This window comes from Lycium barbarum, chromosome 8 (genome assembly GCF_019175385.1).
Source record: "Lycium barbarum isolate Lr01 chromosome 8, ASM1917538v2, whole genome shotgun sequence".
NCBI classification, from domain to species: domain Eukaryota; kingdom Viridiplantae; phylum Streptophyta; class Magnoliopsida; order Solanales; family Solanaceae; genus Lycium; species Lycium barbarum.
Window position 1 is genome coordinate 29,958,166 of NC_083344.1, and position 144,179 is coordinate 30,102,344.

Consider the following 144,179-nt stretch of genomic DNA (forward strand, 5'->3'; position numbering starts at 1 on the left):
TTAGCGGCGCCGCCCCAGCGGTCAAGCCTAAAACGCATGGACCGCTTCAGCAGCAAGGTTACAGCCCCAGCGGTACCGGTGTCGTGGTACTGGTGCCGCCAAAGCGGGCACAAGACACCAGAAAAATTCCCGAATTCCTCAATTCGATCTGATTTTTTGACTAGTTCCCGAGGCCATCTACTCACACACCATACATATACACACACATAAAAATGTGCTATGAACGAGCCCGCGGTCTAAAAATTCCCAACGGAAGTCACGTTGACCGAGTCAACCCCGATGCCTTAATTCTAATTTCCCAACCCAAGTCCCGAAATGCATCCAAGTGCATTGGGAAATGAACTAAATACACACCCAAGTACTAAACGACCATCCGGACCTCTCATAATCAATGAAATTCTGAAAAGGGTCCGTTTACCCTAAAGTCAACTTTAGGTCAAACATTTTTCACTTAAAGCCTATATATCCCAAAAGTTGTTCGAATCCGGTCTAGACACCTCGAGAAGCGTCTCAACGGTCCCCTCGGGTCAAAAGTGAGCTAATCAATACTCGGGAATAGGCAAAAATACCAAAAATACCAAAAAGACTATAACGACCAAAGGGCTGTTACATCAGATACTAATTGAACCGTCGCTCATCCTCGAGCGAAGAAAAGAAGGAAAGTAGAGAAATACTTGAATCAGTGAAAAATTGGGGATATCGGCTGTGCATGTCGGACTCGGTTTCCCAAGTAGCCTCTTTCACAGGATGGTGCTTCCATTGCACCTTCACGGAAACAATTTCCTTTGACCTCAACTTCTGAACCTGCCTATCCAAGATCGCGATAGTCTCCTCCTCATAAGTCAAATTCTCATCAAGCAATATAGAATCTCAACGGATAATGTAGGTACCGTCGGCATGGTACTTCTTTAGCATCGAAACTTCAAAGACCAGACGAACTCCCGCCAAGCCTGACGGCAATGCTGACTCATAAGCTATATCACTGATACAATCCGCAATATCAAATGGATCAATGTACCTGGGGCTCAGCTTTCCCCTCTTACCAAACCTCATAACACCCTTCATGGGTGAAACCTTCAATAGAACCTGGTCACTTATAGCAAACTTCAAATCCCAAACCTTCCGGTCCGCATGCATCTTTTGTCGACTCTGAGCTGCCAAAAGCTTGACCTGAATAACTCTCACCCTATCAAGGACTCTCTCAATAGATTTGTGCTCCAAGGTTGAGCCTCGAACCCATCAAACCAACCAATCGGATATCTACATCTCCTACCATATAAGGCTTCAAAATGCGCAATGCCAGTACTTGAATGATAACTATCATTGTACGCAAACACTACCAAGGGTAGGTGTTGATCCCAATGACCACTGAAATCAATAACATACGCTCTCAACATGTCCTCGAGCACCTGAATAGTCCGCTCAAACTGGCCATCGGTCTAGGGATGGAAGGCTGTACTATGATCCAATCGGGTACCCAACCCCACGTGAAATGCCCACCAAAATTGGGAGGTGAAGATAGTACCCCGATCAGATACAACAGAAATAGGAACCCCATGTAATCTCACAATACCCCAAATACACATCTTAGCTAACTTCTCCACGCTATAGGTGTCATGACCCAACCAGAGGGCCATGACGGGCACCCGAAGCTAACCTACCGAGCACATCTGAACATGCATATCATAATCATATCTAGGTGAACCACAAAGATAGCTCATGGGTGTCATGATCTGTAAGGGAATATACCACAGGATAACGATACATTTCTATATAATCGTCAACAATTATACTCATCATCACAAGCCGAAAAGGCTGCCAAAAAATCATACAACAATATGAACCTGTAGGGTTATGAAACATCTAACTGTACACATATCTATGAGCCTTTACATAGAATACAAGTGACCGTAAAGGCCAATACCAATAGACTGCAGCTCCGAAGTAAGTGGAGTGCTCCTGAGAATCCGCTGATAAAGAACCTACAGATCTGATCCATCTCCTTGCCTACCTGCGGGCATGAATGTAGCATCCCCAAATAAAAGGACGTTAGTACGAATAATGTACTGAGCATGAAAGGCATGAATAACAACATAACAAGAGGTATGGAACATAATATAAGATAAAGATATAACCTGTACATTTGATTGCCTCGTAAGACAGATATCATGCATGCTTAGCTTTTTAAAGAAAACACTTTTCCTGCATATCAAACATAATATCATCATTAGCCCGCATTCGAGGTAACCATCGCACGCCGCCCACTAGTTGTGTCTTCCCGGCCATGTAGGCACGGTGTTATTATCATTATCCATAAGCCGCCCACCGTAGTGGTGTCATCCCGGCCATTCAGGCACGATGTGAAAAAATACTTACATATATACGAAGCATGCATGAGATCCCAATTAAAAGCTACAATTCTATCAGAGTGACGTAAGGTCGGTAACCTCCGATTTATATTATAGAGCAATCATCATCACTATATCTCACCTTGAACGAACAATTATCATAAGGTGAGATCAACAACGATGAATAAAATCAAGAAATTCATGAAATAAACTCAATAATCTCATAATAGCATCAAGACTGTAAACTTTGGAATCTCTAAAAATGGAATTACAGTCATCATTATTATCATCGTATAAAACATCTATCTCTAGTATCATAAGAATTTTGAGAATCATGAACTTCTAGCTTTGGGGAAATAGGATATTATAGAAGTCATGTATGGGTTCATAAGAAAAGAATCATGCCTTTAGAAAGAAAGGGATTTAGCCTTAACATACCTTTTCGGTCTCCTTAACTTTAGCTACCTAACGCTTGTCCTCCCATGCTCGTAAATCTTACATTCAAGAGAGTTCATATGATTGGTAGGCTTATCGTCACATGCTTGTCTTACGCCTTCAAACTAAATCCTTGTAGAAGCTGCCGAAATTCGGGCAGCATCTCCCCTCTTTATATCCCTAGCCCGAATTCACAGTACCAACAAAACAACAACAATAGCAATACCAATATGCACTACAACATCATCAACAATAATATACTCAATAAAATATCCGACACGATGTTTTCCCAATATCTTGACCAATCACTAGACTTTATGAAGCTTTAACAACTAAATTTTCATAATACAATTCATAATATCAATAATAGAGAGTATCCTTACCTCCATCAAGGTTGGAAAAACTTGGAATCTTATTTATCTTCGGTGGCCTCCTTTCATTCAACGAGATTCGTTGTTTAGAACAAGAACTACAAGACCTTATACGCTTCCCGAGCCTAAATTTGGGGTTTTCACTTGATTTGGGCTAAAGGTTTTATGGAAGAAGTTGGGAGAATGTTCTAGGGGGTTAGGGAAGGTTTGGGGAGGATATTGAATGAAAATAAGGGGTAAATCCCCTTTATATATTGTTCTAGGGTCGGTTTGCACCAACCTAGAAATTTCCGCGCACTGTAGCTGCGCGTTTCTGCTTTGCCAGCCTGACTTGTAACGTCCATAATTCTCTACTACAACATCATATCGATGAGCGGTGTGTTGCGTTGGAAAGCAGACTTCATGAACTTCAATTTAGGCTTTTGCTTTACTTCAAATCTCCTCATATAATAAAAGATATTCTTTCCTAAAGTTGGCTCACACTTTGTTGTTCAAAATAATGCTTATCTTTTCCAAATTCATACCAAGTAAGCTCCTTCCACTCAATTCCTTATAGGACATTCCGAAATTCCTCATATGCATCCTTTACTCATAAAATATACTTAATAATGCATCGTCCCTTATACTCCAAAGTTGTTTTACTTAGCCATAGTTCAACATACTTATGCTCAAATTTGATAAGTGCTTCTCTGCAAGTATGGGGTGTAACATCCTTCCCCCCTTAAAAACATTCGTCCTCGAATGTTGTAGTTTTTGAGCTTATGATGTTATCATTGATTTCTTAAAATGGTTGTCCTCCTTTAGACCCTGATCTTCATCTCTTATAATATGAGTTCATCAGTCTTCTTTCATGTTCACCTAACTCTTTGTCGAACTCATTCATTAGTTTCATATCCTGATGCCCTTTTATATGTAACCAATGGTCAGCTGATATTCAGTTATCATCTTGTTCCCATTAAGGTGATCTTGTCTCATAATCGCTACGGCTCTCCGCTGATCTTGCGAGTATTCTTAATTGTTGTACCCTTTTTACTTGCTCTTTATTTCTCTACTAGTAGATAAACTCTCTTGTTCAGATATGGCACCTTTCTTTGCTCGCTTCTCTGGTGCAATTTTAGATTATCCCTCTTTGTACTGGTTGACCTTATATACATACCATATCATCTCCTTTTAATTCCTTGGTCGGACTCCTTAATTCCTTACAATATCATCATATTCATATTTGAACTTTTCCTCCAATATCCTCTCTCAATATTAACATAATTACAAAATAAACTCATAGACATGGAACTAAGATAAAATCCTACTTAATCGTAATTTCCTTTCAATACGAGTATGCTTTCTTCTTAAGTCCTTGGCTCTCTTATACCAATGACTAATTGAGACTTAAACTAACCTCCATTCTTCTTTGGCTCCTTATCATTATTGTTATGTTCCGTGTTTTCGTATAATTGGAAATCGAGAAATAATTAAGACTTGTGTGTTATGAGGAAATATTTTGATTTTAGTAGATATGACTATGCTGGTTATGAAATTATTGGTGCTAAGACATTGGGGAAGGCCGAGGGTAAATTTGGAATTTCGGAAATTAGTTTCGGGAATTACAAAACGGGACTTCTAATGAATTGGGCCAAGAAAATTGGAACAAAATTTAGGCCCAAGTCCAATGGGGTGGCCGGCCACAAGGCAAGGCCCAAGCCCCTCATTAAGTGGTCATGTGATTTTCACATGACCCTTAGTTGATATATATCCATATCTTCCCTTGTAATTATCAAGAAGCCATACCAAACACAAAAAAAAATTGAACAATACTCCTAGCATAGCTCTCGGCCGAGCTTGAGAAAGAGAGAAAGAAAAAAAAATTCTAGCCTTGTTTTAATCCTAAAAATCGTGTCCTTGTTGTAGTTATAGCAAGCGCAAGACGCTCTTCAACGTGATACAATTTATTTGGAGGAAGAATCACGTTTGCGACAAGTCGGATTTTCAAGAAAAGGTAAGAATTTTGTTACTTTAATGTTATGGAATTGGTATGAATATGTTAAGGATTAATAATAGGCGAGAATCCCGTAACTTTGATGTGTGAATGAAGCCGTGTGTGTGTGTGTGTGTGTTTTGCATAGTGGCCGTGAGCCCTAAGAAGGAGAAAGAAGTTTGAGTTTGATCTTGTTTAGTTTGTTCAATGTGTCGTTGCGACCTTTATATCGTAAATGAACGTTTAAGGAATTGAATTGGCGTTGGAAAAGGATTTCGGATCATTACGGGAAAGTGTATACCTTTTGTATATTTGCGTATATCATTGTATATCTTTGATACTAAAGACTTTAAATGTGACTTATGGTTGATGTTAATGAATTTGGAGTGAAACAATGAGAGTTAGAACGTTCGTCGTAATTTTTGATGTTTTGAATGAAATATGGAAAGGAATGAATTTCGGGAAACTTTGTATATGATTTGGAATATATGTGGGGTGTGATTGAATAATCTTGTATGAGTGAATGAATACAATAATGTGGATATAAGTTTGGAATTGTGAAGTTTGAATGAAAGATTGTCAACTTGTGTAGTAAGGTAGGACTTTGAAGCTAGAATGACTTGATTATGGTTTGTGTTGTTTGATGATGTTTGGGTTGTTATTGTTGATGTATTTTGAGCCGAGCTAAGTCTCGGGGGTGTTAGATTTATAGGGGAAATGCTGCCGAAATTTCGGTAGACAAAAATCAAGTTAATGGAAATCTTAAGCCTAAGAATCTCTAATTGGTAACTTTGACCATTTGCAGATTCTGGACGAAACGGGATTTGATTTTAAGGAAAGCATAAGACGTCCATAAGGTATGTAAAGCTTCCCACTTCTTCGTTTGGCATGTCTTAGTATGTTAGGTGGATATTGGAACCTCCGGAGCATTTCTGCTCCTCGAAACCCGATCTACAAAACGACTACTATTCATTCAATTCAATTGAAGCCTAAAGGCTCTATTTTGGCTAGAATGCAACCAAATGTTCGAAACCTATCGAAATGTGATCGGGTCACTTTGAAATCATTATATATGATCTTTTGGCCTTTAAATGTTCGTAAATTATGTTCGCCACCTCAATCTGACTCGAGGTGGGCCCGCTAACCCCGAGACGCCCAATTTGTCCTATCGGGCTCTCTTTTTGGATGAACTTCTATATGAGATCTTCGACTTTGAGACTTCCCTCTATGAATTATGTTTTGACTATTATGATATGTTAAGTTTTGTTTTGAGCCATTGATGTGGCGTGAATTTACACCATAATCGATGCTTTTTAACTATAAGTTTTACTTGTTTTTAAGCAAGTCTGTATTATTTTACGTGGTTTCTGTCATGTTTCAGGTTATACGAGGTCCCTAGAGCCTAAGTGTGGAAAACAAGCAAAAAAGTTGCAAAACTGGGGATAACTGGAAGTTCTGGAAATTTTCGCGAAATATTGCTCTTTGCGATCGCGCGGCAAGATCACGCGGTCGCGGTGACGCGCGTCCGTGACACTGCGCGAACGCGCAGTTAGTTCACGCGGTCGCGGTCACGCGCGTCCGTGATCCTGCGCGATCGCGGTTCCTCTTCTCGCATTCGCGATTCGTAAACGAAGCAATTACACGCGATCGCGCAGTGACGTGGCGCGATCGCATTGAAGGATTTTTCAGCGTTTTTGACCAGAACTCGGATTTTGACGATGCCTTCCATCCCAGTTCATATAAATAGAAAACTAGGGCAAAATATCAGATCATCTTTGGCAGCTCCCACAAGTTGGAGGCTAGGGTTCCTACAAAAATGTTCTCTCTTCTTTTTAATCCTTGTTGATGGAAATCTCTTGGTGACAATTAAGATTGATACTCTTGTTGTGCTTATTTATTCATTTGATAACTGGAAGTTCTGGAAATTTTCGCGAAATATTGCTCTTCGCGATTGCGCGGCAAGATCACGCGGTCGCGGTGACGCGCGTCCGTGACACTGCGCGAACGCGCAGTTAGTTCACGCGGTCGCGGTGACGCGCGTCCGTGACCCTGCGCGATCGCGGTTCCTCTTCTCGCGTTCGCGATTCGTAAACGAAGCAATTACACGCGATCGCGCAGTGACGTGGCGCGATCGCATTGAAGGATTTTTCAGCGTTTTCGACCAGAACTCGGATTTTGACGATGCCTTCCATCCCAGTTCATATAAATAGAAAACTAGGGCAAAATATCAGATCATCTTTGGCAGCTCCCACAAGTTGGAGGCTAGGGTTCCTACAAAAATGTTCTCTCTTCTTTTTAATCCTTATTGATGGAAATCTCTTGGTGACAATTAAGATTGATACTCTTGTTGTGCTTATTTATTCATTTGCATTGTTCTTAATCAAGTAAGTTTTTGCTTTTTTAATTATTCTTGTTCTTGAATGTTTTCATTGGATTAGCTAACCTTTGAACTCGCCCATTTACTTTGTTTGAAACTCGGAAGAGGAAGAACGGAGTTGGGATAGAATAATTAACATGAATTTGGGGCGTTAACCCTCATCTAATGGAAGTTGACCTAGGAATAGGCAATACCACTTGTAGCCATATTCGGGTGTTCTTAATGCTCCTAATTGCTTGAGGGATCTTCAATTGGGTAGTCTAGTTAATCTTCGGAAGAAGTTAATTTAGAGTCATTATCCGAGGCTAAATAACATAAACTTGCTATTATTTACAATTCGTGAAATAGATTGGATCGTTACTTGAGAAGTAGTTTCCCTTCTTCCATTCTTGTTGCCATTGATCAATTTACTTGCTTTGTAGATTAGAATTTATATTTCCATATTTTATAAAAACCTTATCAAAAACAACCATTGATGCGTTCGGGCATAGCTATTGTTAGTGATAATTCCTAATCTGCTTAAATCACCTACATATTGTTCTCTGTGGGATTCGACCCCGACTCATAGTTGGGTAAATTATATTTGCATACGACCGTGCCCATTCTAATTAATAGGGTGGATTTGGACGTTACCAAAAATGGCGCCGCTGCCGGGGAACAATTGGTGTATTTTGGCTAATCTAGGAAATAAGCTAACTTGCTTTGATCCGAACCCGTAAATATTTGTGTAGTTGTTTTCTGTGTTTTATTTTATATAAAAAAAATAAAAAAAAAATGGCATCTTTCCATGAAAACTTGTTTAGTAATGACTTTTATTGTGAGCATGGCCAAATTGGTGAGTTCAAATTCATGATGGAGTGTCTACTAGGTGAGGGTAATGAAAACCAAAAAGCTTTTGAAGAGTACTTGGAAACTAGTCTCCAACTTGGTTTGATGAAAGAAGAAGAAAATCCTCCACGGGCAAATCATTATGAACTACCCAATGCTCAAGATAAAAGGGTAAATCATGAAGATGAGTTTATTGGGAATGCCAAAGAAAAAAATGAACGGGAGTCAACCATTGTTCTGTACAATATGGTTGGTGTTGACCCCAATCCGGGGGAAAAAGAGGATGTCATAGTTCAAAAAGTTCAAGAGCCTTATATTCTGCAATTTGAAAATTCAACAAGGCAAAATGACATTCCTCACTTGAAAGCCAAGAAGTGTAGAATGAACAATATTTTACTTGGCGTGATCAGATATTTACCACCCCCCACTGCTCGTGGTCACAAACTTGATTCCAAGTTAGGTGCCCAATTCAAAAGCTCCAAATGGCGAGAAAAGCGGTAAAGTTGGTATCCGTCGTGCCGCGACGTTAACTTAAGCGCTTGGTGGGAGGCAACCCATCGTTTTAAAATTTTTTTTTTTAATCATTTTTGAAATTTGATTTTTTAGAATTGTTTAGTTTATGATTTGTGACTAATCTGCAAAATTTCACAATTTTTGGAGTTGTTTTGAATAGGTGGAGTTTTCAGAACAGCCACAAATCAGTAGCTGCTGGTTTCTGCTTATTTTCTGAACTGCTGGTTTTTGCCGAAATTTACTCTACGCGATCGCGCAACAACCTCACGCGATCGCGGTTAAAAATAAAAAATAAAAAATAAATATTTAACTCAGCGCGATCGCGACCGAAGGTCACGCGAACGCGCTGAGGCGCGTTTACAGGTATCAAAACAGATCAAAAAGGGCATAACGGCTTAAAACATCATTTTCTTCAGTTTTCCTAAAAAAAAATCTCATTTTTCTCTCAAATTCAACTTCAAAAATTCGGAAAATTTCTTCAACTTGCAACCACAAGGTATGTGATTCCTCCATTATCTTGTCCCTAGGGTTGTTTTTATCATCTTTCCATGTTAGAAATTGTGAGTTAAATTTTTTTTTTCTCCATTTATTTAAGCATGAAAATGTGATGAAATTGTTGAAATTCTTGTTATATAAATTGTTGTTTGTTGTTGAGTGATGTGAGTTGAGTGTTGGTTGCTGATATAAGAAAAAAATTGGGCAAAACACAAGCTTAAAATCGTTGAATTGAATGCACAAAATTGATGCCCATAACCTGTTTGTGAAAATGCTTCGCTGCATCTAAAATGATTCAGCGCGATCGCGGCCTGTACTGGCGCGATCGCGCTGAGTAAATGACCAAAACTGACGCGAACGCGTAATGTTGAACCGCGATCGCGGTTAATGAGACAATAAAAATGTCGCGATCGCGCCAGTTCCTCGCGCGATCGCGCTAGAGGAAAACAGCAAAATGCCGCGATCGCGCTGCCTTGTCACGCGATCGCGTTGAAGGAAAAGTCTCAGTTCACAGACAGAATGCTCGCACAGAGCTGTTCCAAACTTGGGTGCCCAAATGTCCTTAACCCAACTCCTCATTATACATCATTATAGGTGTTCATATGCATTGTGTTTGCTTTGTAGGTACTTAAACTCAAAAAATGGCTTCATCATCCAGTGCTGCCCAAGTACCATTGATTGAATATTATGACACCCCCACCTTCCAGTCAGCAAAATGTTCAAAGCTATATGATAGACTGCTGGGAAAGAGCTTCATTGAAGAGAGGGGCTTTGTAACAGAAAGTTTGGAAGAAAAGATGCCCGAGTTCTATGGAAGGTTGGTGACAAGCGGCTGGATACGCTTTGCAGATGAACCAATCAGGGCAAATCATACCCTGGTGCGGGAATTCTACGCAAATGCTGCAGAGGCAGACATTACACATAGGGCAATTGTCAAAGTCAGAGGTGTGGATGTCCTGTGCAATGCCTCAAGAATCAATGCCTATTATAATCTGCAGGATGGTGACAACAGCGAGATGGCACAGATGTACGAAAACCTGCGGCAACAATGGTTTGTGACCCACCTTCACGGTGGGGAACAACCAAAGTGGCTAAACACAATGCAGAAAAGGATTGACTCTGCAGACTTCACCGCTGAAGCCAAAACTTGGCTTGATATTGTCACATCCAGGGTGCTGCCTTCAAAACATGATTCAGAGGTGCCGCTTGAGAGGGCTAAAGTAATTTGTGCTGTGATGGAAGGATTGCCTGTTGACGTGGGGAGACTCATTATGCAGGAAATCCGGGAGGTGGTGCTTGAACGGACCAAGAGATTATTCTTCCCATCATTGATCACTTACTTGTGCTCCACTGATGGAGTGCCCACGAGACCAGGCGACAGAGAAAAAGGGCCTGCTGGACCGATTTATCCGTTGAAAAAGAGAGGGCCTGGTAATGTACAGAAGAAGAGGAAGATTGATATAGCAACATCATCATTTGAGCAGTTCACATCTACTGCATCAAATTCTATTGGTGGGGCATCAGCCCCTCCCATGGCTATACCAATCTTGCCACCACTGCAAGAAGCCGCCAGGCCTTTCTAATATATCTCCACCCAGGTCCATGGGGTGGACAATCGGATCCAGCAGCTAGTAGCTAGTCTCCCTGCGGGCCCACATGGCGAAGGCACATCTATAGCTCCCTCTGTTCCTATTGGTCCGACATTAGCAGGTGTGGTGGAGGACATGAAGCATATCAAATAAAAGCAAGGAAAAATAGAGAGGAGGCAGAAAAAGGCAAGGGAGCATGCCAAGAAGCAAAGCAAATTCCTGAACAAAATGATGAGCATTCTGAGAAGTGTATGCGGAGCACAGCACGACGAGGAGGAAAATGAGGACGATTTTGTCCTGCCAGAGCCCAGCAGCTCCAGTTCAGAGAGTGAGCAGAGATGACCATAGCACGCAGTGCTAGGAGGTATGAAAAAAAAAAAAAAGGTTTTTCTGTGTTGATGTACTGCAGTGAGGACACTGCAAGTTTTTTGGTTAGGGGTAGGAACCTCCTCGGCTTTTCTTTACCAGAGTTCTTTTCCTGAGGGGAGTTTTATTTTGTTGAAACTGGCATGTTTAGGATGTTGCTTAGGTTGAATAGAATAATTTTGTTTTATTTGGTACTACTTGATAACTAATGGCATGTATTGTGTTTGTTGAAATTTTTGGACCCCTCGAAAAATTGAAAAATGCATACTTAGAACAGTTATTGTCTGACATGATTGATTCTTTATATGACATTGTGATTATTGGGGTGTTGTGTGTGATGAATTACTACTTAGGAGGCCACAAGTGTAAAAATTATTGTCCTTATGCTGATGTGTGTGTGAAGTGTTAGTTTGATTCTGTTTATGCATGTATAATCTAGAACTTGCCCGGTTGGTTTTGTTTGAAATACGAAAGTTAGTTTGGTTGTGAAATGATCTTAGGCTTTCTTTGGGTAAATAAGTCACTGTGCCTAAATAAGCCTCTCCAAAAGCTGAAAATACCCCTAGTTTCCCCTTTTGAGCCTTTTTGACCTTTTTCTTGGCTAGCCAATTATGAAACCTTACCCTTTGTGAAATTAATTCATCTTCACACCCGTTCCCTCCTTGATGCTATTAATTAGATGAGGCAAAATGTCTAAGTTGGAGGTGAATTAAATGTGGAGTACATGTTCAAAACATAAGTTGGGGGTGGTGGAGTTTGCTAGTGAAGATTCGATGTGGTAGCTGCATATATATATATATATATATATATATAAAAAAAAAAAAAATCAGAAAACTGTAACGCAAAAAGAATTCTAGGTTGGTTAGAAGTAAAACCACATCGAGGTTGAAAACTGAAAGAAAATAAAGTGGTGGAAAGAAAAGAGGCGAACTAAGGTGAAAAGATGTTGTAGTGTTCAAGGAGGGTGAGTCACTAATATCCAAAAAGTATCCGACCCGTCCCTAAACCTGCATTACAAGCCGAAACAAGTCCTAATGAGATCACAACCGAACAATCCTAGGATGAGAACATAGAAAATAAGGGCAAGCCTATGGTATTTGCATGTGTAAATATGAATTTTCTTCGTGAGTGTGAGTGTTTTTCTCTTCTCTTTCGTCTTCGTCCCATTCTTGTCGTATATATGTGTGTTGGGACATTCTTTGGTCTATGTGAGGGCATAAGGATGAAAATTGAACAAAATAAAGTGACCGCCTAAAGTACCGTTTGTGTGCACCATAATATGTTCGATAATATGATGTCATTCATTGAAGCTTCATGGTTAGTCGTAGTGTTCTTGAGTTGTGTATGTTGCTTTAAAACAGAAATTAGGGTGGTCCTTGGAAGAAAAACATGCATGCCGGTAGTTCAGAGTCAAAACCAATATAGACATTGTTATTCTATGATATCTAGGTATTAGATTGAGTCGTGGTTTGTATGGCTTGCTTGAGGACAAGCAAATACTTTAAGTTGGGGGTGTTGATGTGGCGTGAATTTACACCATAATCGATGCTTTTTAACTATAAGTTTTACTTGTTTTTAAGCAAGTCTGTATTATTTTACGTGGTTTTTGTCATGTTTCAGGTTATACGAGGTCCCTAGAGCCTAAGTGTGGAAAACAAGCAAAAAAGTTGCAAAACTGGGGATAACTGGAAGTTCTGGAAATTTTCGCGAAATATTGCTCTTCGCGATCGCGCGGCAAGATCACGCGGTCGCGGTGACGCTCGTCCGTGACACTGCGCGAACGCGCAGTTAGTTCACGCGGTCGCGGTCACGCGCGTCCGTGACCCTGCGCGATCGCGGTTCCTCTTCTCGCGTTCGCGATTCGTAAACGAAGCAATTACACGCGATCGCGCAGTGACGTGGCGCGATCGCATTGAAGGATTTTTCTGCGTTTTCGACCAGAACTCGGATTTTGACGATGCCTTCCATCCCAGTTCATATAAATAGAAAACTAGGGCAAAATATCAGATCATCTTTGGCAGCTCCCACAAGTTGGAGGCTAGGGTTCCTACAAAAATGTTCTCTCTTCTTTTTAATCCTTGTTGATGGAAATCTCTTGGTGACAATTAAGATTGATACTCTTGTTGTGCTTATTTATTCATTTGCATTGTTCTTAATCAAGTAAGTTTTTGCTTTTTTAATTATTCTTGTTCTTGAATGTTTTCATTGGATTAGCTAACCTTTGAACTCGCCCATTTACTTTGTTTGAAACTCGGAAGAGGAAGAACGGAGTTCGGATAGAATAATTAACATGAATTTGGGGCGTTAACCCTCATCTAATGGAAGTTGACCTAGGAATAGGCAATACCACTTATAGCCATATTCGGGTGTTCTTAATGCTCCTAATTGCTTGAGGGATCTTCAATTGGGTAGTCTAGTTAATCTTCGGAAGAAGTTAATTTAGAGTCATTATCCGAGGCTAAATAACATAAACTTGCTATTATTTACAATTCGTGAAATAGATTGGATCGTTACTTGAGAAGTAGTTTCCCTTCTTCCATTCTTGTTGCCATTGATCAATTTACTTGCTTTGTAGATTAGAATTTATATTTCCATATTTTATAAAAACCTTATCAAAAACAACCATTGATGCGTTCGGGCATAGCTATTGTTAGTGATAATTCCTAATCTGCTTAAATCACCTACATATTGTTCTCTGTGGGATTCGACCCCGACTCATAGTTGGGTAAATTATATTTGCATACGACTGTGCCCATTCTAATTAATAGGGTGGATTTGGACGTTATCAGCCATACGTACCACTTTGGAAACATTTTGTGAAATAAACCTTCGTATCAGCTAAGTATTCGATTATTTTGGGTTATGAAATGACTTATGAAATCATTATGTTTTGAAAGGATATTTTGAAATATGATTTGCATTTGTTTGCTCACGACTCCGCTCGTGCCTTATTTTGACTTCGTTCACCGGTTGCCGGGCCGGTTATGATTCGTGCGCCCTATGATAATTCGGCCGTATGCTGTGTTACGGTTCCCGAGACCTCGCCATAGGGCCGGGTTCCGTTTGGAGTTATGCTGTGATATGGCTAGTGATGCGATACGCTCACTTATGTTTGTGTTCGGGGATGTACGGAGATTCGAAACCTTCTGGTGTTATGCTGTGTGTGGCGCCAGCGTCGGAGTGGCGACCACGTTGTTGAGCGTTTGCATGATTTCGTTTGCATTATGTATATGTATATGATTTGATACGGATTTTGACATACTGATTGGTACTTCCCTTTGATATCCGGTTTGCTTTCAGTTTTGGCTCATATTTCTGTACTTCGTGCTTTACATACTCAGTACATATTTCGTACTGACCCCCTTTCTTCGGGGACTGCGTTTCATGCCCGCAGGTACAGACATTGGTGATCCTCCATTGTAGGCTTCACTCTCTGCTATTTCGGAGTACTCCTTCTTGACTCGGAGTCCACTTTTGGTACAGACTTCTCTTGCTATGTATATGTTCTCTACATTTGACTATTTGGGTACGGCGGGGCCCTGTCTCGCCATATGTCTTTGTTTTGAATTCGTAAAGGCCTGTAGTTATGTATGTGGGGCGAGGGTCCTATGTATGTTTGTTTGATTTTATTTTCTGGTCTTACAGCGGTCAGTTTGTGATGATGGCCATAAATGGCCCTTATGCTTATATTTGCACTTATGACCGGCGATGTCTATTCCCCCACTCCTTTTGGATTCGATATGACATTTTGATTTGCGCGACCGCTCAAGACATATTTTGATATAATCTATGTTTGATATGACTTTTATGAACTTTTGAAATAAGTTTGGATTCGATAAATGAATGTGCGATTTGGTCTGGGTACTCAGGTAGGGTGCCAGTCGCGGCCCACGGGGCTGGGTCGTGACAAAAGTGGTATCAGAGCAGTTTGTCCTCGGAATGTCTACAGGCCGTGTCTCGTAGAGTGTTGTCTATCGATGTGTTGTGCACCACATCTATACACAGGGAACTACAGGGCATTTAGGATGTTACTTTCTTTGGAATCTTAGATCGTGCGATAGAGCTGTGTTATTAGGATTATTCTGATCTGACTCGTTCTTGTGTTTGCAGTGATGCCTCCGAAAAAGGCAACAGCGGCCTAGAAGGGCAAGGCGAGGATGGGAGAGACTAGTCAGGCACAGCGAGCTACTCGGGCTCGTGTTTATGATTTGCCTGAGGTTGTGCCTCATTCTGAGGGGTCTGCTACACCCGCACTAGTACAGCCTGGAGCAGGACCTTCAGCAGCTCCAGAGGTCCGTGTACCCGCTCCCGAGACTCCAGCTCCTCAGCCAGGGGCGGAGGATAGGACCCTGAGGGAGGCTGTACAGTTGCTGACTACACTGGTGGCAGGACAGGCTCGCCGACGCGGGCAGAGGGACGATGATGATGACGACAGGCTGGACAGCCTGAGAGTTCGGGAGTTTTTATTATGTGGCCCTCCAGAGTTTTTCGGGTCTAAGCCTGACGAGGACCCCCACGACTTTATTCGGGGGATGCAGCGCTCACTGGACTTGGTCAGGGCTTCAGAGACCGAGTCGGTCGAGCTGGCTTCGCACAGACTTCGAGATGTTTCCACTCACTGGTACGAGACTTAGGAGTTATCTAGGGGTGAGGGTGCTCCTCCAGCTACGTGGGATCAGTTTGTGACAGCATTCACCCGCCACTTTCTGCCCCCAGAGTTACGGCGGGCGCGGGCTGACCGATTTTTACATCTGCAGCAGAGGGGTCGGAGTGTTCGCGAGTATATTCTTGAGTTTGATTCTCTGGCCCGATATGCACCGGCCGTGGTAGCAGATATGTCCGATCGGATGCACAGATATGTTATGGGATTGGATCGGTATTTGATTGACGGCTGTATGGCGGTGTCATTACAGACAGATATGGACATTGCCCGACTTCAGGCCTATGCGATGGGTATGGAGGACCGTCACAGGTCTGATCACTCTGGTAGAGATCGGGACAGGAGGCCGCCCAAGAGGGCTAGGTCCGCAGGTTATTCCGGGGATTCTCGAGGCGGACAGCCTCAGCAGCAGCAGTCAGGCAGACAGCTACATCCGTCCGGCCGGAGTACTCAGTCAGGCAGCCGGAGATTTGATAGTGCGGGACCGTCTGGGGCCGGTCAGAGCTCCAAAGCGGCAGGTTCACAGGTATCCAGAGGCCCCAGCGAGGCCAGACCACCCAGGCCCCGTTGTTCTCATTGCGGGAAGTCTCATCCTGGGGAGTGCTATCGAGCCACTGGAGCTTGTTTTTCGTGTGGTGGTCAGGGCCATTTTATGAGAGATTGTCCGTTGGCTAGCGGTTCTGGTAGTGTGGCTCAGCCGACAGGGTCAGCCGCCGGTTCATCATCTGCTCCATCTGTTGCACGCCCTGGAGGGCGAGGTATGCCAGCACCGGCAGGACGCGGTCGAGGCCGCGGTGGCGTTTCAGATTCTAGCGGTCCCTCGAACCGCATATATGCTTTGGCCAGCCGCCAGGATCAGGAGGCTTCGCCAAACGTCGTCACAGGTACATTACTGGTTTTTTCCAGATCTGTATATGCATTGATTGACCCTGGTTCTACTTTATCATATATTTCCCCGCTCGTTGCTAGTAAGATTGGGATAGTGTCTGAGCCTATAGAGCCATTTGAGGTAGCTACGCCGGTTGGGGATTTTGTTATAGCGAGACAGATCTATAGGGATTGTTCTGTGACTATTTATGATCGTTGCACTAAGGCTGATCTGATAGAGTTAGACATGCTTGAGTTTGATGTCATTATGGGTATGGACTGGTTGTCTTCCTGTTATGCTAATGTTGACTGCCAGAAAAAGGTAGTCCGTTTTCAGTTTCCAGGGGAACCAGTCATAGAGTGGTTCGGATCCACAACATCGCCGAGGGATAAGTTTATTTCATACCTCAAGGCTAAGAAGATGATCCAGAAGGGTTATGTCTATCATTTGGTTCGTGTGCACGATACTGCAGCGGAGATACCTACCCTTCAGTCTGTTCCGGTCGTCAGTGAGTTTCCAGATGTATATCCCGACGAGCTTCCTGGCCTTCCGCCTGAGCGGGAGATTGATTTTACTATAGAGTTGTTGCCAGACACGCAGCCTATATCTATTCCTCTGTACAGGATGGCACCGGCTGAATTGAAAGAGTTGAAGGAGCAGCTGAAAGGTTTGTTGGATAAGGGCTTTGTCAGACCCAGCACATCACCCTGGGGAGTGCCGGTATTGTTTGTTAGAAAGAAAGATGGGTCACTGCAGATGTGTATCGACTACCGGCAGCTGAATAAGGTGACTATTAAGAATAAATATCCCTTCCCCCGGATTGATGACTTGTTTGATCAGCTGTAGGGTGCTAAATATTTTTCGAAGGTAGATCTGCGCTCAGGTTATCATCAGGTGCGAGTGCGGGAGTCAGATATCCCGAAGACTGCTTTCAGGACCCGGTACGGGCACTATGAGTTCAGAGTTATGTCTTTCGGGCTGACTAATGCTCCAGCGGTATTTATGGATCTGATGAATCGGGTATTTCGGCCTTTTCTAGACATGTTTGTTATTGTGTTTATTGATGATATTCTGAATTACTCGTGATCAGCCGAGGAGCAATAAGATCATTTGAGGACGGTACTTGGCATTCTCCGTCAGCAGAAGTTATATGCTAAATTCTCCAAATGTGAATTCTGGTTGACTTCTGTGGCATTCTTGGGCCATATTGTCGGTGCAGACGGTATTCGGGTCGATACGCAGAAGATTGAGGCTATACAGAATTGGCCCAGGCCTACTACACCGACAGAGGTGCGCAGCTTTCTAGGATTGGCCGGATATTATCGCAGGTTCGTGGAGGAATTTGCTTCTATTGCAGCACCACTGATGAGGCTTACTCAGAAAGCAGCGAAATTCCAGTGGACAGATGGCTGCGAGCGCAGCTTTCAGATGCTGAAAGAGAGATTGGTTACAGCACTAGTTTTGGCTCTTCCAGAGGGACCCGACGGGTATGTTGTCTATTGTGACGCCTCTGGTATTGGGATAGGTTGTGTATTGATGCAGCACGGTCGAGTCATAGCCTATGCTTCCCGGCAGCTCAGACCGCACGAGAAGAATTATCCCACTCATGATCTTGAGTTGGCCGCAGTAATTCATGCTTTGAAGATTTGGCGGCATTATTTATATGGGGTCCATGTTGATATTTATACGGACTATAAGAGTCTCCAGTATATTTTTAAGCAGAAGGAGCTAAATTTGCGGCAGCGGAGATGGCTTGAGTTACTAAAGGATTACGACGTTGATATTCTGTACCATCCGGGGAAAGCCAATGTGGTAGCTGATGTGCTTAGCCGCAAGTCCGTAGGCAGTCTGGCTGGTGTACCATCTGATAAGAGAGATTTGGTTCGTGATATTCATCAACTGGCCAGCCTCGGAGTTCGTTTGGCAGATTCTGGAGATTCTGGGATTTCTGTTCGTGCAGTTGCTGAATCATCTATTATTCAGGAGGTAAAGCAGTGCCAGTTTGAAGATCCTCTTCTGATTCAGTACAGAGATGTGGCTCTTAATAAAGCAAAGACTCAGTTTGAGATATCGCCTGAAGGAGTATCATTATATGACGGCAGATTCTGTGTACCGGACGTTGCGGGCTTACGGCGGCAGATTATGGGCGAGGCCCATAATGCACGGTATTCTGTTCATCCTGGTTCCACTAAAATGTATCGGGATATCAGGTGTTTGTATTGGTGGGACGGCATGAAGAAAGATATTGCTGAGTTTGTTAGTCAGTGCCCAAACTGCCAGCAAGTTAAGATCGAGCATCAGAAGCCCGGTGGATTATTACAGGAGATGGAGATTCCAGCCTGGAAATGGGAGATGATTAATATGGATTTCGTTGTTGGGTTACCGCGCACTCCACGCAGGTACGACTCTATCTGCGTTATTGTTGACAGGCTGACGAAATCAGCCCATTTCCTTCCGTTTCGGACTACTTATTCGGCTGAGGACTATGCCAGATTGTATATCAGAGAGATAGTCAGACTTCACGGAGTCCCTATATCTATTATTACTGACCGAGGTGCCCAGTTTACAGCTAATTTCTGGAGGTCATTTCAGGAGGGATTAGGGACTCAGGTGAGCCTCAGTACAGCTTTTCACCCTCAGTCCGACGGACAGGCCGAGCGCACTATTCAGACGCTCGAAGATATGTTGCAGGCCTGCGTTATTGATTTTCGAGGCAGCTGGGATGATCATTTGCCGCTTATTGAGTTTGCCTATAATAACAGTTATCACTCCAGCATCCAGATGGCTCCGTACGAGGCCCTTTATGGCAGGAAATGCAGATCTCCTATTGGTTGGTTTGACGTGGGCGAGACTAAGCTGATTGGGCCAGATGTGATCCAGGAAGCTGTAGATAAGGTAAAGCTTATTCGAGAACGATTATTGGCTGCTCAGAGTCGACAGAAAGCTTATGCAGATAGACGACGTCGACCGTTAGAGTTCCAGATTGGCGACTGGGTGTTCCTGAAGGTGTCGCCCATGAAGGGTGTCATGAGATTCGGTAGAAAGGGTAAGTTGAGCCCCCGGTACATTGGGCCGTATCAGATCGTTCGAAAGATAGGCGAGGTCGCCTATGAGGTAGACTTACCATCCGACTTGGAGGCCGTACACCCGGTGTTTCATGTGTCTATGTTGCGCAAATGTATTGGTGATCATTCCAGGATATTCCCAGTTGATGACATTCAGGTGACGGAGCAGTTATCTTATGACGAGCAGCCTGTATCTATTCTGGATCGACAGGTGCGGAGACTACGCACTAAAGAAGTGCCCTCCGTCAAAGTCCTGTGGCGCAACAATAATCGGGAGGAGATGACTTGGGAGGCGGAGGACGAGATGAAGAAGAAATACCCCCATTTGTTCCCGACGTCCATAGGTAATCTGAACCTTTCAGTTGTTATGTTGGTTGATAAAAATAATTTTTGTATGCCACAAATAATAAAGAACTCCCCCGCCTGGGTCATAAGACTTTATAAGGTTAATTTACCATTCGGGGACGAATGTTCTTAAGGGGGGGAGAATGTTATGTTCCGTGTTTTCGTATAATTGGAAATCGAGAAATAATTAAGACTTGTGTGTTATGAGGAAATATTTTGATTTTAGTGGATATGACTATGTTGGTTATGAAATTATTGGTGCTAAGACATTGGGGAAGGCCGATGGTAAATTTGGAATTTCGGAAATTAGTTTCGGGAATTACAAAATGGGACTTCTAATGAATTGGGCCAAGAAAATTGGAACAAAATTTAGGCCCAAGTCCAATGGGGTGGCCGGCCACAAGGCAAGGCCCAAGCCCCTCATTAAGTGGTCATGTGATTTTCACATGACCCTTAGTTGATATATATCCATATCTTCCCTTGTAATTATCAAGAAGCCATACCAAACACAAAAAAAAAAATTGAACAATACTCCTAGCATAGCTCTCGGCCGAGCTTGAAAAAGAGAGAAAGAAAAAAAAAATCTAGCCTTGTTTTAATCCTAAAAATCGTGTCCTTGTTGTAGTTATAGCAAGCGCAAGACGCTCTTCAACGTGATACAATTTATTTGGAGGAAGAATCACGTTTGCGACAAGTCGGATTTTCAAGAAAAGGTAAGAATTTTGTTACTTTAATGTTATGGAATTGGTATGAATATGTTAAGGATTAATAATAGGCGAGAATTCCGTAACTTTGATGTGTGAATGAAGCCGTGTGTGTGTGTGTGTTTTGCATAGTGGCCGTGAGCCCTAAGAAGGAGAAAGGAGTGTGAGTTTGATCTTGTTTAGTTTGTTCAATGTGTCGTTGCGACCTTTATGTCGTAAATGAACGTTTAAGGAATTGAATTGGCGTTGGAAAAGGATTTCGGATCATTACGGGAAAGTGTATACCTTTTATATATTTGCGTATATCATTGTATATCTTTGATACTAAAGACTTTAAATGTGACTTATGGTTGATGTTAATGAATTTGGAGTGAAACAATGAGAGTTAGAACGTTCGTCGTAATTTTTGATGTTTTGAATGAAATATGGAAAGGAATGAATTTCGGGAAACTTTGTATATGATTAGGAATATATGTGAGGTGTGATTGAATAATCTTGTATGAGTGAATGAATACAATAATGTGGATATAAGTTTGGAATTGTGAAGTTTGAATGAAAGATTGTCAACTTGTGTAGTACGGTAGGACTTTGAAGCTAGAATGACTTGATTATGGTTTGTGTTGTTTGATGATGTTTGGGTTGTTGTTGTTGATGTATTTTGAGCCGAGCTAAGTCTCGGGGGTGTTAGATTTATAGGGGAAATGCTGCCGAAATTTCGGTAGACAAAAATCAAGTTAATGGAAATCTTAAGCCTAAGAATCTCTAATTGGTAACTTTGACCATTTGCAGATTCTAGACGAAACGGGATTTGATTTTAAGGAAAGCATAAGACGTCCATAAGGTATGTAAAGCTTCCCACTTCTTCGTTTGGCATGTCTTAGTATGTTAGGTGGATATTGGAACCTCCGGAGCATTTCTGCTCCTCGAAACCCGATCTACAAAACAACTACTATTCATTCAATTCAATTGAAGCATAAAGGTTCTATTTTGGCTAGAATGCAACCAAATGTTCGAAACCTATCGAAATGTGATCGGGTCACTTTGAAATCATTATATATGATCTTTTGGCCTTTAAATGTTCGTAAATTATGTTCGCCACCTCAATCTGACTCGAGGTGGGCCCGCTAACCCCGAGACGCCCTCTTTGTCCTATCGGGCTCTTTTTTTGGATGAACTTCGATATGAGATCTTCGACTTTGAGACTTCCCTCTATGAATTATGTTTTGACTATTATGATATGTTAAGTTTTGTTTTGAGCCATACGTACCACTTTGGAAACATTTTGTGAAATAAACCTTCGTATCAGCTAAGTATTCGATTATTTTGGGTTATGAAATGACTTATGAAATCATTATGTTTTGAAAGGCTATTTTGAAATATGATTTGCATTTGTTTGCTCACGACTCCGCTCGTGCCTTATTTTGACTTCGTTCACCGGTTGCCGGGCCGGTTATGATTCGTGCGCCCTATGATAATTCGGCTGTATGCTGTGTTACGATTCCCGAGACCTCGCCATAGGGCCGGGTTCCGGTTGGAGTTATGCTGTGATATGGCTAGTGATGCGATACGCTCACTTATGTTTGTGTTCGGGGATGTACGGAGATTCGAAACCTTCTGGTGTTATGCTGTGTGTGGCGCCAGCGTCGGAGTGGCGACCACGTTGTTGAGCGTTTGCATGATTTCGTTTGCATTATGTATATGTATATGATTTGATACGGATTTTGACATACTGATTGGTACTTCCCTTTGATATCCGGTTTACTTTCAGTTTTGGCTCATATTTCTGTACTCCGTGCTTTACATACTCAGTACATATTTCGTACTGACCCCCTTTCTTCAGGGGCTGCGTTTCATGCCCGCAGGTACAGACATTGGTGATCCTCCGTTGTAGGCTTCACTCTCTGCTATTTCGGAGTACTCCTTCTTGACTCGGAGTCCACTTTTGGTACAGGCTTCTCTTGCTATGTATATGTTCTGTACATTTGACTATTTGGGTACGGCGGGGCCCTGGCTCGCCATATGTCTTTGTTTTGAATTCGTAGAGGCCTGTAGTCATGTATGTGGGGCGAGGGTCCTGTGTATGTTTGTTTGATTTTGTTTTCTGGTCTTACAGCGGTCAGTTTGTGATGATGGCCCTAAATGGCCCTTATGCTTATATTTGCACTTATGACCGGCGATGTCTATTCCGCCGCTCCGTTTGGATTCGATATGACATTTTGATTTGCGCGACCGCTCAAGACATATTTTGATATAATCTATATTTGATATGACTTTTATGAACTTTTGAAATAAGTTTGGATTCGGTAAATGAATGTGCGATTTGGTCTGGGTACTCAGCTAGGGTGCTAGTCGTGGCCCACGGGGCTGGGTCGTGACAATTATCCTTGCACCATTTTGTTGGCCATTTCATCATGGCGATTGTTTATATGGTTCTATGTCATACACTCTCACAATTGATATAACGGGTGACTTGGAATTTCATTACATACGAGGTACTCCCTAATCTCAGGCAGTACTGCTGTCTTGCTATCCATAAGTACATTATCTTCCTTTTCTTTGAAGATTACTGAACTTCCTATAATTTTTCCTCTTTTAAAGATTTCATCTCTTCTAGTGCTACAAGTTCTTTTTAGTAGTCCCGATTGTCCCTTATACTTATCCCTGGTCACATGCGACCTTTCGTACTCCTTCTGTTGCCCCTTGGAGTACCTTACTGCATATATAAATGTACCTAAAATTTCTTCGATGCGAGTGATTCGAGTCATAGACCGGAATACAACGTATCGCATTGGCGAAACTTATTCTCCTTTCCATATTTGTCTCATGATATACTTGCATTTAATCCATTCTCACTTTTCTTTAGCACATTGTTGAAATATCGGTTCATCTCGAATTTTGGCTCCTTCAATCCAGTATATTTCCCTCTTTTGAGCTTGGGAATATTATAGTTCATCTTAGAATTGAATTTTTTCTTCCCCCCTTTTAAAGGATGTTCTTATATACCACTAACCTTTGAGTATTAACCATCTTTAATAGTCATCTGACCGACCTTAGCGATCCTTCAACTCCTCTATTCCATATAATGCCGAAGTTCATTTCATCGCATGGTTTAACTTATTTCCCTTTTTGCTAGTTGAGTTCTTGTATCAAATCAAAATTCTTATACATATTGGATACAATTAAGATGCCTACTTTATTGACTTTTCACTTCTATCTTTCATGACTAGTAGTCCCCTAGGCTAATGAATTAATGGGGACATCGAAATCCATTAGGCCCCTTATGGAGTGTCTGACTATACCACACTCCTCTAGCCGTAGTCTTCCGCCACGACTATCTTCTTAATATCTTTGAAATTCTCCTTGCTCTAGGTTCCCAATTCCGATTTATGTCTATACTATACCATTAAATGTTGATACTCCACACCATCCACTCCAACGAATCATCCTTTCATTAGCTTAGCTCATTTTGTCCCGTAATTCTTCTTAACTACTTGTTTGCATCACAGCCATGCATCATAGTCCTTCTAGTGTTCTGTCTGTTCTTGTTCTTATCATGAAATCCTCACAAGTACACCTTTTCCTTTCTTCTTTTGTCGAGTCTTCATCTTCCATTATGATACTACAACTTGTACACACACACACACACACACACATATATATATATATATATATATATATATATATCTCGAATTTTCTCGGTTTTCTTCATAATCACATCTTTGTATCTTTCACGCAACCATTGTCTTATAATTTCAATTTGTTTTCCTTTGGGCAAGCCTACTGACTCATTAACCTTCTCATTGTTGTCGGCGGCAAGATAATTCTCTTTAACCATTTCATTGACACCTCTTCCTTCCTTTAGTCGTCATAGTGTTACACCTCGAAAAATATCATGTTGTTGCACAGTGAATGGATGAATGAAAGGCACGAAGTATACAATGTTTCTATAAGTAATAAATAGTATTTAATGATCCTAATTGAGATTTCCAAAGACATTCGAGGGAAGAGAAGAAAGTTCGTCGAGAAAGGCGAGGTATACGTTATGTATCGAAAAAGATTTACAAAGTACCAAGTAATGATGACTTAATGATGTCTTGGAGAGGAGTTATAACGTCCCTTAGATTGGTAATGAAGTGTTAAGAAGGTTCCATAAGGATTGTAGATCAAACGAGTTGACGAGAACAAGTTTCGGGAAACTGTGGATTATACGGACCACTATACAGACCGTATAAAAGATACTGGTCGTATGTTAGGCCGTATAAAAGATATTGGTCGTATGTTAGGCCGTATAAAAGATACCGGCCGTATGTTAGGCCGTATAAATTATACTAGCTGTTTGTTAGGCCATATAATCTGCCCAGAATTGCAACCTTCACTGGACCAAACCTACGGTCACACATACGATCCATATAAATTATACGGACTGTATGTTAGTCCGTGAAACCGAATCGGGACAGATTTAAGTTAATAAAAAAGGGGCCCAAGTTCATTTAATTTTATTTCATTTTTCACTCCCCTTCTCTCAAGAACTTTCTAGAACACTCTTCACATTTCTCCCACAAGAATTCAAGTGAAACTAAGGATCAACTTCATCAAACCAAGAGAATCAAGTGCAAGAAACTCATTAAGGTTCATCCAAGACAAGAAATCTCATTGGAAGTGGAACTAGGGTTTTGCTCAAGTGAAGTGTTTCCACCCAAAGTTCATTCCTACACTATCAAAGGTAAGTTCTATGATCATTCCATGTTGTTTAAAGGATATAGAAGTTGAAAGACTTGGATTATGAAAGGAAGTAGAAGATGGGTCATATATATGAAGATAGTGACATTTTTGAGTAGTAGCTTAGAATGAATCGTGATTCATGATATGTTGTGATTATAAATATGTTATAAATGACACTAAGAACATGGGATAAACATTACATATGAGTGAATGTGATAGTGTATTATGACAATGGTTATGGATGATTTGTAGTGAAATTGGGGAATTTGAATAATGTAGGTGAATGAAGATTTTTGCTTATGATATCATGAATGTTATTATAGACGTTTGGGAGTTGATATATGATATGGAGAAAGTTGTAAAAACAAAGGAAATGCTATCCAATTTTCTCTAGCTCTAATCAAGTATGCTTAAGCTATCGATTATCTATTGTTAGTACAAACTCTCTTGAAGGTAGAAACAAGAACATTGGAGGAGAACGCTCAAGCGATAGAGTAGCTAAACGAAAAGGTATGTAAGGTTAGTCCATTCTTTCTAAGGCATGACTCCATGGCATGAATTCTCAGATTTTTCCATGACTTTCTTATATTCCGGAAAATTATGAGTCTACGTTCATAAAGGGCTTCATATGAGATAAAGGTAAAAGATATGTTATGAGTACGACAACGATGATGATGAGATCAATTCTAGAGATGCCATCTAAGATATCCAAAATGTCCAAATCTTAGAGACGCTAGGAGTTCATAAGTTACAATATCCTTGAGATACTTTGGCAGAAGCTCCTAATAGTGATGATGATAATGATAATAGTGATAATGATAATGATAACGATGATAATAGTGATGATGATAATGGCAATAGCGATAACGATAATGATGAAGATGATAATAGTGATGATGATAATGATGATGATGATAATAGTGATGGCGATAAAGATGATGGTGATTCAATAATAGAAATCGGGAGTTTATAGACTTTGTGCCACCCCGATAGTGTCGAAATGTTTCTCTCGGATACATATGTATGTTATAAATGTATGATGCTATTTTGTGACACCGAGCCTATATGGCCGGGTATGATATCTATTGTGCGCACACCAGTGCAGTTGGGTACGTATAACACTGAGCCTTGGTAGGGCCAGGTACGGATAACATTGAGCCTTGGTAGGGCCAGGTACGTATAACACCAAGCTTTATTATGGCTGGGTATGTAAGACACCGAACCTATATGGTCGGGTATGATATTACTATGTGTTCAAATGTATGAAATGGAAGTTTCCAAGTAGAAAGAGGATAAGTAAGTATAATGAGCATTACTACAGGCATACCTAGCTCTTTGATTTCATAACTCGTCCATACTATGTTATTTCATATGCTTTCATTATGCTATTGATTATGCTTTACATACTCAATACATTATCCGTACTGACGTCTTTTTGCCTGGGGGTGCTGTGTTTCATGCCACACAGCCCCATATTGCTTTGCAGGAATGTTATCAAGGCTGTTAGGTGGATTGTATACTCCATTCGGTTCGGAGTGATACCGCGTCGGAGAATGTCCTCATGAACTGAGTCATGCACATTATGGGTATGTTGGGGTCCTGTCCCAACTTAGGTTTTGATATCATATCTTATGTTAGAGACTTTTGCAGACAGAGTCATGTATAGAGTACATTAGCCTTGTAAGCAGCTATGGAAGCCAATGTAGCATTATGCATTACTTTACGGATTCATACTATTACAAATTTTTACTTGAGTTAAGAAAGACTAAAATAATGTTTTGAAAAGCTTTCCTTATGCATATCATTTCACAATTGAGAGTCCAGTAAAGAACCAGCGGGTTCGCTTGGCTCTAAGTGAGGGTCGGGTGCCCATCATGCCCTATCAGAATTGGGGTGTGACACATAGTTTCTTTTGTTTTCTTTTACTCATAAAATGCCTGTTTCTATTATTCATTATTTACTCTTAGTTTAGGAGACTTTGGAGTGTTTCGTTACGAGTACGAATCCCTTTTGACGTTGAAAATCTCTTCTTGGGGTACTTTCTTCCCTTAAATAGGCGTACCAATCATGGGTTCAGATCCATTCTCATGGTTAAATCTCAGAAGTTTAAAATTTCCTTGTCGCTCTCATAAGACCTGTTTATTTCTCCTCAAGCATGCACCTTTGTCCATTATTTACAACCTTCTTGGTTCTGGTTGTGAAGACGTATAGGTTGGTTCCGGGGTCCTCGTGTTCATTCTTTGTCACGTACAACATTACTCTTTCTCCCATTGTTTTATTTAAATTTCATCTTATTGTCTGCTTTCCTGCTTTTATCCTAACCTTTTCTTCAAATATATTACTTGATCCTCAATGGGTATACGTTTTCCTTGTCCAAGATTCTCTCCCCTTCATGGTATCATAACCTTCTTTTTACTAATGCTCGTGCTTACATATTTGGTCGCGTTACCGCTATCTGACTTTAATTCCTGAGAAAACCCAATCATAATTCTCTCTGTAGTGCTTGGTACCTTAGTTTTGACATGTAACACAATCAATACTTTTAACATGTCGTAAAATCAATCATAAGGGTATACATAATACTTGATGTAACCACTCATGACTTATCTTTTTATTGCTTTTCAACACCTTTTCTTGTGAGATATCCCGTTGCCATTTGATTTTGTCCTGAACCCACGGCTTATCACGCCTCCTCTCTTTTGACGAACTAGTCAAACTTATATCTGGTAACCATCTTGAAATTCTACTCATAAGGCTCATATGCTTCCGATTTATTTGAGTTATTCCAGGTTCTCATATTCACCATATGTCTAACTCTGTAGGTCTTCCAAGCATATCTTTCTACGTCCTAACTGTAAATCCTGATAATATAAATTTACTTAAAAATATTTACTCGTACCTGTACCCTATCTCTTTGTCTAGGATAATCAACCTCGCATCCTTTACGTTCCCGTAGCAACCGACTCTATCCTTACGATATTTTATTGTTACACCTCAGAAATTCCGTATGTGTTGCCTTGTGGATAGGCTAATGTGAGCTTATGGTGATTATGAAGTCCCTACGAGTTTAAGCAAAGGATTAGATAACTTGAAGTTCATACAATAAGATTTTGAAGTTCTATGAATATGTGAAGTTTAATTTGTTGAAGGGAGCGAAACGTAAGTCGTGTTCGGAAAGGTTCCGCTATGATTGAGCTAATGTTTATGTGGTGATGTTTTGAAGGGCTGCTATAGAGCCTATTGTATGGTTAAAGAAGTATTATACAAGTGTTAATAAGGTTCCATAAGGATTGGAGATCGAACGAAACGACGGAAACCATTTCAGGGAAATGGAGTTATACGACCACTTATACGGTCCGTATAACTTTATATGGTCCATATAAGGTGTCTGTATAACTCCCAGCAGGGAGTTGATTTGCTGGTTGGTGAACCATGACCACTTATACAGGCCGTACAATACTATACGGACCGTATAAGTGTCCGGGGAAGTCCCGACGGGCTGATTTTTAATGTTTGTATAAATAGATGCCTTGGGTTCTTTTACTTCATTTTTCATATTCTACAAGTGTTGAGAGCTCAAAAACCCTCCTCTAAGAATATTCCACTAAAGTTCAAGAGAACACAAACATCAAAGACTAGAATAAAGTGTTTATGCGTTAGAAAGCTTCCAAGGGTTAGAGGACCACAAGAAATTCCATTGGAGGACAACTAGGGTTTGGTACAAGTGAAGTATTTCCACTCAAGATTCATTCCCACACCCTCTAAGGTAAGTTTGATGGTATTTCCATGTTGTTTAAGGTGTTTGAAAGTTGAAACACATGGATTGTAAAAGAATAGAAAATGGGTCATGAATGTGGGAATAGTGTCATCCTTGAGTAATAGTTTGGATTGAGAAATGATTTGTGATATGATATGATTATAATCATGTTGTAAATGATGTTAAGAACATGGGATAGGCACTGTATATGAACGAATGTAATTGTGTGTTATGACCATGGATATGGATAATTGGAAAGTGAATTGAGAGATATGGATAATGTGGATGAATAAAGACTATTGTTATGATATTGTGAATGTATTATTGACGTTTTGGAGTTGATATATGATATAGAGGAAGTCTTATAATTAAAGGATATGCTGTCCAATTTTCTCTAGTGTTAGTCATGTATGCTAGCTATCGATTTTCTAATGAGTATAACTCTAATGAAGGTAGAAACGTGAGCATTTAAGGAGAACGTGCAAGTGTAGGATAGTTGAACGGGAAGGTATGTAAGGCTAACCCTTCTTTCATAAGCCATGGTTCTTTGGCCAAATATCTATTCTTCTATGAGCCTATGATGCTCTCCAAATGATTCTATCTTCAAAAAGCTACAAAGCTTATAATTCTTGATATGTATTACGATTTTACTAAATTCCTCATATGACGAATAATCCTATAAGGATAGATGTAATAAACGACGATAATGATGACGACGATAATGGTAATGATGATACTGATGACGACGATAATAGCGATAACGATAATGATGACGATGATAGTAGTGATAATGCTAAAGATTCCTATGAACTCATATGTATGTGTGCCTATGTATGGCTATTATGAAACCCCAAGATTATATGGCCGGGTAGAATATATAGATTTATATATATATATATGACGATGCGTGCGCACCACTGCAGTTGGGTACGGATAACACTGAGCCTTGGTAGGGCCAGGTATGTGTAACACTGAGCCTTGGTTGGCCAGGTATGTATGATAACCGAGCCTAACCATAGTCGGGTACGTGAAACACCAAACCTTCGTAGTCGGGTATGCTATGTAAATGATATGTATATGATATGGATATGTATATGAGTATGAATACGAATATGATACGAATACGAATAAGAATATGTATATGAATACGATTATGGATACGAAATGTAAATGAGTACGGATATGAATACGGATACGGATATGGGTGTATATACACAATCACGCATTAGAAATGGAAAGTCCCTATGAATGGAAAGTAAGTGCTTATGACGATGATACTACTCTCTTCCATATTATGGTATCTCTTATGTTGCTTATTATGCTTCTATAATGATATTGATCGTGCTTTACATACTCAGCACATTCTTCGTACTGACGTCCTTTTGTTTGTGGACACTGCGTCATGCTCGCATGTGGCTAGGGAGACAGGTTGATCCATAGCAATATTTCTCAGGGACTGCATAGCGGAGCTCTACTTCATTCGGAGCTATAACTTTTGGTATTGATTCTTTTGTGTACATATTTATGGGCATAGTGGGATCCTGTCCCACCTATATGATATGACATACTCTCCTTAGAGGCTCTTAGACATGTGTATATGGTTAGATGTATTTGGCCTTGTCGGCCTATATTTTGGATGTCATTTTGTTATCCTCGTCGGCTTATGTACATTGATATGGGCGTAGTTGCTAATGATGCTATAAATGTATTGTTGTCCAATGGGATTAGTATGATTGATTGATAGAAAGTATGATTTAGCTATGTAGCTCACCTAGATGTAAATGTGAAAGTATGTTAAGAGGTGCCCGGGTGGGCTAGCACCGGGTGCCCGTCGCGGCCCTCTGGTTGGGTCGTGACAAAAGTGGTATCAGAGCAGTTCCTTCCTAGGGTGTGTCAACGAGCTGTGTCCAGTAGAGTCTTGGTTATGGGTGTGTTGCGCGCCACACTTATAAACAAGAGGCTGCGGGTATTTTTAGGAATAAATGACCTTCTTTCTTCATAAGATCGTGTGATAGTGCTATGACATAAGAACTTCTTAACGGTGTGTTATGTATTTCAGAAATGCCTGTAAAGAGAAAGGCTGCGATAGCCCAAAAGGGCATGACAGTGGCAGAAAGGCGGGCTGAAAGAGCACTACCAACAGTTGTAGAGGAAAGTGAGTCCCAACATGTGACTCAGTCTCAGTCCTCCCAGTCAGTGCCTATTTCTGAGGAGTGTGAGGGAGCCTCAGCCCCAGCTCCAGCACCTTCGGCTCCTCCACCGGATGCTTCAGGCCAAGATGTAAAAGAGGCCATTCATTTGCTTACTCAATTGGTTGCTGCCCAAACTCAGCGGCAAAGTACGGGGCAAGGTGATAGGGTTGTTAGTGCAAGGGCCCATGACTTCATTAGCTTGAACCCTCTGGAATTCTTTGGATCAAAGACGGATGAGGACCCTCAGAATTTTATTGATGGAATGTTGAGGACGCTTCGCTTGATACATGCTTCGGATACCGAATCGGTGGAATTAGCGTCCTATAGATTGAGGGACGTTCCAGTTCATTGGTACACGGTTTTCATGTCTTCACGGGGAGCCAATGCGCCTCCCCCGGTATGGCAAAAATTTGTTGATGCTTTCCTCCGACATTATTTTCCTCCAGAAGTTCGGCGAGCTAGAGCTGATAAATTCTTGAATTTGAGGCAAGGTAGTATGAGTGCTTTAGAGTAGTCTCCGCTTCAATTCTTTGGCTAGGTATGCTTCGGCCATGGTAGCGGATATGGGTGACCGAGTGCACTGATTTGTGAAAGGCCTAGGGCCACATTTGATGGATAGGTGCTTGACTGCGTCCCTTCAGGACAATATGGATATTTCACGCACTCAGGCCCATTCTCAAAATTTAGAAGAAAGCCTACAACAACAAAGAAGTGAGCGTGAGCATGATAGGGGACATAGCAAGAGGGCTAGATCTTTGGGACCGATAAGTGAGTATAGAGGCGGGCACAGACAACAGTTTTCTACTCATTCAGGCCATTCTATGACCAGTGCGCCCACACGGTTTTCAGGCCAGAGATTCGATAAATCTACTCGTTCTGGGCCAAGTCAGATTTTTTCGGGATCTCAGTTCGGAGGTGATTCGGGTCAGGCGAGGCCACCCGTACCACGATGTTCCTAGTGTAGGAAGTTACATTGGGGTCAGTGCCACTTGGGTTCAGAGGTTTGCTTTTCATGTGGTCGGCCCGACCATATTATACGTGATTGCCCCTCAGTTGGTGGTAGAGGTAGGACACAGCCTTCAGGGTTGGTAGCCGGATCTCTATCATCTGTACGCCCTATGGGGCCAGGTTCACATGCGCCAGTCAGCCATGGTACAAGCAGAGGTAGAGTCCCCAGTTCTAGCGGTCCTTAGCACCGTATTTATGCTTTGGCTGGACGCCAAGATCTTAAGTCTTTTTCTGATGTGGTCACAGGTATATTATCGGTATTTTCTCAGGATGTATATGCTTTGATAGATCCGGGCTCCACATTGTCATATGTTACTCCGTATATCACGGTTCGGTTTAGAGTCGAACCGGAGTCGATCAAACCTTTTGAGGTGTCTACACCCGTTGGTGAACCGGTAATAGCTAGCCGAGTATATAGAAACTGCATAGTTGTGATTTGTTACCGTCGTACAATGATTGACTTGCATGAGTTAAAAATGGTAGACTTTGATGTTATTATGGGCATGGATTGGTTGGCTTCTTGCTATGCCAATGTCAATTGTAGAATGAAAATGGTTCGTTTCAAATTTCCGGGAGAACTAGTTTTAGAATGGAAAGGGAATACCGCGTCACCAAAAGGTAGGTTTATTTCCTATCTAAAGGCAAGGGAGATGATCACAAAAGGGTGCATTTATTATCTAGTGCGGGTTCAAGATGTAGAAGCTGAACCGTCAACTCTTCAGTTAGTTCCTGTCGTAAATGAGTTTCCGAATGTGTTCCCAGAAGAGCTTCTAGGCCTTCCTCCCGAGCGGGAGATTTATTTTTCTATTGATGTGTTGCTAGACACCAAGCCTATATATATTCCCCCTTATAGAATGGCGCCCGCAGAATTGAATGAGTTGAAGGAGAAATTGAAAGACTAGCTTGAGAAAGGATTTGTTAGGCCTAGTTCATCCCCGTGGGAAGCACCCGTATTGTTTGTCCGAAAGAAAGATGGTTCCTTGAGAATGTACATTGAATATCGGCAATTGAATAAGGTGACGATTAAGAACAAATATCCTCTTCCGAGGATTGATGACTTATTTTACCAATTATAAGGTGCCAAATGGTTTTCAAAGATAGATTTGAGGTCCGGGTATCATCAAGTGAGAGTTAGGGAGAAAGATATCCCTAAGACAGCCTTCAGAACAAGATATGGCCATTTTGAGTTCCGGGTAATGTCATTTGGGCTAACTAATGCACCGGCAGTATTTATGGATTTGATGAACAATGTGTTCAGGCCCTTCTTAGATCTATTAGTGATTGTATTCATCGGCGATATCTTGGTGTATTCTAGATCCGAGGAAGAACATGCGGATCATTTATGTGCCGTCCTTAGAGTTCTTCAAACTCGAGAGTTGTTTGCAAAATTTTCTAAGTATGAGTTTTGGTTGAACTTAGTGACATTTTTGGGGCACATTGTTGCAGCCGATGGTATTCGGGTAGATAGCCAAAAGATTGAGGCCATTAAGACTTGGCTAAGGCTCACAACTCTTACGGAGGTTCGTAGCTTTCTGGGCTTAGCAGGTTATTACAGGAGATTTGTTTAAGGGTTTTCTTCCATTTCTGCACCACTCACAAAGCTGACCTAGAAATCAGCAAAGTTTCAATGGACAGATGCTTGTGAACGTAGTTTCTTTGAGTTAAAAGATAGATTCACTTGTACCCCAGTTGTGACACTTCCAGAGGGATTGGAAGGATATGTTGTTTATTGCGATGCTTCAGGCGTTGGGCTAGGCTGTGTGTTAATGCAACATGGTAAGGTGATTGCGTATGCTTCAAGGCAATTACGAAAACATGAGAAAAATTACCCAACCCATGATCTAGAATTGGCTGCAGTGATTCATGCATTAATGATGTGGAGACATTATTTATATGGTGTCCATGTGGATATTTATACAGATCATAAGAGTCTTCAATATATCTTCAAGCAGAAAGAGTTGAATTCGCGGCAATGACGATGGTTGGAATTGCTAAAAGATTATGATGTTGATATCCTATATCACCCCGAAAAGGCAAATGTTATGGCTGATGCTCTTAGCTGTAGATCTATGGGAAGTTTGTATGATGTATGACCAGAGAAGAGAGAAATGGCTCGTGAGCTCCAGCAGTTAGCTAGCCTAGGAGTTCGAGTAGTAGACTCAGGTAGCAGGGGAACTACCATTCAGAATTCAGCAGTCTCGTCGTTAGTAGCGGAAGTGAAAGGGCGACAATACGAAGATTCCATGCTAATGCATTGCAGGGATACACTCTCTCAGAAGGAGTAGTCATCATTTGAGATTGCAGGAGACGGAGTTCTCCGATACCGAGACAGATTATGTGTTCCTGACGTGGCAGGTTTACGCCACCAAATATTAAGAGAAGCTCATTGTTCCCGTTATTCTGTCCACCCCGGAGCAACGAAAATGTACCATGATCTTAAGTCTATATATTGGTGGAATGGGATGAAGAAAGATATAGCGGAATTCTTAGCTCAATGTCCCAACTGTCAACAAATGAAAATCAAGCACCAAAAGCCGGGCTGATTGCTACAAGCTATAGAAATTCTGACTTGGAAGTGAGAAGTAATTAACATGGACTTCATTACAGGCTTACCCCGTTCTTAACGTAGATATGATTCTATATGGGTGATCGTGGATAGACTCACCAAGTCAGCTCATTTCTTACCAGTCAGAACGACATATGTGGCGGAAGATTATGCAAAGCTTTATGTTAAAGAAATAGTGCGACTCCATGGTGTCCCAGCATCTATTATCTCAGATAGAGGAACTTAGTTTATAGCTAATTTTTGGAAGTCCTTCCAAGAGTGTTTGGGAACTCAAGTGAGCCTTAGCACGACATTTCACCCGCAGAATGATGGACAAGCTGAACGTACCATTCAGACTCTTGAGGATATGTTATGGGCATGTATGATAGATTTTGGAGGTAATTGGGATGATCACTTACCCCTTATTGAATTTGCTTATAATAAAAGCTATCATTCTAGCATCCAAATGGTACCGTATGAGGCTTTATATGGGTGAAAGTATAGATCCCCAATTGGGTGGTTTGAGGTAGGAGAGACTAAATTGATAGGGCCAGACTTGGTCCAGTAAGCCATAGAGGAAGTTAAGCTCATACAAGATCAGTTATTAGCAGCCCAAAGTCGTCAAAAGTCCTATGCAGATAATCGTCGAAGAGACTTAGAGTTCCAAGTGAAAGATTGGGTATACTTGAAAGTGTCACCAATGAAGGGTGTAAAGAGATTTGGCAAAAAGGGGAAGCTCATTCCCCGATACATTGGGCCTTATGAGATTGTGCGCAAAGTAGGCAAAGTGGCCTATGAGTTAGATCTATCACCTGATTTGGAGTCAGTTCACCCAGTTTTCCATGTCTCGATGCTTCGTAAATGTGTCGGAGATCCTGCCAGGATTGTGCCAGTAAATGATGTTCAAGTGACAGAAAAGTTGACTTATGAAGAGGTACACACTGCCATATTAGATAGGCAAGTACGGAGGCTTAGAAACAAAGAAGTGGCCTCAGTTAAGGTTTTATGGAGAAACAATAACCGAGAAGAAATGACGTGGGAAGCGAAAACAAAAATGAAATCCAAGTACCCGCACTTATTTCGGCCCTAGAAGAGGTCCAAGATGAGACACAAGATCATAAGGTATGTATATTTTCTTTTATGCATTTGGGCTGTGTGTGGCCAAATTCTATTGCTATTATGTTGTGGCCCTATGAGGCATTGTTATTATGGGCTGTTGTGACCAGATGGTAGTGCCATATTATAGGGTAAACTCTGACAAACTTTTTATAGAATCCCCGACGACTTAACATTTGAGGATGAATGTTCTTAAGGGGGGAACAATGTTACATGTTACATCCGGCATTTTTGCATATTTGAAAAATATGAGATGACTTGGCTTGTAATGAATAAGGCCATAATTGGACCTTAATTGGTATGAATGTGTTGGCTATGAATACATTGGTGTGGAATTACGAAAGGAGGCCAAGGGCAAAGTTGGAATTTTGGAAACTTGTGCCATGAATTACAATTATTTAGCCAACAATTGGGCTAAAAAAAAAATAAGAAATAAGGCCCAAAAAGGGAAGGCCCAACCGGCCATATGCCCTTGACCCAAGCCCATGGAATTAATTTCCATGTGGTAATATATATTCATCTATATCCTATAGAAGCTTCAAGAAAAACAATGAACAAACAAGAGAAAGAGAGAGAGAGAGAGAGCACGGCCAAGAGGAGAAGAGAAAGAAAAGAAAGAAAAAATTTCTTGGAGCCTAATCTTGGTTCAAAAAATTCATTTCTTGTGGGATTATTACCAAGCTCAAGGTTCTCTACAACTTGGTATAATTATTTTGGCAAGAGGACAACTCTAGTGGCAAGTGAAGAACTTGAAGGAAAGGTAAGGATTCTATGCTTTTGTTATGTTATGGAAGGTATATGTATGATGTAGTGTGTGGAAATGAATGAAAAGCATGAAAATTTTGTGTGTTGGGATGTTTTGCATGTTGGCCGTGTGCATATATATATATATATATATTGCATGCCTATGATGACTTGAATTCATGTTGGAATCTTGTTGTAGTTAATGTGGGAATTGTATTAGAAATGAAAGTTGAAGGAATTAGTGGAAGTTGGAAAAAAATAGGTTGTGGCCGTGTGGTGTGATGTGGATAATGGAATGTGAATAAATTTTATTAGTATGTTAAATGTGTAATTGTGAAGTGAATGAAAGAGTAATGGTTTTTGTTGTTATGGAAAAATGATTATTAAGTTGTTGTAGGAAAACATGCAAGTTTATTATAATTATGTAAATGCGGAAGTGAAAGTAGGAAGATGCAAATTATGGTTATCATTGATGGAGTTGGAGGTAAGAATATGTTATGGATGTTTATGCTAAAAGATTGGAAATTGTGGATGAATTATGCCTTTGGTAGGAAGCTTGTATATTGTGTATACCTTATGTATATTTGGCGAAAACGATATGATATGTCTCCGAATCATGTTGTAATGACCTTGATAAGTGATGAATATGAAAATGGTAAGATTGGTTTGGAAGTGTAAGGTCGGAATGAAAGATATTGTGTTATGTCGGAAAGATGGCTAGTAATGCCATATTGCATATTTTGTAATACTTGTTGTTGTTATTGATGTTGTTGTTGGGTGCTGTGTTGATATATTAAGCCGAGCTAAGTCTCGGGGATGTTAAATATATAGGGGAAATGCTGCCAAAATTTCAGTAGGCAATTATGTGATTAAGTATGGAATCCTAAAGGCTTGAATTGACAATTGGTAAACTTGACCATTTCTAGATTCTGGACAAAATTGGAATCGAAGCCAAGCGAGCGTAAGGCGCAATCGAGGTATGTAAAGCCTTCCCCTTTATTCTTAGGCATGTTCTAAACATGATAGGCTCGACCGCGAGCCTTAAATACGACTCTGTTCCTCGGAATTCGAGATGGAAATCCGCTCCAATTCCTTCAGTAAGATTGAAACCATTTCCTTATAAAATGTCTTTAAAGTGAACTTTTGTATGAAACTTTCCTTAAACGGAGTCGGAATACTTCTAAATGATTATGGATGACCTCATAAGGTCTTTTATCAGTCATTTACGTATGTCGCCTCGAGTTGGTCCGAGGTGGGCCCATGGAACCCCGATACCTCTTGTATGGCCTAAATTGCCTTCTTTCTGTCCGTTTTTCACAGGCAACATCTGAACTATCATTTTGACCATGATATGACTGTTTTTATATAAATCTTGCAAAATGGTTTTGACATCTGAAAATATGATTCTGGTGATAATCTGTCGTGCCTTCCCAAGTAGGATATAGGCGCGTATTATGAATACCATCCGAATACTCTGATTTGACTCGCCGCTTGGCATACTTCAGTTTGATTAAGTCTGTATGTGTGTGGTTTCTCATTAATCTGTTCGTGGATGTCTCAATGCTTCCTTCACTGCGTCCCGGGCCAGGTTCTGTTATCGTGCATATTCCTCTGCATTGTTCACCGCGTCCCTCGGTGTGCGGGCCGGGATCTGTTTATATCGGTATGATATTATGATCTGTGTATGGGGATGGCGGCCAGGATGGCACATTATCTGATTCTTTCTGTCCACCGCGTCCCGTACTAAGAGGGCCGGGTTCTGTTACCGCGCCCCCATGACAGGGCCGGGATCTGTATGTATGTAAGTGCTATCAGCATGTATGTAAGCACATGACTCTGTATGATTCTGTATGACTCTGCATGCATAATTCTGTCCGGCACAAGTCTGTCTGTCCGTATGTATTGTGATTCTGTCTGTCCGTATGTATTATGATTCTGTCTGTCAGTCTGGACCATGATTCTGTCTGTCCTTCTGGATTATGACTCTGTCCGGTATACTTCCGTCTGTCTGTTCGACTTATGATGCTGTCTATTATATTTCAGTGTTTCTGGTCCAGATTATGATTATGTTTAATACATTTCCGCTTTACATACTCGGTACATTTTTCGTACTGACCCCCGGTTCTTCGGGGGCTGCGTTACATGCCCGCAGGTACAGACGCACCTGGAGATACACCGCCAGTCTAGGACTCAGATTCTGCTATTTTGAAGAGCTCCTTTGATCCGAAGCGAATACTTTTGGTATATATCTTCTGACATCTGTATATTCTGTATGTATGATAATTCTGGGTACGGCGGGGCCCTGTCCCGTTATCTGATTCTGTATGTCTGTTAGAGGCCTGTAGATATGTATGTGGGTTACGGGTTGCTACGATTCGGGTAGGTACGTACGATTTTGTGACTCTGTCTGTTATGTTAGCCTCATCGGCTTATATGTAATTTCAGTATGTTCGGATATGTGTACGTTATAGCGCGCGCTGCATTTGTATTGGCTTAAGTTTGTATACAGCTGGTGTGAATTATCTGTCTGATGCGCCAATTCTGGTAGGTAGGTACGTATGGGTATCCAGTTAGGATACCAGTCGCGGCCCACGGGGTTGGGTCGTGACAGAAGTGGTATCAGAGCGGTTAGTCCTCGGTATGTCTACAGGCCGTGTCTAGTAGAGTCTTGTTTATCGGTGTGTTGTGCACCACATCTATAAACAGGAGGCTACAGGGCATCTAGGATGTTACCCTTCTTTGAATCTTAGATCGTGCGATAGAACTGTATTTGTTATGTTTTCAGCGATGCCTCCGAAGAAGGCAACAGCTGCCCAGAAGGGCAAAGTGGGGGTTGATGTCACACCCTAACCTTATTAGGGTGTGATGGGCACCCGGCCCCATATACGGAGCCGAGCGAACCCACAGACTCTGATTACACACCTAATTCCTTGGGATCTATCAAATCAAATACAAGTAAAATACATATTAAGCTGTCAAAATTTTCCTCTTACCGATCAAGATTAAACAAAAATCTGTAAACATATGAAGTTTACTACATAACACAAAATAACGTATCGGCTGATGGAGCCGCTTACAGACTGATAACCATTACCCACGACGCTGTCTGCAAAGTCTCTAATACTGATCAGACATCACAGCATACATACTCTGACTCGGCAGCACTCCTGGAGGAAATGGAGCCCGCCAATCCACTGGATCATCTTCAGCTAACCTCGTCTATCCATATGTGGGTACCTGCGCGGCATGAAACGCAGCCCCCGAAGAACAGGGGGTCAGTACGGAATATGTACTGAGTATGTAAGGCATGAGTACAGAAAACAGAACCATAACTGAAACAGATAGAACAACATACCAATAGCTTATCCAGATTACCAAACACTTACTATTTTTCTTTTCTAGACACGAATCATATTTACTCATCTCGTATGCCAGACGAAATACAGAACATACAAATTGCTCAAATGATCTCATATATCAAACGGAACACAGAATATACGGAAGGTCGGAATACTTACTCTCAAAATCCAAGTCATGCATATCGGAATCGGATATCATATCATATACGCGGTAGCCCCGGGGACATATACCACGCCGGGAACCGGACACATCACATCACACATACGGTAACCTCGGGGACAAATAACACGTCGAGGAACCGGTGAACAATGCCAAAGAATGCGCACAATAACATAGGAACGTGGTCGCCACTCCTGTCTTTGGCGCCACAACATATCATACTTCAGAAGATTTTCTCCGATCCCCGTCACACATCACAACATAACCACGGCACCCGGGGGCGGACAGATAACACAGTACCCCGAGCCCGGACACATCATACTTCGTAATATATCCTCGGTAACCGGGGACGGACATATAGCACAGTACCCCGGAACCGGACACATCATACTTCAGAATTCATATATGGAACCCGGCCTTCAGCAGAGGACTCGGTGAACCATCCGCACGATACATACCGGCCCGGGACTCGGTGAAAGGAGTCATAACATATGCACGAGCAGAATAGTGCGAAACCATACGCACACAAATCAGGATCCGAGACACAACATACTTATATACAAACATGCTTATCGACATATGAAGGTTCATAACAAGTTTCGGGTCAATAGGAGTTAGTATACAAAAGTTACGAGCGTTTGAAGTACAGAACGCTCTACAATCATTTCAGAAGCCTTTCCTGGAAAACCAAAGCCGTAATCGGGTTAACTACCTTTTAGACATGATTATGGATCAAAGCAAATAGAACTCTTGGAATCGTACGTATGTATCAAAGACTGTCAAAGACTCGCTGGAATCATCAAACGTGCCATCAGACTTACAGAATCCTTTTAGAGACATATTCCGTGGAAGTTAGAGACATTAAATCTTTGGAACTCTTTTAGAAACACATTTCTTTATACTTATCTCGTTACTGAATCGTATCATGGGCTCGATCATGTCAGACATACCTATATCAGAAGTGACTCAGAATCGTAGGCAGACTCAAGAACATATTAAACAGAACTTCAGAGGCAAATCCCCTTCGAGTATCATATGGACCAAATCAAATATAACTTTTAGGGTCTTATGTACATACCAAAGTATATTAAAGACTCAGTGGAATAGTTAAACGTACTATCGTTGGAAATCAAGATGTTAATCATACCAATTATCTTTCGAATGCCGTTTAGAACATATGAAATAAAGCTTTGGACATTTACACATACAGAACTTTTTATGGACAAAACTCAGAATTCAAGAGTAGAATTTCCCCGAAGTACATATCGTATCATACCTTATGTTGCTCTAAAACATGCCAAAAGAAAAGAAGGGTAAGCCTTACATACCTGTGCCGCGACAAACTAGTTACGCTTGTTCACCCAACTCGTTAATCTACATGCAAGAGAATTCATCCATCCATTAGTTCCATTATCATATACTTGCTTTAACCTTTCAAGCACATTCACTTATATTCTGCAGGAATTTCGGCAGCACGTCCCCTGTAAATATACCAACCCCGAGAATATGGCTCGGCCCCAAATCAACAATAGCACACCCGAGAATTCAATTCGGCCAATTGTCAACATTCCGGGAATTCAACCCGGTCAAATTATCAATAACAATACCAACATTTATATTTCAACTTCAATAATCAATTCAAAATGTATACCAATATTAGTAATTTCTTCCATAATCCACGAATGATTTCAACTTCATGTCAAATCATGCAACTTTCATTTTTCCATCATGAACTTCACAACACAGCAACTAAAACATTAATTAGGATCAATTCACTTCAACTTACCAAATCACCCATTATTCGGCCACAACAATTACATGCATATTTTCATAAATTTTTCCTTTCATTTCTATTCATTACAACAACAACCAATATACTACATAAAATTAGTCCAACTTTTCTATACAACAAGGCATATCCACGGCCAATACCAAACATATACACGACCACTTACAACACCCACAATCCATACGTTAACAACATCATTTTTCACAAATACAAGAAACCATGTTCATATCACATTCACTTCTAAAACAACCCATAACAATTCCCACTTCTACTTGAATCATTAACCTTCATTTTCATCATAGAGCCCACACAACAACAACAATAAAATTGCTAAATAAAATTAATTCATTTGTTCTACTCCATGGAACCATATTCGGCCAACACCCTACATACATATTTCCATGAATCTCACCCTTTTCTACATACCACAACATACATAAACCATTCATAACACATAAAAGAGATTGAATGCATACCTTTACACTTGATTTTCCAACTTTGGCTAGGGTTATAATACCTTCCAAAAAGACGTTTTATTTGCTTCAACGCTCATACCACGTCGTAGAGAACCTTCAAATTAGTGGAAATACTTGAAGAAAATTATTTTTGATCCAATACTTCAAGGCTTCTCTTTTTGTTTTTTTTTTTCCTTTTTTCTCTCTTTGGCCGTCCCCTCTCCTCTTCTTGTTTTCCTTTTTCTCAAATTTTTCTTGAACCAAATGGAGAATTCATATATATATATATATATGTCTTCCCCCACTTCCACATATTTACACTTAGGTCCTTCAAGATAATAAATAGGGTTACTTGTCCACCTTCTCCATTGTTCTTGAACTTTGCATAATGAGTAAGGAACACTAATTTCTTGTTTGTTTTTTTTTTTTTTTTCTTCTAGAATTCCCTCCAAAATACAAATATCACCATTTATCTTGTGATGTACACTTTAGTTCACCTATATTTACATTTTGCCCCCTTTGCTTATGAAAAGGCCACATGTCCCTTTCTTTATTATTATTATTATTATTTTCTAGAATTTTCTTGAAAATTTAAGCAATATGGCCGGCCACCTTGGGCCATTCCAAGAATTTTCTTGAGTTTCGTGAAATTACCATTTTACCCCTAACCTTTCCACGAATTTACCATGAACTCCCTTGCGAATTTTTCTTTTTACCCTTGGCCTCCTTCCATATTTTCATACTAATAATATTCATAAATACTGTTTATAACAACTCGTCCATTAAAATATTTTTTTTGGAAATGGTCTCGCCCCTAACTTTCCACGACGACTTTGAAATTTCCAAACGTACAAGATACGGGCTATAACACCCTCCCCCCCCCTTTAGAACATTCGTCCTCGAATGTTCAACTTACCCTATGGGGTCTTGTAACACTTCGGGAGGGGGTTTCTTTTATGATTGCCCTTTTCCTTCATACCTATTCCATATCTTTTATCCTACCTTCCTCATTATCGAGCCCCTGAATCCTTACACAAATCCTTATTCCATGTTATGGGTTTCTTTTTCTAGTAATTGAAAATATTGCGACCCTTCGTTGTCTCAAGATAATATGGTTTCCCCCCCCCCCCCCCCCCCTTTAGGGGGTTCCTCATATGCCAACAATCCTCCTATGAAGTCTTCATTTATACGTTATCCCTTACCTTCCTCCAACTTTATGCCTGCATACCGAAAACCTCTTATCGTACATTCTTCCTTTACTTTCTGTCTACGTCGTCATTTTGTCCATATTTCCTATACTTTTCCATCCACAACTCGCCCTTTTACTTGCTTGGTCCACCTACCCGTGATTCTTCCTTAATTGCACTTTTGTGCTGTAACTGTACATCCATATTTCTCCAGCGTTCCGCTGTTCTTGCCCTCGACACAGAATCCTTACTCTCCTTATCCTTACTTATACATCATCATAGCTACATACTTGTTCTTCTATGAATCTCTCATCTTAACATTATTACAGGCTTAAGCATTCTTCTTGCTCACTTCGTATCCAGCCATCCCATATACCATAGTTTCACTTAGGTTACTCTAGGTTTCCATTTGTTCCTTTAAATTTTAATTTTGCAAAATTTTCCCAATTACTTCCCAGGGGGGTCACCCATCCTGAAATTGCTCCCACCTGAGCACGCTTAACCTCGAATCTTTAGTGGAATCTGATGCCTTAATGCTGATATTTTCGGGTCCACTTTCTCGCAGGACCTTTACTACATGATTCGAGACTGATCGAGGTCTTACAGATCCCGAGGCACCCTCGTGGCACGTCTTTTCTTTCACAATTACCATTTTACCCTTTTGGCCCTCAGTGCTCACTTTTCACTTTCTTATGTAATTACCTCTCATTCTGGGTTCCCAGACCCTTGCTGATAACAGATACACCCTCGTCGCCATTATTTTATAGATGTCCTGATATCAGTCTGTTCGAATTTCCTACTCACCGCTTTTACATAATAATCGGCAGCAGAATTAATTATAAACTTTCTGAGCCCTCCGTCAGACCTTGTTGTTCTTATATTATCCTCATGTGCACAGCAAATACCAATAACACCCTACAGAACATACAACTATACCACATTCTGGCAATCTGGAACTGCCAATTCCAGATAACAGATCAAATACGTCAATACTTACCCTTGTGACTTTCGATATTGCTACTTACCATTTTTCGTCGTATGTAAGACTCACATAAGGAATTTCATTTCCTATAATTTGGCTCTATCGCACGATCTATGACAGAAGGAAGGTCAAGAACCCCTAAATGCCCTGTAGCCTCCTGTTTATAAATGTGGCCGGCTTTACACCATAAACAGGACTCTACTGGACACGACTTTGCAGACAACCCCACAGACAGACCTCGCTCTGATACCACTTTGTCACACCCTAACCTTATTAGGGTGTGATGGGCACCCGGCCCCATATACGGAGCCGAGCGAACCCGCAGACTCTGATTACACACCTAATTCCTTGGGATCCATCAAATCAAATACAAGTAAAATACATATTAAGCTGTCAAAATTTTCCTCTTACCGATCAAGATTAAACAAAAATCTGTAAACATATGAAGTTTACTACATAACACAAAATAACGTATCGGCTGATGGAGCCGCTTACAGACTGACAACCATTACCCACGACGCTGTCTGCAAAGTCTCTAATACTGATCAGACATCACAGCATACATACTCTGACTCGGCAGCACTCCTGGAGGAAATGGAGCCCGCCAATCCACTGGATCATCTTCAGCTAACCTCGTCTATCCATATGTGGGTACCTGCGCGGCATGAAACGCAGCCCCCGAAGAACAGGGGGTCAGTACGGAATATGTACTGAGTATGTAAGGCATGAGTACAGAAAACAGAACCATAACTGAAACAGATAGAACAACATACCAATAGCTTATCCAGATTACCAAACACTTACTATTTTTCTTTTCTAGACACGAATCATATTTACTCATCTCGTATGCCAGACGGAAAACAGAACATACAAATTGCTCAAATGATCTCATATATCAAACGGAACACAGAATATACGGAAGGTCAGAATGCTTACTCTCCAAATCCAAGTCACGCATATCGGAATCGGATATCATATCATATACGCGGTAGCCCCGGGGACATATACCACGCCGGGAACCGGACACATCACATCACACATACGGTAACCTCGGGGACAAATAACACACCGAGGAACCGGTGAACAATGCCAAAGAATGCGCACAATAACATAGGAACGTGGTCGCCACTCCTGTCTTTGGCGCCACAACATATCATACTTCGGAAGATTTTCTCCGATCTCCGTCACACATCACAACATAACCACGGCACCCGGGGGCGGACAGATAACACAACACCCCGAGCTCGGACACATCATACTTCGTAATATATCCTCGGTAACCGGGGACGGACATATAGCACAGTACCCCGGAACCGGACACATCATACTTCGGAATTCATATATGGAACCCGGCCTTCAGCAGAGGACTCGGTGAACCATCCGCACGATACATACCGGCCCGGGACTCGGTGAAAGGAGTCATAACATATGCACGAGCAGAATAGTGCGAAACCATACGCACACAAGTCAGGATCCGAGACACAACATACTTATATACAAACATGCTTATCGACATATGAAGGTTCAGAACAAGTTTCGGGTCAATCGGAGTTAGTATACAAAAGTTACGAGCGTTTGATGTACAGAACACTCTACAATCATTTCAGAAGCCTTTCTTGGAAAACCAAAGTCGTAATCGGGTTAACTACCTTTTAGACATGATTATGGATCAAACCAAATAGAACTCTTGGAATCGTACGTACGTATCAAAGACTGTCAAAGACTCGCAGGAATCATCAAACGTGCCATCAGACTTACAGAATCCTTTTAGAGACTTATTCCGTGGAAGTTAGAGACATTAAATCTTCGAAACTCTTTTAGAAACACATTTCTTTATACTTCTCTCGTTACTGAATCGTATCATGGGCTCGATCATGTCAGACATACCTATATCAGAAGTGACTCAGAATCGTAGGCAGACTCAAGAACATATTAAACAGAACTTCAGAGGCAAATCCCCTTCGAGTATCATATGGACCAAATCAAATATAACTTTTAGGGTCTTATGTACATACCAAAGTATATTAAAGACTCAGTGGAATAGTTAAACGTACTATCGTTGGAAATCAAGATGTTAATCATACCAATTATCTTTCGAATGCCGTTTAGAACATATCAAATAAAGCTTTGGACATTTACACACACAGAACTTTTTAGGGACAAAACTCAGAATTCAAGAGTAGAATTTCCCCGAAGTACATATCGTATCATACCTTACGTTGCTCTAAGACATGCCAAAAGAAAAGAAGGGTAAGCCTTACATACCTATGCCGCGACCAACTAGTTACGCTTGTTCACCCAACTCGTTAATCTACATGCAAGAGAATTCATCCATCCATTAGTTCCATTATTATATACTTGCTTTAACCTTTCAAGCACATTCACTTATATTCTGCCGGAATTTCGGCAGCACCTCCCCTGTAAATATACCAACCCCGAGAATATGGCTCGGCCCCAAATCAACAACAGCACACCCGAGAATTCAATTCGGCCAATTGTCAACATTCCGGGAATTCAACCCGGCTAAATTATCAATAACAATACCAACATTTATATTTCAACTTCAATAATCAATTCAAAATGTATACCAATATTAGTAATTTCTTCCATAATCCACGAATGATTTCAACTTCATGTCAAATCATGCAACTTTCATTTTTCCATCATGAACTTCACAACACAGCAACTAAAACATTAATTAGGATCAATTCACTTCAACTTACCAAATCACCCATTATTCGGCCACAACAATTACATGCATATTTTCATAAATTTTTCCTTTCATTTCTATTCATTACAACAACAACCAATATACTACATAAAATTAGTCCAACTTTTCTATACAACAAGGCATATCCACGGCCAATACCAAACATATACACGACCACTTACAACACCCATAATCCATACGTTAACAACATCATTTTTCACAAATACAAGAAACCATGTTCATATCACATTCACTTCTAAAACAACCCATAACAATTCCCACTTCTACTTGAATCATTAACCTTCATTTTCATCATAGAGCCCACACAACAACAACAATAAAATTGCTAAATAAAATTAATTCATTTGTTCTACTCCATGGAACCATATTCGGCCAACACCCTACATACATATTTCCATGAATCTCACCCTTTTCTACATACCACAACATACATAAACCATTCATAACACATAAAAGAGATTGAATGCATACCTTTATACTTGATTTTCCAACTTTGGCTAGGGTTATAATACCTTCCAAAAAGACGTTTTATTTGCTCCAACGCTCATACCACGTCGTAGAGAACCTTCAAATTAGTGGAAATACTTGAAGAAAATTATTTTTGATCCAATACTTCAAGGCTTCTCTTTTTTTTTTTTTCCTTTTTTCTCTCTTTGGCCGTCCCCTCTCCTCTTCTTTTTTTCCTTTTTCTCAAATTTTTCTTGAACCAAATGGAGACTTCGTATATATATATATGTCTTCCCCCACTTCCACATATTTACACTTAGGTCCTTCAAGATAATAAATAGGGTTACTTGTCCCCCTTCTCCATTGTTCTTGAACTTTCCATAATGAGTAAGGAAGACTAATTTCTTGTTTGTTTGTTTGTTTTTTTCTTCTAGAATTCCCTCCAAAATACAAATATCACCATTTATCTTGTGATGTACACTTTAGTTCAACTATATTTACACTTTACCCCTTTGCTTATGAAATGGCCATATGTCCCTTTCTTTATTGTTATTATTATTATTTTCTAGAATTTTCTTGAAAATTTAAGCAATATGGCCGGCCACCTTGGGCCATTCCAAGAATTTTCTTGAGTTTCGTGAAATTACCATTTTACCCCTAACCTTTCCATGAATTTACCATGAACTCCCTTGCGAATTTTTCTTTTTACCCTTGGCCTCCTTCCATATTTTCATACTAATAATATTCATAAATACTGTTTATAACAACTCGTCCATTAAAATAATTTTTTTGGAAATGGTCTCGCCCTTAACTTTCCACGACGACTTTGAAATTTCCAAACGTACAAGATACAGGCTATAACAGCGGAGGTAGGAGAAACTAGCCGGGCCCAGAGAGTTACCAGGGCCAGTGCGCGGTTAGCGCTTGAGGATGAGCCCCTGTCAGCCGGCTCTGTTACACCGCCCTTATCAGAGGAGATTGGAGCAGCAGCAGCTGCTGATCAGAGGGCGGCTCCACAGCGAGCTCCCGGGGTTCCAGTGCCCGAGCCTCCAGCTCCACAGCCAGGGGCGGAGGACAGGGCCATGCGAGATGCGGTTCAGTTATTGACCACACTGATGACAGAGCAGGTTCGTAGGCATGGATTTGGGGGTGGTCGTGCGGACAGATATGAAAGCTCCAGGGCTCGCGAGTTTTTGACATGTAATCCTCCAGAATTCTCCGGGACAAAACCCGAAGAGGACCCCCAGGAGTTCATTAGAAAAGATGGAGAGTACGATACGGTTGATTAAGGCTTCGCCGACTGAGTCCGTCGAGTTGGCTTCGTATCGGTTATTTGAGGTGCGAACTGGTATGAGTCCAGGCAGCTATCTAGGGGTGACGATGCTCCCCCAGCAGTATGGGTCGAGTTTAGTAAGGCCTTTCTTGAGCATTTTCTACCTCCAGAGCTCCGGAGAGCTAGGGTTGATCGATTCTTGAACCTGAGACAGAACGGTAGGAGTGTTCGAGAGTGTAGCCTAGAGTTTGACTCACTGGCTAGGTATGCACCCGCTATAGTAGCTGAGATGGCCGACAGGGTGCACCGGTACGTGATGGGGCTGGACCCTTATTTGATTGATAGTTGCCTGGCGGTGGCTTCTCAGCCAGGGATGCATATTGCCCGGGTACAGGCACACGCCCAGGGCATGGAGGACCGACGTAGGGAACGTCGGCCTGATAGGGGTCATGACAGGAGCCGTCCAAAGAGAGCCAGATCGACCGGGTATTCCAGCGGATTTCAGAGCGAGTTTTCTCAGCGGCAGGGTAACAGGTATTCGTCCCAGCCAGCACACAGTACGCCCCCACAGTTCTCAGGACAGAGCTCCAGAGTTCCAGGCTCACAGGTGAGCAGAGGTCCCGGTCAATCGAGGCCACCTATGCCCCCTTGTTCTTACTGTGGGAGACCCCACCCGAGGGAGTGTTATCGCGCTACAGGCGCTTGTTATTTTTGTGGCAGCCCAGATCATCGTGTCAGAGAGTGCCCGCATAAGGGTGGTTCAGGTTCAGTCCAGCCTGCTGGCTCATCTTCTCCTTCGGCAGCCATACGCCCCACGGGGCGAGGAGCACCAGCACCAGCACCAGCGCCAGCGAGTCGTGGCAGGGGTCGTGGTGTAGCTTCTGGTTACAGCGGTCCTTCGAACCGCGTATTTGCATTGACCGGCCGGCAGGACCCAGGAGCGTCTTCAAGCGCACACCCAGGTATCTTAGTGATCTTTTCTTGAGGAATATGTGTATGAATGTGTCTATACTTTATCATATTATGTGATTTTCTTCTTCTGGGTATTAATAAGAGGAAGGTAATTGTTAACCTGATAGACATTGAAAATTCGGAAGGGCGATATGGAAATTGTATGGTTTAGCCCGGGGTGGGACCCACTATGAGAATTTCCCGAAGATTTATTAAGACCCCGATCTGCCCTAAATTACGTGACAAAGGTCGTGCGGGGCAATCGACAAAATTATATTAGCCGTAACGCGCCAAAATGCATGAAAGTTTCGAGGTTAAGCGTGCTAAGGCCAGAGCAATTCCGGGATGGGTGACCCCCCTGGGAAGTAATGCAAAATTTTTCACAAGTGTAAGTATGATAGATATAAATGGAAATTTGGGGGTAACCTAAAGAAAGAGCGAATGTGTGGAGTAACTAGTGCCCTTACATGAGTCGCGCAGACCGGTGCAGACTAAATGGGCGAAAAGAAGGAGCGCAATACCGCTCGAGAAATTGAGCGAATTTGAATAACGGTCGGAGACGTTCGCAAGTAAGATATTAGTAAACGTATATGTATGTGTGTATTTTTATGTGTATGACCTTCGTCTGGTGCCCACGTGGATCAAGAGCCGAGTCCCGGCGACTAATGTTGTGATAAACGAAAGGTTTTACTAAACCGAATACATGAAACGAATCAAAGAAGAGGATACGAATGTGGTCAAAAATATATAATAGATAAACTCCGGTTACGTTACCACTTAGTCTAGTGCGACGATATCCGAAAAAGAAAATAAGTATGGATAGTAGGAAAGATGAAGAATACGAAATGTGAATAAACAGAATCCTCGAAAGAGTTGACAAGCGACGCGTAAGACGATTTGTATAACAATCTGACGAACAAGTTTGTGAATGAGTAAACGGATTTTGACGAGATAATCCGTGGTATAATTGTCAGGGTGAACAATGAAACGTCGACAAAGGGAAATTTTCGTAGATCACTGGAGCCTTAATAGGGGTGGTTTGATGCTAATCAAAACTCTATCTGTTATACACTTCTGTACTTCTGACTTTGATAAGGTTCTGCCTAATACGCCCCTGTACTTCTGAGTCCGATTACATTTCTGTCTGATATGCCTCTGTACGATTGACTCTGGATACGAATCTGTCCGATATATCTCTGTACGTCTGATTCTGATTACGAATTTGTTTGATACATCTCTGTACGTCTAATTCTGATCGCAGATCTGTCTGATACCCTCCCATGCATCTGACTTTGACTACGAATCCGTCCGCCATAGTTTAGTACGTTTGCCTCCGATTACAAATCCGTCCGATATGCTCCTGTGCGTCCGATCTCAGTTCTGAATCTGTTTGGTACGACGTGGAATCATGATGATGTGGTAAGGAACCGAAGAGTATGAGAAGAAGTGATAGTAAGTATAATGTCTGAAAAGCTTTGAAGGAAAAGGAAGAAAGGACACAATGTCTGTGAAAGAGCGAAAAGCATTCATCTGTTACGAGAGTTTAGTTCATGGCCTAGTGACTCTGTGGGATATGAGAAAATACGTTATGAAAGCATATGAGTCAGCAATGTGAAGAATTACTCCGTTATATTAGTAAAGAATCCATATCGGAAAGTCAACGAAGGACGATTATAAAAAGAACCCTCCCGAAGTAGTATGACGCCCCATGAGGTCAATTTAACATTCGAGGACGAATGTTTTAAAGGGGGGGGGGAGGATGTTACATCCGGCATTTTTGCATATTCGAAAAATTTGAGATGACTTGGCTTGTAATGAATAAGGCCATAATTGGACCTTACTTGGTATGAATGTGTTGGCTATGAATACATTGGTGTGGAATTACGAAAGGAGGACAAGGGCAAAGTTCCAATTTTGGAAACTTGTGCCATGAATTACAATTATTTAGCCAACAATTGGGCTCAAAAAAAAAAAATAAGGCCCAAAAAGGGAAGGCCCAACCGGCCATATGCCCTTGACCCAAGCCCATGGAATTAATTTCCATGTGGTAATATATATTCATCTATATCCTATAGAAGCTTCAAGAAAAACAAAGAACAAACAAGAGAAAGAGAGAGAGTGAGAGAGAGAGAGAGAGAGCACGGCCAAGAGGAGAAGAGAAAGAAAAGAATGAAAAAAATTCTTGGAGCCTAATCTTGGTTCAAACAATTCATTTCTTGTGGGATTATTACCAAGCTCAAGGTTCTCTACAACTTGGTATAATTATTTTGGCAAGAGGACAACTCTAGTGGCAAGTGAAGAACTTGAAGGAAAGGTAAGGATTCTATGCTTTTGTTATGTTATGGAAGGTATATGTATGATGTAGTGTGTGGAAATGAATGAAAAACATGAAAATTATGTGTGTTGGGATGTTTTGCATGTTGGCTGTGTGCATATATATATATATATATATATATATTGCATGCCTATGATGACTTGAATTCATGTTGGAATCTTGTTGTAGTTAATGTGGGAATTGTATTAGAAATGAAAGTTGAACGAATTAGTGGAAGTTGGAAAAAAATAGGTTGTGGCCGTGTGGTGTGATGTGGATAATGGAATGTGAATAAATTTTATTAGTATGTTAAATGTGTAATTGTGAAGTGAATGAAAGAGTAATGATTTTTGTTGTTATGGAAAAATGATTATTAAGTTGTTTTAGGAAAACATGCAAGTTTATTATAATTATGTAAATGCGGAAGTGAAAGTAGGAAGATGCAAATTATGGTTATCATTGATGGAGTTGGAAGGTAAGAATATGTTATGGATGTTTATGCCAAAAGATTGGAAATTGTGGATGAATTATGCCTTTGGTAGGAAGCTTGTATGTTGTGTATACCTTATGTATATTTGGCGAAAATGATATGATATGTCTCCGAATCATGTTGTAATGACCTTGATAAGTGATGAATATGGTAAGATTGGTTTGGAAGTGTAAGGTCGGAATGAAAGATATTGTGTTATGTCGGAAAGATGGCTAGTAATGCTATATTGCATATTTTGTAATACTTGTTGTTGTTATTGATGTTGTTGTTGGGTGCTGTGTTGATATATTAAGCCGAGCTAAGCCTCGGGGATGTTAAATATATAGGGGAAATGCTGCCGAAATTTCGGTAGGCAATTATGTGATTAAGTATGGAATCGTAAAGGCTTGAATTGACAATTGGTAAACTTGACCATTTCTAGATTCTGGACGAAATTGGAATCGAAGCCAAGCGAGCGTAAGGCGCAATCGAGGTATGTAAAGCCTTCCCCTTTATTCTTAGGCATGTTCTGAACATGATAGGCTCGACCGCGAGCCTTAAATACGACTCCGTTCCTCGGAATTCGAGATGGAAATCCGCTCCAATTCCTTTAGTAAGATTGAAACCATTTCCTTATAAAATGTCTTTAAAGTGAACTTTTGTATGAAACTTTCCTTAAACGGAGTCGGAATACTTCTAAATGATTATGGATGACCTCATAAGGTCTTTTATCAGTCATTTACGTATGTCGCCTCGAGTTGGTCCGAGGTGGGCCCATGGAGCCCCGATACCTCTTGTATGGCCTAAATTGCCTTCTTTCTGTCCGTTTTTCACAGGCAACATCTGAACTATCATTTTGACCATGATATGACTGTTTTTTATATAAATCTTGCAAAATGGTTTTGACATCTGAAAATATGATTCTGGTGATAATCTGTCGTGCCTTCCCAAGTAGGATATAGGCGCGTATTATGAATACCATCCGAATACTCTGATTTGACTCACCGCTTGGCATACTTCAGTTTGATTGAGTCTGTATGTGTGTGGTTTCTCATTAATCTATTCCTGGATGTCTCAATGCTTCCTTCACTGCGTCCCGGGCCAGGTTCTGTTATCGTGCATATTCCTCTGCATTGTTCACCGCATCCCTCGGTGTGCGGGCCGGGATCTGTTTATATCGGTATGATATTATGATCTGTGTATGGGGATGGCGGCCAGGATGGCACATTATCTCATTCTGTCTGTCCACCGCGTCCCGTACTAAGAGGGCCGGGTTCTGTTTACCGCGCCCCCATGACAGGGCCGGGATCTGTATGTATGTATGTAAGTGCTATCAGCATGTATGTAAGCACATGACTCTGTATGATTCTGTATGACTCTGCATGCATAATTCTGTCCGGCAAACGTCTGTCTGTCCGTATGTATTGTGATTTTGTCTGTCCGTATGTATTATGATTCTGTCTGTCAGTCTCGACTATGATTCTGTCTATCCGTCTGGATTATGACTCTGTCCGGTATACTTCCGTCTGTCTGTTCGACTTATGATGCTGTCTATTATATTTCAGTGTTTCTGGTCCAGATTATGATTATGTTTAATACATTTCCGCTTTACATACTCGGTACATTTTTCGTACTGACCCCCGGTTCTTCGGGGGCTGCGTTACATGCCCGCAGGTACAGATGCACCTGGAGATACACCGCCAGTGTAGGACTCAGATTCTGCTATTTTGAAGAGCTCCTTTGATCCGGAGCGAATACTTTTGGTATATATCTTCTGACATCTGTATATTCTGTATGTATGATAATTCTGGGTATGGCGGGGCCCTGTCCCGTCATCTGATTCTGTATGTCTGTTAGAGGCCTGTAGATATGTATGTGGGTTACGGGTTGCTACGATTCGGGTAGGTACGTACGATTTTGTGACTCTGTCTGTTATGTTAGCCTCATCGGCTTATATGTAATTTCAGTATGTTCGGATATGTGTACGTTATAGCGCGCGCTGCATTTGTATTGGCTTAAGTTTGTATACAGCTGGTGTGAATTATCTGTCTGATGCGCCAATTCTGGTAGGTAGGTACGTATGGGTATCCAGTTAGGATACCAGTCGCGGCCCACGGGGTTAGGTCGTGACATTACACCTCGGAAATTTCGTATGTGTTGCCTTGTGGATAGGCTAATGTGATCTTATGGTGATTATGAAATCCCTACGAGGTTAAGCAAAGGATTAGATAGCTTGATGTTCATACAATAAGATTTTGAAGTTCTATGAATATGTGAAGTTTAGTTTGTTAAAGGGAGCGAAACGTAAGTCGTGTTCGGAAAGGTTCCGCTATGATTGAGCCAATGTTTATGTGGTGATCTTTTGAAGGGCTGCTATAGACCCTATTGTATGGTTAATGAATTATTATACAAGTGTTAAGAAGGTTCCATAAGGATTGGAGATCGAACGAAACGACGGAAACCATTTCAGGGAAGTTGAGTTATACGACCACTTATACGGTCCGTATAACTTTATACGGTCTGTATAAGGCGTCCGTATAACTCCTAGCAGGAAGTTTATTTGCTGGTTGGTGAACCACGACCACTTATACGGGCTGTGCAATACAATATGGACCGTATAAGTGTCCGTGGAAGTCCCGACGAGCTGATTTTTAATGTTTGTACAAACAGATGCCTTAGGTTCTTTTACTTCATTTTTCATATTATACAAGTGTTGAGAGCTCAAAAACCCTCCTCTTATCATATTCCACTCAAGTTCAAGAGAACACAAAGATCAAAGACTAGAATCAAGTGTTTATGTGTTAGAAAGCTTCCAAGGGTTAGAGGACCACAAGAAATTCCATTGGAGGACAACTAGGTGTTGGTTCAAGTGAAGTATTTCCACTCAAGATTCATTCCCACACCCTCTAAGGTAAGTTTTATGGTATTGTCATGTTGTTTAAGGTGTTTGAAAGTTGAAACACTTGGATTGTAAAACAATATAGAAAATGGGTCTTGAATGCGGGAATAGTCATCCTTGAGTAATAGTTTGGATTGAGAAATGATTCGTGATATGATATGATTATAATCATGTTGTAAATGATGTTAAGAACATGGGATAGGCACTGTATATGAACGAATGTAATTGTGTGTTATGACCATGGATATGGATAATTGGAAAGTGAATTGAGAGATATGGATAATGTGGATGAATAAAGACTATTGTTATGATATTGTGAATGTATTATTGCGTTTGGGAGTTGATATATGATATGGAGGAAGTCGTATAATTAAAGGAGATGCTGTCCAATTTTCTCTAGTGTTAGTCATGTATGCTAACTATCGATTTTCTAATGATAGTATAACGCTAATGGAGGAAGAAACGTGAGCATTGAAGGAGAATGTGCAAGTGTAGAATAGTTGAACGGGAAGGTATGTAAGGCTAACCCTTCTTTCATAAGGCATGGTTCGGTTTCCAAATATCTATTCTTCTATGAGCCTGTGATGCTCTCCAAATGATTCTATCTTCAAAAAGCTACAAGCTTATAATTCTTGATATGTATTACGATTGTACTAAATTCCTCATATGACGAATAAACCTATAAGGATAGATGTAATGAACGACGATAATGATGACGACGATAATGGTAATGATGATAATGATGACTACGATAATAGCGATAACGATAATGATGACGATGATAATGGTAATGATGATAATGATGACGACGATAATAGCGATAACGATAATGATGACGATGATAGTAGTGATAATGCTAAAGATGCATATGAACTTATATGTATGTGTGCCTATGTATGGCTATTATGAAACCCCGAGCTTATATGGCCGTGTAGCATATATAGATGTATATATATATATATATGACGATGCGCGCGCACCACTGCAGTTGGGTACGGATAACACTGAGCTAGTAGGGCCAGGTATGTGTAACACTAAGCCTTAGTTGGCCAGGTATGTTTGATAACCGAGCCTAACCATGGTGGAGTACGTGAAACACCGAACCTTCGTGGTCGGGTATGCTATGTAAATGATATGTATATGATATGGATATGTATATGAGTATGAATACGAATATGATACGAATACGAATAAGAATATGTATATGAATACGATTATGGATACGAAATGTAAATGAGTATGGATATGTATACGGATACGGATATGGGTGTATGTACACAATCACGCATTAGAAATGGAAAGTCCCTATGAAAGACAAGTAAGTGCTTATGACGATAATACTACTCTCTTGTATATTATGCTATATCTTATGTTGCTTATTATGCTTCTATAATGATATGATCATGCTTTACATACTCAGTACATTCTTCGTACTGACGTCCTTTTGTTTGTGGACGCTGCGTCATGCCCGCAGGTGGCCAGGGAGACAGGCTTGATCCATAGCTATATTTCTCAAGGACTGCATAGCGGAGCTCTATTTCATTCGGAGCTATAGCTTTTGGTATTTATTCTTTTGTGTACATATTTATGGGCATAACGGGGTACTGTCCCGCCTATATGATACGACATACTCTCCTTAGAGGCTCGTAGACATGTGTATATGGTTAGATGTATTTGGCCTTGTCGGCCTATATTTTCGATGTCATTTTGTTAGCCTTGTCGGCTTATGTACATTGATATGGACGTAGTTGCTAATGATGATATAAATGTATTGTTGTCTAATTGGATTAGTATGATTGATTGATAGAAAGTATGATTTAGCTATGTGGCTCACCTAGATGTAAATGTGAAAGTATGTTAAGAGGTACCCGGGTGGGCTAGCACCGGGTGCCCGTCGCGGCCCTCCGGTTGGGTCGTGACATTTATCTTCACTCTTACACCTACTCTCTTCTCTCGTTACACATAAACCGACATCACACCTAATTTCTCTATCGTCAAATAGCCTTCACAACACCCGTCTGAAAAAAAATTAAGGTGAAGCCTTCTTATAAGGATTAGCTTGAAATACACCACATATTCCTAAGAGGCATAATCAACTGCTTATCCACAATCAAGGCATTTAGGGTTAGAATTAGGGACATCACATCCTATAATTTAGCTCTACGGCACAATCTAAGATGAGAAGGAAGGGTCAATGGTTCGTAAATGCCCTGCAGCCTCTTGTTTATAAGTGTGGCGTGCTTCACACCCATAAACAAGACTCTACTGGACACGGCTCGTAGTCATATCCTAGGATGAACTGCTCTGATACCACTTTTGTCACGACCCAACCAAAGGGTCATGACGGGCACCCAAAACCAACCTACTGAGCACCTTTGAACATGCATCTCATAATCATCTCTAGGTGGACCACAAAGATAGCTTATGGGTATCATGCTCTGTAAGGGCATATGCCACAAGATAACGACACATTTCTATATAATCTTCAACAATTACACTCGTTATCATAAGCCGACAAGGCTGCCAAAATATAATACAGCAATATGAACCGGTAGGGTTATGAAATATCTAACTGTACACACATGTCTACGAGCCTCTACATAGAATACAAGTGATTGTAAAGACCAATACCAATAGACTGTAGCTCTGAAGTAAGTGGAGTGCTTCTGAGAATCCGCTGATAAAGCACCTACGGATTTGATCCATCTCCCTGCATACCTGCAGGCATGAGAGCAGCATCCCCAAACAAAAGGACGTCAGTACGAATAATGTGCTGAGTATGTAAGGCATGAATAACAACATAACAAGAGGTATGGAACATAATATAAGATAAAGAGATAACATGTACATCTGATTGCCTCGTAAAGCGGATATCATGCATGCTTAGCTTTTTAAAGAAAACACTTTTCATGCATATCAATCATAATATCATCATTAGCCCGCGTCCGGGGTAACCATCGCACGCCGCCCACTATTGGTGTCTGCCCGGCCATGTAGGCACGGTGTTATTATCATTATCCATAAGCCGCCCACCATAGTGGTGTCTGCCCGGCCATGTAGGCACTGTGTGAGAAAATACTTACATATATATATATAAAGCTAGCATGAGAGCCCAATTAAAAGCTACAACTCTATCGGAGTGACGTAAGGTCTATAACCTCTGATTTATATTAGGGAGCAATCATCATCTCTATATCTCATCTTGAAGGAACAATTATCAAAAAGTGAGATCAACAACGATGAATAAAATCAAGAAATTCATGAAATAAACTCAACAATCTCATAATAGCATCAAGACTGTAAACTTTGGAATCTCCAAAAATGGAATTACCGTCATCATCATTATCATCGTATAAAACATCTATCTCTAGTATCATAAGAATTTTGAGAATCATGAACTTCTGTCTTTTGGGAAATAGGATATTATGGAAGTCATGTATGGGTTCATAAGAAATGAAGCATGTCTTTAGAAAGAAAGGGATTTAGCCTTAACATTATTTTTCGGTCGCCTTAACTTTTAGCTACTTAACGCTTGTCCTCCCAAGATCATAAATATACATTCGAGAGAATTCATACTATAGTTAGGCTTATCGTCACATGCTTGTCTTAAGCCTTCAAACTAAATCCTTTTAGAATCTGTCGAAATTCGAGCAATATCTCCCCTCTTTATATCCCTAGCCCGAAATCAAAATAGCAACACCAATATCCACAACATCATCATCAACACCAATATACTCAGTAAAATATCCCACACGATGTTTTGCCAATGTCTCAACCAATCACTAGACTTTACAATGCTTTAACAACTAAATTTCTGTAATACAATTCATAATATCAATAATAGAGAGTATCCTCACCTCAATCAAGGTTGGAAAAACTTGGAATCTGAATTATCTTCGGCGGCCTCCTTTGATTCGTCGATATTCTTTGTTTAGAACAAGAACTACAAGACCTTATATGCTTCCTGAGACTAAATCCCTGGGTTTCACTTGATTTGGGCTAAAATATTTATGGAGGAAGTTGGGAGAATGTTCTAGGGGACTAGGGAAGGTGGTTGAATGAAAATAAGGTTTAAATCCACTGTAGCTGCGTGTGTTGCGCTCTATAGCTGCGAGTTTCTACTCTGCCAACCTGGCTTGTAACGTCCATAATTCTCTACTCCGACGTCGTATCGATGAGCGGTTTGTTGCTTTGGAAATTAGACTTCATGAACTTCAATTTAGGCTTTGCTTTAATTCAAAACTCCTCATATATTAAAAGATATTCTTTCCCCAAGTTGCCTCATACTTTGTTGTTCAAAATAATGCTCATCTTTTTCCAATGTCATACTAACTCAACTCCTTCCACTCAATTCCTTATAGGACCTTCCGGAATTCCTTATATGCATCCTATCGCGCCCCAAAACCTACCCTAGACGTGACCGGCATCCGACGTCATGAACAACATCGGAAGAACCTAAAAGATGCAAAATGACACTTGAACCCGCCAGGTTCAATAATCACCTCCAACGATTTATAAAATAAATTTAAACAAGTCATGATGTAAGAATAAAATCAGCGGAAGTCTTTAAAATTTAAATAATTCAACCAAACATGATAGTGTGCCCGAAATTATTAAACAAGAACTCTTCTTCCACTCACATTCAAACATATACTAAGGAGCTTCTAAGAATAAGGAATAAACGTGTAACTCATCGGCACGTAGCCTGAAAACTAATATAAATAAATGGAATCAATAAATGGGGTGTCTCATGAATAAGCATGTGGGCTAACCAAATCAGCAGCATCAGCAAGGTCTCCTAAACGTTCTGAATATCACGAACCTGTTCTTCTTCGTTACCTAACATAACATATAAAACAAAAATGGTATGCCTGAGTAGTTCGTACTTAGTAAATGCCTCAGGGACAACAATTGATATGAATATAAAGTGTAACAACGTATAAAGAAATCAGTTCTGAGGATAGTGAGACACAATATGGAAACAGTTATTCAGCTTGTTTATCTCAATAGAAGACAATTATCAAAAACAGGTTATAAAGTCCTTGTCAAGTTCCAACCTCCAAATATGCCATTTAAGTTTATCATTAAAAGACAGGAATATCACAGTTGCCAATACAGGCCCAAAAATCAATCATAACGAAGGGATGGGCTTTGAGGTTCCCTAATCATACCAACGCATCACACCGGAATATGAAATTCAATGGTGGCTATCCTTACTCCCGAATAGCTAGGCATAATCACACCCCAGGTAGCGAACCCGGAAGTGGTCACTCTTCCTCCCGAATGGCTAGGCATTATCACACTAGGATCCATAGTGGCTACCCTTCTTCCATAGTAGCTAGGCAAAACACAACAACCAATTTTAATTGCATTGAAGACAATTCATAATTCATTTGTAATGTAGTCACATCATCAATTGTCATTAAGGTTCATTATGCCATATTGAAAGAATAAGTCATTTCAATCAATGTTTTGAAAACGTTTAACTTCTTTACGAAAGATTTTCATGTCCTAATTCATCAATGAGAATACCATTACCAACTCTTAACCATCATTATTAAGCATCTCTTATAGAGGAAAACATTCATTATATCATATACATATATAGGGTTTGTTACAATCTAGGTTCAATGTGGGTTTTTCACCTCACACACATTAACCACCATTTAGACATAAATTAGAGTTCAAGAAACATGAAAAGATGGCTTTTCTTTTTATTCATTAAAGAACCTTGAATGAAATTTATACTTCCAAAACTAGTTTCAAAAAGTGATTTTCATTCAAAATAAGTTTTCAAAAGAGAAACATACCTTAATATGTTAAACGAAGTTTAACAATTCACTTTTCTAATGAAAAACACCTAAAACCATAGCTTGAATCACTTTAGGAAGAATTATGTTGCAAACCCTTGTTGTGGGAGCTTGATAGGAGAATAACACGTTGTTCTTGGGTTTAGAGAATGAGGGAAATCTGATTTTTTGAGTTAAGGGACGAATTTATATAAATCCTAGCTCGGCAAGGTCCGTGCTTGGCATGAAAGTGGACGAGAAAAGCTGAAAGCTGATTTTTCCTGTCTCGCCCCCATCCTTGTGAGGCACGGACTTGGGCGAGTCGAGAAAAATCTCTCTCGCCTCATTTTCTCGCCTTGGCCTCACTTTACTGGTTTGTGGCACTCAAAATAAGCCTAACTCGTCCCATTTCTCGTGCAGCAAGACCTAGAAATGAGCCCAGAAGTCTACCAACTTGTCTAGATCGCTAAGGTTCATGCTTGGCAAGACTTGAAGATAAGCCGAGACAAGCTTCCTTCATGAAATCGAAATCCTTAGTACGAATTCCATATCCACCATACAAATCAACAAACTCTCAAATTATGGACGTGGCTTAGCTCAGATGTAAGAGGAGTTACAAACTACTTATCACCAAAATCATCCCAAAAGGTTTCACATAACAAAAATATGATACGCCAACTCTCATTTATTCATTCACACTTAACCTGAATCTACGAAATGTTACATTATTCCTCTCTTAGGATCATTCATCCTCGAATGAAAAAAAGGCTTAAGGTTTTCACGAAGATCAAGAATAATCAGCAACCCAAGGTTTTAACACGTACCTGAAATAGGGAATAAGTGAGGGTATCTCTTCTTCATGTCCTCCTCTGCTTCCCAAGTCTATCCTTCGGTATTATGGTTTCGCCATAACACTTTAACCGACGCTACATCCTTCGTTCTCAACCTTCTAACTTGGCGATCTAAAAGCTGAACTAATTCTTCTTTATAAGACAAGAATTCACAAATCTCAACTTCTTCATGGTTCAACATATGAGAAGGATCAGGTTTATACAACCTCAACATCGAAATGTGAAACACTGGATGAACCATAGACATCTCAGCCGATAATTTCAACTGATAAGCTACCTTCCTAACTTTTCTAGTAATCTCATAAGGATAATGAAATGAGGACTAAGCTTGCCCTTTCTACCAAACCGCATTACTGCATTCATCGGCGACACTTTCAACAATACTTTGTCACCAATAGCAAACTCTAGCTCACATCGCCTCGTGTCCGTATAAGGCTTATGTCTACTCTGAGCTGTCTTGAGTTGTTGCAAAATAAGATTAACTTTCTCGATTGCTTCATAAACCAAGTCAGGACCTAACAATTCTACTTTAGTTAGCTCAAACCAACCAATTGGAGACCGACAACGCCTTTCATAAAGAGCCTCATAAGGAGCTATCTGAATACTCACTTGATAACTGTTGTTGTACACGACAAGAGGTAAATGTTCATCCCAATTTCCTCCAAATCTATAGCACAAGCTCATAGCATATCTTCTAAAGTTTGAATGGTTCACACTGCCTGCCCATCAGTTTGACGATGAAAGGCAGTGCTCAATTTCACTCTAGTTCCCAAACCTTCCTGAAAGGATGTCCAAAAATAAGCAGTGAATTACGTACCTCTGTCAGATATGATGGAATCCCATGCAATCTAACTATCTCCTTTAGATACAGCTTGGCGTACTTCACCACGGTATATGATGTCTTCATAGGGAGAAAATGGGTAGACTTTGTGAGTCTATCCACTATTACCCAAATCAAATATAACTTGGCCTTTGTGCGGGGTAAACCCACAACGAAATCCACATTAATCTCCTCCCACTTCCACTGTGGAATTTCGATATTCTGAGCTAGGCCTCCGGGCCTTTGATGTTCGGCTTTCACCTATTGACAATTTAAACACTTAGCAACAAAGTTAGAAATATCAATTTCATACTTTTCCACCAATAGTGCTGCTTCAAGTCTTTATACATTTTGGTGGATCCCGTATGCACCAAATACTTAGAACTATGAGCCTCCATCATTAATTCTTGTCGAAGACCATCAACATCAGGAACACACAATCGTCCTTGCAGCCTCAGAACACTATCACTAGTACAACCAGTAAATGAAGTGTACTCACCCCTTTCCAGTCCATCTCTCAGCTTTGCCAAAAATGGAATTACCGTCATCATCATTATCATCATATAAAACATCTATCTCTAGTATCATAAGAATTTTGAGAATCATGAACTTCTATCTTTTGGGAAATAGGATATTATGGAAGTCATGTATGGGTTCATAAGTAAAGAAGCATGTCTTTAGAAAGAAAGGGATTTAGCCTTAACATACCTTTTCGGTCGCCTTAACTTTTAGCTACTTAACGCTTGTCCTCCCAAGATCATAAATATACATTCGAGAGAATTCATACTATTGTTAGGCTTATCGTCACATGCTTGTCTTAAGCCTTCAAACTAAATCCTTTTAGAATCTGTCGAAATTCGAGCAACATCTCCCCTCTTTATATCCCTAGCCCGAAATCAAAATAGCAACACCAATATCCACAACATCATCATCAACGCCAATATACTCAGTAAAATATCCCACACGATGTTTTTCCAATGTCTCAACCAATCACTAGACTTTACAAAGCTTTAACAACTAAATTTCTGTAATACAATTCATAATATCAATAATAGAGAGTATCCTTTGATTCGTCAATATTCTTTGTTTAGAACAAGAACTACAAGACCTTATATGCTTCCCGAGCCTAAATCCCGGGGTTTCACTTGATTTGGGCTAAAATATTTATGGAGGAAGTTGGGAGAATGTTCTAGGGGATTAGGGAAGGTGGTTGAATGAAAATAAGGTTTAAATCCACTGTAGCTGCGTGTGTTGCACTCTATAGCTCCGGGTTTCTACTCTGCTAACCTGGCTTGTAACGTCCATAATTCTCTACTCCGACGTCGTATCGATGAGCGGTTTGTTGCTTTGGAAATTAGACTTCATGAACTTCAATTTAGGCTTTTGCTTTAATTCAAAACTCCTCATATATTAAAAGATATTCTTTCCCCAAGTTGCCACATACTTTGTTGTTCAAAATAATGCTCATCTTTTTCCAATGTCATACTAACTCAACTCCTTCCACTCAATTCCTTATAGGACCTTCCGGAATTCCTTATATGCATCCTATCGCACCCCAAAACCTACCCTAGATGTGACCGGCATCCGACGTCATGAACAACATCGGAAGAACCTAAAAGATGCACAATGACACTTGAACCCGCTAGGTTCAATAATCACCTCCAACGATTTATAAAATAAATTTAAACAAGTCATGATGTAAGAATAAAATCAGCGGAAGTCTTTAAAATTTAAATAATTCAACCAAACATGATAGTGTGCCCGAAATTATTAAACAAGAACTCTTCTTCCACTCACATTCAAACATATACTAAGGAGCTTCTAAGAATAAGGAATAAACGTGTAACTCATCGGGACGTAGCCTGAAAACTAATATAAATAAATGGAATCAATAAATGGGGTGTCTCATGAATAAGCATGTGGGCTAACCAAATCAGCAGCATCAGCAAGGTCTCCTAAACGTTCTGAATATCACGAACCTGTTCTTCTTCGTTACCTAACATAACATAAAAAACAAAAATGGTATGCCTGAGTAGTTCGTACTTAGTAAATGCCTCAGGGACAACAATTGATATGAATATAAAGTGTAACAACGTATAAAGAAATCAGTTCTGAGGATAGTGAGACACAATATGGAAACAGTTATTCAGCTTGTTTATCTCAATAGAAGACAATTATCAAAAACAGGTTATAAAGTCCTTGTCAAGTTCCAACCTCCAAATATGCCATTTAAGTTTATCATTATTATTAACAACAGTTCCATTAAAAGACAGGAATATCACAGTTGCCAATACAGGCCCAAAAATCAATCATAACGAAGGGATGGGCTTTGAGGTTCCCTAATCATACCAACGCATCACACCGGAATATGAAATTCAATGGTGGCTATCCTTCCTCCCGAATAGATAGGCATAATCACACCCCAGGTAGCGAACCCGGATGTGGTCACTCTTCCTCCCGAATGGCTAGGCATTATCACACTAGGATCCATAGTGGCTACCCTTCTTCCATAGTAGCTAGGCAAAACACAACAACCAATTTTAATAGCATTGAAGACAATTCATAATTCATTTGTAATGTAGTCACATCATCAATTGTCATTAAGGTTCATTATGCCATATTGAAAGAATAAGTCATTTCAATCAATGTTTTGAAAACGTTTAACTTCTTTACGAAAGATTTTCATGTCCTAATTCATCAATGAGAATACCATTACCAACTCTTAACCATCATTATTAAGCATCTCTTATAGAGGAAAACATTCATTATATCATATACATATATAGGGTTTGTTACAATCTAGGTTCAATGTAGGTTTTTCACCTCACACACATTAACCACCATTTAGACATAAATTAGAGTTCAAGAAACATGAAAAGATGGCTTTTCTTTTTATTCATTAAAGAACCTTGAATGAAATTTATACTTCCAAAAATAGTTTCAAAAAGTGATTTTCATTCAAAATAAGTTTTCAAAAGAGAAACATACCTTAATATATTAAACGAAGTTTAACAATTCACTTTTCTAATGAACAACACCTAAAACCCTAGCTTGAATCACTTTAGGAAGAATTATGTTGCAAATCCTTGTTGTGGGAGCTTGATAGGAGAATAACACGTCGTTCTTGGGTTTAGAGAATGAGGGAAATCTGATTTTTCGAGTTAAGGGACGAATTTATATAAATCCTAGCTCGGCAAGGTCCGTGCTTGGCATTAAAGTGGACGAGAAAAGCTGAAAGCTGATTTTTCCTGTCTCGCCCCCATCCTTGTGAGGCACGGACTTGGGCGAGTCGAGAAAAAACTCTCTCGCCTCATTTTCTCGCCTTGGCCTCACTTTACTGGTTTGTGGCACTCAAAATAAGCCTAGCTCATCCCATTTCTCGTGCAGCAAGACCTAGAAATGAGCCCAGAAGTCTACCAACTTGTCTAGATCGCTAAGGTTCATGCTTAGCAAGACTTGAAGATAAGCCGAGACAAGCTTCCTTCATGAATTCGAAATCCTTAGTACGAATTCCATATCCACCATACAAATCAACAAACTCTCAAATTATGGACGTGGCTTAGCTCAGATGTAAGAGGAGTTACAAACTACTTATCACCAAAATCATCCCAAAAGGTTTCACATAACAAAAATATGATACGCCAACTCTCATTTATTCATTCACACTTAACCTGAATCTACGAAATGTTACCTTATTCCTCTCTTAGGATCATTCATCCTCGAATGAAAAAAAGGCTTAAGGTTTTCACGAAGATCAAGAATAATCACCAACCCAAGGTTTTAACACGTACCTAAAATAGGGAATAAGTGAGGGTATCTCTTCTTCATGTCCTCCTCTACTTCCCAAGTCTATCCTTCGGTATTATGGTTTCGCCATAACACTTTAACCGACGCTACATCCTTCGTTCTCAACGTTCTAACTTGGCGATCTAAAAGTTGAACTAATTCTTCTTTATAAGACAAGAATTCACAAATCTCAACTTCTTCATGGTTCAACATATGAGAAGGATCAGGTTTATACAACCTCAACATCGAAATGTGAAACACCGGATGAACCATAGACATCTCAGCCGATAATTTCAACTGATAAGCTACCTTCCTAACTTTTCTAGTAATCTCATAAAGGATAATGAAACGAGGACTAAGCTTGCCCTTTCTACCAAACCGCATTACTGCCTTCATCGGCAACACTTTCAACAATACCTTGTCACCAATAGCAAACTCTAGCTCACATCGCCTATGTCTACTCTGAGCTGTCTTGAGTTGTTGCAAAATAAGATTAACTTTCTCGATTGCTTCATAAACCAAGTCAGGACCTAACAATTCTACTTTAGTTAGCTCAAACCAACCAATTGGAGACCGACAACGCCTCTCATAAAGAGCCTCATAAGGAGCTATCTGAATACTCACTTGATAACTGTTGTTGTACACGACAAGAGGTAAATGTTCATCCCAATTTCCTCCAAATCTATAGCACAAGCTCATAGCATATCTTCTAAAGTTTGAATGGTTCACACTGCCTGCCCGTCAGTTTGACGATGAAAGGCAGTGCTCAATTTCACTCTAGTTCCCAAACCTTCCTGAAAGGATGTCCAAAAATAAGCAGTAAATTACGTACCTCTGTCAGATATGATGGAATCCCATGCAATCTAACTATCTCCTTTAGATACAGCTTGGCGTACTTCACCACGGTATATGATGTCTTCATAGGGAGAAAATGGGTAGACTTTGTGAGTCTATCCACTATTACCCAAATCAAATATAACTTGGCCTTTGTGCGGGGTAAACCCACAACGAAATCCACATTAATCTCCTCCCACTTCCACTGTGGAATTTCGATATTCTGAGCTAGGCCTCCGGGCCTTTGATGTTCAGCTTTCACCTATTGACAATTTAAACACTTAGCCCCAAAGTTAGAAATATCAATTTCATACTTTTCCACCAATAGTACTGCTTCAAGTCTTTATACATTTTGGTGGATCCCGAATGCACCAAATACTTAGAACTATGAGCCTCCATCATTAATTCTTGTCGAAGACCATCAACATCAGGAACACACAATCGTCCTTGCAGCCTCAGAACACTATCACTAGTACAACCAGTAAATGAAGTGTACTCACCCCTTTCCAGTCCGTCTCTCAGCTTTGCCAAACGTTCATCATCATATTGCTTGGATTTTATCCTTTCTACCATGTCAGACTGTGATGGCGTGATTCCCACTAACTCCCCATCTTCAGTTTCATCAAGTCTTATCCAAAGACTAGCAAGTCTTCGAATTTCCCTTCCCATAGGCATGTCATGTGCACACAAATAACCTAACGTGCCCATAGACTTCCTACTCAAAGCATTAGCAACCACATTAGCCTTACCAGGATGATACAAAATGTTCAAGTCATAATCTTTCAACAACTCCAACTATCTCCTTTGCCTGAGATTCAACTCTCACTGTTTGAAGATGTATTGCAAGCATTTATGGTCAATAAAAACATCACAATGCTAACCATACAAATAATGACGCCAAATTTTCAAGGAAAATACCACAACAACCAACTCCAAATCATGAGTCGAATAATTCTTCTCATGCTTCTTCAACTGTCGCGAAGCATAAGCAATCTACCTTATCGTTCGGCATCAATACACATCCCAAACCAATTTTTGAAGCATCACAGTACACCACATATCCATGAGACGCAAAAGGTAACGTCAAAGTAAGAGCCAAAGTCAACTTTGTCTTAAGTTCTTGGAAACTCTTTTCACAAGCTCTGGACCACTGAAACTTAGCAGTCTTCTGTGTCAATTTAGTCAATGAAGAGGCTATTGATGAAAATCCTTCCACAAACTTTCGGTAATAATTTGCCAAACCTAAGAAAATAGGAATTTCCATCGCACTAGTTGATCTAGGCCAATCCTTAACCGCTGAAATTTTCTGAGTGCCACGACCCGTCTATGGGGCCGCGACGAGCGCCCGGTGCTAGCCCACCCGGGCGCCCCTTGGCTTACACTTATACTTACATTTAGGTGAGCCACATAATTTAACATACTTCTATTCATTCATCATGCTAGTCCCATTGGACAATAATGCCTTTATATCATAATTGGCATCTATGCCACATCAATGTACATGAGCCGACAAGGCTAACAAAATGATATACAAAATATAGGCCAACAAGGCCAGACATATCTAACCATATACACGTGACTACGAGCCTCTAAAGAGAGTATAACACATCACATAAGCCGGACAGGACCCCGCTATGCCCATAATTATGTACACAAAAGAATAAGTACCCAAAAGCTATGGCTCTGAATGAAATGGAGCTCTGCTAGGTGGTCTCTGAGAATATCGCTATAGATCGAGCCTGTCTCCCTGTGCACCTGCGGGCATGACGCAGCGTCCACAAACAAAAGGACGTCAGTACGAAGAATGTACTGAGTATGTAAAGCATGATCAATATCAATGTAGAAGCATAATGAACATCATAAGGAATAGCACAAGATGGGAGATGGTAATATTATCGCCATGGGCACTTACTTTCCTTTCATAGAAACATTCCATTCTAATGTGTGTTTGTGCTCATACCCCAATATCCGTATCCATATTCGTATCTGTTCCATATTAGTACTCGTATTCGTATACATACCGTTATTCATATTCATATTGTATACATAATCATATCATATACATTATTATGTCATATACATAGCATTTACATAACATACCCGACCCCGAAGGTTCGGTGCTTCACGTACCCGACCATAGCTAGGCTCGGTGGTCAGACTTACCTGGCCAACCAAGGCTCAGTGTTAAACATAGCTGGCCCTACCAAGGCTCAGTGTTATCCGTACCCAACTGCAGTGGTGTGCGCACGTTACGTAAGCATACATACATATACATCACTACAAGAAACTTGCCTTTTAACGACCACTTCTTAACGAAGGGATATGGATCCGGTCGTTATAAGTACACTTGTAACGACCAAATTTTTTTCCGGTCATGGATTCCAATTTTTAGTCCAATATTAACGAGGGGATAATATCCGGTACTTAAAAATCATCATACCCCGTCGTTAAAAATAAAGTAATTAATTAAATAAAAAAATTATCCGCTACTTTTTCCTCCAAACTCACCCTCCTCACTCCTCACACCGAGAAAAAGAAAATATCAGTTCGTATTCTTTCACTCTATTCAAAGAACCCTAAGCCCCACAGTCTCTCCGCTGCCCTCCTCTCCAACTCATGCACGTGCTCTCTCTCTGTGCTCAATTGAAGTTCAATTTTACTTTAATATCAAATTCAATATATTCCTAATGTTTTTGCTGCTATAAATTAATATCTTGTTCAATTTAGGGTTCGTGTTAGAAGAGACATGGATAATTTTGAATTATTGTGAAATAATGTTATTGAGCGTCATCGTTGCAGAAACATTGATCTGGAGTTGGGAGGGACTGTAAAAGGGAAGCTAATATGTTAATGGCTGCCTACTTCGGAATAATATAACTGGAACAGAAAAATATGATATCAGAAATTCATGTGTTTCACGACATTTATATGCACAATAGACCAAAGTTCGTTGGCTTATCAAAGTTCGTAAATGTATTGACACCAGCTTTATTTAGCTTGGAATATCAAAGGTATTTGAATTTCAAAAAATAGCTCAAAATCACGTATAGGGGAAACATTGAGTAAAATAAATGAGGAATGACCTTTCAGATAGATCAAAAAGAATTTGGAATACGTTGAACTTCTTTTTGCAACTCTTTAGATTATCGTTAAAGCGTAATGAATTGGTTAATAAGTGATTGACTTCCTAATTAATTGTTTCATCTATCTTTTATTGGAGGTCAAATTTTCTATTTAGTACAAAAATGTTATAGAAATTGCGTTTAGATGATGGGTAATAATGTCGTTCAACTTTTAATGTACATTTTAGTAACTCAACTTTGCACTTAGAGTCTTCCACATTTAGAATAGTATGTAATATTCACTTTTCCTTTTTGAGAAGTTATCTCAGTTTCACTGCTATAACAGGGAGCATTCTATATGAAGTAGGAATATTATCAGAACTTCAACAACTTCACTGAATTCCAGTTTCTTTCAAGTTTAGATACCAAAGGAGATAGGAACTTGCTCAAGATGGCAGCAGCATGAGCTCTCTTATAACCCTATCTGGAATACTACTTTTTATAGATTTTAATTCTGTTCTAGCTAAAATTCTAACTGAAATACTTTAATAAGTTAGTAAGCTTTCTACCAACTATTATATGACAAGTATTTGCAAATGAATTTAGTCATATCTTGTACCATTGAACTGAAGGAAACATGGATTACAGTCTTCTTCCACATTTATCTTAGCATTGGTCATTTTTATTTATCAGGGGCATTTATGCTTGTATTTCGCCCCAAGTAAATTCATTCTTGAGACCATCTTATGGTGATGTTAATCTTTTCTATTACTATTAGTGTTTCTGGTACTATTTTTCTCCTACTGCAACTTTGGTCTTCTTCAGGTACTTCATTAGTCACTCGATACGTTATATCAGAAGATCTTGGCCAAATATTTGGTTAGATCTGAAACCTTTTGATAACCTGCCTTGTTGTTCTGATCGTTTTTGTGACTTGTTTTACATCTTTTTCTTAATCCCAAATCCTTCCCTTTTTTTCCTATTTTGCAACCTTGTAATCATTTTTATTATGTACGTTATCAAGTCTTTTGCTCCATTTTAGGATTGGATCAGCAGCTGGAGATACAAAAAAGAAAAGTGAAGACAACTCTTCACACTTGCTTATTTGTAAGTATGAATATTAACTCTTGATTGTCTTCTTTCTTTTCATAATCTTTAATCTGTGACAGTCAAATTCTCATATTGCAACATGAATCCATCTTTGCCTTGATAACAACTAACCTTCTCTACCTTGAAATTTTGGATAAGCCTGAATATTAACTCTTGATTGTCTTCTTTCTTTTCATAATCTTTAATCTGTGACAGTCAAATTCTCATATTGCAACATGAATCCATCTTTGCCTTGATAACAACTTATAACCTTCTCTGCCTTGAAATTTTGGAACTTCTTTGGCTTGAAGTCTAAATTTCATCCTACTTAAACATAAAAGATAAAACTTTTGGAGACTATTGATTGACTGATGTTGATCAAACAATTTTCAATACAATTATTTAGTTAATTTGGTGATTAAATTATTCATTTGTTTACTAAATGAAGTAGCTAGTAGGAGTTTTGTCACTAAACTAACATGAACTTGTTCTTTTAACAGATCAAGAATTTGAAATCTGAAGAACCTGTCCCGGAAGAAAGTGCGGAGCAAATTTGTATACAATAGGTTTTGTTTTGTTTGTTGTGGTTTAAAGATGTCGTTATTTGTACATCGTACTAGGGATCTATTGTCTCTGCTTTTTGGAATTAATAAAAGTAGTGTCATGCAATTTGGATGGGTATATTTTCTAACAGTGTAATCCTTTTGTTCATTGTAATTTAACAATGAAAATTTATATGAATTTTGATTATTTTTGGTCTATTTTCATATGTGAGTGTGTTGTATATGCTTGAGTGAGCATATGAAATAATGATTACTATTGGATAACTATATGAAAAAATATAAATTTATGTAATTATATTTATTACAATTACACATTATTGAAGGGAAATGTGGTCTTTATAACTCTTTAACGACTGGATCGTCAAATGTTTAAATAGGCATTAACGAAGGAAATTTGGCAATTAACGACGGGAAAGTGGTCGCTAAAATAAAAACTAATGACCGGAATTTTGGCCATCGTTAAAGGTATTTAACGACCGGACTTGCAATCCGGTCGTTAACTATTAACAACGGGGCTTTTAACGACCTGTGACAACCAGATTTGGACCTTTAACGACTGGATTTTCCCTCGCTAAAAGTCATTTTTCTTGTAGTGCATCTATACACATACTACCCGGCCACTTATCTTTATAGGCCTACTCGTCATACGAGGAACTTAGTACAATCGTAGCATATCAAGAATCGTGAGCTTAATAGCTCGGAAGATCGAATCATTTATGAGACATCATAGACTTATGAAAGTTTTATATGTTTCACCGAAGAACCATGCCTTATGAAAGAAGGGTTAGCCTTACATACCTTTCCGTTCAACTATTTAGCACTTGCACATTCTCCTTCGAAGCTCACGTTTCTACCTTCATTAAAGTCATAATATCATCAGAATCGATAGCTAGCATACATGACTAAACTAGAGAAAATTGGCAACGTCTCCTCTATTTATACGACATTCCTCTATAGTGTATTTCAACTCTCAAACGTCAACAATACATTCACAATACTACAACAATAGTCATTATTCATCCACATTATCCATATTCTAGCCTCACTTTTCAATCATCCATATCCATGGCCATAACGCACGACTATGTCCATTCACATACATTGCTCATCTCATGTTCTCAACATCATTTATAACACATTTACATTACAATACATCAAGACTCATAACTTAATTCAAACTATTTCTCAAAATGGCACTATTCCACATTCATGACCCATTTTGCCATACCTCTCTACAATCCAAGTATTTCAACTCTTAAATACCTTAAACAACATAGAAACATCATAAATCTTACCTTAGATGTCGTAGGAACAAGCCTTGGTTGATAATAGTCTACTTGAGCAAAACCCTAGTTTATCTCCAATGAGATTTCTTGACTTGTATGATCCTTAATGGATTTTGTTATACTTGATTCACTTAGTTTATTTTGTTGTTCACTAATAATCCTTGAATCCTTGTGGAATAAATGTAGAGAGAGGTTTTAGATAGAAGGGGGGTGTCATGTGGTAATGAAATAATGAACTTGGTCTCTTAATAATAACCCAAAAATCTGATCTTTAATGAACAGTCGTCGAAAGTGCACAGTGGTCGTAAACACAGTTTACGGTCCGTATTCCAGTTTACGGACCGTATTTTGTGGTCGTATTTAAGGATGACAGAAACAGAAAGTCAGGCTGAGGACATGGTGGTTTACGACTCAGTTTACGGGCCGTATTTCAATTTACGGTCCGTAATCCAAGTCGTCTTTAACCATTCCAGCATTTGACAGAAAGTTGAAGTTTTTGGAAGCTGAAATACGACATGGCAGTTTACGGACCGTATACCACTTTACGGTCCGTATTTCATTTTACGACCAACTGGCCAGAATGCAAACCTGCAACTTTTCACATTTCCAAAACCTATAATTAGTCATTGTGGAGCATAACCTACCTTTCATTGCATTTGCCTTTGAAATCTTACTTAGGGTCGTCAAACGTCGTTTCCTTCTAATTAAAACATCATATAGTCGTATTCTTCGTTAGTCTATTCACTGTACGTTCACGGGGGAATTCCCGAGGTGTAACATTCTCCCCCTCTTAAGAACATTCGTCCTCGAATGTTAAAGTCTTCGGGGATTCTATAGAAATTTCGCCAGAGTTTCCCCTATAATATGGCACTACCAACCTGTCACAACAATCCAAAATATCATCGCCTCATAGGGCTACGTCACAATATCAACATATCTATGGAAACACACGACCAAAAGCATGAAAAGGAAATCATACATACCTCATACCGCTGATGTTTCATCTTGAATCTCTCCCAAGGGATGAAATAAATGAGGGTATCTGGATCGTATACTTTCTTCCGCTTCCCATGTCATTTCTTCGCGTTTTCTGCTTCTCCATAAAAACTTAACTGAGGCCACTTCTTTGTTTCTAAGCCTCCGTACTTGCCTATCTATGGCAATGGGCACTTCTTCGTAAGCCAACTTTTCTGTCACATGCACATCGCTTATTGGGATGATCCTAGTAGGATCTCCAACACATTTTGGAAGCATCGAGACATGGAAAACTGGGTGAACTGACTCCAAATCCGGAGGTAGATCTAATTCGTAGGCCACTTTGCCCACTTTGCGCAAAATCTTACAAGGTCCAATGTACCGGGGACTAAGCTTCCCCTTTTTGCCAAATCTCATTACACCTTTCATCGGTGACACTTTCAAGAATACCCAATCTTTCACTTGGAACTCTAAGTCTCTTTGGCGATTATCCGCATAGGACTTTTGACGACTTTGGGCTTCTAGTAACCGATCTTGTATAAGCTTGACTTTCTCTATGGCTTGCTGGACCAAGTCTGGCCCTATCAGTCTAGCCTCTCCTGTTTCGAACCACCCAATTGGGGATCTACACTTTCGCCCATATAAAGCTTCATATGGTGCCATTTGTGTTATATCCCGTATTTTTGAATTATTTGCTGAGGTGGGACCCACACATCGAGATTTTTTTTGGGACATCTAAAAAAATTCATATGAATCACATATGAGAAGTTAAACACGACTCAAGAAGGACCCTTGGGCCAAATCAAAGTGGAAGTCCTCCAAACGAATATTTTTAAGAAAACGTTTTCGGGTGATCTGACTTCAAGGGGAAAAAACGGTATTATAAGTTTGGAATTTGGAAGAGTACCAAGATATAGAAGTTGTAGATAATTGAATTAGCTTTCCAACCATAGGTCGTGGGTCCCCAGGTGACGTCGGTACAAGGAGATATGGACGTTTTAAGGTCGAAAGGTCAGTCGGCTAGGCCCAACTCGGGACCAACCGGGTTGGCCCAAAAAAATCAAAAAATAATAATAAGGCCCAAATTTGTGAGGGATGGCCGGCCAACATGGCCCAAGCCCATGATTTTATTAATTATCCATGTGATAATTAATATAAAGGATCAATTAATGAGTCATATCTCATTAGAAACTTCAAGAACACTTGAGAAAAAGGAAAGAAGGAGAAATCTCCAAGGCCATTTCGGCCAAGTGCAAAAATTGACAAGAAAATTGACAAAATTTTCTTCAAAAATTATTTTCTACCAATTAAAGGATTCCTAGCAAGGTGGAGTGGTCTTTGGAGCAAGAAAAATTCATATTCTAGCAAGTTGCAAGACTTAGCTAAGTGAAAGATCAAGGAAGAAGGTAAGAACTTATTCTTTACATGTTATGGATATTTTTGCATGTTGTAGTGTGCAAAGGTGACTGAAATTCATGAATAGCAAGAATATAGTTGTGTGGCGGTGAGTTGTATATCACATGTATAGCCGTGTATATTTGGTGAATCATGAATGCATGGTGAGCAAGTTTTATTTAGTATGCTGGTTGTTGTGTTGTGGATTTTATATTGCAAACAAAAGCCTAATGAGCTTAGTGAAGTATTAGTAGTTGGAGGCTTGTCTTGGAAGATTATGTAAATTGAATATTATGTTCTTACATGTATGGAAGATAATGATATTAGTATGGTGTTGTTGGAATATATATTATAAGGTTGTTATTGTTTTCATTGGAGTTGGAAGGTTTTGAAAGAAGTAGTAAGTTGATTAAGTTGTTATAATGTATCTTGGATTGAATATGGAAATTGTTAGTGTGGTTGAGTTATGTTAATAGTTTGGCCGGGTTTGAATTCCCGGGTTGTTGTTGATTGAAAACTTGCTAGGTAAATGTTGAGGATGGTGTATTTACAGAGGAAATGCTGCCGAAATTTCGGTAGCCAAGTGTTTCCTTAAGATTCTAACTCTAAGTACCCTAATGAAAATTTGGGTAAATGTGACCAAATCGCAGATTTTGGCGGATTTGCAGCTTGAATTCGGAATAGCAAAAGAAGCGGAAAGAGGTATGTAAGGCTTCACCCTTCTTTCTATGGCATGTCTTAGTTGAAATAAGTTGGGTACGAGCCTCGGGGACAACTCGGTTCCCCGGAATCCGCACCTAAAGTTTTCCACTTTTTGTTCAATAGAATTGAACTAGAAAGTGTGCCAATTGTTGGAAAAACCTCCTACACCCTTAGAACTTACATAAATGGGACCCGATTACCCTAAGACCCTCACAAGTAACGCTATGACACGTAACATACATAAATCGTATACGCTACCTCATCCGGCCCGAGGTGGGCCCGCTACTCTCGGATTTTTCCTTACAGTCTTGCTTGACTTACTTGAAGTGAATCCAAAGGGAACCTTTGATCCCGATTTCATTACCAAATGATAAATACTATGACTCCTCTAACGAGGGCACTTCCATGACGATAATGATAACAATGATGTTAGATAAGAGAATATGCCTATGATACGTACTACCGGAACGACTCTATGACTAAGATGACTAAGCTAAGTATCTTATGTAAACATGAAAATGATAAACTAATTTTTGAATATTATTTATATTTCCTAGCTATGACTTTATTTTCTAAAAGATTTCAAAGTCTATGAACTGTCATCTATGATGCCCCGATTTCATTCTACGTTTACTTTAATATTATTCCCCGTTGATAGTCTCACCTTAAAATACTCGTTCCTTCAAGGTGAGACAAAACGATCACGAGTGTTCTATAATATAATTGGAGGTCACCGACCTTACGTCACTCCGATGACTACATGATTCTTCTTTGGGCTTTCCTGCGTGCCTATGAGACATGTATATAGGATACGTAAATGCATATAAGACATGTAAATGTATGTAAGATATGTGTATATATTTTTAAAATATGCACATGACGAAAGAGCTAGAGCGCTATAGACGCTGATACATGCACATGACACACGTATATGTATATGATAAAAGAGCTAGAGCGCTATAGACGTTGATATATGTACATGATATATGCATATGTATACGGGGGAAATGGAGGTAAGGGCAGAGCGTTATGAACGCATATCCACCTGATCAGTTGGCATTACATGATATGATATCGTCCCGGACGCGGGATGCCCGGACGCGGGATGTGTATATTTATGGTTAAATGGATCGGCTGCCGACGCCTCGGCAATATGAGATGTCCTATTTTATATGTATATGTATATGAACAAGGAAATATTCTTAAGGGAAAGCTAAGTACGCATAGCACCTGCCAAGGGTATATATATATACAGGTTATGTTTTTACCTCAGGACATGTGCTATTATCCTCTTATGTCGTTATTTCCGTTTTATACTTTCCGTATGCTACTATTAATGCCTTACATACTCGGTACACTATTCGTACTGACGTCCCTTCTTATGGACGCTGCGTTTCATGCAGCGTAGGTCAGCAGACAGGCGAATTTGATCTTTAGAAGCCTTACCAGCAGTGTTGACAGCGCTCCTGTTGTTCCGGAGCCCCACTTTCGTGGTACTATTTTGTGTATGTATTTTCGGGCACGACAGTACTCGACCCTTTCTATGTATAAGTGTACTATGTCTAGAGGCTCGTAGACAGATATGTACAGTCAGTCAGGTACAGTTAGATATATGGTGTTCTAGCATGTTAATGTTGTTGTAGAAAGTGATAATGAAGTTGACTAGTCTATGCTCATAATGATGCTGCTAATGTTCAAAAACAAAAATATGGCACAGTTCATACGGCCTGCTAAGAGGAAAAGTAAAAGGATAAGCAAGGGGTGCTCGGTACAAGTATCGGGTACTCGTCACGGCCCCTAGTCGGGTTGTGACAATTTGGATGCTGGAATGATAACTGTTATTGTAACCAAATTTGATGAGTGGCAAATGGTCATCCCAATTTCCTCCAAAATCTATCATACATGCCCGCAACATATCTTCAAGAGTCTGAATGGTATGCTCGGCTTGTCCATCAGTGTGCGGGTGAAATGCCGTACTAAGGCTCACTTGGGTCCCTAGACCTTCTTGGAAAGACTTCCAAAAATTTGCTGTAAACTGAGTCCCTCTATCAGAGATAATAGACGTTGGAACACCATGGAGTCTCACTATCTCTTTAACATAAATCCTTGCATAATATTCTACCACATAGGTCGTTCTGACCGATAAGAAATGAGCTGACTTTGTGAGCCTATCTACAATCACCCATATAGAGTCATACTTGCGTCGAGAACGGGGTAAGCCTGTAATGAAGTCCATGTTAATCACTTCCCACTTCCAGGTTGGGATTTCTATAGCTTGTAACAATCCACCCGGCCTTTGGTGCTCGATTTTCACTTGCTGACAATTAGGACATTGAACTACGAATTCTGCTATATCTTTCTTCATTCCATTCCACCAATATACAGATCGAAGATCATGATACATTTTCGTCGCACCGGGGTGTACAGGGTAATGGGAACAATAAGCTTCCCTCAATACCTGGTGGCGTAATCTTGCCACATCAGGAACGCATACTCTACCTCGGCATCGGAGAACTCCGTCTCCTGTGATATCAAATGATGACTCCTTTTTCTAAGGGAGTGTATCTCTATAATGCATTAGCATGGGATCTTCATATTGTCGCTCTTTCACTTCTGCCACTAGCTATGAGGCTGCTGAATTCTGGATAGTAGTCCCCCTGCTACCTGAGTCCACTACTCGAACTCCTAGGCTAGCTAACTGCTGGAGTTCACGAGTCATTTCTCTCCTCTCGGGTCGTACATCGCACAAACTTCCCATAGATCTGTGGCTAAGAGCATCAGCTACAACATTTTCCTTTCTGGGGTGATACAAGATATCAACATTATAATCTTTTAGCAATTCCAACCAACGTCGTTGCCGTAAATTCAGCTCTTAATGCTTGAAGATATATTGTAGACTCTTATGATCTGTATAAATATCCACATGGACACCATATAAATAATGTCTCCATATCTTTAACGCATGAACCACTGCGGCCAATTATAAATCATGGGTTGGATAATTCCGCTCATGTTTCCGTAATTGCCTTGAAGCATACGCAATCACTTTACCACGTTGCATCAATACACAGCCTAGCCTAACACCTGAAGCATTACAATAAACAACATATCCTTCCAATCCCTCTGGAAGTGTCAAGACTGGGGCGGAAGTCAATCTACTTTTCAACTCTTAGAAGCTACGCTCACAAGCATCTGTCCATTGAAACTTTGCCGATTTCTGGGTCAACTTTGTGAGTGGTGTATAAATAGAAGAAAAAACTTCAACAAATCTCCTGTAATAACTTGCTAAGCCCAGAAAGCTACGAACCTCCGTAGGAGTTATGGGCCTTGGCCAAGTCTTCACGGCCTCAATCTTTTGACTATCCACTCGAATACCATCAGCTGCCACAATATGCCCCAGAAAAGCCACTTAGATCAACCAAAACTCGCATTTGGAAAACATTGCGAACAACTCTCGAGTTTTAAGGACTCCGAGAACAATACGCAAATGATTCGCATGTTTTGCCTCGGATCTAGAATATACCAAGATGTCGTCGATAAATACGATCATAAATAAATTCAGAAAAGGCCTGAACACATTGTTCATCAGATCCATAAATGCCGCCGACGCATTAGTTAGCCCAAATGACATCACCCAGAACACAAAATGACCATATCTTGTTCTAAAGGCTGTCTTACGGATATCTTTCTCCCTAACTCTCACTTGATGATACCCGGACCTCAAATAAATCTTTGAAAACCATTTGGCACCTTGCAATTGATCAAATAAGTCATCAATCCTCGGAAGAGGATACTTGTTCTTAATTGTCACCTTATTCAATTGTCGGTAATCAATGCACATTCTCAAGGAGCCATATTTCTTTCAGACAAACAATACGGGTGCTCCCCATGGGGATAAACTAGGCCTAATAAAGCCTTTCTCAAGCAAGTCCTTTAATTGCTCCTTCAACTCTCTCAATTTTGCGGGAGCCATTCTATAAGGAGGAATAGATATGTGCTTGGTGCCCGGCAAAACATCAATTGCGAAATCAATCTCCCGCTCGGGAGGAAGGCCTGGAAGCTCTTCCGGGAAACCCATTCGGAAATTCGTTTACTACAGGAACTGTCTGAAGAGTCGGCGATTCAACTTCTACATCTTGAACTCGAACTAAATGACATACACATTCTTTCGTGATCTTTTTTCTTGAACTCGAACTAGGAAATAAACCTACCCTTTGGCAATTTCCAAAACCTATAATTAGTCATTGTGGAGCATAACCTACCTTTCATTGCAATTGCCTTTGAAATCTTACTTAGGGTCGTCAAACGTCGTTCCTTTCTTATTAAAACATCATATACTCGTATTCTTCGTTAGTCTATTCACTGTACGTTCACGGGGGAATTCCCGAGGTGTAACACTGAGGGTCTATTTTAATGCCGTCACCAGTCACCACATGACCCAAGAAAGCCACATACTCAAGCCAGAATTCACACTTTGAGAATTTTGCATAAAGCTCGTTCTCCTTAAGTGTTGTCAAAGTTATCCTCAAGTGATTTGCATGATCCTCACGACTTTTAGAATACACCAAAATATCATCAATAAACACAATAATGAAGCAGTCTAGATAAGTCTTAAACACACATTTCATCAAATCCATGAATACAGCAGGCGTATTAGTCAACCCAAAGGACATTACTATAAACTCAAAGTGCCCTTAACGAGTACGGAAAGCGGTTTTCTGGATATCCTTTTCTTTTTTCTGTAATTGGTGATACCCAGACCTTAGGTCAATCTTTGAAAAGAACTTAGCACCCTGAAGTTGGTCATATAGATCATCTATCTTAGGCAAAGGATATTTATTCTTAATGGTCAATTTATTACGTTGACGGTAAGCAACACACATCCTAAGGGAACCATCTTTGTTTCTAACAAACAAGACTGGAGAACCCCCAAGGTGAGGAACTTGGTCGGATGAAACCTTTATCCAACAAGTCCTTCAACTGATCCTTTAACTCCCTTAGCTCCGCTGGAGCCATACGATAAGGTGGAATAAAAATATGTTGGGTGTCGAGAATAACATCAATCCCAAAATCAATAACCCTATCAGGTGGGATACCAGGGAGATCTTCGGGAAACACTTTGGGATAATCACTAACTATGGGAACAGATGCAAATTCAAGTATTACGACTTTCGTATCATTAACAGCAACCAAATGGTAAATACACCCCTTAGTAATCATCTTATGAGCCTTAAGATAAGAAATAAATCTACCCCTTAGCTTAGCAATTTCACTCTCCCACACGATAACAGGCTCATCGGGAGAGGCAAAACGAACTAACTTATGGCGATAATCCATATTAGCATAACACGCGGACAACCAGTCCATCCCCATAATTATATCAAATTCCACAATCTCAAGTTCATACAAATCAGCCATAGTCTTACGTCCCTTAATCACAACAACACAATTTCTATACACTCAAAAAGCAATAACATGAACACCAGAAGGTGTATGAACAACAAAAGATTCCAACAAAGGTTCGGGTTTCAGACCCATATCAAGAGCAAAATAAGGGGTCACATAGGATAAATTTGAACCCGGATCAATCAATGAGTAAGCATCATGAGAATAGATGGTAAGTGTCACGACCCGACTAGGGGCCGCGACGGGTACCCGGAGCTAGTTACCGAGCACCGCTCACTCTACTACTTATCTTACTCACTCAATATTCTATTACCAACTTAGTATACAAAAAGCATGAGAAATCATATTTTAAATAAAATATAAATACTTATATACATTGCCCCTTGGCCATCAAAATAAAATATACAATAATAGCATTTTTGTGAAACCATCTAACCCATACTGCATATCTACGAGCCTCTACTGACATACTATATAAACAGACGGAACGAGACTCCGTCGTGCCCAAAATATGCATATGTATATGTACATCAAAAGAATAGCCATAAGCACCTTCGAACAATGGAGTGCTCTCAACAGCTGACAGCTCCTAAGTATCTGGATCAAGCTCGCCTTCCTGTCTACCTGTGGGCATGAATATATCGTCCAAAGAAGGGACGTCAGTACGAATATTGTACTGAGTATGAGAGGCATGAACAGTGAAGAAAGGCATCAATAATATAATGAGAGCATCAATATAAAGCATATGGATCTGACTGAAAATCATACATGGAATAATGCATGCTGTCTTACTCATACTTATCATCGTAACATGTATGCATCATATGCAAGCTGCCCGCCCATGTCGGAACGGTGTGATAATCAATAATATAAGCCCGCGTCCAGGCCTCCCGCGTCTGGGCTACCATCTCATGCCGCCCACTAGTGGTGTCTGCCCCCGCCCGAAGGTCATGGTGTATCCGTATCGCCGCCCGCCGAAGCGGTGTCTGCCCGGCCAACTAGGCCCGGTATGCAATGCTCATGCCATGCTTATCATAAAATAGTCATAATAATGTGCTTATTGTAAAAATGTTTACCTTATCATAACACATGCATGAGGTTTGATGTTATATCCCGCGTTTTCGTATAATTAAAAATCGTGAAATAATTATGACTCGGGTGTTAGAAGGACCTAATTTAATTTTTGTGAATATGGCTATGTTGGTTGTGGAATCTTTAAATGCTAAAACCTCGGGAAGGGCCAAGGATAAATTTGGAACTCCGTAAATTAGTTTCGGGAATTTGAAAACGGGGCATTTTAAGAATTGGGCCCAAGATAATTCAATGCAAAAACAAGGCCCAAAAATCAAGTGAGGGCCGGCCATGGCAAAGCCCAAATCCATTAGTTTATGTCATGTGCTATGCACATGACTATTAAGTGGATATATATGATGCAAATGCTTGGGATTTTCTAGAAAACAAGATCAAAATTTCCAAGAAATCATAATACTCCCTCTCGGCCGAACCCCTTTCCCCTCCTTCAAATTTTTTTTCTTGCCTTGTGTTTAATCTAAAAATCTTGTTTCTCTCATATTCGTAGTAAGTTCGAGACGCTCTCCAACTTGATATAATTGGCTTGGCGAAAGAGCGACGTGTGCGGCGAATTGAAATTTCAAGGAAAGGTAAGAATTTGGCCCTTTTAATGTTATGGAATTGACATAAATGTGTTAAGGATTGGTAATAGACGTGAATTCCGTTGTTTGATGGTGTGTATGAAGCCGTGTGTGTGTGTGTGATTGGTGTGGTGGCCGTGTGCCCTTAAGAAGAGGAAATAAATGTGAATTGATCTTGCTTAGTCTGCTTAATGCGTCGTCGTGACTTTTATGTCATAAATAATCGATTGATGAACTAAAGTGGCGTTGGGAAATGGTTTTGGACGTTATCGGAAAGTGTATACCTTCGGTATAACTGTGTATATCATTGTATATCTTTGATGCTAAAGGCTTTAAATATGATTTATGGTTGATATTAATGAATTCGGAATGAAATGACACAAGTTAGAACGTTTGTTGTGAGTTTCGATGGTTATGGGGAAGTTGTGGGTCTTGGAGCAATTTTTTGGTGTATGGCTTGGATTGTAGTTGGAATGTGATTGAATAATTTTAAGTGAGTGAATGAATACCATAATGTAGACATAAGTTTAGAAATTGTGAAATTTGAATGAAAATTGTCGACTTGTGTATTAAGGTAGAATCTTGAAACTAGAATGCTTTAAATTGTAGTTGCGTTGCTGTGACGTTTGGGTTGTTGTAGTTGGTGTATTTTGAGCCGAGCTAAGTCTCGGGGGTGTTAGATTCATAGGGGAAATGCTGCCGAAATTTCGGTAGACAAAAATCAAGTTAATGGAAATTTTAAGCCTAAGAATCTCAATTGGTAACTTTGACCATTTGCAGATTTTTGACGAAACGGGACTGGACTTTTGGAAGGGCTTACGACGTCTGTGAGGTATGTAAAGCTTCCCACTCCTTCATTTGGCATATCCTAGTATGTTAGTCGAATATGAGACCCTCCGAATCATTTTGTTCCTCGAAACCCGATCCACAGAAAAGTTACTATTCATTCAATTCAATTGAAGCCTAAGGGCTCTATTTTGGCTAGAATGCCACCATTCGCCTCCAACATATCGAAATGTGGTCGGGTAACCTAGTAATGATTATGTATGACCCCTGGCATATAAATGTTCGTAAAAATATGTTCGTCACCTCACTTGACTCGAGGTGGGCCCGCTAACCCCGAGACGCCCTATGTGTCTCATTGGGCTGTCTTTTTGAATAACGTTTGGAATAGCACTTTCGATTTTGGAACTTCCTCCTACGGGATGTATTTTGAATGTTACGATATGCTAAGTTACGTTTTGAGCTATACGTACTACCTTGGAAATGTTTCGTGAAATGGAACTTTATATTGACTAAGTATGCGATTATTTTGTATTATGAAATAATTTATGAGACTATCATGTTTTGAAAGACTATTTTGAAATATGATTTGCATTGTCCGCTCACGACTCCGCTCGTGCCTTGTTATGACTTCGTTCACCGGTTCCCGGGCCGGTTTTGATTCGTGCGCTTTGTGATAATTCGGTCGTATGCTGTGCTACGGTTCCCGAGGCTTCGCCATAGGGCCAGGACCGTTTGGAGTTATGCTGTGATATGGCTCGTGATGCAATACACTCACCTATGATTATGTTTGTGTTCGGGGATGTACGGAGATTTGAAACCTTCTGGTGTTATGCTGTGTGTGGCGCCTGCGTCGGAGTGGCGACCACGTTCTGTAACGTTTGCATGATTTCATTTGCATTACGTATATGTATGTGATTTTGACACTGATTTTGATGTACCGGTTTATACTCCACTTTACTGTCTGGTTTGCTATCAGTTTTGATCCATATTTCTGTACTCCGTGCTTTACATACTCAGTACATATTTCGTACTGACCCCCTTTTCTGCGGGGGGCTGCGTTTTATGCCCGCAGGTACAGACATTGGTGATCCCCCATTGTAGGCTCCACTTTTCTGCTATCTCGGAGTACTCCTACTTGATCCGGAGTCCACTTCTGGTATAGACATCTGTTGCTGTATATATTTTGTATATTTGGCTGTTTGGGTACGGCGGGGCCCTGTCCCGCCATATGATTCTGTCGGTCTGTTAGAGGTCTGTGGACAGGGTTGTGGGTTATGGTCCTTAGGTATGGTTATGTGAACATGTCGTTGTGCGATTCTCATATACTGAGGCGGCCAGTCCGCATGTTTTGATTAGGCGATTCTATACGCCGAGGCGGCCAGTCCGCGTTTGATATATGTATATATATTGTCCTGTTAGCCCTGAGTGGCTTTTGTTGGTATTTTCTGCATGCAGGATATACTGGGTAGTCCGTAAAACAGAGGAAACTCTGCCGAAATTTTCCTGGAAATGGACCAAGTCTGTTTATGTAGCCTTACTGGCTTTGGCTAATCGTTTGTATGTAACTGGAATATGTAACCAGGTCTGGGTGCCCAAGTAGGGCGCCAGTCGCGGCCCACGGGGCTGGGTCGTGACAAAAGTGGTATCAGAGCGGTTTGTCCTCGGAGTGTCCACAGATCGTGTCTAGTAGAGTCTTGTTTATCGGTGTGTTGTGCACCACATCTATAAACGGGAGGCTACAGGACATTTAGGATGTTACTTTCATTCGAAATCTTAGATCGTGCGATAGAGCTGTGCTATTAGGGTGATTCTGATCTAATTCGTTGTTATGTTTGCAGTGATGCCTCCGAAAAAGGCAACGGCGGCCCAGAAGGGCAAGGCGAAAGTGGCAGAGACTAGTCGGGCACCGAGAGTCACCGTTACCCGAGCTCGAGCTCAGACTATGCCCGGTATTACACTTCAGTCAGAGGGATCCATTACACCACCGGCAGAGCCTGGAGCAGGTCCCTCAGCAGCTCCAGCGACTCCAGCGCCCGCAGCTCCAGCTCCTCAGTCAGGGGCGGATGACAGGACATTGACAGAGGCTGTGCAGTTACTGACTACCCTGGTAGCGGGACAGGCTGAGAGACACGGCCGGAGGGATGATGATGATGGCAGGCGGGACAGCCTGAGGGTTCGGGAGTTCTTATTATGTGGCCCTCCAGAGTTTTCCGGGTCTAAGCCCGACGAGGACCCTCATGACTTTATTAGGGGGATGCGACGCTCAGTAGATTTGGTCAGGGCTTCAGAGACCGAGTCTGTTGAGCTGGCTTCGCACAGGCTACGGGATGTTGCTGCTCACTGGTACGAGTCTTGGGAGCTAGCTAGAGGCCGGGGTACTTCCCCAGCCACTTGGGACGAGTTTGAGGCTGCTTTTCTCAGCCACTTTTTGCCTCCAGAGTTGCGGAGGGCGAGAGTGGACAGGTTTTTGCAGATTCGACAGAGGGGCCGGAGTGTTCGTGAGTATAACCTGGAGTTTGATTCACTGGCCCGATATGCTCCGGCTATAGTGGCAGAGATGGCGGACCGGATGCACCGATATGTGATCGGGCTGGACCGTTACTTAGTTGAGTCCTGTATGTCGATGGCATCACGGACAGATATGGATATCGCCAGATTACAGGCGTATGCTCAGGGGATGGAGGACAGGTACCGAGCAGATCAGTCCACTAGAGATCGTGACAGGAGGCCGCCCAAGAGGGCTAGGTTCGCAGGTTATTCCGGGGATTCTCGAGGCGGACAGCCTCAGCAGCAGCAGTCAGGCAGACAGCTACCTCCACCCGGCCAGAGTACTCAGTCAGGCGGTCGGAGATTTGATAGTGCGGGACCGTCTGGGGCCGGTCAGGGCTCCAGAGCGGCAGGTCCACAGGTGTCCAGAGGCCCCAGCCAGCCCAGACCACCTAGGCCCCGTTGTTCTCATTGCGGGAAGTCTCATCCAGGGGAGTGTTATCGAGCTACAGGAGCTTGTTTTACGTGCGGCGGTCAGGGCCATTTTATGAGAGATTGTCCGTTGGCCAGCGGTTCCGGTAGTGTGGCTCAGCCGACAGGGTCAGCCGCCGGTTCATCATCTGCTCCATCTGTTGCACGCCCTGCAGGGCGAGGTGTGCCGACATCGGCGGGACGCGGTCGAGGCCGCGGTGGCGTTGCAGGTTCTAGCGGTCCTTCGAACCGCATATATGCTTTGGCCAGCCGCCAGGATCAGGAGGCTTCGCCAAACGTCGTCACAGGTACATTGCTGGTTTTCTCCAGATCTGTATATGCATTGATTGACCCTGGTTCTACTTTATCATATATTTCCCCGCTCGTAGCTAGTAAAATTGGAGTAGTGTCTGAGCCTATAGAGCCATTTGAGGTAGCTACGCCAGTTGGGGATTATGTTATAGCGAGGCAGGTTTATAGGGATTGTCCTGTGACTATATATGATCGTAGCACTAAGGCTGATTTGGTAGAGTTAGACATGCTCGAGTTTGATGTTATTATGGGTATGGACTGGTTAGCTTCCTGTTATGCTAATGTTGACTGCCAGAAAAAGGTAGTCCGTTTTCAGTTTCCAGGGGAACCAGTTATAGATTGGTTCGGATCTACAGCATCGCCGAGGGGTAAGTTTATTTCATACCTCAAGGCTAAGAAGATGATCCAGAAGGGGTATATCTATCATTTGGTTCGTGTGCACGATACTGCAGCTGAGGTACCTACCCTTCAGTCTGTTCCGGTCGTCAGTGAGTTTCCAGATGTTTTTCCTGACGAGCTTCCTGGCCTTCCGCCTGAGCGGGAGATCGATTTCGCTATAGAGTTGATGCCGGATACGCAGCCTATATCTATTCCTCCGTACAGGATGGCACCAGCCGAGTTGAAGGAGTTGAAAGAGCAGCTGAAAGATTTGCTGGATAAGGGCTTTATTAGACCCAGCACATCACCCTGGGGAGCACCGGTATTGTTTGTCAGAAAGAAAGATGGGTCACTACGGATGTGTATTGATTACCGGCAGCTAAATAAGGTGACTATAAAGAATAAATATCCCCTTCCCCGGATCGATGATTTGTTTGATCAGTTGCAGGGAGCCAGACATTTTTCAAAGATAGATTTGCGCTCAGGCTATCATCAGGTGCGAGTGCGGGAGTCAGATATCCCGAAGACTGCTTTCAGGACCCGGTACGGGCATTATGAGTTCAGAGTTATGTCTTTCGGGCTGACTAATGCTCCAGCGGTATTTATGGATCTGATGAATCGGGTATTTCGGCCTTTTCTGGATATGTTCGTTATTGTGTTTATTGATGACATTCTGATTTACTCGCGATCAGCCGAGGAGCATTCAGATCATCTGAGGACGGTGCTTGGTATTCTCCGTCAACAGCAGTTATACGCTAAATTCTCCAAATGTGAATTCTGGTTAACTTCTGTGGCATTCTTGGGCCATATTGTCAGCGCAGATGGTATTCGGGTCGATACGCAGAAGATAGAGGCTGTACAGAATTGGCCCAGGCCTACTACACCGACAGAGGTGCGCAGTTTTCTGGGATTGGCTGGGTATTATCGCAGGTTCGTGGAGGATTTTTCTTCTACTGCAGCACCACTGACGAGGCTCACCCAGAAAGCAGCAAAGTTCCAGTGGACAGATGCCTGTGAGCGCAGCTTTCAGATGCTGAAAGAAAAATTGATTACAGCTCCAGTTTTGGCTCTTCCAGAGGGATCTGATGGGTATGTTGTTTATTGTGACGCCTCTGGTATTGGGGTAGGTTGTGTATTGATGCAGCACGGTCGAGTCATAGCCTATGCTTCCCGGCAGCTCAGACCGCACGAGAGGAACTATCCCACTCATGACCTTGAGTTGGCCGCAGTGATTCATGCTTTGAAGATTTGGCGGCATTATTTATATGGGGTCCATGTTGATATCTATACGGACCATAAGAGTCTCCAGTATATTTTTAAGCAGAAGGAGCTAAATTTACGGCAGCGGAGATGGTTGGAGCTACTAAAGGATTACGACGTTGATATTCTGTACCATCCGGGGAAAGCCAATGTAGTAGCAGATGCGCTTAGCCGCAAGTCTATGGGCAGCTTGGCTGATGTACCGTCTGGTAAGAAAGACTTGGTTCGTGATATTCATCAGCTGGCCAGCCTTGGAGTTCGTTTGGCAGATTCTGGAGATTCTGGGATTTCTGTTCGTCCAGTTGCCGAGTCATCTATTATTCAGGAGGTAAAGCAGCGCCAATTTGAGGATCCTCTTTTGATTCAGTACAGAGATGTGGCTCTTAATAGAGCCAAGACTCAGTTTGAGATCTCGCCTGACGGAGTATTATTATATGACGGCAGATTCTGTGTACCGGACGTTGCGGGCTTACGGCGGCAGATTATGGGCGAGGCCCATAATGCACGGTATTCTGTTCATCCTGGTTCCACTAAAATGTATCGGGACCTCAGGTGTTTGTATTGGTGGGACGGCATAAAGAAAGATATTGCTGAGTTTGTTAGTCAGTGCCCGAACTGCCAGCAAGTTAAGATCGAGCATCAGAAGCCCGGTGGATTGTTACAGGAGATGGAAATTCCAGCCTGGAAATGGGAGTTGATTAATATGGATTTCGTCGTTGGGTTACCGCGTACTCCACGCAGGTATGATTCTATTTGGGTTATTGTTGACAGGCTGACGAAATCGGCCCATTTCCTCCCGGTTCGGACTACTTATTCGGCTGAGGACTATGCCAGATTATATATCAGAGAGATAGTCAGACTTCACGGAGTCCCTATATCTATTATTACTGACCGAGGTGCCCAGTTTACAGCAAATTTCTGGAGGTCATTTCAGGAGGGACTAGGGACTCAGGTGAGTCTTAGTACAGCTTTTCACCCTCAGTCCGACGGGCAGGCCGAGCGCACTATTCAGACGCTCGAGGATATGTTACGGGCCTGCGTTATTGATTTCAGGGGCAGCTGGGATGATCATTTGCCGCTTATTGAGTTCGCTTATAATAACAGTTATCATTCCAGTATTCAGATGGCTCCGTACGAGGCCCTCTATGGCAGGAGATGCAGGTCTCCCATTGGCTGGTTTGACGTCGGCGAGACTAAGCTGATTGGGCCTGATGTGATCCAGGAAGCTGTAGATAAGGTAAAACTTATTCGGGAACGACTATTGGCTGCTCAGAGTCGACAGAAAGCTTATGCAGATAGACGACGTCGACCGTTAGAGTTCCAGATTGGCGACTGGGTATTCCTGAAGGTATCGCCCATGAAGGGTGTTATGAGGTTCGGTAGGAAGGGTAAGTTGAGCCCCCGGTACATTGGGCCGTATCAGATTGTTCGAAAGATAGGCGAGGTCGCCTATGAGCTAGACTTACCATCCGACTTGGAGGCCGTACACCCGGTATTTCATGTGTCTATGCTGCGGAAATGTATTGGTGATCCTTCCAGGATATTCCCAGTAGATGATCTTCAGGTGACAGAGCAATTGTCTTATGACGAGCAGCCTGTATCTATCCTGGATCGTCAGGTGAGGAGGTTGCGCACTAAGGAGGTGCCTTCTGTCAAAGTCCTGTGGCGCAACAATAATCGGGAGGAGATGACTTGGGAGGCGGAGGATGAGATGAAGAAGAAATACCCCCATTTATTCCCTACGCCTCTTGTAATGTAAACTTTTGAATTTGTTATATTAATGAACGGATGGACCATTTGTGCTATATAAAGATGGTTTTCCCGTTATGTTTGTGAGCCTTCGTAAGAATTGTTTAACATTCGGGGACGAATGTTCTTAAGGGGGGGAGAATGTTATATCCCGCGTTTTCGTATAATTAAAAATCGTGAAATAATTATGACTCGGGTGTTAGAAGGACCTAATTTAATTTTTGTGAATATGGCTATGTTGGTTGTGGAATCTTTAAATGCTAAAACCTCGGGAAGGGCCAAGGATAAATTTGGAACTCCGTAAATTAGTTTCGGGAATTTCAAAACGGGGCATTTTAAGAATTGGGCCCAAGATAATTCAATGCAAAAACAAGGCCCAAAAATCAAGTGAGGGCCGGCCATGGCAAAGCCCAAATCCATTAGTTTATGTCATGTGCTATGCACATGACTATTAAGTGGATATATATGATGCAAATGCTTGGGATTTTCTAGAAAACAAGATCAAAATTTCCAAGAAATCATAATACTCCCTCTCGGCCGAACCCCTTTCCCCTCCTTCAAATTTTTTTTCTTGCCTTGTGTTTAATCTAAAAATCTTGTTTCTCTCATATTCGTAGTAAGTTCGAGACGCTCTCCAACTTGATATAATTGGTTTGGCGAAAGAGCGACGTGTGCGGCGAATTGAAATTTCAAGGAAAGGTAAGAATTTGGCCCTTTTAATGTTATGGAATTGACATAAATGTGTTAAGGATTGGTAATAGACGAGAATTCCGTTGTTTGATGGTGTGTATGAAGCCGTGTGTGTGTGTGTGATTGGTGTGGTGGCCGTGTGCCCTTAAGAAGAGGAAATAAATGTGAATTGATCTTGCTTAGTCTGCTTAATGCGTCGTCGTGACTTTTATGTCATAAATAATCGATTGATGAACTAAAGTGGCGTTGGGAAATGGTTTTGGACGTTATCGGAAAGTGTATACCTTCGGTATAACTGTGTATATCATTGTATATCTTTGATGCTAAAGGCTTTAAATATGATTTATGGTTGATATTAATGAATTCGGAATGAAATGACACAAGTTAGAACGTTTGTTGTGAGTTTCGATGGTTATGGGGAAGTTGTGGGTCTTGGAGCAATTTTTTGGTGTATGGCTTGGATTGTAGTTGGAATGTGATTGAATAATTTTAAGTGAGTGAATGAATACCATAATGTAGACATAAGTTTAGAAATTGTGAAATTTGAATGAAAATTGTCGACTTGTGTATTAAGGTAGAATCTTCAAACTAGAATGCTTTAAATTGTAGTTGCGTTGCTGTGACGTTTGGGTTGTTGTAGTTGGTGTATTTTGAGCCGAGCTAAGTCTCGGGGGTGTTAGATTCATAGGGGAAATGCTGCCGAAATTTCGGTAGACAAAAATCAAGTTAATGGAAATTTTAAGCCTAAGAATCTCAATTGGTAACTTTGACCATTTGCAGATTTTTGACGAAACGGGACTGGACTTTTGGAAGGGCTTACGACGTCTGTGAGGTATGTAAAGCTTCCCACTCCTTCATTTGGCATATCCTAGTATGTTAGTCGAATATGAGATCCTCCGGATCATTTTGTTCCTCGAAACCCGATCCACAGAAAAGTTACTATTCATTCAATTCAATTGAAGCCTAAGGGCTCTATTTTGGCTAGAATGCCACCATTCGCCTCCAACCTATCGAAATGTGGTCGGGTAACCTAGTAATGATTATGTATGACCCCTGGCATATAAATGTTCGTAAAAATATGTTCGTCACCTCACTTGACTCGAGGTGGGCCCGCTAACCCCGAGACGCCCTATGTGTCTCATTGGGCTGTCTTTTTGAATAACGTTTGGAATAGCACTTTCGATTTTGGAACTTCCTCCTACGGGATGTATTTTGAATGTTACGATATGCTAAGTTACGTTTTGAGCTATACGTACTACCTTGGAAATGTTTCGTGAAATGGAACTTTATATTGACTAAGTATGCGATTATTTTGTATTATGAAATAATTTATGAGACTATCATGTTTTGAAAGACTATTTTGAAATATGATTTGCATTGTCCGCTCACGACTCCGCTCGTGCCTTGTTATGACTTCGTTCACCGGTTCCCGGGCCGGTTTTGATTCGTGCGCTTTGTGATAATTCGGTCGTATGCTGTGCTACGGTTCCCGAGGCTTCGCCATAGGGCCAGGACCGTTTGGAGTTATGCTGTGATATGGCTCGTGATGCAATACGCTCACCTATGATTATGTTTGTGTTCGGGGATGTACGGAGATTTGAAACCTTCTGGTGTTATGCTGTGTGTGGCGCCTGCGTCGGAGTGGCGACCACGTTCTGTAACGTTTGCATGATTTCATTTGCATTACGTATATGTATGTGATTTTGACACTGATTTTGATGTACCGGTTTATACTCCACTTTACTGTCTGGTTTGCTATCAGTTTTGATCCATATTTCTGTACTCCGTGCTTTACATACTCAGTACATATTTCGTACTGACCCCCTTTTCTGCGGGGGGCTGCGTTTTATGCCCGCAGGTACAGACATTGGTGATCCCCCATTGTAGGCTCCACTTTTCTGCTATCTCGGAGTACTCCTACTTGATCCGGAGTCCACTTCTGGTATAGACATCTGTTGCTGTATATATTTTGTATATTTGGCTGTTTGGGTACGGCGGGGCCCTGTCCCGCCATATGATTCTGTCGGTCTGTTAGAGGTCTGTGGACAGGGTTGTGGGTTATGGTCCTTAGGTATGGTTATGTGAACATGTCGTTGTGCGATTCTCATATACTGAGGCGGCCAGTCCGCATGTTTTGATTAGGCGATTCTATACGCCGAGGCGGCCAGTCCGCGTTTGATATATGTATATATATTGTCCTGTTAGCCCTGAGTGGCTTTTGTTGGTATTTTCTGCATGCAGGATATACTGGGTAGTCCGTAAAACAGAGGAAACTCTGCCGAAATTTTCCTGGAAATGGACCAAGTCTGTTTATGTAGCCTTACTGGCTTTGGCTAATCGTTTGTATGTAACTGGAATATGTAACCAGGTCTGGGTGCCCAAGTAGGGCGCCAGTCGCGGCCCACGGGGCTGGGTCGTGACATTTGAGAACTACTTTACTCTATCGGGGTGACGTAAGGTCGTGACCCCCCGATTACTTTATGGGGCAATTATGAACATTCTGCCTCACCTCGAAAGGACTAGTACATAAGGTGAGTGTAGTCAAGGACTAACATCATCATATCGTATAACTTATCTCATATGGATATTTAACTTTTTGGAATGTTAAAGCTCATGGAAAGGAGGTAATTCGGACTATAGGATTCATGCCATTGGAAAGAAAGGACTAGCCTCACATACCTTGGTCGCCTAGCTAGGCTATCGCTCACTTGCTCTCCTTCAAAATCACGTCGTTACCTTCATAAGAGATTTCGGATCAACATTAGTAAACTAACTACAAGAACGCATCGCTAATTCTAGGAAAAGTTGGGCAGCGTCTCCTTTGCTCATACTACTTTTCTCACGTTCTATATCAACTCCCAATATTCATAATATTATTCGCAATATCATAATTGACAATCGTCATTTACGTGCGTTTAGCAAAATCCACCATTTTCCTCCAATTTCCCCCATATTTAACCTTATGACTCGTCTTTGCGTTTTCATGCATTTAATGCCTGTTTTATGACATAAACATCATTTATAACGTATTTGTACTCACAACAGTTCAATATTCATAGTTCAATTCCACTATCATTCATTTATGTCACTATTCACTCAATAATGACCCATTTTTGTGTTCTTCTACATTTCAAGTGTCTAAGCTTTCCAATACTTCCAACAACATGGAATAATCATGAAACTTACCTTGGATGATGGTTGAACAATCCTTAAGTTGAAATACTTCAATTAGTCAAAACCCTAGTTCCACCTTCTTTGAAATTTCTTCACTTAGATGATCCTTTGTTGTGTTCTTACACTTGATTTCATGAATTTGTGGTGTTGACCTTGATGTTCCCATTGATTCTCTTTGATTCTTATGGAAGAGATATTTGGAATGTTCTACAGGTCTCCTAAGTTGTCTTGATGAAAAATGGAGTGAAATGAGTTTAAGTCCCTTTTTAATAATCACAAAACTGACCTTTAATGAAAAATTATCGGGATGAACAGTGGTTGTAAACCACCATATACGGACTGTATTTTGATTTACGGTCCGTCCTCCATGGCCGTATTTAATCATTTCAAAAACAGAAAGTTTTGGCTGAGGAACATGGCATTTTACGACCTGGTTTACGGTCCGTAAACCAGTTTACGGGCCGTAAACTGGGTCGTATTTAACCATATCAACACTGGGCAGAAAGTTGATTCTTTTGGAACGATGGAATATGATTGCACTATATGGTCCGTAAATCACTTTACGGGCCGTATAGTGCCATATACGACCACTGGGCTGAAAATTTTTCCGCAACTTCTTTATTTCCAAAAATTCATAATTAGCCATTCCTGACTTAATAAAACATCATGCACTCAAGCCCTTCATTGTTCTACTCATCACACAAGTACGGAAAAATTTCTGAGGTGTAACAGTAAGGATACCTGTAACCACAGCATCAGAAGCCTTAGCTGTCTCCCTACGAGTAAGCCCATAAAGTCGAGCTGTCCCTCCACCAGAAGTATTAGCAACTTCCTTTCCTTTGTCGTTATTACCAGCATTCTAATTATTATTGTTAGCATTACTAGTAGGCGGATTTTTAGCAGATGCAGAAGCAGGCGAATCATTCTTTTGGTTATTCATAGCAGCCATCTCACGTAGCCACTCTCTGCATTTCCTCTTAATGTGGCCTCTAATCCCACAATGATGACAGATACCTTCTTCCCACACTGGCGGATGACTACTTCCCTGCGAAAACTTACTATTATTATTATTATTATTCTCCTGGCCTTGACTACAAGAAGGCACACTAGCATGGGAATAAGAACCAGACTGAGCAGGTGCAGAATACCCTCTCTTCTTCCCTTCATTATAGCTATTACCACTGAAAACACTCGCAGATCGGGCCTTTTTGCTCTGGTCTCGATCCACCCTCTCCTCGTTTTTCCAACTCTTCTGTTGTTCAGCTAACCCAACCAGAGATGAGAAAGTGCAAGTAGGAGACATAGCAATAGCAGTGCATGTAGACTTGATACGTGGTACCAAACATTTCACAAAATCAGTCAACTTATGCTTTTCAGTTGAAATCATGTACAAAGCATACTTTGACAAACGGGTGAACTCCAAACTATACTCACGAACCGACTTGTTACCCTGTTCCATCATTTCAAATTTCGTAGCCATAGCAAATATCTCCTTATCAGACAAAAACCTTTCCATGAATGCCTCTTCAAATTCAGCCAACGTCAGAGCTAAAGCAGCGTCACCCCTCTCAGACTCCCACATCTCAAACCATGCGTGAGCAACATCCTTCAACTGATAAGAAGCAAGCCTCACAGCATCGGAATCCTGGGCATCCATTTCCCTCAATGCCTTGAAGGTCTCATCTAAAAAATGTTGGGGGTCATCCACCTCTAGTGACCCGAAGAACACTACTGACTTCAAGTAGAGGAATTGCTTAAGTCTGCCTCTACCGTGAGGTCCTACACCTCCACTCTTGTAACACCCCGTATCGTTAGAGTTCTAGTAGAAAAACTGAAGGTTTGAACGTTTTCCGAAAATGGTTGACAGGCCTACTTGGGGACACCATAAATCCTTGATTAGTTGGGAATTTGGGAAATTACCCTCAATGAAAGTTGTAGTCCATAGAAATACTTTTCTAACGATATAAGGATTAGGCCAATCAGAGATCGGAGCAAGGAGATATGATCGTCTAAATATGGCTAATAGTAAGGTACATAAAATTATATAGAATCGGCTAAGTTTCTATACGTCTGCCTTCCAGTCAAATTTCATAAAATTAAGTTGGGAATTTGAGGACACTTAAAACATAAAAGTTGTAGCCCTTTGAAATAGCATTCCAACGGTATATTGTGAAGCCCAAACAGAGCTGCGTACAAGAAGTTATGTCAATTTTACCGAACACTTTGCAGAACCGACATAGGTCCATTGTGCAGGCGTGCGGGCGCGTGAGCTGGCCCCTCGTCGCGCGCCTATAGCACCAAAACCCCCTCTCTGAATATTGACCTGCAGATGGTTGTGCGTTGTATGTGCGTCGCGGGCCCATCGCATAACTGGTCTGGTTTCGGGTCAAAAATTGGGATTTCGCATTTTAAGTTATATTTAAGCTTGGGGTTTATTTCCCTAACACCCCTAGTCACGAAAAATCACCCTAAAGTCAGAGGGAACAAGTTCCAAGACTCAAGAACCCTCCAAGGTAAGTTTTATCATGATTCTAGATTAAATTCAAGTCCCTAATCTCTTTCTAACTTGAGTAAACCCTTCTAATCGATAGAGTTGTGAGTGGAACATTATTGTTGGTCGTGGAAACCCTAGAACTCGAATTCAAGAGCATTGAACGTCAAAAAGGTAATGCTTCTACACTCTAATCATTCATAATAGTGAATTGATGAGTTCTTGGGAGAATAGTAAATTGGTTTAGTAAAGAGAATTACACGAACTATAGTAGGGTATTGGATTGTTGACTTGAGATTGTTATAATCATATGGGTGATGGAGAATGATGTTAATTACACCCAATTGAGATTGTAGAATCACCTAGAAGTAATAGAATGGGAATTGGGTGAAGAAATCACCATTAATGGAGATTGTGGAGCTTTACGCCCACTAAGTATTTGATAAAATGCTTAGATGACTAAAAGCATTGATATTATTACTAATATAGAATTCCTTTGACTTGTATTGATATAGATCAAATTTGAAAGGGTTGACGAATATTGTATTACGCTCAAAGGCTCGAATTAAGGTATGTGAGGCTAACTATCTACGTTAGGGAATGTTCATGATTCTCCCTACGCCTCATTCTTCATAATTGTCAGTAATTAGACTCAACATACAATTTAGCCCTAGTTTCATGATATGTGGTAGAACTGTTATCTTCTAGGGTTGCAGTTACAGAATTCGTTCATGGTTGTTAATTTGAATATCATGAACTCAGCACGTAATCTTTATAGACTTATGTATTGTTACCACATGAGTCTTAGTTTAGAAATTACGTATGCTCAGAAACAGTCTGTGTTTTCAATTCAGTCCAGCATGTCTGTTTCAGTTCAGCGTTGTTCATTGTTATTATGGTCTCACTCCTTATTAATGAACCATAATTAAACATATGTTATTTTTCCGAAGGGCACAGCACAGTCTTGTGTATACCTATAAATGGGCGCGACCATTAACTGACGCACTACTAGGCCGAGGCCATAGCGTGCATTTATTATTGGGCCGAGGCCCCACATATACAAACACAGATAATACAGACGATTTAGATACAGAGCAGGGAGTATTCATATCTCTACTTCCTTGCTATTACAGTTACAGTTATCAGTTTCAGTTTTAGTTTCAGTATTTTATTGCTTCAGTTACTTTACATACCAGTACAATTCAAATGTAATGATGTCCTTTTTATTGCTTGGGGGCTTGCATCTCGCGATGCAGGCAACAATATACAGGTTGACAACTCACCTCTTTAGGAGGGCATGTATCAGCTACTGGTGAGCCCCAAATTCCTTCGGGGCGTTGTCAGCTATCTAGTTATTTCAATTTATAGACAGCTCTATTATTCAGTATTCTTAGAGGCTTCATAGACACAATTCTGACAGTCAGATATTTGTTATATTAGTCTTGTTGACAGTTATACTCAGTTGTTCAGTTGCTTTGGTTTAGCCATGTTGGCTACTTTCAGATATTTTCAGATTGTCTAAGTATTTACGCATTATGATATTTTAGTCAGAATTTTAGGTAATCAGCATATGTTAGTTTTATTTTATAAGTCAGTTATGTTTTGGTATCACATGTTGATTCAGCTAGCCAGTTGGTTCGCTCGGTCACACGCAGTCAGGCACCGGGTACCGTGTTACGTCCAGGCCCAGGTTTGAGGAGTGACAAAGCTTGTTATCAGAGCGCTAGGTTCAAGTGTCTTAGGGAGTCTATGAAGCCGTGTCCAGTGGGGTCTCTTTTATATGTGTGAGGGCCCCAAACATATAAACAGTTGACCACCAAGACATTCAGGATTTGTCTCATTTCTTTTTACTCTAGATCGTGCCATGAATCTTAGAGCAATAAGTAATTTCTCTTCTTATCGAAGTGTGTACGTTTCGAATGCGCAGGCGACGAACAGGTAATTCAAGGCTCAACTGAGGTTGATTATCCATAGGGGTACATTTGTGAAGTACTTGCTGGTAACAAATAAGACTTGAGGTGTTATTGAAAGGTGAATAAAGTGTATGTTTCCTGAGAAAGGGTGTTCTATAATGAATGGAAAGTTGAATGATAATGATGTTCTTGAGAAAGGAGAATGGGATACAATAGGGAGAGGATATCAGAGAAATTAGAAAAGGAGCTAAGTCTACAGGAAACGTAAATCATGGAGGATCTCAAGGAGGTGGTGGCAAACTGTTTTCTACCGGAGGTCATCAGGACCCACTCCATCTGCAGCTAGTGCCCTAGTCTTGAGGTCTAGATATGATCAAAAAGGTCAGTTCAGCTAGAAATAGATTTTAAGAGCACCAGCCTCACAGTGACATACCAGTATGAGCCACAGAAGTTTTTAAAAGCTTATGTGCAACAAGTGTTATAGGAGACACCAAGGGGTGTATCGTTTGGGGCCTTGATATGTGTTTCGGTGGCTCCTCTTAATTCTCAAGCCCAGTCAGGTTGTAATACAGCTAAGCCTGGTATTTCAGTTCTCAGTGAAGACTCCTTGGAAGCTTCAGCAGGTTGTCAGGATAGAGAGGCATCCCCAGTTATCGCCACAGATGAAATTTTCGTACGAACTATGCCTGTTAAGAAAAGAGGTATGTATGAAATAATAATCATGAGCAGACGATATTAAATTTTCGGGAATGATTTTAGTTTGTTTAAGTTAGTCAGATTAGAGTTAGAGAGTACGATGGTTGTAGGTTACTATAAGAAGTAATTATTATTATGAGATAAGAAGATGTGACAGTTCTCGCTTAAGCTATGTGAGTAAGTATTTATCCCAGATGTGTATAGTCTGATACGATTTTGAAGTGTATAGAAAGTTTGGGTTTAGTTGTTCCAATCTTTCATATAAGATATATAAAATTTTATTAAGGGTGATCCATAGTTCAGAAAAGATTGTATACAACCATAGAATAGCGTCAGATGATGAGGGAGAGTTAGAAATAACTTAGGTTATTCAGAGAAAAATAAGAAAATATGAAGCTAGCAATTTCAGCAGAACTAGTAGAAGTATGATTTGATTTCCTTAGTTAGATGAACATCTTAAGTGGGTGACAGTTCGGATACATCTGAATGTGTGTTAGAAACCAAGGGCTTAAGTTAAGTTCGCAGTAGAGTGATTAGTGGAAGAGGAAATCAGCTAAGCCGTAAGAGAGCAAACTACAGAAGAATAACCTTTAAGAGTTGCCAAAAGGGAGTTGTCCTAAGATTTACAGTGTGAGCAGAGTTAAGTCGTTAAGATAGAGTATGCCAGTTATGATTATAGTAGTAACCCGTTCATGTAAGTAATTTAGTTTTTCCCAATGAGAAATTGCTCAGAAGTGAGTCGGGAAAAAAAAAGAGTCGTCAGTGTTGTAGAGTACAAAGGAATTGCAGAAGATAAGGAATGTTAATTGGATTCCATCAAAAGAGAAGAATTTGTAAGTATAAGACATTAGCCTTGGTCTAAGGGGGAGATGCATAAATCTCCAGTAAGTCCAGTGAGATAATTGAAGACCCGAAGGGTTAGTATGAGATATGAAGAACCTTAGTTCAGTTAGGTTGGCATAATGAGATAATCTCCATAAGGAATATGCCTCAACTTAGAGGAAACCTGAAATGAGTAGAATGATTGTCGAACGAATCGTTTCAAGTTCAATTATTATAGATTAGGCGATCACAGAAAAGCTATAAGATCATACCCAGTTATGTGTCACAAGGGTAGTGCCATTGCACGAGACTCTAATCTTTAAGGTGCTAGTCAAAGACTTAGCGCACAACAGTACTTTGAGTATTTTAGGAAGTATCTCAAAAAAAAAATCAAGTATGGGAAGTACAACTCATGATTTAGGCAGACAAGAGAACTATGGTGAAAGAAGTTCACCGCTTATCCAAGCTAGGAATTCAACTTTCAGACTCCGAAGTGGGTGGATTTATTGCCCAGAACATGGCTTATTCCTGCTTAGTCATTAAAGTTAGAGAGATGCAGTTTGGTGATTCTTACTTGTTGCAGATGAAAGTGGGGATTCACTAACATAAAGCATCAGCTTTTGAACAAGGGGGAGATGGCGGTACAATGAGATACCGAGGAAGATTATACATTCTAGATGTAGATGGGCTCAGAGAGCGGATTATGTCAAAGGATCACAATTCCAGGTATTTCATTCACCCAGATTCCACGAAGATGTATCATGATCTTAAGGAGATTTATTGGTGAAATTATACGAAAAAGAATGTGGCAGGGTTTATGGCTAAGTGGCCCAAATGTTTTGCAAGTGAAAGCCGAACGTTAGAGGCCCTGTGACTTGTTTCAGAATATAAATATTCCTGTTTTGAGAATGGGAGACGATAAATATCGACTTTATAACAGGTCTACCTCATTCAGTTAGAAGGCATGACCCAATTTGGGTGATTACGGACAGACTTACGAAGTCGGCACACTTCTTTCCTGTTAAGATGATAGATTTAGCACCAGAATATGCCAAGTTGTTATTCGAGAAATCGTTTGACTTCAAGGGACCCAGCGTCCACCATTTCGGAAACTTTTAGAGATCATTTCAGAAAGGATTGGGTACCAGGGTTAACCTCAGCACAACTTTTCATCCACAGACCGATGATCAGATAGATACGCTATTCAGATCTCATGTTATTATATTCATGTCACCTTAGTACTCAGATGTCAATCCAGTACTCATGTATTTATGCTAGTCCAGTATTCAGTTAGTGTGCTAGTTCTATATTCAGTTAATCCAGTATTCTGTCTGCTCAATATCCAATTAGTGTGCTAGTTCTATATTCAGTTAATCCAGTATTCAGTCAGCTCAATATTCAGTTAGTGTGCTAGTTCCGTATTCAGTTAATCCAGTATTCAATCAGCTTAGTATTCAGTTAGTTCAGTAGAAATTATGTTCAGTAACCATGTGTCCTGGATTTCAATGGTAATTGGGATGACCACCTGCCTCTTATTGAGTGTACTTACAAAAATAGTTACCATGCTAGTATTTGTCACGATCCGACTAGGGGGCAGAGACGAGCACCCGGTGCTATCCCCGCGGGAACCCCTTGACATACTTTCACATAACATCTACGTGAGCCACATAGTAAAACATACATTTCTATCCATCAATCATACTAGTCTCTTTGGACAACAACCTCTTTATATCGTCATAGGCGTCTATACCACATCAATGTACATGGGCCGACGAGGCCAACAAAATGGTATACAAAAATATAGGCCGACAAGGACAAACACATCTAACCACATATACATGTCTGTGAGCCTCTAAGAAGAGTATAACATATCACATAAGCGAGACAGGACCCCGCTATGCCCATAATTATGTACAAAAAAGAATAAGTACCCAAAGGCTATGGCTCCGAAGGAAATGGAGCTTTGCTATGTAGTCTCTGAGAATGCAGCTATGGATCAAGCCAGTCTCCCTGTGCACCTGCGGGCATGACGCAGCGTCCACAAACAAAAGGACGTCAGTACGAAGAATGTACTGAGTATGTAAAGCATGATCAATATCAATATAGAAGCATAAATAACAACATAAGAAGTAGCATAGAATGGGAGATAGACATATCATCATCGTGGGCACTTACTTGCCTTTCATAGGAACTTTCCATTTCTAATACATATTTGTGTACCTACATCATTATCCGTGTTCCATAATAGTACCCGTACCATGTTTGTGCTCGTATTCACATACATGCCCATATTCACATTCATATACATAGTCATATCATATTCATATTCGCATCATATACATAATCATATCATATAAATAGCATTTACATAGCATACCCGACCACGTAGGATCGATGTTTCATACATACTTGGCCAATCAAGGCTCAAGGTTGCTCATACCTGGCCCTACCAAGGCTTCAGGGTTACATCTACCTGGCCCTACCAAGGCGTCAGGGTTACATCTACCTAGCCCTACCAAGGCGTCAGGGTTATCCGTACCATCTGCAGAGGTGTGCGCGCATTACGTAATCATATACATACTTATTTACATATCTTACCCGACCTCATAAGCTCGGGGTTCCATAATAGTCGTACATAGGTACATATACATCATGGCTCATAAGCCTCTTTACTATTAACATCATTATCATCATCGTCATCATTATCGTCATCGATATCATTATCACTATTATCCTCATTCGTCACATCTATCTTTATAGGCTTACTCGTTATACAAGGATCTAGTACAATCGTAGCATATCGAGAATCATAAGCTCAGTAGCTTTGAAGATAGAAGCATTTGGAGAATATCATAAGCTCAATAGAAGATTTAGATATTTCGCCAAAGAACCATGCCTTATGAAAGAAGGGTTAGCCCTACATACCTTTTTGTTCGACTATTTACCACTTGCACGTTCTCTTTCAACGGTTGCGTTTATACCTTCATTAAAGTCATACTATCGTTAGAATCGACAACTAGCACACATGGCTAAAGCTAGAGAAAACCGGACAACATCTCCTTTGTTTATACGACATTCCTCCATAGCGTATATCAACTCCCAAACGTCAATAATGCATTCACAATACCATAACAATAATCATTATTCATCCACATTTCTAGACTTACTTTCAATCACTCATATCCATCCTATAACACACAACTATGTCCATTCACGTCCATTCACGTACATTGCTCATCTCATGTTCTCAACATCATTTATAACACATTTACATCACAATACATCAAGACTCATAACTCAATTCAAACTATTTCTCAAAATGTCACTATTCATCATTCATGACCCATTTTTCTATACTCATCTAATGTCCAAGCATTTTAACTCTCAAATACCTTAAACAACATATATATAACATAAATCTTAACTTAGATGTTGTAGGAACGAGCCTTGGTCGAAATACTCCACTTGAGCAAAACCCTAGTTTTCCTTCAATAAGAAAGAGTTTCTTGACTTGAATGATCTTAATGGGTTTCCTTACACTTGATTCACTTGATTTGTGTTGTTGATGACTGATAATCCTTGAAATCTCGTGGAATAAATGTAGAGAGATGTTTTAGAGAGAAGGGATGAAACCTGGAAGTGAAATAATAAACTTGGATCCCTTATTTAATAACCCAAAATCTGATCTTAAACGAACAACATAGTGGTCGTAAACTTGGTTTACGGTCCGTATTCCAGTTTACGGACCGTCCTTCGCGGTCGTGTTTAATCATATCAGAACCAAAAACTCAGGTTGAGACGTGGTGATTTACGGACACAGTTTACGGGCTGTAAACCACTTTACGGTCCGTATTTTGGGTCGTATTTAACCATTTGCTCATTTGGCAGAAATTTGAATTTTTGGAAGCCAAAATACGACATGGCAGTTTACTGACCGTATGCCACTTTACGGTCCGTGTTTCATTTTACGACCAACTGGCTAGAATGCAAACCTGCAACTTTCACATTTCCAAAACCTTTAATTAGTCATTGTGGAGCATAACCTCTCTCTTATTGCAATTGCCTTCGGAATCTTACTTAGGGTCGTCAAATGTTATTTCTTACACATGAAAACATCGGATACTCGTACTCCTTGCGGGTCCATTCACTTGGACAACAATGGAGGATTTTTCCGAGGTGTAACATTCTCCCCCAATTAAGAACATTCATCCTCGAATGGTAAAGTCTTCGGGGATTCTATAAAACTTTCGCCAGAGTCTCCCCTATAATACGACACTACCGTCCTGTCACAACAACCCATAATATCGATGCCTCACAGGGCCACAACACGATAGTATAAAAATTCGGCCACACACGACCCAAAAAGCATAAAAGGAAAACATACATACCTTATAATCTTGACGTCTCATCTTGGACTTCTTCCAAGGGCTGAAATAAATGCGGGTATCTGGATCGCATACTTTCTTCCGCTTCCCATGTCATTTCCTCTCATTTACTGCTTCTCCATAGAACCTTAACTGAGGCCACTTCTTTGTTTCTAAGCCTCCGTACCTGCCTATCTAGTATGGCAATGGGTACTTCTTCATAAGTCAACTTTTCTGTCACTTGCACATCGCTTATTGGCACGATCCTAGTAGGATCTCAAACACATTTTCGAAGCATCGAGATATGGAAAACTGGGTGAACTGACTCCAAATCCGAAGGTAAATCTAACTCATAGGCCACTTTACCTATCCTTCGTACAATCTCATAAGGCCCAACGTATTGGGGGCTAAGCTTCACCTTCTTGCCAAACCTCATAACACCCTTCATCGGTGAAACTTTCAAGAGTACCTAATCTTTCACTTGGAACTCTAAGTCTCTTCGACAATTATCCGCATAGGAATTTTGATGACTTTGGGCTGCTAACAACCGATCTTGGATGAGCTTGAATTTCTCTATAGATTGCTGGACCAAGTCTGGCCCCATCAATTTAGTCTCTCCTGTTTCAAACCACCCAATTGGGGACCAACACTTTCGCCCATATAAAGCTTCATATGGTGCCATTTGGATGCTAGAATGATAACTGTTATTGTAAGCAAATTCAATGAGTGGCAAATGGTCATCCCAATTTCCTCCAAAATCTATCATACATGCCCGCAACATATCTTCAAGAGTCTGAACGGTACGCTCGGCTTGTCCATCAGTCTACGGGTGAAATGCCGTACTAAGGCTCACTTGGGTTCCTAGACCCTCTTGGAAAGACATCCAAAAATTGGCTGTAAACTGAGTTCCTCTATCCGAGATAATAGATACTGGAATACCATGGAGTCTCACTATCTCTTTGACATAGATCCTCGCATATTCTTCTGCCACATAGATCGTTCTGACTAGTAAGAAATGAGCTGAATTTGTGAGCCTATCTACAATTACCCATATAGAGTCATACTTGCGTCGAGAACGGGGTAAGCCTGTAATGAAGTCCATGTTAATCTCTTCCCACTTCCAAGTTGGGATTTCTATAGCTTGCAACTATCCACCCGGCTTTTGGCGCTCGATTTTTACTTTTTGACAATTGGGACATTGAGCTACGAATCCCGCTATGTCTTTCTTCATCCCATTCCACCAATATACAGACTTAAGGTCATGATACATTTTCGTCGCTTCGGGGTGAACAGAATAACGGGAACAATGAGCTTCTCTCAATATTTGGTGGCGTAAATCTGCGACAGCGGGAACACATAATCTGCCTCTACATCGGAGAACTCCGTCTCCTGAAATATCAAATGGTGACTTCTCTTTTTGAGGGAGCGCATCTCTGTACTGCATTAGCATGGAATCTTCGTATTATCGCTCTTCCACTTCTGCTACTAGCGACGAGACTGCTTAATTCTTAATAGTAGCTCCCTTGATACCTAAGTCCACTACTCGGACTCCTAGGCTAGCTAACTGTTGGAGCTCACGAGCCATTTCTCTTCTCTCTGGTCGTACACCACATAAACTTCCCATAGATCTGCGGCTAAGAGCATCAGCTACAACATTTGCCTTTCCAGGGTGATACAAAATATCGATATCATAATCCTTTAGCAATTCCAACCATCGTCGTTGCCGCAAATTCAACTCTTTCGGCTTGAAGATGCACTGAAGACTCTTATGATCTGTGTAAATATACACATGGACACCATATAAATAATGTCTCCATATATTTAATGCATGAACCACTGCGGCCAATTCTAGATCATGGGTTGGATAATTCAGCTCGTGTTTCCGCAATTGCCTTGAAGCATATGCAATTACTTTACCATGTTGCATCAATACACAACCCAGCCCAACACCTGAAGCATCGCAATAGACAACATATCCTTCCAATCCCTTTGGAAGTGTCAAAATTGGGGCAGAAGTCAATCTACCCTTTAACTCTTGGAAACTACGTTCACAAGCATCTGTCCATTGAAACTTTGCCTATTTCTGGGTTAACTTTGTGAGTGGTTCAGAAATAGAAGAAAAACCTTCAACGAATCTCCTGTAATAACCTGCTAAGCCCAGAAAGCTACGAACCTCCGTCGGAGTTGTGGGCCTTGGCCTGGTCTTCACGGCCTCAATCTTTTGACTATCCACTCAAATACAATCGGCTGCTACAATATGCCCCTGAAATGCCACTGAGTTCAACCAAAACTCACATTTGGAAAACTTTGCAAACAACTCTCGGGTTCGAAGAACTCCAAGGACAGTACGCAAATGATCCGCATGTTCTGCCTCGGATCTAGAATACACCAAGATATCGTCGATAAATACGATCACAAATAAATTCAGGAAGGCCTGAACACACTATTCTTCAAATCCATAAATACCGCCGGCGCATTCGTTAGCCCAAATGACATTACTCGGAACTCAAAATGATCATATCTTGTTCTGAAGGCTGTCTTAGGGATATGTTTCTCCTTAACTCTCACTTGGTGATACCCGGACATCAAATCAAAACCATTTGGCACCTTGCAATTAATAAAATAAGTCATCAATCCTCGTAAGAGGATACTTGTTCTTAATCGTCACCTTATTCAATTGTCGGTAATCAATGCACATTCTCAAGGAGCCATCTTTCTTTCGGACAAACAATACGGGTGCTCCCCGCGGAGATGAACTAGGCCTAATAAAGCCTTTCTCAAGCAAGTCTTTCAATTTCTCCTTCAACTCTTTCAATTCTGCGGGAGCCATTCTATAAGGAGGAATAGATATGGGCTTGGATCCCTTATTTAATAACCCAAAATCTGATCTTAAATGAACAGCACAGTGGTCGTAAACTTGGTTTACGGTCCGTATTCCAGTTTTCGGACCGTCCTTCGCGGTCGTGTTTAATCATATCAGAACCAGAAACTTAGGCTGAGACGTGTCGATTTACAGACACAGTTTACGGGCCGTAAACCACTTTACGTTCCGTATTTTGGATCGTATTTAACAATTTTCTCATTTGGCAGAAAGTTGAAGTTTTGGAAGCCAAAATACGACATGGCAGTTTACGGACCGTATACCACTTTACGGTCCGTGTTTCATTTTACGACCAACTGGCCAGAATGCAAACCTGCAACTTTCACATTTCCAAAACCTTTAATTAGTCATTGTGGAGCATAACCTCTCTCTTATTACAATTGCTTTCGGAATCTTACTTAGGGTCATCAAATGTTATTTCTTACTCATGCAAACATCGGATACTGGTACTCCTCGCGCGCCCATTCACTTGGACAACAATGGAGGATTTTTCTGAGGCGTAACAGTATTGGGATGACACTGTTTGAAACCCTTTTTGAGCGAAGGTGTAAATCATCGATTGGTTAGTTTAAAGTTGGGAAAGCAGAGTTGTTAAGGCCAGATTTGGTCTATCAGGCTATGGAGAAGGTTAAGTTGATTTAGGAGCATTTGAAAATGGCTCAGAATTGCCAGAAGTCTTACCCAAATATGAGACAGAGAGATTTAGAGTTTGAAGTTAATGACTGGTATTTCTTAGGCTCTCACCTATGAAGGGTGGCATCAGATTTGGTAAGAAGGGGAAGCATAGTCCCGCCATATTGGACCATACAGAATCCAACGAAAGGTTGGTCAATTGGCTTATGAGCTTGAGTTGCCACAAGACTTGATTATGGTGCATCTAGTGTTTCATGTGTCAATGTTGAGAGAGTGTGTGGGAGACCCGTCATTGATTGTCCCGACTGATAGCATAACAGTCAATGATAATTTTACTTATGAAGGAGTCCCAGTGAAAATCCTTGATCACCATGTTCACAAGTTGAGGACTGAGGAGGTAGCCTCAGTAAATTTTTTGTGGCGAAGTCAGAAAGTTGAAGAGGCTACATGGGAAACCGAAGAAGACATGAAGTCCAGCTATCCCTATCTCTTTGAAGAATCGGCAGAAACTGGTGAAGGTACTGTACCTTCCCCTCTCAGATCTTTCCTTCTACAGTTTATACATTATCAGTATTCAGCCAGTTAGACAGTCAGCTTTGTAGTTGTTCAGTTCAACAGATAATTCAGTTCATACCCTTTTCAGTTCAGTTTTCATGTGCTCATGTCCGTTAGTGTGCACATGTCTCGGCAGTCACTCTTTATCAGAATCGATCATTCGAGGACGAATGATCCCAAGGGGGAGATAACGTAACACCCCGTATCATTAGATTTCTAGTAGAAAAACTGAAGGTTTGAGCGTTTTCCGAAAATGGTTGACAAGCCTACTTGGGGAAACCATAAATCTTTGTTTAGTTGGGAATTTGGGAAATTACCCTCAATGAAAGTTGTAGTACGTAGAAATACTTTTCTAACGATATAAGGATCAGGCCAATCAGAGATCGGATCAAGGAGATATGATCGTCTCAATATGGCTAATAGTAAGACACTTAAAATTCTATAGAATCGGCTAAGTTTTCGATACGTCTGCCTTCCATTCAAATTTCATAAAAATACGTTGGGATATTTGAGGACACTTAAAACATAAAAGTTGTAGCCCTTTGAAATAGATTTCCAATGGTATATTGTGAAGCCCAAACAGAGCTGTGTACAAAAAGTTATGTCCATTTTACCGAACACTGTGCAGAACCGACATAGGTTCGTTGTGCCGGCGCGTGAGCTGGCCCCGCGTCGCGCGCCTATTGCCAAAAAACCCCCTCTCTGAATATTGACCTGTAGATGGTCGTGCGCTGCATGTGCATTGCGGGCCCATCTCATAACATGTCCGGTTTCGGATAAAAAATCGGGATTTCGCATTTTAAGTTATATTTAAGCTTGGGGTTTATTTCCCTAACACCCCTAGTCACGAAAAATCACCCTAAAGTCAGAGGGAACAAGTTCCAAGCTTCGAGAACCCTCCAAGGTAAGTTTTATCATGATTCTAGATTGAATTCAAGTCCCTAATCTCTTTCTAACTTGAGTAAACCCTTCTAATCGATAGAGTTGTGAGTGGAACATTATTGTTGGGCGTGGAAACACTAGATCTCGAATTCAAGAGGATTGAACGTCAAAATGGTAATGCTTCTACACTCTAATCATTCATAATAGTGAATTGATCCGTTCTTGGTAGAATAGTAAATGGGTTTAGTAAAGAGAATTACACGAACTATAGTAGGGTTTTGGATTGTTGACTTGAGATTGTTATAATCATATGGGTGATGGATAATGATGTTAATTACACCCAATTTAGATTGTAGAATCACCTAGAAGTAATAGAATGGGAATTGGGTGAATAAATCACCATTAATGGAGATTGTGGAGCTTTATGCCCACTAAGTATTTGATAAAATGCATAGATGACTAAAAGCATGGATATTATTGCTAATATAGAATCCCTTTGACTTGTATTGATATAGATCAAAGTTGAAAGGGTTGACGAACATTGTATTACGCTCAAAGGCTTGAATTAAGGTATGTGAGGCTAACTATCTACGTTAGGGAATGTTCATGATTCTCCCTACGCCTCATTCTTCATACTTGTCAGTAATTAGACTCAACATACAATTTAGCCCTAGTTTCATGATATGTGGTAGAACTGTTATCTTCTAGTTTTGCAGTTACAGAATTCGTTCATGGTTGTCAATTCGAATACTATGAACTCAGCACGTAATTGTCACGACCCGACCAAGGGCCGCGACGGGTACCCGCGGCTAGCCACCGAGCACCCCTCATTCTACTGCTTATCATACTCATTGAACGTCCTTTTATCAAAATCATACTCAAGTTATAAGAAAATTATCTTTCATTCGAAGATATAAATACCTTTATATGCACAAGCCTTTTGGTTATTGAAATAGTATATACATATATATATATATGCATGGTAGCAACCTCGTAAGACCATTTTACCCACACTGCGTATCTACGAGCCTCTACTACAGTATCAGACATATGGACGGGACAGGACCCCGTCGTGCCCAAAACATACATGGACACAAAAAGGATAACCATAAGCACCTCCGGAACAGTGGAGTGCTCTCAAGCAGCTAACAGGTCCTACGAGTCTGGAGCAAGATAACCTCCCTATCTACCTGTGGGTATAAACACAGCGTCCAAAGAAAACGGACGTCAGTATGAACATTGTATAGAGTATGAGAGGCATAAACAATAATATCACATCAATGAAGTAAAGGAAGCATCAATATGGAACATTTGTATCTGACTGTCAAATGGAAAAGGAGTGATACATGCTGGCTTACTCTTAGTCATCATCATATCACATATGCATAAATATATAAACTACCCGTCCATATCGGATCAATATGATAATCGTGAGCCTGCGTCCAGGTCTCCCGCGTCTGGGGTATCATCTCATGCTGCCCACTAGTGGTGTCTGCTCATGCCGTTTGGCTATGGTGTATAGCTGCCCGCCTTAGCTGTGACTGTCCGGCCAATTAGGCGTGTTGTTATATCATCATCATAATATACTCATCATAGTGCATGCACAAAGACTCAAAGACAACTATGCTTTATCGGGGAGACGTATGGTCGTGATCCCCCGATTTCCTTATGGAGCACTCATTAACATCCTGCCTCACCTTGAAGGGAATAGTATATGAGGTGAGTGTATGCAATAATGACATCATGGACGTTTTAGGAACATCATATCATGAACATCTAGAACTTCTATACTTTAACTCATTACCTTGTGTAGCTAATTAGGGATATCGGTTCATATCTTTTCGGAACTTAAGAGATTCATGGAGAAGAAAGAAAGTCATACTATAGGAATCATGCAATAGAAGGAAAGGACTAGCCTCACATACATTTTGCGCTTGACAAATCTATCGTTCGTTTGGTTTCCTTTGGTGCCCACGTTTCTACATTCAAGAGGATTCGCATTGACATTAGTTACTCGGCTATAGGAATATTTCACTATTTCTAGGGAAAATTGGGCAGCACTTCCTTTGTTTATACTACTTTTCCCACATTCTATATCAACTCCCAAACGTTAATAACAACATTCACAATATAGCAACAACAATCATCATTTACCTACACTTCCCACAATTCACCATTTCTCTTTGATTTCTCCACAACTATGGTCATTATTCATTACTGCAACTTTTCACAAATAATACTTATTCCATATTCTAGATGTCGTACATAACACATTTACAATCATAACATACCAATATTCATCATCCACCCCAAACTACTACTCAACACTGACACTATTCACATATTCATGACCCAATTTCTATGTCTTTCCACAATCCAAGTGTTACAACTTTCAACCACTCACACCATATAAAAAGTGTCATAAAACTCACCTTAGATGATGGATGAACAATACTCAAGTAGAGCTTCTCTTCTTGCACCAAAACCCTAACTCACTTACCTTGAGTTTTCTTGGCTTAGATGAACTTTTAATGTGTTTCATACACTTGATATCATGGATTTGGTGTAGTTGACTAAGGTTTTCCCTTGATTTCTTTTGGATGAATGGTGGAGAAGGTTCTAGAGAGTCCTTGGAGAGAAGAGAGTGGAAGATGAAATGAAATAAAATGAGGGACGGGTCTTAAATTAATTCATGAAATCAGTCCTGACCGAGATGTACGGTGCAATCGACGGAGCGTCGATCTAGCTGTCGAAGTCGTTAAATTTCCAGCGATCGATCTGTCATTTCCTTTCGTTCGACGGTTAGAAGGACGGTTCGTCGAACTGATCGACGGAGCGTCGAACTGTTCGTCGAAGGGTCTTCACTCCAGCTAAAATTTACGACGCAATCGACGGGGCGTCGACTCGTTCGACGGTACAAAGAACGACCGTCGAACCCCCCTTTCGCAAAACTGCGGTGAAGTTTCATTTAATGATCTTTTCTCCCTTGCCTTTAACTTCTTTGGAATCTTAATTAGAATTATTAAGTATCCCTTCTTACTTGTAGGGACATCATGTTCACATTAACTTACGTTAGTCCCTTCTCCGTTCAGCAACCCAAAGTTCCGAGGTGTAACATTCTCCCCCCCCCCCCCCCTTTTGGAACATTCATCCTCGAATGTTACGTACTTGGGAGTTCTACAAAAATTTTACCAGAGTTTCCCCTGTAACATGGCACTACCATCCTGTCACAACGACCCATAATAATCTGCCTCACAGGGCTACAATACAATAAAACTCTAAGAAAGACTTACGAAAGCTCCCGAAGATAGGGGAAATAATATCTAAGTAATGATAGAAATAGTGGTGTTCAGACACTCTAATTATTACACTTCATTTATTGCATACATACCTTATAGTGCCGGCGCTTCCTCTTGTACCTCTCCTGGGGTTTGGAATAAGTGTGGATACCTGGATTTCATTTTCTCTTCCGCTTCCCAAGTCATCTCTTCTCGATTGCTATTCCGCCATAAGACCTTAATTGAAGCCACTTCTTTGTTTCGAAGTCTTTGTACTTGCCTATCTAAGATGGCAATGGGTACTTATTCATATGCCAACGTTTCTGTGACTTGCACATCATCTATCGAAACAATTCTCTTGGGATTTTCAACACACTTACAGAGCATTGAGACATGAAAAACTGGGTGAACTGATTCAAGCTCGGAAGGCAAGTCCAATTCATATGCTACTTGGCCCACCTTACGGATAATTTTATAGGGTCCAATGTAGCGAGGACTCAATTTTCCTTTCTTGCCAAATCTCATTATTCCTTTCATTGGCAACACCTTCAAAAATGTCCAATCATCAACCTGAAATTCCAAGTCTCGCCGGCGATTATGCGCATAAGATTTTTGGCGGCTTTGAGCTGTCAACAATCGATCCCGGATCACTTTGACTTTTTGTACCGCTTGCTGAATCAATTTAGGGCCTATTAACTGTACTTCCCCTATTTCGATCCATCCAATTGGGGACCTACACTTTCTTCCATATAGGGCTTCATACGGAGCCATTTGGATACTGGAATGGTAGCTATTATTGTAAGCGAACTCAATAAGGGGTAGGTGATCATCCCCACTACCACTGAAATCTAGCACACATGCTCGGAGCATATCTTCCAAGGTCTGAATAGTACGTTCGGCTTGTCCATCGATCGGTGGATGAAACGCCGTGCTAAGCTTCACCTGGGTACCTAGACCTTCTTGAAAAGATTTCCAGAATTTAGCTGTGAACTGTGTTCCTCTATCTGTAATAATGGATAATGGAACACCATGAAGTTGCACAATTTCCTTGAGATACAACCTCGCATAATCTTCTGCGGAGTATGTGGTCCTGACTGGAAGAAAATGAGATGCCTTTGTTAATCGGTCCACAATTACCCATATGGAATCATACTTGCCACGGGAACAGGGCAATCCTATAATAAAATCCATATTGAAAACCTCCCATTTCCACGTAAGGATTTCCATTACTTGCGATAATCCTCCTGGCTTTTGATGTTCAATCTTTACTTGCTGGCAATTTGGGCATTGGGCCACAAATTCTGCTATGTCTCTCTTCATGCCATCCCACCAATATATCAATTTGAGATCGTGGTACATTTTTGTTCCACCCGGGTGAATAGAATACCGAGAGTAATGGGCTTCTTCTAGAATTCGTCGGCGCAATTCTGTAACATTCGGAACACATAGCCTGCCACGGTATCTAAGGACCTCATCCATCGAAGTTTTAAATGGAGATCTCTTTTTTTCATGAAACGTGTCTCTGTAGTGGCTCAACCGCGGATCTTCATACTGACGCTCTTTCACTTCCACATTCAGAGACAAAACCATGGGATCATTAATACCAATCCCTGCACTACCCGAATCTACCACACGCACCCCAAGATTAGCTAGCTGGTAAAGCTCATGAACCATTTATTTCCTTCCCGAGGGAACTTCACATAAACTGCCCATTGATCGGCGGCTAAGCGCATCGGCTACTACATTTGCTTTTCCAGGGTGATACAAAATATTCACATTATAATCTTTCAACAATTCTAACCACCGCCTCTGCTGCAGATTTGACTCCTTCTGCTTGAAAATGTATTGAAGGCTCTTGTAGTCTGTATAGATGGCAACATGTACGCCATACAAGTAATGTCTCCATATCTTCAATGCATGAACAACTGCAGCCAATTCAAGATCGTGAATTGGATAGTTCTTTTCATGCTTCCGCAGCTGTCTCGAGGCATAAGCAATAACATTACCGTGCTGCATCAATATACATCCCAACCCAACACCGGAAGCGTCACAATACACCACATACCCATCTGATCCTTCTGGAAGTGTTAAGACTGGAGCTGAGGTTAATCTGTCCTTCAACCCTTGGAAACTGCGTTCACAAGCATCATCCCATTGAAATTTAGCTGACTTCTGGGTTAGTTTCGTCAACGGGGTTGAAATAGATGACAAGCCCTCTACGAATCTTCTGTAATAGCCTGCCAATCCCAGAAAACTACGAACTTCTGTATGTGTCGTAGGCCTTAGCCAATTCTTTACCGCTCCAATTTTCTAAGTATCAACTCGAATACCATAATCTGAAATCACATGGCCCAGAAATGTTACGGAATTTAGCCAAAACTCGCACTTTGAAAATTTTGAATATAGTTCTTGTGCTCGAAGAATTCCAAGTACGATACGCAAATAATCGGCATGTTCTGATTCTGTGCGAGAATACACCAGAATATCATCAATGAATACTATCACAAACAAGTCCAAGAGTGGCCTGAACACATTATTCATCAAATTAATAAACACGGCCGGAGCATTAGTCAACCCAAACGACATCACCCGGAATTCATAGTGGCCATATCTTATTCTGAAAGCTGTTTTTGGAATATCTTCTTCTCTAACCCTCACTTGATAATGACCCGACCTCAAGTCTCTTTTAGAAAACCACTTGGCACCCTGTAGTTGATCAAATAAATCATCAATCCTGGGAGAGGATATTTATTCTTTATCGTCACCTTGTTCAACTGCCTATAACTGATGCACATTCGTAGGGAGACGTCTTTTTTTCTCACAAACAAGACTGGTGCTGCCCACGGCGATGAGCTGGGTCTAATAAACCCCTTTTCAAGCAAATCCTTTAATTGCGCCTTTAGCTCTTTCAATTATGTCGGAGCAATTCGATAAGGAGGAATAGAAATAGGCTTGGTGTCCAGCAACACATTAATGGCGAAGTCAATTTCTCTTTCTAGAGGAAGGCCTAGAAGTTCATCTAGGAATACGTCCGGAAATTCATTTATTACCGGAACAGATTGGAAAGCTGGCGACTTTGCTTCGACATCCTGAACTCAGACTAGATGATAAATGTAGCCTTTGGCTATCATCTTTCTTGCCTTGATATAGGAAATAAACCTACCTCTTGGAGACGTTGTATAACCCTTCCATTCAAGCACGGGTTCTCCCAGAAATTGAAATCGAACTATTTCATCCGGCAATCAACATTAGCATAGCATGGGGCCAACCAGTCCATACCCATAATCATATCAAATTCTAACATTTCAAGCTCAACTAGATCAGTTTTAGTTTAGCGATCACGTATCACTATCACACAATTTTTATACACTTGTCTAGCTATCACGGGATCACCAACCAGAGTAGATGCCTCAAACGGTTGGATTGTCTCAGGTTTCACCCCCAATGCGACCAGCAACGTATGGGGTAAAATAGGAAAAAGTAGAACCCGGATCTATCAAGGCATACACAGCATAGGAAAATATGCATAATGTACCTGTAACCACATCGGGGGAGAACTCAAGATCTTGTTGTCCGGCTAATGCATATATACAGGGCTGAGTGGCACCTGAAGTAGATGATCCCCCTCGGCCTCTACCTCGGCCCAATGGAATCTAATGAGTCGGCTGTTGATCCTGTGGGATGAATCCCCACTCTACCGCTCGTTGACGGGAAGTCTCGCATCATATGCCCAACCTAGCCATAGGTATAGCAAGCATCCGAACCTTGGCGACACTGTCCAGAATGTAGTCTACCACACTAGCTGCATCGCGATACGGAGGGTCTCCTCTGACTGTAATCTTCCCTGAACTGAGAATCTGAGACCCTCGAACTCTGACCCGGTCCTAAACGAAAGGAGCGATCAAATCTCCTACCCGTGAATCGAGGAGGTGCACTAGTCACCGACTGGCCTGAATGTTGGGAATCAGTCTACCTCGATCCCCCTCTATAATCACTACCTGCCCCCATAGATCTGGCCCTCTTGCTTTGTCTTCTATCAATATCACGATCACCTCTTGGCAGCGGCTGTCGTCCCTCTAAGTTCTGGGCATGGGCTTGTATTCGGGAAATATCCATCCCTTCTTGTAGCGAAGCCGTCAAGCAGTCCTTGAACAAATGTGGCCCCAAGCCACTCACAAACCTGTGCACCCTATCTCCCATATCGGTCACCATAGTCGAGGCATACCTAGCCAAGGAATTAAATTGCAGGCTATACTCCCGAGCACTCATATTCCCTTGCTTCAAATTTAGAAGTCTGTCCGCTCTAGCTCGGCGGACCTCAGGTGGCAAATAATGGCGGATGAAGGCATCGACGAATTCTTTCCAAACCGGAAGAGGCGCATTATCTCCTCTTGATAAGACCCAGTTATTATACCATAAGACTGCCACATCCCGGAGTCGATAAGATGCCAACTCTACGGATTCAATTTCGGAGGCTTGGACAATCCTTAACGTTCTCAACATCTCATCAATGAAACCTTGCGGGTCTTCATCCGGCTTTGACCCGAAAAACTCCGGAGGATTTATACTCGTAAAATCATGGGCTCTGGTACTGGCTGATCGATCACTTGGGCCCGTATTCTGCCACTATGCCTGAGCGGCAACCAACTGTGTCAATAGATGTATAGCCTCTGTCATTTGTTGACCCGAATCAACTAGTGGAGAGATTGGAGCTGGAGCTCCTCTTTGTTCTTCCACATTAGGCGGGGTGGAGGAAGTATTAGATAAGGCCTCATTATGTGATTCGCCTTCTTCTATATCCGTTGGCGGTTCTCTTACTACTCGCCTGTTTGTCGTGGTCTTGCCCTTTTGGGCTGCTGTAGCTTTTCCCTTTGGCGGCATTTCTGAAATCACAACACACTATTAGGGAGGGTAAAATCTTATACACGGCTCTATCGCACGATCTCATAAGAAGAAAGATGGTCATTTTCCTAAATGCCCTGTAGCCTCTTGTTTAATAACGTGGAGCGTAACACACCATAAACAAGACTTTACTAGACACGGCTCGTAGACACTTCCTAGGACTGAACTGCTCTGATACCACTTCTGTCACGACACGACCAGGGGCCGCGACGGGTACCCGGGGTAGCCACCGAGCACCCCTCATTCTACTGCTTATCATACTCATTGAACGTCATTTTATCAAAATTATTCTCAAGTTATAAGAAAATTATCTTTCATTCGAAGATATAAATAGTTTTATATGCACAAGCCTTTTGGTCATTGAAATAGTATATACATATATATATATATATATGCATGGTAGCAACCTCGTGAGACCATTTTACCCACACTGCGTATCTACGAGCCTCTACTAGAGTACTAGACATATGCACGGGAAAGGACCCCGTCGTGCCCAAAACATACATGTACACAAAAAGGATAACCATAAGCACCTCCGGAACAATGGAGTGCCCTCAAGCAGCTAACAGCTCCTACGAGTCTGGAGAAAGATCACCTCCCTGTCTACCTGTGGGCATGAACACAACGTCCAAAGAAAATGGACGTCAGTACGAACATTGTACTGAGTATGAGAAGCAAAAACAATAATATCACACCAATGATGTAAAGGAAGCATCAATAAGGAACATCTGCATCTGACTGTCCAATGGAAAAGGAGTGATACATGCTGGCTTATTCATAGTCATCATCATATCACATATACATAAATATATAAACTGCCTGTCCATATCGGATCGGTGTGATAATCGTGAGCCTGTGTCCAGGCCTCCCGTGTCCGGGGTATCATCTCATGCCACCCACTAGTGGTGTCTGGCCATGTTGTATAGCTGCCCGCCTTGGCAGTGACTGCCCAGCCAATTAGGCGCGGTGTTATATAATCATCATAATACACTCATCATAGTGCATGTATAAAGAGTCAAAGACAACTATGCTTTATCGGGGTGACGTGTGGTCGTGATCCCCCGATTTCCTTATGGAGCACTCATTAACATCCTGCCTCACCTTGAAGGGAATAGTATATGAGGTGAGTGTAAGCAATAATGAAATCATGGACGTTTTAGGAATATCATATCATGAACATCTACAACTTCTCTACTTTAACTCATTTCCTTGTGTAGCTAATTAGGGATATCGGTTCATATCATTGCGGAACTTAAGAGATTCATGGAGAAGAAAGAAAGTCATACTATAGGATTCATGCCATAGAAGGAAAGGAATAGCCTCACATACCTTTTGCGCTTGAACCCCCCTTTTCGCAAAACTGCGGTGAAGTTTTATTTAACGAGCTTTTCTCCCTTGCCCTTAACTTCTTTGGAATCTTAATTAGAATTATTAAGTATCCCTTCTTACTTCTATGGACATCATGTTCACCTTAACTTACGTTAGTCCCTTCTCCGCTCAGCAACCCAAAGTTCCGAGGTGTAACAGTAATCTTTATAGACTTATGTATTGTTACCACATGAGTCTCAGTCTAGAAATTCAGTATGCTAAAAAACAGTCTGTGTTTTCAATTCGGTCCAGCATGTCTATTTCAGTTCAGCATTGTTCATTGTTATTATGGTCTCAGTCCTTATTAATTAACCATAATTAAACATATGTGATTTTGCCCAAGGGCACAGCACAGTCTTGTGTATACGTATACATGGCCGAGGCCATTGACTGACGCACTACTAGGCCAAGGCCATAGCGTGCATTTATTATTGGGTTGAGGCCCCACATATACAAACACAGATAATACAGATGATTCAGATACATAGCAGGGAGTAGTCATATCTCTAGTTCCTTGCTATTACAGTTACAGTTATCAGTTTCAGTTTCAGTTTCAGTATTTTATTGCTTCAGTTTCTTTACATACCAGTACAATTCAAATGTGCTGATGTCCCTTTTATTGCTTGGGGGCCTGCATCTCGCGATGCAGGCAACGATATACAGGTTGACGACTCACCTCTTTAGGGGAGTGCATATATCAGCTACTAGTGAGCCCCAAATTCCTTCGGGGCGTTGTCAGCTATCTAGTTATTTCAGATTATAGACAACTCGATTATTAAGTATTCTTAGAGGCTTCATAGACACAGTTCTGACAGTCAGATATTTGTTATGTTACTCTTGTTGACAGTTATACTAAGTTGTTCAGTTGTTTTGGTTTAGCCATGTTGGCTACTTTCATATATTTTCAGATTGTCTAAGTATTTCCGCATTATGATATTTTAGTCAGACTTTTAGTTAATCAGCATGTGTTAGTTTTATTTTATAAGTCAGTTATGTTTTGGTATCACATGTTGATTCAGCCAGCCAGTTGGCTCGCTTGGTCACATGCAGTCAGGCATCGGGTGCCGTGTTATGTCCAGGCCTAGGTTTAGGGCGTGATAACGTTGCTGCTGAGCCGCAACCAATGCAGTCAATATTTGAATAGCCATATGCATAGTACCAATCTCTGGCACACCCATAACTGGAACAGTATGAGCAGGCGGTGCTGGAGGTAGTGCGTGATTCCCAACATTTTTTTCGTTACTAGCATTCGCGCCCCCAACATTTGGTTAACTCCTGCGGGACGTCCTCGGTTACCATTTGTGGATCGCGCCAGAGCCATTTCTACATGGCACGAATTAACGAGCGAATTAGAACGATCCTAAAAGGACTTTAAGCTCTACAACACAATCTAGAATCAAGAAGAATAGGAAACACCTATGAATGTCCTAGGAGTTTCTTAGTCATGCAGGTGATCAGGCTGCACAAGGAAAACTCCACTAGACACAGCTCCACAGACACCGACAATGATCCTAGGACATATTTAAACCTAAGCTCTGATACCAAGCTTGTCACGCCCCAAAACCTACCCTAGATGTGACCGGCATCCAACGTCATTAAGAACATCGGAAGAACCTAAAAGATGCACAATGACACTTGCACCAGCCAGGTTAAATAATCACCTCCAACAGTTTATAAAATAAATTTAAACAAGTCTTGATGTAAGAATAAAATAAGCGGAAGTCTTTATAATTTAAATAATTCAACAAAAACATGATAATGTGTCTGAAAGAGTTAAATAACAACTCTTCTTCTGCTCACATTCGAATGTATACTAAGGAGCTTCTAAGAATAAGGAATAAACGTCTAACTCATCGGAACGCAACCCGGAGAATAATATAAATAAATGGAATCAATAAATGGGGTGTCCCACGAACAAGCATGTGGGCTTACCAATCAGCAGCATCAGCAAGTTGTCCTAAATGTTCTGAATGTTACGAACCTGCTCTTCTTCGTCACCTAACATACCATCAAAAACAACAATGGTATACCTGAGTACTTCGTACTCAGTGAATGCTGTGGGGACAGCAAGTGATATGAACATAACGTGTAATAACATATAAAGAAATCAGTACTGAGGATAGTGTGACACAATATCGAAACAGTTATTCAGCTTGTTTATCTCAATGGAAGACAATTATCGAAAACAGGTTATAAAGTCCTTGTCAAGTTCCAACCTCCAAATATGCCATTTAAGTTGATCAAGATTATTAACAACAATTCCATTAAAAGATAGGAACATCACACTTGCCAATACAGGCCCAAAAATCAATCATAATGAAGGGATGACCTTTGAGGTTCCCTAATCATAGCAGCACATCACACCGGAATATGAAATTTAACGGTGGCTATCCTTTCTCCCAAATAGCAAGGCATTATCACACTAGGATCCATAGTGGCTACCCTTCTTCCATAGTAGCTAGGCAAAACACAACAACCAATTTTAATAGCATTGAAGACAATTAATAATTCATTTGTAATGTAGTCACATCATCAATTGTCATTAAGGTTAAAGAACCTTGAATGAAATTTATACTTTCAACAATAGTTTCAAAAAGTGATTTTCATTGAAAATAAGATTTCAAAAGAGAGACATACCTTAATATGTTAAACGAAGTTTAACAATTCACTTTTCTAATGAAGAACACCCAAAACCCTAGCTTGAATCACTTTAGGAAGAATCATGTTGCAAACCCTTGTTGTGGGTGGTTGATAGGAGAATAACATGTTGTTCTAGGGTTTAGAGAATGACGAAAATCTATTTTTTAAAAGTTAATGGACGAACTTATATAAATCCTAGATCGACAGGGTCCGTGCTTGGCACGAAAGTGGACGAAAAAAGCTGAAAGCTGATTTTTCCAGTCTCGCCACCATCCTCGCGAGGCACAGACTTGGGCGAGCTGAGAAAAATCACTCTCGCCTCGTTTTCTTGCCTTGGCCTCACTTTACTGGTTCGTGGCACTCAAAATAAGCCTAGCTCGTCCCATTTCTCGTGCAGCAAGACTTAGAAATTAGCCCGGAAGTCTACCAACTTATCTTGCTCGCTAAGGTTCGTGCTTGGAAAGACATGAAGACTAGTCGGGACAAGCTTCCTTCTTGAATTCCTATGCATGAAAAATCCTTAGTACGAACTCCATATCCGCCATACGAATCAACATACTCTCGAATTATGGGTGTGGCTTAGCTTAGAGGTACGAGAAGTTACAAACTACTTATCACCAAAATCATCCCGAAAGGTTTCACATAACAAAAATATGATACGCCAACTCTCATCTATTCATTCACACTTAACCCGAATCTGCGAAATGTTACACATCCTTTACTCATAAAATGTACTTAATAATGCTTCGTCCCTTATACTCCAAAGTTGTTTTACTTAGCCATAGTTCAACATACTTACGCTCAAATGTGATAAGTGCTTCTCCGCAAGTACGGGGTGTAACAATAGGAAACCTGAATTGGAACAAAGTGAGATGACTTAGTCAACTGATCCACTATCACCCAAATAGAATCAAACTTGCCAAAGGTCTTCGGAAGACCCGTGACAAAATCCATGGTAATACTCTCCCACTTCCACTGGGGAATAGGCATCCTCTGAAGCACCCCACCGGGTCGCTGGTGTCACGACCCAGCCCCGTGGGCCGCGACTGGCACCCTATCTGGGTACCCAGACCAAAGCGCATATTCATTTACCAAATCCGAGCATATTCCAAAAATTCATAAAAGTCATATCAAACTGAATCTTTATCAAATATTTCTTAAGCGGTCGCACAAATCAAAATGTTATATCAAATCCAAACGGAGCGGCGGAATAGACATCGCCGGTCAGAAGTGCAAATATAAGCATAAGGGCCATTTAGGGCCATCAAAACAAACGGACCGCTTTAAGACCAGAGAACAAAATCAAACAAACATATATAGGACCCTCGCCCCACATATATGACTACAGGCCTCTACGAACTCAAAACAAAGACATATGGCGAGACAGGGCCCCGCCGTACCCAAATCGTCAAATATACAGAGCATATACATAGCAAAAGGAGTCTGTACCAAAAGTGGACTCCGGATCAGAAGGAGTACTCCAAAATAGCAGAAAGTGAAGCCTACAGTGGAGGATCACCAATGTCTGTACCTGCGGGCATGAAACGCAGCCCCCGAAGAAAGGGGGTCAGTACGAAATATGTACTGAGTATGTAAAGCATGGAGTACAGAAATATGGATCAAAGCTGAAAGCAAATCAGATAACAAAGTGGAGTACAAATCAGTATGTCAAAATCCGTATCAAAGTCATATACGTATACATAATGCAAACGAAATCATGCAAACGCTTAAGAACGTGGTCGCCACTCCGACGCTGGCGCCGCACACAGCATAACACCAGAAAGTTTCAAATCTCCGTACATCCCCGATCACAAACACAAACATAGGTGAGCGTATCGCATCACGAGCCATATCACAGCATAACTCCAAACGGAACCCGGCCCTATGGCGAAGCCTCGGGAACCGCAACACAGCATACGGCCGAATCATCATAAGGCGCACGAATCATAACCGGCCCGGGAACCGGTGAACGAAGTCATAATAGGGCACGAGCGGAGTCGTGAGCAAAAAAAAGCAAAATATATTTCAAAATAGCCTTTCAAAACATAATGATTTCATAAGTCATTTCATAGTACAAAATAATCGAATACTTAGTCGATACGAAGTTTCGTTTCACAAAATGTTTCCAAAATGGTACGTATGGCTCAAAACGTAACTTAGCATATCATAATATTCAAAACATGTCTCTTAGGAGGAAGTTCCAAAACCGAAGGTTTCATTTCAAACTTTATTCAAAAGGACAGCCCAATAAGACAAATAGGGTGTCTCGGGGTTAGCGGGCCCACCTCGAGTCGAATTGAGGTGGCGAACATAATTTACGAACATTTAGGGGCCAAAATTTCATACACAATCATTTCTAAGTTACCCGACCACATTTCGATAGGTTTCGGACGATTGGTGGCATTCTAGCCAAAATAGAGCCCTTAGGCTTCAATTGAATTGAATGAATAGTAACTTTTCTGTGGATCGGGTTTCGAGGAGCAGAAATGCTCCGGAGGTTCCAATATTCACCTAGCATACTAAGACATGCCAAACAAAGAAGTGGGAAGCTTTACATACCTTACAGACGTCGTATGCTCTCCCAAAAGTCAAGTCCCGTTTCGTCTGAAATCTGCAAATGGTCAAAGTTACCAATTGAGATTCTTAGGCTTAAAAATGCCATTAACTTCATTTTTGTCTACCAAAATTTCGGCAGCATTTCCCCTATAAATCTAACACCCCCGAGACTTAGTTCGGCTCGAAAATACATCAACAACAACAACCCACACATCATCAAACAACACAAATCATAATCAAACCACTCTAGCTTCAAAGTTCTGCCTTACTACTTAAGTTGGCAACTTTTCATTCAAACTTCCAAAATTCCAAATCTATGCCCACATTATTGTATTCATTCACTCATTCACAATTGTTCAAACACACCTCAATTATATTCCAAACCATATACAAAGTTTCCCAAAATTCATTACTTTCCATATTTCTTTCAAAACATCAAAACTCACAATGAATGTTCTAACTTGCGTCGTTTCATTCCGAATTCATTAACATCAACCATAAGTCAAATTCAAAGTCTTTAGCACCCTAAATATACAATGATATACACAAATATACCAAAGGTGTATACTTTCCGATACGTTCCGAAATCATTTTCCAACTCCAATTCAATTCATTAATCATTCATTTATGACATAAAGGTCACAACGACGCATTAAACAAATTAAACAAGATCAAATTCATATTCTTTCCCCTTCTAAGGGCACACGGCCAAACACACCCTTTTTCCCACACACACGCCATGCACAAACACAACACCATTCCATAATCTTCACGCAACATCAATCACTAAAACATGTAAACCCATTCCATAACATAACAACATAGATTTTTCACCTTTTTCTTGAAATCCCGATTTGCCAGAAACGTCGCTCTTCCGCCAAACTACTTGTATCACGTCGGAGAGCGTCTTGAGTACTTTACAACTATGTGGAAACGAATATTTTGGGATCACAACAAGGGCTTGGGATTTTTTTTTCTCTTTCTCCTAGCCTTCGGCCGAATGGGTTTTTGTTGGAGTCAAAGTTGAAATGTGATTTTTCTAGATAAGTCTAAGTGTTGAATTTGTATATATCTATATATAGAGGTCATGTGCATAGCACATGACTTTTAAAATTGGGTTTGGGCCTCTCCAATGGCCGGCCATCCCAACTCTTTGGGCCTCAATTTTGTATTCAATTTTTTTTGGCCCAATTCATTAAAAGTCCCGCTTTATAATTCCCGAAACTAATTTCCGAAATTCCAAATTTATCCTCGGCCTCCCCCGATGTCTTAACATTAATAATTCCATAACCAACATAGTCATATTCACTAAAATCAAAATATCTCTTCATAACACACAAGTCTTACTTATTTCTCGAATTCCAATTATACAAAAGCACGGGACATAACATTCTCCCCCCCTTAAGAACATTCGTCCTCGAATGTTGAATTGACTTTATTGGGCGTCATACTGCTTCGGGAGGGTCCTCTTCGTAATTGTCCTTCGTGGACTTTCCGACATAGCTTTTTCACCCCCATGATGGGGTAATTCTTCACATCACTAATTCAAATGCCTTCATAATATATTTTCTCGTACCCCACATAATCATCGGACCACACGCTATATTTTTTTTTTAATGGACAAACGCTTTCCAGACATCATAGTCAATATCATTCCTTGTTACACTGCTGAGGTCCCTACCATATTATCGTAATCCCACTTCATACCAGACACCTCACACCAACGGATTCAGAATCATACCAAACACTTCACACCAACGGATTCAGAACTAGGACCAGACGCCTAGAAGCATATCGAACGAACTCGTAATCGGAGGCAGACGTACTAGACTATGGCGGACGGTTTCATAGTCAAAATCAGAGGTACAAAAGTATGTCAGACAAATCTGAGATCGGAGTCAGACGTACAAAGGCGTATCAGACGGATTTGAAATCAAATTCAGATGATATCACTTTTGTCACGACCCAACCCCGTGGGCCGCGACTGGTGCCCTACTTAGGCACCCCAAACAGACTCACAACCAGATCATCGTATTCAGGCTCATCCAGACTTAACATACGTTATTCGAACTGGAAATTAACAACATACGTCACACAAACATTTATCGAACGCTTATCTTAAGCGGTCGCCCGTGCAGAACAATCATATCAAAATCATAAAGGTGGCAGAATATACATCGCCCAAATGCACATACACACGTACAAACTCATGGGCCGTCTTGGCCACCGTAGCATACGGGCCGCTTAAGAACGCAAAACAGATCCACATACAAACACACCAGAGATATATCCGACAGATTCGTATCCAGAGTCAGACATACAGAGATGTGTCGGACGGATTCGCAATCAGAGCCAATCATACAGAGGTATATCAACCAAGAACAGATTCAGAACCGGATGTATCAAGGTTTATCAAATGGGAACACAATCGAGGCCAGAAGCATAGAGGCGTAATAGACAGAGCCTTATCAAAATCGGGAGTGCAGAAGTTTAGCAGATAGAATCCGAATTAGAATCAGATCACTCTTATTAAGGCTCCAATGATTCATGAAAAATTTCCCTTTATTTGTAAACTTATTCGCCAAGCTGTCACACAAATTGTCTCGCGTCTCGCGTATCGACTCTTTCAAAGATTCCACTTGTTCACACTGCTTATCTTTCACCTTTCCTACCCTCCATACTCATTTTCTCTGTCAGACATCGTCATTCCAAACTAAGTTATAATGTAATTGGGGATTTTCTATCCCTTGACAACATTCGGATCATCGCCCCCGCTTCGCTTCATGTATTCGATTTAGTAAAACCTTTCGTCTATCACAACTTTGGCTGCCGGGACTCGGCTCCTATCCCACAAGGGCACCAAACGAAAATCATACACACACCTACACATACACATACACATACACACATACGGATATATTTACTCATACCTTACTGGCGAACGTCTCAGACTGTTATTCAAATTCGTTCAATTTCCCAAGCGGTGTTGTACCCTTTTCTTTTTGCCCATTTAGTCCGCCTCGTTCTGCGCGACTCCCGAAAGGGCACTAATTACTCCACATACATTCTATTTACCTTATGATTACCCCAAATTTCTATTTATATTCATCATACTCTCACTTTATGAAAAACTTTACATTACTTCCCAGGGGGTCACCCATCCCAGAATTGCTCTGGCTTGAGCACGCTTAACCCCGAAACTTTCATGCATTTTGACGCGTTAGGGCTAATATAATTCCGTCGATTACCCCGCAGGGCCTTTGTCACATAATTTTAGGGCAGATCGGGGTCTTAACAAATTTTCGAAAAAATTTTGTAGCGGGTCCCACCCCCGGCTAAGTCGTACCATTACCATGTCGCCTTTCTGAATCTTAAACATTCACTTTCATACACATATACATATGATTACGGATAACCCACGGATTTAAGTCTTCGTCCCACGAATTCCGCCTCCGAATAATCGGTGGAATCTGATAAAATATCACCGTAAGGTGTTCTCCGGCCACTGACAGAAGAAAACTAAAGTCCGACAAGTATTGCGGGACCTTTTTGTACTTAGTCTACATATTTACTTCCATATTTCTGGAAGAATTTGGGCAGAGGTTCCTCTGTTTTTCTTACTATCCAAAACCTGTACACCAGAAATACCAATTATGCCTCACAGGGCCAACACATATGCACACATACATATCATATCATGTCGTATCGCAGCCACACGGGGCTGATAACCTCAAGTAAGAATTATAACGTCGTCGACACTTACCACACGTGCCAAACTCAACAGCATCGGAGGCACTTTCCTGTTTACTTTCATCCGGGATTTCTAGACTCACATTGATGGTGGGGACATCTCAGTCGCCCTTGCCTTTGGTCACTAGGTCTCTAATCCTTTTAAATTTCTGTCGTCTTCATAGAACAACGTTTTACAGATATCATGCACATATCGAAAATTCTAGGAAACTTACGTACTCATAACTGATCAACTCGGGTCTAACCTGGGGAGCTGCCGTGGGAGCTGTGTCCCTCATCATCGTCGTCGGTCTGGCCCCCACTGTTACCTGCATCTGAATCGGAGGAGTGTAGGTAGCCTGGCAATTCCTGGTTCACTGACGGCCAGGACAAAGGGCTGGAATAGGGCGTGACACTCTCTGGGGAAGCCTGTCTAACATACTGCTCCACTACCGGAGCTGCTGGCACATCCTCGGGAATCTCCTCCTCCGGCGTCCCAGAGGAGTGCTCTAGTGGCTCAGCCTCGGGGCTATCCTCCTCCCTGGGAGTAAGAAACTCTGGAGGTATCGTCGCTGGGTCCTCCGAAGGGTCGGTGTCATAACTGTCTTCCCTGGGAGCCTCTGCTCTGGGGATCAAAAACTCTGGAGGAATTGTCTCTGGATCCTCCGAAGGATCTGTCTCAATCGAGTAGCTGGGGATCTGCCTACTCGGTCCTGGTGATGTCCTAGGGGCCTTATTATCACCCCCATCCCCATCATCCGAAGCGCTCCTCTTCATTATTTATCAACCTACGATCACCTGCAGGAAGAGGGTCAGAAACATTTTCCCCAAATACCGACACTTCTGCTCTTCTGGAGCCTCGCTGTAGATACATCAATTCGTAGGGGAGAATCATCCTAATCATATAGCTTTATCGCACGATCTAAGAATCCAAAGAAGGGTAACATCCTAAATGCCCTGTAGCTTCCTGTTTATAGGTGTGGTGCACAACACATCGATAAACAAGACTCTACTAGACACGGCCTGTAGACATTCCGAGGACTAACCGCTCTGATACCACTTTTGTCACGACCCAGCCCCGTGGGCCGCGACTGGCACCCTATCTGGGTACCCAGACCAAAGCGCATATTCATTTACCAAATCCGAGCATATTCCAAAAATTCATAAAAGTCATATCAAACTGAATCTTTATCAAATATGTCTTAAGCGGTCGCACAAATCAAAATGTCATATCAAATCCAAACGGAGCGGCGGAATAGACATCGCCGGTCAGAAGTGCAAATATAAGCATAAGGGCCATTTAGGGCCATCAAAACAAACGGACCGCTTTAAGACCAGAGAACAAAATCAAACAAACATATATAGGACCCTCGCCCCACATATATGACTACAGGCCTCTACGAACTCAAAACAAAGACATATGGCGAGACAGGGCCCCGCCGTACCCAAATCGTCAAATATACAGAGCATATACATAGCAAAAGGAGTCTGTACCAAAAGTGGACTCCGGATCAGAAGGAGTACTCCAAAATAGCAGAAAGTGAAGCCTACAGTGGAGGATCACCAATGTCTGTACCTGCGGGCATGAAACGCAGCCCCCGAAGAAAGGGGGTCAGTACGAAATATGTACTGAGTATGTAAAGCACGGAGTACAGAAATATGGATCAAAGCTGAAAGCAAATCAGATAACAAAGTGGAGTACAAATCAGTATGTCAAAATCCGTATCAAAGTCATATACGTATACATAATGCAAACGAAATCATGCAAACTCTTAAGAACGTGGTCGTCACTCCGACGCTGGCACCGCACACAGCATAACACCAGAAAGTTTCAAATCTCCGTACATCCCCGATCACAAACACAAACATAGGTGAGCGTATCGCATCACGAGCCATATCACAGCATAACTCCAAACGGAACCCGGCCCTATGGCGAAGCCTCGGGAACCGCAACACAGCATACGGCCGAATCATCATAAGGCGCACGAATCATAACCGGCCCGGGAACCGGTGAACGAAGTCATAATAGGGCACGAGCGGAGTCGTGAGCAAAAAAAGCAAAATATATTTCAAAATAGCCTTTCAAAACATAATGATTTCATAAGTCATTTCATAGTACAAAATAATCGAATACTTAGTCGATACGAAGTTTCGTTTCACAAAATGTTTCCAAAATGATACGTATGGCTCAAAACGTAACTTAGCATATCATAATATTCAAAACATGTCTCTTAGGAGGAAGTTCCAAAACCGAAGGTTTCATTTCAAACTTTATTCAAAAGGACAGCCCAATAAGACAAATAGGGCGTCTCGGGGTTAGCGGGCCCACCTAGAGTCGAATTGAGGTGGCGAACATAATTTACGAACATTTAGGGGCCAAAAGTTCATACATAATCATTTCTAAGTTACCCGACCACATTTCGATAGGTTTCGGACGATTGGTGGCATTCTAGCCAAAATAGAGCCCTTAGGCTTCAATTGAATTGAATGAATAGTAACTTTTCTGTGGATCGGGTTTCGAGGAGCAGAAATGCTCCGGAGGTTCCAATATTCACCTAGCATACTAAGACATGCCAAACAAAGAAGTGGGAAGCTTTACATACCTTACAGACGTCGTATGCTCTCCCAAAAGTCAAGTCTCGTTTCGTCTGAAATCTGCAAATGGTCAAAGTTACCAATTGAGATTCTTAGGCTTAAAAATGCCATTAACTTCATTTTTGTCTACCGAAATTTTGGCAGCATTTCCCCTATAAATCTAACACCCCCGAGACTTAGCTCGGCTCGAAAATACATCAACAACAACAGCCCACACATCATCAAACAACACAAATCATAATCAAACCACTCTAGCTTCAAAGTTCTGCCTTACTACTTAAGTTGGCAACTTTTCATTCAAACTTCCAAAATTCCAAATCTATGCCCACATTATTGTATTCATTCACTCATTCACAATTGTTCAAACACACCCCAATTATATTCCAAACCATATACAAAGTTTCCCAAAATTCATTACTTTCCATATTTCTTTCAAAACATCAAAACTCACAACGAACGTTCTAACTTGCGTCGTTTCATTCCGAATTCATTAACATCAACCATAAGTCAAATTCAAAGTCTTTAGCACCCTAAATATACAATGATATACACAAATATACCAAAGGTGTATACTTTCCGATACGTTCCGAAATCATTTTCCAACTCCAATTCAATTCATTAATCATTCATTTATGACATAAAGGTCACAACGACTCATTAAACAAACTAAACAAGATCAAATTCATATTCTTTCCCCTTCTAAGGGCACACGGCCAAACACACCCTTTTTCCCACACACACGCCATGCACAAACACAACACCATTCCATAATCTTCACGCAACATCAATCACTAAAACATGTAAACCCATTCCATAACATAAAAACATAGATTTTTCACCTTTTTCTTGAAATCCCGATTTGCCGCAAACGTCGCTCTTCCGCCAAACTACTTGTATCACGTCGGAGAGCGTCTTGAGTACTTTACAACTATGTGGAAACGAATATTTTGGGATCACAACAAGGGCTTGGGAATTTTTTTTCTCTTTCTCCTAGGCTTCGGCCGAATGGGTTTTTGTTGGAGTCAAAGTTGAAATGTGATTTTTCTAGATAAGTCTAAGTGTTGAATTGGTATATATCCATATATAGAGGTCATGTGCATAGCACATGACTTTTAAAATTGGGTTTGGGCCTCTCCAATGGCCGGCCATCCCAACTCTTTGGGCCTCAATTTTGTATTCAATTTTTCTTGGCCCAATTCATTAAAAGTCCCGCTTTATAATTCCCGAAACTAATTTCCGAAATTCCAAATTTATCCTCGGCCTCCCCCGATGTCTTAACATTAATAATTCCATAACCAACATAGTCATATTCACTAAAATCAAAATATCTCTTCATAACACACAAGTCTTACTTATTTCTCGAATTCCAATTATACAAAAGCACGGGACATAACAGCTGGTGCTCACACTTTACTTGCTGACAATTTGCACACTTAGCCACAAAGTCAACTATATCTCTTTTCATCCGACGCCACCAATAGTGTTGTCTCATGTCACGGTACATCTTACTCGTCGCTGGATGAATGGAATAGTGATAGCTATGAACCTTAAACAAGATCAACTGAACCAAATAACCAACACGAGGAACGTACACGCGTCCTCTAATCCTCAGAATGCTCTCAGAGTCAATCGCGGCCTCCTTGGCCTCACCTCTTAAAACCCTATCTCGGATCTTGCTCAACTGCGCATCCTAAAACCGATGAGCCCTGATCCGATCCAATAAAGACGACCTCGCCTCTATACAAGCCAAAATCTTGCCCGGGGCTGAAATATCAGGACGGACGAAACTATTGGCCAGAGTCTGAACCTCCATGGGCAACGGACGCTCGGAGATAATAAATCGAGCTAAACTCCCCATACTCACTGCCTTGCGACTCAAGGCATCAGCCACTACATTGTCTTTCCCGGGATAATACAGAATAGAGATGTCATAGTCCTTTAGGAGTGCCATCCATCAGTGCTGCCTGGAATTAAGATATCTCTGGGTAAACACATGCCGAAGGCTACGGTGATCGATAAAAACCACTACAAGAAAAACTGCCTTTAAGGAAGGGAAATTTGGTCCCTAAAAGTCCAAATCTGGTCCCGAATAAGCAATTGCGACGGGAAAAAACTGGTCACCACCCGTCGCAATAGGCTCCGCCGCTAAAGGTCAATAATGACGAGTTGAAATATCTGGTTGTTAAATGTCTTTAAAGACGGGATTAACAACTGGTCGTTAAATACCTTTAGCAACTACATATCTCGTCCCTAATAGACTATTAATATCATGAAAAATATAAATTTTCCGGTCGTTAAATACCTTTTGCGACCAACCTTACTATCTTTAGAGACGAGCTGCACTGGTCCCTATTTGAAATAATTGTACTAATTTTAGCAACCGTATTTCTGATCTCATTGACCATGACTGGTCCCTAAAGCTCGATGTCACAAAAAAGTTATACAATAAATATCAAATTGCTGCTAAAAAATCTAGATAATTTTCTTTTATATACATAGTGAGAAAGTTATTAATAACAATAAAATGGTTAACATCCCGAGCTAGACTATGATATCGAGTTTTGCATAACATTCCTAGGAAAATAATAACAAACTTGTGCATCTTCTAAACTTGCATCTTGACTTGTAACTTCAATCTTCAAAACCTGTAAGTACAAATTTTTTAAATGACGATGAATAACTATTAGTAAAATAATATATGTAAATTTTACATTAGCAAGTAAAAGTGCAACAAACATGCAGCAAAAAGAACATTTGAACATCAGTAGCTAGTTTAAATTGATCAACTTTACACATGTTGAGATACTTGATTAATAAGATTTGATGCAAGCCAGTAGTCCGTGCAGCATGTTAGAGCATCATGCAACAGAGCTCAAAGTGACAAAATCTTAGGCATAAAGCAAATAGTTTCCGCACTCTTTCTTTAGAACAGCCATATTTCTGTCACGACCAAACCGGAGGGCCGCGACAGGCACCTGGTGCTAGCCCTCCCGGGCACCTCTTAACATATCTTTGCATCTATATCTAGGTGAGCCACATATTAAATCATACATTTCTATTCATCAAGCATACTAATCCCATTGGTCAACAATACCTTTATATCAACATTAGCAACTATGCCCATATAAATGTACATAAGCCGATGAGGCTAACAAAATGACATCCAAAATATAGGCCGATGAGACTAACAAAATGACATCCAAAATATAGGCCGACAAGGCCAATTACATCTAACTATATACACATGTCTACGAGCCTCTAAGGAGAGCGTGTCATATCATATAGGCAGGACAGGACCCCGCTATGCCCATAAATATGTACACAAAAGAATCAATACCAAAAGCTATAGCTCCGAATGAGATGGAACTCCGCTATGTAGTCCCTAAGAAATATAGCTATGGATCAAGCATGTCTCCCTGGCCACCTGCGGGCATGACGCAACGTCCACAAACAAAAGGACGTTAGTACAAAGAATGTACGAAGTATGTAAAGCATGATCAATATCGATATAGAAGCATAATAAGCAACATAATAAATAGCATAAGATGGGAGATAGAAGTATCATAGTCATAGGCACTTACTTGCCTTTCATAAGGACTTTCCATTTCTAGTGCATGGTTGTGTTCATACATCCGTATCCGTATCCGTATTCATATCCGTACTCATTTACATTCATATCCATAATCATATTCATATACCTATTCTTATTTGTATTTGTATCATGTCCGTATTCATACTCATATCTATATCATATACATATCCATATCATTTACATATCCATATCATACACATATCAATATCCTATACATATCCATATCATATACATATCATTTACATAGCATACTCGACCACGAAGGTTCGGTGTTTCATGTACCCGACCATGGTTAGGCTCGGTGATCATACATACCTGGCCAACCAAGGCTCAGTGTTACACATACCTGGCCCTACCAAGGCTCAGTGTTATCCATACCCAACTGCAGTGGTGCGCGCGCATCGTCATATATATATATACATCTATTTATTCTACCCGGCCATACAAGCTCGGGGTTTCATAATAGCCATACATAGGCACACATACACATAAGCTCATAGGAAACTTTAGCATTATCACTATTATCCTCATCATCATTATCGTTATCGCTATTAGCGTCGTCATCATTATCATCATTTCCATTATCGTCGTCATTACATCTATTCTAATAGGATTATTCATCATATGAGGGATTTAGTACAATCATAATACATATCAAGAATTATAAGCTTGGTAGCCTTTTGGAGATAGAATCATTTGGAGAGCACCATAGTCTCATAGAAGCATAGATATTTGGCCAAAGAACCATGCCTTATGAAAGAAGGGTTAGCCTTACATACCTTTCCGTTCAACTATTCTATCACTTGCATGTTCTCCTTCAATGCCCACGTTTCTACCTTCATTAGAGTTATACTATCATTAGAAAACCGATAGATAGCATACATGACTAAAGCTAGAGAAAATTGGAAAGTATCTCCTTTATTTATACAGCATTCCTCCATATCGTAAATCAACTCCCAAACGTCAATAATACATTCACAATATCATATCAATAGTCTTTATTCATTCACATTATCTATATTTCTCAATTCACTTCCAATCATCCATATCTATGGTCATAACACACAATTACATTCATTCATATACAATGTCCATCCCATGTTCTTAACGTCACTTATAATATAACCATATCACAACACATTAAGAATCATGACTCAATTCAAGCTATTACTCACAATGATACTATTCCCGCATTCATGACCCATTTTTCTCTATACTTCTACAATCCAAGTGTTTCAACTTTCGAATACCTTAAACAACATGGAAATACCATAAATCTTACCTTAGATGGTGTAGGGATGAACCTTTGGTGAAAAAACCTCACTTGAGCAAAACCCTAGTTTCACCTTCACTTGGATTCCTTGCCTTGGATGACCTTTAATGGGTTTCTTACACTTGATTCACTTAGTTTGATGTTGTTAATAACTAATATCTCTTTAATTCTTGTGGGAGAAGTGTAGAGAGATGTTTTAGAGAGAAGGGGTCTGAAAGGGAAATGAAATAAAATGAAACTTGGATCCCTTATTAAATACATCAAATCTGTCCCGACCTGTTCTACGGACCAACATACGATCCGTATAAATTATACTGACCGTATGTCTGGCCGTAGATTTGGTCCAGAGAGGGGTGCTATTCTGGGCTGATTATACGGTCCAACATATGGTCCGTATGTTTTATACGGCCAGTATGTTTGGCCGTATAATCCCCAGTTTCCCGAAGTTCGTTTTCGTCCACTTGTTTGATCTCCAATCCTTATGGAACCTTCTTAGCACTTGTATAATACTTCATTAACCATACAATAGGCTCTATATTATCCCTTTAGAACATCGCCACATAAACATTAGCTCAATCATAGCGGATTTTTTCCGAACGCGACTTACGTTTCGCTCTCTTAATCACCTTAAGCTCACATTAACCTATCAACAAATCAACACATACGGAATTTCCAAGGTGTAACATTCTCCCCCCCCCCCCCCCCCCCCTTAAGAACATTCATCCTCGAATGTTAAGTCTTCGGGGATTCTATAAAAATTTCGCCAAAGTTTACCTTATAATATGGCACTACTATCCTGTCACAACAGCCCATAATAATAATTCCTCACGGGGCCACATCATAATAGCAATAGAGTTTGGCCACACACGACCCAAAGCATAAAAGGAAAACATACATACCTTATGATCTTGATGTCTCATCTTGGATTTCTTCTAGGGGCTGAAATAAATGTGGGTACTTGGATCTCATAACTTCTTTCGCTTCCCATGTCATTTCTTCTCGTTTATTGCTTCTCCATAAAACCTTAATTGAGGTGTCACACCCTAATTCCGCTAGGGTGTGATGGGCACCCGGCCCCATATCCGAAGCCGAGCGAACCCACAGACCTTTGGGACACTCATAATCTTAGTAGACTTTTTAAATCAAATAAAAATAAAATATATAATAAACTCTCAAAATATGCTTGTTCGATGCTTTCCGAATCAAACAGAATCTATAATCATACAGATTTTAACACATAATACAGAATGACATATCGGTTGATGAAGCCGCATACACAACTGACATACTATACCCACGACTCTGTCTGCAAAGTCTCTACATCAATCCAGAAGAATCACACGTACGAACTCTGACTCGGCAGCACTCCAGGAGCAAATGGAGCTTGCCAACTCTGCTGGGACATCCTCTATAGTAACTCCACATCATCTGGGTGTACCTGCGCGGCATGAAACGCAGCCCCCAAAGAAAAGGGGGTCAGCACGGAATATGTACTGAGTATGTAAAGCATAAGGTACAATAAACAGAATCATAATCTGAGCAGGGAGTACAGAAAAATAATTGCAATAACCGGAATATCAAAATACTTACTCACAGAACACAGGTAATGCATGTCGGAACATATGCCATATCCGGCCCCATTATGGGACACGGTGAACAGAAAGTGGTCGCCACCCCGTCACTAGCGCCACAACACAGCATACACCAGAGTAGGGATTAGCTCCGTAACATATCATATCATATCAGAATGTGCACATATCAAACATATCAGATGGCCATATCATATCATATCATCATATACCAGAATGTGTGTACATGGCACAGCATACTCCACAACCCATGTACATGTCTACCTACCCCCTCACATCGAGGCATGGCGAACAATGCAGTGGAATACGCATGATAATATATCCTGGCCCAGGCTCAGTGAGGGAAACATTGAGGCGTCCACGAGTGGAGTAGTGAGAAACTATATGCATCATAAAACATTTACGAAGACTCGATAGAATAGTCCGAACAATAGGTCATTTAGAAAAGAAATTAGGCGAGGGTCGCAGTACGTACCTTTCGGATATCCCGATAGATTATGTCAAAACAAAACCTTTTGAGATCGTTTGTATATGTCAAATATGTTGTAGGACTTAATGGAATAATTAAAACAATTACCTTTTAGTAGACGGAACAATAACTAGAGATTTTCCTTTAAATATTGCTTGAAAAAAATCAATAGCACAAAAGGAGAAAATTTGGAATAGTGGGCCCACCTCGGGTCAACTGAGGTGGCGCACCCAAATTACGAACATAAAACTTTATGGAGCCACTTATGAAGGTTTTAGTGTAATCCGGTTACATTTTGGCAAATTATAGATGTTTAGGCAATTGTCTCAACAAGGCATGAAGTACTTAATTCAATTCTATTGAATGAAAAAGAGGTAAATTCAAACTCGGATTTCTAGAGATAGAGTTGTCCCCGAGGCTCGTATCCAAACCTATTAAGTCTAAGACATGCCAAAAGAAGGAAAGGTAAAGCTTTACATACCTTATTCGCTCCTTCCGCCTCTCCAAACTCAATTCCCGTTTCCTCCAAAATCTACAATTGATCGCAATTACCAAATGTTAACTATAAGACTTTAGGACTTGAATCTTAAATTAACACTTTTCTACAGAAATTTGGGCAGCATCTCCCCTATAAATTCAACATCCCCGAGATTTTAACTCGGCCAAAATAACCAACAACAACACCACAACATCAACAATCACTACAAAACACATTCTAGCATAAATATTCTTCTTTCCAACATAGTGCGACAACTCCCAATCTAACTTCGCACTTCCAAATTAATATCAATGTTTTCATATCCATTTATTAATCAAGATCATTCCAATACAATTCGGAAGCATTTCATATCATTCTACAAAATATTTACAAAATATACAAAAATTCCACCAAAACCATAATTCATCCGAAACTTCTAATTTTCGACATAAATATTCATAACACATTTTCATCTTCCAATTTCACTAACAATAATCATAATTTGCACCATAACAATTTCATTTTCATAATTACATAAATCTACCATAAAATCACAAAACTTCCCATAACAACTTAACAACCAACCTTTCATGCTAATATGGACTTACATCCCTCCAAATGCACCAACTAACATAATAATTCACATTTAGACTTCACTTCCATAATTACATAAAAACTACATTAAAATCACATAATTTCATATAATCATTTTCAAAAATTTTCCATACCAACTTGAACCATTTCCTTCCATTTCCATTACAAGGCTTCAACAACACAATTAACATAACAAATAAAATTGGTTCATCCTTCTACACACATACATACCCACGGCTATATATATATATATATATATATATATATATATATATATATATTCATCATGCAACTTCCATATTTTCATGAATTCTTCTCCTTTCTACATTCCACAACATAAATAAAACCTTCATATCACATAAAAAGGAATTAATTCTTACCTTTTCTTCCTAACTTCTTCTCTTGACCAAAGTGCCAATTCAATTAAACAAGCGACTTATCTTCTTGAATAAATGTACCACGTAGTAGAGGACCCTTGAATTAGTAGGAATACCACAAGAAAATAATTTTTGGAACAAAATTTTGAGGGGTCAAATTTTGGAGTTCTTGGCCGAATGGCCTTCAACTCTTGCTCTTCTTCTTTTGTTTTTCTCCTTCTCAATTTCTTTAGAATGTTCTATGTGTAATATGATGATTAAATGGTCCTTTTATTAATTCATCACATGGAAAATTCACTTGGGCTTGGGTCCTTTTTATGGACCATGGCCGGATGGCCCCTATTGGTCCTCTTCTTCTCTTTTTATTTTGTCATGGGCCTAACCCGGTTGGCCCCGAGTTCGGCCTAGCCCACTGACCCTTCGACCCTAAAACGTCCATATCTCCTTGTACCGACGTCACCTGGGAACCCACGAACTATGGTTCGAAAGCTAATTCAATTATCTACAACTTCTATTTCTTGGTATGTTTCCAAATTCCAAACTTATAATACCGTTTTTGCCCCTCAAAGTCAGGTCACCCGAAAACGTTTTCTTAAAAATATTCGTTTGGAGGGCTTCCACTTTGATTTGGCCCAAGGGTCCTTCATGAGTTGTGTTTAACTTTACATATGTGATTCATATAACTTGTCACATGTTCCAAAAAAAATCTTGACGTGTGGGCCCCACCTCAGCTTACAAATAATCCGACGTTTAAAAATACGGGATACAACACTATCAACGTGAGTTTAAATTATGTAGCAACAACATGATTGTCAATTTTTTGAGGAAGCACGTGTCACGCTCATGCTCTGAAAATGCGGGATATAACATGAGGCTACTTCTTTATTTCTAAGCCTCTGTACTTGCCTATCTAGTATGGCAATGGGTACCTCTTCGTTAGTCAACTTTTCTGTCACTTGAACATCATTTACTGGCACGATCCTAGTAGGATCTCCAACACATTTACGAAGCATCGAGACATGGAAAACTGGCTGAACTGACTCTAAATCAGGAGGTAGATCTAACTCAAAGGCCACGTTGCCTACTTTGCGCACAATCTCATAAGGCCAAATGTATCGGGGACTAAGTTTCCCCTTTTTCCCAAATCTCATTACACTTTTCATTGGTGACACCTTAAAGAATACCTAATCTTTCACTTAGAACTCTAAGTCCCTTCGACGATTATCGCATAGGACTTTTGACGACTTTGAGCTGCTAATAACCGATCTTGTATGAGCTTGACTTTCTCTATGGATTCCTGGACCAAGTCTGGCCTTATCAATTTAGTCTCCCCTACCTCGAACCACCCAATTGGGGATCTACACTTTCGCCCATATAAAGCCTCATACGGTTCCATTTGGATGCTAGAATGATAACTATTGTTATAAGCAAATTCAATGAGTGGTAAGTGATCATCCCAATTACCTCCAAAATCTATTATACATGCCCGTAACATATCCTCAAGAGTATGAATGGTATGCTCAGCTTGTCCATCAGTCTGCGGGTGGAATGTCGTGCTAAGGCTCACTTGAGTCCCTAAACCTTCTTGGACAGACTTCCAAAAACTAGCGATAAACTGAGTTTCTCTATCTGAGATAATAGATGCTGGGACACCATGGAGGCGCACTATCTCTTTAACATAAACCTTTGCATAATCTTCTGCCACATATGTCGTTCTGACTGGTCAGAAATGAGCTGACTACAGGCGTCTATCCACAATCACCCATATGGAATCATACTTACGTCGAGAACGGGGTAAGCTTGTAATGAAATCCATGTTAATCACTTCCCACTTACAAGTTGGGATTTCTATAGCTTGTAGTAATCCGCCCGGCTTTTGGTGCTCGATTTTCACTTGTTGACAGTTGGGCATTGAGATACGAATTCCGCTATATCTTTCTTCATCCCATTCCACCAATATATAGATTTAAGATCATGGTACATTTTCGTCGCTCCAGGGTGGACAGAATAACGGGAGCAATGGGCTTCTCTCAATATTTGGTGGCGTAAACCTGCCACATCAGGAACACATAATCTACCATAGCATCGAAGAACTCCGTCTCCTGAAATCTCAAACGATAAATCCTCCTTCTGAGGGAGTGTATCTCTGTAATGCATTAGCATGGAATCTTCGTATTGTCTCTCTTTCACTTCTGCTACTAGCGACGAGACCGCTGAATTCTGAATGGTAGTTCCCCTGCTACCTGAGTCCACTACTCGAACTCCTAGGATAGCTAACTACTGGAGCTCACGAGCCATTTCTCTCTTCTCTGGTTGTACATCATACAAACTTCCCATAGATCTACGGATAAGAGCATCAGCCACCACATTTGCCTTTCCGGGGTGATATAAGATATCTATATCATAATCTTTCAGCAATTCCAACCATCGTCGTTGCCGCAAATTCAACTCTTTCTGCTTGAAGATATACTGAAGGCTCTTATGATCTGTATAAATATCCACATGGACACCATATAAATAATGTCTCCACATCTTTAATGCATGAATCACTGCAGCCAATTCTAGATCATGGGTTGGGTAATTTTTCTCATGTTTCCGTAATTGCCTTGAAGCATACGCAATCACCTTACCATGCTGCATCAACACACAACCTAGCCCAATGCCTGAAGCATCACAATAAACAACATATCCTTCCAATCCCTATGGAAGTGTAAGGACTGGGGAAGAAGTCAATCTATCTTTTAACTCTTAGAAACTACGTTCACAAGCATCTGTCCATTGAAACTTTGCTGATTTCTGGGTCAGCTTTGTGAGTGGTGCAGAAATAGAAAAAAAACCTTCCACAAATCTCCTGTAATAACCTGCTAAGCCCAGAAAGCTATAAACTTCCGTAGGAGTTGTGGGCTTTGGTCAAGTCTTCACGGCCTCAATCCTTTGGCTATCTACCCGAATACCATCGGCTGAAACGATGTGCCCCAAAAATGTCACTGAGTTTAACCAAAACTCACACTTAGAAAATTTGGCGAATAGCTCTCGAGTTTGGAGAACTCTAAGGACAATACGCAAATGTTTCGTATGTTCTTCCTCGGATCTAGAATACACCAAGATATCGTCGATGAATACAATCACAAATAGATTTAGGAAGGGCCTGAACACATTGTTCATCAAATCCATAAATACTGTCGGTGCATTAGTTAGCCCAAATGACATTACCCGGAACTCAAAATGGCCATATCTTGTTCTGAAGGCTGTCTTAGGGATATCTTTCTCCCTAACTCTCACTTGATGATACCCGGACCACAAATCTATCTTTGAAAAACATTTGGCACCTTGTAATTAGTCAAATAATTCATCAATCCTCGGAAGGGGATATTTGTTCTTAATCATTACTTTATTCAATTGTCGACAGTCAATGCACATTCTCAAGGAGCCATCTTTCTTTCGGACAAACAATACGGGTGCTCCCCACGGGGATGAACTAGGCCTAATAAAGCCTTTATCAAGCAAGTCTTTCAATTGCTCTTTCAACTCTTTCAATTCTGTGGGAACCATTCTATAAGGAGGAATAGATAGAGGCTTAGTGTCTGGCAACACATCAATAGAAAAATAAATCTCCTGCTCGAGAGGAAGGTGTCACGACCCAGCTAGGGGCCGCGATGGGTACCCGGGGCTAACCATCGAGCACTGCTCGTACTATTACTTGTTAGACCCATTCGACAGTCATTTATTGATTTCATGCTCATTTTACAAAAGAAGTTGTTTTTCATTACAAAACATAATGCTTTTATACAATAACATATATCAATACATTTATGCAATGTCCATGTCGTGAGACCACATAACCCACGTTGAGTATCTACGAGCCTCTATGGAATGACATATACCAATATACACAAAAGGATCATCATAAGCACCTTCGGAACAAAGGAGTGCTTTCGGTCACCTATCA

General features: G+C 40.7%; 1 long non-coding RNA gene across 2 annotated transcripts; it reads left to right on the forward strand.

The window, feature by feature from the left end:
• The first annotated feature begins 16,579 nt into the window (after positions 1 to 16,579).
• Positions 16,580 to 86,457, forward strand: LOC132605043 (uncharacterized). Of its 2 annotated transcripts, none has more exons than XR_009568983.1 (2): positions 16,580 to 16,838; positions 86,105 to 86,457. It is a non-coding gene; the product is annotated as an uncharacterized LOC132605043 (long non-coding RNA). The 2 variants fall into 2 exon arrangements; XR_009568984.1 differs by lacking the exon at positions 16,580 to 16,838 and adding an exon at positions 85,021 to 85,078.
• Positions 86,458 to 144,179: the final 57,722 nt, after the last annotated feature.